This window comes from Caloenas nicobarica, chromosome 3, assembly GCF_036013445.1.
Source record: "Caloenas nicobarica isolate bCalNic1 chromosome 3, bCalNic1.hap1, whole genome shotgun sequence".
Classification (NCBI taxonomy): Eukaryota; Metazoa; Chordata; class Aves; order Columbiformes; family Columbidae; genus Caloenas; species Caloenas nicobarica.
Window position 1 is genome coordinate 103,496,744 of NC_088247.1, and position 144,179 is coordinate 103,640,922.

At 43.9% G+C, this 144,179-nt stretch overlaps 3 protein-coding genes across 4 annotated transcripts; 1 reads left to right on the top strand and 2 right to left on the bottom strand.

The window, feature by feature from the left end:
- Positions 1 to 13,827: 13,827 nt before the first annotated feature.
- MIXL1 (Mix paired-like homeobox) lies at positions 13,828 to 14,751 on the top strand. Its single transcript, XM_065632049.1, has 2 exons — positions 13,828 to 14,136; positions 14,210 to 14,751. Exons 1-2 carry the CDS (start codon positions 13,828 to 13,830, stop codon positions 14,657 to 14,659), a joined length of 759 nt encoding a protein of 252 aa, XP_065488121.1. The 3' UTR covers positions 14,660 to 14,751.
- Positions 14,752 to 16,797: 2,046 nt separating this feature from the next.
- Positions 16,798 to 57,209, bottom strand: LIN9 (lin-9 DREAM MuvB core complex component). Of its 2 annotated transcripts, XM_065631046.1 has the most exons (15): positions 57,131 to 57,209; positions 47,493 to 47,525; positions 44,957 to 45,051; positions 41,168 to 41,272; positions 39,118 to 39,251; positions 35,992 to 36,117; positions 32,163 to 32,320; positions 30,928 to 31,061; positions 29,796 to 29,915; positions 29,444 to 29,545; positions 23,773 to 23,853; positions 20,187 to 20,312; positions 19,653 to 19,835; positions 19,450 to 19,547; positions 16,798 to 18,179 (listed from the first exon to the last, which is right to left on the bottom strand). In XM_065631046.1, the coding sequence occupies exons 1-15, from the start codon at positions 57,207 to 57,209 to the stop codon at positions 18,074 to 18,076; spliced, it is 1,680 nt and encodes a 559-aa protein (XP_065487118.1). In that variant the 3' UTR covers positions 16,798 to 18,073. The 2 variants fall into 2 exon arrangements, with proteins under 2 accessions (XP_065487118.1, XP_065487119.1); XM_065631047.1 differs by lacking the exon at positions 41,168 to 41,272.
- A 5,478-nt stretch (positions 57,210 to 62,687) lies between these two features.
- PARP1 (poly(ADP-ribose) polymerase 1) lies at positions 62,688 to 98,794 on the bottom strand. Its single transcript, XM_065632451.1, has 23 exons — positions 98,538 to 98,794; positions 94,687 to 94,849; positions 93,711 to 93,829; positions 92,419 to 92,633; positions 86,892 to 86,988; positions 85,125 to 85,241; positions 84,001 to 84,177; positions 83,410 to 83,551; positions 81,633 to 81,773; positions 80,648 to 80,890; positions 79,586 to 79,654; positions 78,695 to 78,827; positions 77,201 to 77,396; positions 75,870 to 75,998; positions 70,787 to 70,870; positions 69,842 to 69,964; positions 68,956 to 69,084; positions 68,128 to 68,226; positions 67,426 to 67,578; positions 67,122 to 67,249; positions 66,646 to 66,707; positions 65,435 to 65,549; positions 62,688 to 63,504 (listed from the first exon to the last, which is right to left on the bottom strand). The coding sequence occupies exons 1-23, from the start codon at positions 98,655 to 98,657 to the stop codon at positions 63,423 to 63,425; spliced, it is 3,036 nt and encodes a 1,011-aa protein (XP_065488523.1). The 5' UTR covers positions 98,658 to 98,794; the 3' UTR covers positions 62,688 to 63,422.
- Between the last annotated feature and the right edge of the window lie 45,385 nt (positions 98,795 to 144,179).

The window sequence follows — 144,179 nt, forward strand, 5'->3', positions numbered from 1 at the left end:
CTATGAAGGCCCTTATCTGTGGTACAGAGCAAACAAAATCCACCTGCCTACAACACTGCGGCCACTTCGCACTGCTGGGTCTTGTGGAGGATGCAGAAGGGACCTGGAGCTCTAGCTGATGAGCTCTGCAAGGCAGGAGGGTGCTGCCCCTCAGCCTGGCAGGTCCCCACGACGGACCCTGCCCAGCCAGGGCTCAGCCCAGCAGGACTTCAAGCCACCACAACAGCAAACTAAGCTCTTGCACAGTATTTCTCTGCAACTTTTTCTTGCCCTTTTATGTAGCTGTTGATTCCTGGACTTGTGTTGTTTGAGCTGCCTCATTTGGTTGCGGAAAATCAAATTGGACAGAGCCCTGGCAGTGTCGGCTCGTCACAGATCAGTCCCAGAAACTTAAGGGAAGGGTGGGAGGGGGGAAGGCAGAGCCCGAGCAGCCCGGCTCCCCTTCATGCTCTGCCACCCACTGGCTTTCACACAACTGCAGGCAGGTCGCTCAGCCTCTGAAGGTCCCTTCCAACCCAAACTATTCCGTTCTGTATTTTACTAAAACACAGACCCCTGGAAAAATGTGTCAAGGTCCTCAACAGAAGGAAGCCCACAGAGTGAAATGCAGAGATTACTCCTAAATGTTCAGATTTTAGAAAAGACTCGGCTTTATTACAGCATCCACAGTTCCAGTGCTGTCAAGTGCGAGGTAAAAGCCAGGACAAAATCACCTTTCTGTTAACAAACTGTGTAAAATTACCCAGTCTGGCTAACCTTGAATTCCTCCTGGTTTCTAGGGAATTTATGTCCCAAATTCCTTGAACTATATAATAAGATGATTGCTATAATATTTTATTTTGGTTGTGTGCACATGAAATAGGGCGGACTGGTAATACACCAGAGACCGTGTAGAGCAGCAGCTGTTACACTTTCAAAGAGCATTACTGAGCTTTTTATAGTTGGCTGCAGTTGACATCATGGCTAAATAGAGTCTTGCTCTACAATGTATTCCACCCAGCCCATGCAACCGTAAAGCCACGTGTTGCTGGGAGGAGAGAAGGCCACAGGCAGCAATGCAATGCCAGCACAGAAGTAAAAGCACGGGGGTGTGTTTTCTTCTTTTTCCTGCATCCATTAGGAGAAATGCTCTTGAAAGACTTCTTCAGGAAGAGCAGCTGCCTCTGCAGAAGAACGGCAGGGTGAAACCTCTCATCTCGGGACCCGACATTCTGATCTGGCCTCAGTCAGCAGTGACTGACAGCTGTAGGGACTTAGCAAGTAGGTAGCTCTCTCCGTGCCTCACAGATGCCTGTCCAGACCAAAAGAGACTAATGTCACAGCTGCTGCTTTTATGCTCTGACCACTGGTGCCACCAGGATGCTGGTAGAAGCTGGGTAAAAGCAGCCATGCAATAAAAACCAGCACTGAGGAGCATCACACACCCAGTCCCCTTTACGGACTGCACCAGCAGCTCCCAGAGTTTTTGGATGACTGCTTTCCACCACACTCACTGTAAAGAAAAATAACAAAGCTGAGTTTGGGGGAAGCTTATCCAGGACTGCAGGGTGTCGGGGATAATGGTCCCTGAGGGTTGCATCTGCTGCGGCGCAGACTTCCTGAATGAAACCTCTGCACTGCTTTAAATCCTGGCACAACGCTGCCCTGAGGACCTGCTGCGGTAGCATGAGTGGACACAATTTGGGTACAAGTTCCATAAACCTGAAGACAGGGACTCACCACACTGATTCGGAGCAACTCCTGCCTGTGCTCTGCAATCTCTGCAGCTAACATAAGGGGACTGGCGACTAAGGGAAGAGCTTAGGCCAGGATGGTCCTCCACGCCACAATGCTCCATGAACTCACCTGGACTACTATAATACGTAAAAAGCCACATATTACTTCCCCTGCCTGCTAGAGAGATACAGGATGAGACACACGATGTGCTTCTTCCCTCTGCCTGCCTGGCATTTCTGTCCAGCTAGCAGTGATGCCAGCTGGTGGATCTGAAATTACACATACTAATGAAGTATTCTTCCCCAAAGAATCCAGATTGCTGCCCAGGTTCCTTCCAGGCTCCCTTTTCTCTTTCCATCATCACATCTGTCAGCTGACAACAGAAGTGATGATAGAAGAAACAGTGCGGCTGCTGTGATTGCTGTATATAAGTGGTTCTCTTCCATGTGCGGTATTCAGAAAACACTTTTGGTTCAGTTTCTTTCAAGGGTGCTGCTCAGAATCACACAGAATCACAGGATGGTTGGGGTTGGAAGGGACCTCTGGAGATCATCAAGTCCAACCCACCTGCTAAAGCAGGTTCACCCAGAGCAGATCACACAGGAATGTGTCCAGGCGGGTTTGAATGTCTCCAGAGAAGGAGACTCCACAACCTCTCTGGGCAGCCTGTTCCAGGGCTCTGGCACCCTCAGAGTAATGAAGTTTCTCCTCATATTCAGGTGGAACCTCCTGTGCTTCAGTCTGTGCCCATTGCTCAGGGCACTGCCTGTATGATACAAGACATGCAAACTAGGATACAGTAAAATAAGGGAGGCTGAAACACTGCTGAATAAAGGTTTAGTGCAGAGGTTTCACCAGTGCTGATTGTATGAGGTCTATCCCCCAAAACTTGTAAATCCACCCTCTGCTCACGTGAGTCTGAATATCTGTACTACTACATTAGTGGACATTTGCCACGGGAATGGCCTGGGGTTCCTGAGGTACCTTTCCCAGCTTTACACACACGGCACCTCCCCTCTGAGCCTGGGACTAAAGACTGTTCGGTTTTCAGCAATGGTTTCTTCTGAGATCCTAAAAGACCTCACAGGAAAATGCTGATGTCTTACTCTTTCCCTGACCTGCTCTGTTTCGTCTCACAGGGACCCAGCGTCTTGGCAAGAAGCGCATTTAACAGGCCAAGCCAGGGCCGTCTAGCCTGCCTTCACCAGGGAGGGCTGCACGCTGTGGGGACACAGTGCATCACCACAGGCTGAGCGCCCTCCCAGGCCTCGGTTAGCTGGCCTGCCAAAAACGTCGTGGGCAAGAGTTACTGCTACCGCCCCTTTCACAATCTGCCACTGTTTACTGCCTCACAGAATCACAGAATGTGAGGGATCGGAAGGGACCTCGAAAGATCATCCAGTCCAATCCCCCCGCCGGAGCAGGAACACCCAGATGAGGTTACACAGGAAGGCGTCCAGGCGGGTTTGAATGTCTCCAGAGAAGGAGACTCCACAACCTCCCTGGGCAGCCTGTTCCAGTGCTCTGGCACCCTCACTGAGAAGTTTCTTCTCATATTTAAGTGGAACCTCCTGTGTTCCAGTTTGCACCCATTGCCCCTTGTCTTATCCTTGGTTGTCACCAAGAAGAGCCTGGCTCCGTCCTCATGACACCCACCCTTCATATATTTATAACCATGAATGAGGTCCTCCCTCAGTCTCCTCCAAGCTAAAGAGCCCCAGCTCCCTCAGCCTTTCCTCATACAGGAGATGCTCTCCTCCATCATCTTCGTGGCTCTGCGTTAGACTCTCGAGGGTGCAATGGCACAATTCGGCCTTAAAACTGCACAGACACAAACCTCCTCTATGCTGGAAAACGCCTCATCCTCGTAGCCAAGTGCACGGGCACGTCCCCAGCGCAGCAGCCAGGAATCATCAGCGCCGCCTTCCCCTGCCCAAAACGTCACACGAATTTCTGCTGACACAGGTGACACCGGCAACCAGAGCAGCCCCCTCCAGCCTCACCCCAAGGCTGCTGCTGTCCTCTTTACGCTGTGCTACGCTGCTACACGAGGGGCCCAGCACAGTGTCACACCGGAGAGCATCCCACCGTCTCCTTGCTGAGGCGCACGTAGCCCCTGTGCTTCATGCAGGGAAACTGGGATCTTTGCTCTCCAGCGTCCCCCAACGTTACACCAGCGCTGCCCTCCACTCTCCCGTGCTGTAATAAAAACATGGTTCTAACAGAAAAAAACCTCCGATTTTACAATGTCGTGGTTTAACCCGAGCTAGCAATATAACCACGACAGCCACTCGCCCACTCCCCTGCCTCCCACCCCTGAATAGGGAAGAGAATTGAAAGTGAAGGAAGAAACCTGTGGATTGAGATAAACACAGTTTAATAAAATAACAAAATAACACTAATATACTACTACTACTGCTAATATATATAAAATAGAATATAAAATAAAATACGCTCAATGCAATTCCTCACAAATTCCATCCGAACAGAGCAGCCAGTCCCAGGCGGCAGCACCTGGTCCCGAACAGCCGATCCTGGAGAGAAGAGAAAGAAAAAGGCAGAAAGGCCCAGAGGCCTCTGCAAAACAGCAGGATGGCAAAAGGCTGAAATAAAGAAAGCCCTGAACAGAACTCCCCCGAACTGGTCTCGGTCCCGGCTCCGAGAAAACCTATGTGGAATATCCTGACTCTCCTCAAACAGGCAGCATGACGCTGATGGGATGGAACACTCTTATTGATCGGTCTGGATGTCAGTCAAGCTCTGCCCCATCTCTGTCCCCCTTCCTCGATGCCTCACACCTGTGGGCAGAGCTCAGCGGCCTCGGCTCCCAGACCAGAGCAATTAAAAACATTAGCTCTGTCCCAGGGTGTTACCTTCTTGTTCTCAAACTAAATCTAAACGATGACTGTGCTACTATGAATAAGAAAGGTTTCTAACTGCATGAAGGAAAACTAACTCGTTTTTAGTCAAACCAGCACATACAAGCACTGCTTGTTTTCTTCAGGAAGGAGGTGGAAAATAACACTTTGCTATATAACAAAAGCCACACCAGGAGTATTTTGCTAATGTAGTCGACCAATAAATAGGTCTAATGGAGGCATTTCCCCAACAAAAAAAAAGTGCCAGCCAAAGCAGGTACATCCCTTACTTACTCCTGCTGTGCCTACTAGAGGCACTGCTGGCAAAGGTATTTTCCACTTAAATTTCCCCTTCCTATTTATACCATGCTTAATGGTCAGTTCCCAAATGGCCCAAACTTCACCCAGCAAAAATAGCTGCAAATATCTACACTGTGGTTATTCTGCAAGTTTTCCAAAGAGCACTTCATTACTCCTTTTTCTTTTTTTCATTAATTCTACCTGCCTACATGAAGAAAACCAACAGCGTGGACTCACAGATATAGAGAGGATTTCACGGGTGTTGCTCTCCTTTTGTGAAGAAAAAATTAGTAAGTCTTTCCTACCGTGTGATGTGGTCCATGGTTTCTGTACCTGCTGAAAACACCAGCAAGAGTTTGAGAACTGACCTGGGCGATGTGGACAGAGAACAGAGGTCAGGCAGACCTTCTGCAGCTCTTGGTGCGTACACGTTTTATGTGGTCATAAGTAAAATTCCCATCTGAAACCAGCTCTTCCTCTTCGGTTAGCCAAAGGAATCTGGTGAAGCTGCATTGCTGCAAGATGAGATGGAGGCCTGGAGAGCTCAAACACAAAGACCTGCTTGAGATGAAGGAACTCACCACTCACACACACGTTCTGGACACTTCGTTAAGATGAGGAAAGAGCACAACATACAGCAGTTTGCTTGTGTGGGCACCCGTGTGGCTCTTCTCACCTCACAGCTAGAAATTATCCTGGTCCCTCAAGCAGGAGCCGGCTCCATGCAGCCAGTGGGAAGATCAGCATTTGCCCGAAGATATGCAAAATCAGGCTCTGTGGGATCGATCTTCGATCTGTCAGGATTTTCAGTCTCAGCAGGTTCCTTGTTTCTCCTGTGTACATGCCAGGACTCCTGCTGTCTTATCTGATAAGAAACGCAAAACATGGAGGAAGAACCATTCAACCAAGAGAGATTAATCAAAGGAAACTCCTTATCTTCTCACTTTGAAGACCACAACTTTTTCTACCCTAACAAGATTTGAGAGAAACAGCCTTTTTGAAACGCTAGAAACCCACAAATGCTGCTATGCTGGCACTGACCAAGACCCACGTGACGTGAAACACCCAGGTGATGCTGTGACTGACGTGATATTGTGCCCATTTTTGCAATTTCCAGCCACCATCATAAAGGCTTTGTCTTCAGGCATTGACAGTGAGCCCGAGGGTGGTGACACAAGACGACAGCAGCGCTGGAACTGCAAATAGAAACCTACGCTACGATGCTGCTGCACCCTTTTCTAATCACTCAGCCTTGCAGCAAACTCCTTTATACCTTCTCTTATCTCAAAGACATTAAGACAGCCTCCAAGATATGAAGATACAACAGCAAAAGAGGAAAGACAAAGACGTGGTCTCATAAGGATACGGGGGATGGCTCAGATGGCAGCACAGAGCTGCTGTGATCACTGCCGTCTGGAGTCACTCTCGATCTGGGATTGCAGTTGTCTCGTTTGGAGTAATAAATGTATTTGCTCTTTGGCCTGTGCCCAGCGGCACCGAGAAACTTCCAGGGGGGGCGGAGAAGACAAGCTGTCAAGGAGAAAATTCTTACAACCCCCAAGTAATGTGTATAAGACAAGCTTGGTCAAATGCAAAAGAGACGGGAAAGAATCGAGGGGACTAAAAGATAACAGAGATAAAAGTACCAAGGAAAGGAAAGAGAGGAAGACCTTTAGACAACAAAGGAGAGGATTAGACTAAGGAGGTGACAAGGGAGTGCCCTTGACAAACGAGGCCAAAGTCAAACAGAAAAATAACCCTGCCAGAAACAAAAGCAGAGGAGCTGAGCTTGAATACTGAGGGAAGGAAAGCAGCTGCCATACAAAATGGGGAGGAGAGAACAAGGGGCGTTCGGAAGGTCTGGAGCAAGAGCTGCCTGAGCAGGGCAGCCGGGAGGGCACCGGCCCAGGGGGGAGGCAGGGACAGGGACGTGCCCTGGAGAGTCTGTTTGCAGAGAGGAGAGAGGGATGTTACCATGTGGGATGGTACCTGATGTGCGGGATGGCACCCGATGGCTTCTCTGGGACGGCTGAGGCAGGAGGACGGGGATAATGGGGGAGGAAGACACAGTTACTTTTCTATGCAAATGCGTGGAGCTTCTGCGTGAGTCAGACACCAGAAAATTGTGCCGTGGGCTTACAGAAATCAGGAATAATGCCTACTGGGTGTGTTGTGTGGTGTTTTATTTCTTTTTCTTTTCTTCAGTGTGATTTTAAATAGCAAAGAAATATGAGTCAATTCCTGCATGGAAGAGAATTACTTCATCAAATGGCACAGTAACTGCTGCACTCCCCAGCTCTGATCACCCAAAACTGCTGATTTAGCGATCAACTGCAAATCCACAACTCAGGTGGAACTTCCCACCTTCCATCTACATGTTAACACTGAAAATCTTCCAAACTGTACCGAGGCCTGAATACCTTTGAAATTAAACACCCCAGAAAAAAAATGCTAGAGCAAACCGAAATGGTTTTGTTGCAAATGCCAAGATACACAAGGGACCAACATTTCCTTGTTGACAAAACTAACCAGAAAAAAAGATAGGAAACATTTAGAACAAATGGTAAGACTGAAGCCAGAGCATCGGCCTTGGCACATCCTGGAGCAGCAGCGGGGAAATGCAGGGAAATCAGCCGGAGAAATCCCCAGTCAATACTACTCAGAGAGGGAAGACTTGTGGGGTTTAATAGCATCAGATTGGCCCAGGGCAGAGAGAGATCCGTGTTCACATGGTAACATGCATCTGACCTTACTGGGAAAGTTCTGGTTCTTTGTCTTGCCTTCTGCTTTTGAACCATTGGAGTAAAATTCACTTCACATTTGTATCCTCTTATCAATAACCATGAGATATAAGCTTTAACAATAAAAAGAAGAAAAAAGTGAAATTCTCATTAAAAACATCTATTAATTTCAGCAACGCATGCACTCAGATACATACCAAACACTGCACGACAGAAAGGGAGAATCTTGTGACTGTCATTTGCTAAGTCAGGGTAGAAGGAAGACCTCACCACGTGCAGGGGATGATGATAAGGGCTTAGGGTCTGCCAAGAAAAGATATAAAACAATGCTTGAACACTGCTTGCTAAGGTCAAGGAGTCTGAAAAAGGAAGAGAACAGACTGTTTGCAGCTTACATTTCTGTTATTCGGTGCTATTAAAAGAGGCTGTGGCCTCTCTGCTGTGTGTCACCCTGTCTCCCAAGAAGGTGCTATACAAAAAGGAGGTAAACAGGGTCTTGTCATTTTCCTTAGCTCTTCCATTCTTATCTTTATTGTTTTTTGTTGTTCATCTGCAGAGGTAGAGTTTTTTCCTTTGCTTGTACAGCAAATTAATTAAAAATTACTGGGAGTTCAGACAACACCCTAATTTTATACATAAAACCACCTGCATCGACAGTTGTTATAAAATTCTTCATTAAGGAAAATACCTCTAAGAATGGAGCATGGCCTTGTTCAAAGCATGCAAGTAAGCAAAGCAACACCATGAGCTCTATTAAACAGAGGCTTTAGGTTCTCTCACAGTACCATTTGCTATGAAATCGGAGCACAGAGATAAACCGATGCGAGGAATTGTTTTAAGCCTAGGGCTTGCTGCTGCAGCAATCTTTGTGGGACTGCCCACTCGCTGCAGAAGCAACACTGAGAGTCAGGTACACGCATCCTGCCGTTCTCAGGGCATCTCAAAATTCAAAGGCAGGCTGAGGTTTAGCAGTTTCTAAGTTCAACCCTAAATATCCCGTGCCCTTGCAACCAGTCTCTCCTGCCTCCAGGTAGCTTCCTCCCTGTTGCCCTTTCCCTCTGCCCACCCCCAGTATTTGCTCTTATCTCCCTCCCACTCCCAAATCCTTGGTCTTCCTGTCCCTCCCAAGGTAGGGAGCCAGCTGCAGCCATCAGACATACTCTGCTCTTGCCCCTTTGCTACCTCTGCGTCCTGCTGAACCTGGGCATCTCGCCCCAAATCTGTTCTTGTTGGGATTTAGCAAATGCGGCCCCTTGATCTTTTCATATGCATTTGCTGGGCTCTTACGCCTCCCCCATGGCCGCTTTCTTCAAGGCTTTCTGTGCGTCTGAAGCTCTTATCAACTCCTCCAAACGGAATACACCAATGGCACCACCAGGTCTTGAAGTCCCGTCTCACACCTCTCAGGAAATGGCTTCCCCAAGCAAGTCGCATCCCCCTCCTAAGCACAGGGCTGAAGTCACAAGATACTATTAGTCCCTTGTTGCCAAGCCCAAAGAGAGACAGCAGTTTCATTTTCAAAGGAAAACAGATCATGCATATATAGATATAATCAGATCCTAGCCAAGCAAGACAGCCGTCTTTCAGGGAGAACACAACCACTTGTCACATCGCATTTATTTTAACCCTGTAGAAGATCTGGGCATCGAGCTGTTGGGCAAGACCAGCCCTTTGCTCCGTGATCTGAAGTAACTGGTGGCACTGTGGCGGGGCTGGCCTGCACGAGCAGCGTCCTGCCTTGGGGATTGATGTCACGAGGCTCTGACATTGTTCTGGTTCTCCAGTGCCATGGTCCCCGCTGCATGTTTCCTACCTGTAGGTACAAAAGCCCTGAAAGCCCCTTGGTCACTACTCAGGGCACTGTGGCCGCACTGCCATGGGTCACGCTGTCAGCCACAGCGCAGGGACAGCACCTCCCTGTCTCAGGGGTGGAGGCGAGCCCGAGGGTCAGAGACAAATTTCAGTTTTACAGATGGAGAAGCCAAGGTGCAGAAGTCAGCATTTTGCCTGGGACCACACAACAGACCAGAGATGGAGCTGTGACTGCAGCAGTGGCATCCTCAGCCTGCGGCGCCTTTCAAACAAGTCACTGTACTGATCATACTGATCCCCCTCGCTACAGGAAAGACACTGAGGTGCTGGAGAGAGTTCAGAGAAGGGCAACGAAGCTGGAGAGGGGCCTGGAGCACAAGTGTGATGAGGAGCGGTGAGGGAACTGGGGCTGTTCAGCCTGGAGAAAAGGAGGCTGAGGGGAGACCTGATCGCTGTCTGCAACTGCCTGAAAGGAGGTTGTGGCGTGGAAGGTGTTGGGCTCTTCTCCCAAGTAGCAAGTGATAGGATGAGAGGAAAAGGCCTCAAGTTGCACCAGGGGAGGTTTAGATTGGATATTAGGAAACATTTATTCCTGGAAAGGGTTGTCGAGCATTGAAACAGGCTGCCCAGGGAAGCGGTTGAGTCACTGTCTCTGGAGCTGTTTAAAAGAGGTTCTTAGGGACATGGTTTAGTGCCAGTGTTAGGTTAGCAGTTGGACTTGATGATTTTGAGGGTTTCTTCCAACCAAAATGATTCTATGATGCTACACCTGCTGCACACGTGCAGCAGGAAGGGCACAGCCCTAAGCGTGAGCGTGCCAACCTCCACCTTTCTGAGGCAGCAGGAGCCCTCTGTGTCAAATATGCTTCCCGGGCTGACCAGGAAGGTAAAACCCCTCTTCTCGGTAGATCACTGGTCCCTGTCTCCAGGGAGGCTGGGATCTGTTCTGGGGCTCCCCCAGGAGCAGAGGATGATGTGGGGTTGAGGCAGCGAGAGCCTCCTCAGCACCCTGCCGGGGCTCTGGCCAGGAGGAGCTCCCAGGGACACAGCTGAACATCCGAGATAGACAAGCAGCTCAGGTCTCTCAAGAATACGCTTCAAGACATCTCCAAACTGTGCCAAAGTGAGGATTATACACAGCCCACCTCCTCAAGCTCTTCCTTGTCATAGCCATGATGACTAAAACTACAAGCACTATGAAATAACTTTAAATTAAAAACATGACATCACTGTGGGATCTCAGAACTCTGCCTAAAAGCCTGGATGTGCCTCAATATATAGATCTTGGTGTACGTACGCTGGGAAGACCTGATAAACCTCTAAAAGCATTCGGAAGCTGTAAAGAGCTTTGTCACAGTGACTAGAAGCAATCGGAGAGAAATTAAGCATTCATCCGAAGATTTCCTCTTAGGCAGAATGAAAAAACCCTCAAAACCTAAGCCTAGTGTGCATTAATGATTTTTTCTATCAGGGCCCTGCTGGAGAAGCTGGAAATTATACGGCATTTTCATGCCAGCAGCAGCTCTGGAGCAAATGTAGTTATGTACGCAACCATAAAAATATGTCTGGTCTACAATTAATTTCATTTGTGACATAGTTATATAGGCATTGCTTCTTCAATATAGCTTAAACGTTAAGCTGAGTCTTAACAGCAAAAATGTGGTTTTGTTTTTTCTTAAACTTTCCCTAAGTTAATGAGATCAGGTTTGTGTGACCACTGTTCCTTTTTTGGTCAGTCTCCTAATACAAGCTTTTGAACCTGTTGGCCAGTTTCAATTAAAACCAATGTAGAAACTGGGATCTCCAAGACACCAAGTCTTCCCAAGCTTAGTCAGAGAGACGAGACTGCTAAATTTTCACTACTAAAAGCTTCACCTCTGCAGAGGTGTAATTCAGTGACTGAGCATGAACCCCGTGCCCTGGAGCCTGTGTGTGTGGTTCTGGGCCGCATTAACCATTTTGCCCACATGATTCAGTTGCAGAACTAATGGACAAGCCGCACTCCTATAAAAGATTTAGCGCAAAAAAGTTTAGTATGTAGAAGTTATTTTTCTTCCACTGAAACGAAGTGGATCCTTTCTTTTTTGTTTTGTTTTGTTATGGTCTACAAATGTTACATCTGTGTCTCTTAACGAACACGTTCAGGCCTGGGAAATGTCTCCATTCATTTGCTCATCGGGAGCAGAGCGTTAGCTGCTTTTACAAGACAACTGTTGGAACACCTCTGGTACTGTCAAGTGCAAGGGAACTGAGAAGGTTTTTGGCCCGAAGGATGTCACAGCAGAGATCAAAGACTCAGCCCATTTCCAGATTTATGAGTTGGCAATAGGTCCATTAGCTCCCAGTACTCGCTCTTTCCTGACTATGTATTCAATATGCAATGATAAAGTAGTCGCCTTAATGGGAAGTCTGACACTGAAAACCACCACGCTCCTGGGCAGCCTGTCCCAGTTTTGTCCTCTCCTGGCCCAGCACCAGGTCCAGGTGTTGGCGGTCCTAGGAGCACCCCCAGGTGGGGTCCCCTCATTTCCCTCCTGCTCCTCCTGGCAGTGCCATCGTGCTTGCGCGGCCGTCCCGGGGCTGCTGGTGACCCACAGGAGGGGAATCCCAGATCTGGAATGAAAAAAAACAAACAAAACAAACCCAACAATACCTGCTGTTACTGTACAGTTAATTTAACTTGGATTAGTGCTCTGATCACACTGTGTGGACCCACACACGGCTTAGCAACCCACTCAGCTAAAAGGAAAGCAGCAGGATGGGGGTGAACAGTGGGGGGCCTGTGGTGCCAGCAGCTGCTTGAGCCTGGGCTGCTGTTGCTGAAGCAAAAACGCATGTACGTGTATGAAAAAACACATTTCCCTGAAAAAGCTGCCGTCTCTGTCTGGTGTACCTATTCCACCTTAACCAAATCCTAGAAACTGAAGTCAATGTCCCTGTAAGGGCATAGTTCAAAGCAGCATTAAATCCTTCAGAAACCTAAAGGATGTCACATCTCTATTCTGCATTGCACGAGAAAGAAATTTTCGCTTATGTTTTTCAGCAAGTGTTGTTTGGTGTAAAACAGAGGAAAATACTCATCACATAAATGTAGCATGGAGTAATGCCGTTTTGGTGCCACCTGTGGCATTTTCTAAATCCGCACATGATTTGCAGAATAATTCAACCCTCCTCGAGTCCTTATTAAAAACCTAAAATACTGCTGTCTCTGATTTCTAGATCACCACTCATCTGTGACCTTTCTCACCACCGTGCCCTCTCGTTACACCACTAATTGAGAACACTGTACAAGCCTCATGTTTCTGACCGTTGTCTGCAGACTACAGGCCACGATTTTGGGATCAAACGACCTAGAAACTTCATTAACGAAAGCACCCGGATCACTGCACCACGTAAAAGCACGAAAGTACAAACGCTTTAGGAATAAAACTTTCAAAAACGGCTTTTAACAAGCAAAACACTATTCTTTCATGCAAAATAACTTTTCATAGGAGATAGTCCTGTAAGGGCAAACCCTTTTTAAAGCACCTGGGTGACAGTCAGGCGTAGCCTTTTGGGGCATATGGGCAAGGTTTCAGCGCAAGACCTCTCCGGCTGGGAAACAGTTATCGCTGAAGTGCCTGGGCTGTGCAAGCAGGAGTTCGCAGGCATTAGCGAGTGGGTGGAAAAGGTGATGATGACACCAGCGCCTGTCTCTGCCCCGTCTGAGCTGCTGGGGCTCTCCAGGTGCGTTCAACTTGCATCTTAAAAAGAAAAGAACTGTTTTTGCAGCAGTGGGCACCACAGGAGGCCGTCGGCCGGCCGCACAGCCCGCCATGCAAACAGAGCGGCTGCGGCCGCGGGGAGAGATAACTCCTGTTTACTTTGAGTCTCACACTATGCGAGATGCCTCACTTGCCAAAGCAGACAGCTGCTGGAAAGCAACCACCTCCACACCAGTAGCTGGAGGGAGCAAACTCTGTTAACAGCCCAGATATTGTATAAGAAATAATCCGGCTGTAGGACTGGGCCCTATCTGGGGTGTCCGCCTCTCGACACCAACTTGTTTTGCCCACAGAAGGCAGATGCAAGCCCCATTCCACTCCTCCGCCTGCTGCCATGCTTCGCGCAGGGGTGCGAGGGCCTCCAGCCATCATCCACCCCATCGGGCACGCGTGGGGCTGCGAGGCCCCGGCCGGCGCTGAGGCCTCCGGGCTGAGCAAGGCAGGGGACGGCCCAACGGGCACCCCACCAGCAAGCCCGGGGTGCGGGGCCAGGCGGCTCGGCGGGGTGCCCGCACCTCCGCGCCCACCTTCCCCACGGGGCCGTGCCGCCTCCCTTCCAACCCCCGCCCCTGCCGAGCCCGCTCCCCGGCTATAAAAGGCGGCGGGACGGCCCGAGCCCCCTCCTCGCCCGCTGCCATGGCCGCTCTGCGCTTCGGGGACCCCCCGGCGGAGCCGCCCGCGTTCCCCGCAGGCAGGTGGGCGGGGGGCGGCGGGCCCGGCCCGCTCCCGGCCGCCCTCAGGGCGCTACCCCAGGCGGATTGGGGTCGGGGCGCGGCGGAGCCGTCGGAGGGGGCGGCAGCGGCCTCGCAGCGTCGGAAGCGGACCAGCTTCACGGCGGCGCAGCTGGAGACGCTGGAGCTGGTTTTCCAGGACACCATGTACCCCGACATCTACCTGCGGGAGAAGCTGGCCGACGCCACGCAGATCCCCGAGTCCCGCATCCAGGTGAGGGGCGCCGGCTGTCCCGCATGGCCCGGGGCCGCCCCCGCCCGCCCTCACCGCCGCCCTCTCTCCCCAGGTCTGGTTCCAGAACCGGCGCGCCAAGTCCCGCCGCCAGCGGGGGCCGCCCCGGCCCGGCCCCGCCGCGTCGCCCGCCGCCGAGCCGCCCCCGCCGGGCTTCGCTGCCCTGCGCGCCCCGGAGCGGCCCCGCTACGCCCTGTCCGGCCTGGCCCGGGTCGTCCAGCTCAAGGAGGAGGGCTCGGCTCCCTACGAGTGGGCGCCAGCCGCCGCCTTCCCCCCCGGCCCCGGCTTCGAGGGCTTCCCCCCCAGGCAGCCCGGCGGCGCCGAGCCCGACTCCTTCGCGGGGCCGTCGCCGCCGGCCGTGGGGAGCGCGGCCGGTCCCTACCCGCCGAGCCGCGGCTTCTGCGGGCAGTACTCGCCCGTGTCGGACGCCGAGGACACCAGCGGCTACTCGGAGTCGGGCTCGGAGTGGGAGGAGAACGCCCTCGGCGCCTTCCGAGCCCTCTGAGCGCTGCCGCGGGCGGGACGCGGCTACGTGGCATCACCCCAAAATGCCAAACCCATCCTGGGGGTACACAGCTCAGGCGGGGAGCTGTCACATCCCGCGCTACCTCACCCCTGCTCTGCGACTGTTGCACTTTATCTGGTAGTAACTGATCTTACCTATTTATTTAAGAAAGATACGGGTCAGCTCCATCAGCTGAGGGCATCTTTTTTACACTGTATTTAAAGATTTCTATGAGCATGTTTTCTATTCCTATTTAACCTTCTTTAGCCAAAAAGCTAACTGAATCCACTGTATTTTGGGGGTGGGGGCTGGGCTTAGAAAAGTAGAAGAGTGGGGTGCTCTGTCGGGATTTTTTGACAGAGGAATCAAAAAAATAAAGGTTTACGTTTTTGCTCTACTTGTGTGCGTGCCTGGGGTAGGGATGGGGTTGCTTACCTTGGCTGGGATGCGGTACGGAGCAGAGGTGGTGTAGGTCCCAGCCACAGGTTTCTCTTCCCAGGGCCTGGAGAGCCACGGCTGCGGTTCGGGTGTGAATAAGAGATCTAAGGGGCCTGAAAGATGGGTTACAAAAACTGCCTTAGACCGTCTGCCACTAGTTGCTTTAGATCTGCTCTAAAAAGCTACCCTGTACCCTCAACTCTGCCACTCAGGCCAAGGTTAAACTACAGAGAAGCAGGAGTAGTTTGTGAACACTGGAAAGGTGCTTCAGCTTTGAATTTGAATAGTAGGGGCTACACAGAAGCTGTTTATGTGATTGGTAGCAGGTTGTATGGCTTTGCCCTGAGATACTTCTGAGAACACCAAAACTGGCAGTAACAGAAGCTTCTCCTGTAATTCAGTCCATTTATTAAGGAAGGATATATTACTACATATATATTTTGAAGATAAGGCCAGTTTTTCCTGCCTACAAAGCTGCACATCAGAGCCTTGCAGAGCAAGTTATAAGGCTCCAGTGATGGAAGAGCACCTGAATACCAGAGGCTCTGCTGGTTTGGAAGCACAGAAAAGCACAGTGACCTGTGTGCTGGTGGCAGAAATACCCTATATTGGGAATCATGCCCCATAGAATAAGGTTACCAATGCACAAAAGCTTTCAATGCTGCCCTGTAACATCCCTGTGCTTGCGAAATCTGGGACGGCTGAACTGTGGTTGAACTGCGAGCTCGTAAGGGTAAGCAGCATAGTGGGATTGCCGATTAATATTCTCCCTCCAAAAAAACAAGCTCTCCTTGCAAAAAACATCAAGCAAAAACCAACCAACCAACCAAAATCAGATCTATCCAGCCAAGTGGACCTGGGTGCCTCAGGAGCTGTTACCTCAGGGGTCAGGAAGACCCCAGAAGAGCAGTACTTGCAGCAGGAGATACAAAATGAGATGGTCACTCCTCAGGGTGCAGGGTGAATTCAAGTTTACTGACTGTAATAAACCAAACTAACTTGTTCTATTCCTGCAGACTTAATAGTAACTGTAGTGAGTTCTTGAGATTCCTACTACGCTTAAGCCACATTCAGCAGAAACAGTCATAATACTGTATTTCACCAAAACTCAACAACATTAACTCTGACCCAATATACTGGTAACCAAGGAGAAATGCAGCCTCTTGAAGAAGAGTTAAGACTGGAGTGTGCTGGTCTGCATGGGCAGAGAACTAGACCAAAAAGGTGAGCTGTTCCTCCACAGCAGCACAGCTCCCCGAACCAGCACACGAGCAGGTGGGATGAGCCCCAGTGACCAGGACAGGGCCGTGAGGGGCCGGTTCCTTTTCCCCTGGTTACCTTTAGATCACGTTTGTTGCTGTCAGACTGAACCTCTGTGCCTTAAGTGAGGCTTTGGCACCTTTCTCTGTTTAAATGAAAAGGGTGGTGCAGAGGGGACAGTGCTGTTGTCTTTAACAAACAGACGGTAACATCACAAAATAACAGTCAACATAACTAAAAAAGCAATTGCAGGGACCACTACAGTGTTCTATTGCGTTATGAGAGGTAAAACTTGGCAAAATTAGTGTTTAGCATTATTTTGTAATAACTTTTAAAACAGCTACTCACCTTGTCCTCATAACATTTCATTTTCAGCAATTAACTTAAAAAAATGACCTGAGACCATCTGCAAAAACGTTTGCATTTTTGTGAAATATATCAACTCTCATAGGTCAATTTATTCAGAGTTACAAATTTCCTTGAGAATAAAAGATTTATGCATTTCTCTTAATTAACAGAACAAGTTTAGCTAAATATAAACTCTGCACTAAAGTTTTGCAGTGGCACAATACCAACACAGAATACAGAAGCATCTTTAAACTATACAAAATTTTAAAATTGAAAATAATCCTGTTTACATATTCTTTATACATTAACATATAAAAGACCTCATTTAATGAGGCATCTAAAAGAATCAAAAACATCTCTACAGCTATCTCTGAAAATTCATATCTGGAAACAATTCATTACACAGAAGCTTTACAAGACTATTTAAACAAACCAATACACACTTTTTACAAGATTAACATTCCAAAAGGTACTCGTAGGCAGGTTGTCACTTTTTATTTTTGCAGTTTACCTCACTGGTTATCTTTAATTATAAAAATGTTCGTATTTATACGTGTTGGGTATTGTTGGATAACCAGTAATCTAATTTAAAAGTTGTGCAAAACAAACAAAAATTTGGAAAAACAATAAGTTTAACCAGTCATTTATATAAAACACCAACTAAAGCACTTCTTTTGCCCCGTGTGAAGGGGAAAAAAAGCCAGAACCAATCTCTTTCTGTAAAGTTACCAGTTACATTTTAATATTCCTTCATTAGACTCCTTCTATAAGTTACGATAAATTAAAAGTTCCGACGAGACATTGACTGATCGCTAGACCTGCCCAACATCGTCAAGTTTACAGCTTCTGCTTGCTGTCCCCATCCTTCTGCTGCTTCTTTAGGTCAGGAACACTCCGCCTGCCTTGTCACCACCCTACCTGAAGGCTGAAATGGCCAGTGGCGACACTGAAGCGCAGCTTTACACAACAAAGACCGGCCGTGCAGGTACCAATTCAAGCCATTTCCTCTTCATCACTTCCAACACACCAGGAGAGCCAACAGCAAGAGGTGTGCAGAATTCATCTGAACTTTTAAAAACTAAGTTCAAATTATATGAAAGCATGTCTTCAAGTTTATTATAATAAATGCAATTAGTAAGAGATTACCAGTTAGCAAAACTACGGTATGTGAATAACAAATGGAGAAATCTAATGTAACGCTGGCCAGTAATGCTGGTTTTCTTAAGCAGCAGATAGGATATATTTAAAAGGGTCTTTTCTGAGAGGTTTTCTTTTCCCTTATCTTCTGGCAGTTAGGATATTTGGTGAAGCCCATATAAAGGAAGAGGATTTTCCAGAATTACTTGCTGTACACTTGGAAGAAAATGTTCAGTCTCTGTTGGTGTTATTAGCTGCAAAAGCGTGTAAATTCCCCATCTGGCTCAGACCACTCTGAATATGTGCAACATGGATCTCAACGTTATTCTGAAAACAACTGCAGAAAGAAAAGAAAATGACAAAAAAGTATTAAACCCCATATTTAAGAGCGGTGTCTGGATATTTCTATAGAGAAAGTCAAGATACAAAGCCAATACAACAATTCAGATGAATCAGAGAGTAGTACATACTAATGCAACTTGATGGAGACATGTGAAAACAGCATTTGCACAGCTGCATGAAGTCAAGAGTTACTGACTCAGGTACTTTAAAGAAGACTTTAACATGACCAGAGTTAATGAAATAAAAATATTACTAAGAGATGCTAAAATGCCCAAAGTACAGTGAAATGGAAAGATCGTCACCTTCTTCACAGTGTACATCAACATTTAGTTGAATCCATTCCAATGTGTGATTTGTAGTGTTGATTATAGAGAAGTTTCACTAACACTTGGAGTTTATTTTTGTTTTTACTAATGAAAAATGCTACAAAACAGCATTTCTCAATAATTATTTTTAAATCAAAAGGTCATCCTGCTATCTTTGCAAAAAAAAAAAATCATGTGTGTAGCCTCTCACTATTATGTAACAATTCAAGTATGGAGGGTATAAGGAAATACTTAGCATTTAGGTGTATTTTCTAAATTATATAATTTAGCAACATTATAATTATTAAAAAAATCCTGGTCACAAGTTGCTGGTGGGGGCAGCATACTCCAGACAAGTATCACTACATTCTTGCTATTTTTATAACGCTTCCTCAGGCATCTGCTCGTGACAACTGGTGAAAAAAAGAGCCCATTTAGACTAGGTGGGCCTTTGATCTGGCAGAATATGTCTGTTCTTCTGTTTCTTGGTTAAAATATATGTAATTGTCTCATATACCAGCTTTTGATATTTACAGACAAGAGACTGAGTAACTATACAAAAAGAACACTTAAATTTTACTGTTCTGTGGTTTAAAGAACTTACAATACATTTACTAGTGGGATTTCAAAGTCTGAAAGTGTTCTAAATTGTCATAAATGACTGAAGAGCAAGATAGCCCAGCTGTTGCTGCATCAATTTAGCACTTTTTTTTAAAATAAAGTTACTTCACTGATAGGTTCAAACAGAAAATTGCTAATTTCACACTCCCTTTAAGAAGCCCTCCCTTTAAGAAGCCCTCCCTTTAAGAAGCCCTCCCTTTAAATTGGATCATTCCTATAAGTAAAAGTTACCAGATTAAAACCCTTGCTTATAATCAATGTTCACCTCTAAAATACCATATAAAATTGCTTGCTGGCACAAAATGTGTAATTAAGAATTAAATATTCAAAAAGTAATACCTGATATTTGAGGAGTCTATTGAATTCTTAATGTCATTTAATGAATCTGTTAGTGATTTAAATTCAAAGGAATTCAGGTCACCTCCTTCTGCTAGACACTGTAGGAGAAGAAAAAAAAAATTGTTCTCACAGTTCGGCACAAAGAAGCTGACAGAGCCTTAATACTATATTTTATGAAACTGTATTTTTTGCAAACATTTTACCTTAATCTGCAGTAATATTGCTGTAAGTCTAGAGATAAGGTCAGTTAAATTTTCACTTTCAACACAAAGCTGTCCCGTTGTTGAGGTATTTGCTTGCCTGACGATCTCCTGAGCTTCCTCTTCACACCTACGCCTCAGATCTGTCGGCTGGTCTGCAGGCTGGAGGCCTTGGTCAGGAGCAAGCTGACAGACACAATAAAGATACATGAATGAATGGAGATCTCCTCTGCATTTGGTGTATGTGCGAAGTGACAAATTATTTCACAGAGAGTTCACGGGTATGTAGCACAGAGTATTTTTTCTTCAATTGTGTACATGCACATGTTTCAAAACTGACCACTGGCATCAGTAGAAGTGTCTGTGTTCTGGTAAAAGAAACAGAGACAGACGGACAAAGGCAGGGACAGAAAGAGAAGCTGCTGCTAGTTTAATTTCAAAGTGACTCCCACCTATGCCCTATTCCCAGGAATTTTTTTTTTTGTACTTTGGTTAAGCAAAACTAACAAGTACATACAGATTCCATCAAAATCTTACCTCATAACAATACTGTTGAACTTTATGCAAAACCTTATTTAAGTCTTTGTTTAGTTGTTCTAGATCTAGAACGATAGTTGCGTATCTTCTCTGAAACTCAATGCCTATTGGCATAGAATAGGATTTCTGTGGAAGAGACAAAGCACATAAAAGTTAATGCAATACTTCACCTAAATATCTTTTGAACTCATCAGAAGGAATTTTCACTTGAAAATAATACCGAGATATCTGAAATCTCAGTGTTTAACAGAAAAATGCCAACATTCAAACCTAGTGTTGCTATTTAGAACTCCAAGTGACAACTGTGTAGTAACTACCATGCTTCTTATTCTCAAAGTGCTACTATAACCTGTGGTGGTAAATACTACACGTGACAACTGTGGTCCGACCTGCTTATTTCTCCATTGGTTGGGTATGGCTTCTCTCCAGTGTACCAACAGAAAACTGTCCTGCCAGTAGAAGAGTGTAGGACAACATGGCCACAACCATATGTGCTGTAGGATGGGGGACACAGTTGTCTAGTAAGTTAGTGGTCACCTGCGGGTGACACAGTGCTACGTACCTTCTGTTATAACTAATGGCTCTGCCAAAAAAGAATGTTACTAGAGCTTATATTTGGTAACAGAAAAACTTAGGGTAAGCAGAGTTTTCCACAAAAAATGAATACTATTCTTACACTGTTTTCACAGTCTGTCTTGACACTGGGTGATATTTATGAAACGGAAACAAAACATACAAAATATATGGTAAAATTTACAAATGGGCTCTTGCAAGGTAAGTACGATGGATTTCCACAGCTTCTCAGTCACAAGTCTGAGATACAGGTACCTCATACAATCAGACTTGTAGCCATAGATTTTACACCAAAAGATGAAGCAAATTGCAAAGTCAAGAGCCTTCAATCAGGAGGATCGAGGTCAAGAACTTATGATCAAGGTTTCAGTTACCAGTTCAGTTTTAACTTCCTCAAAGGAAAGGAAAGGCTAAGGTGAGGTGTTAGTGACAACAAAAGAAATATTTTCAGCACCAGCACTATTTCTGCCCCAGGAGCCAGCCGAGATCTGGGAACACTGACAAACAGCTAAACTGACAGACAAAAGACGGATGGCTTTTAGGAGATGGAAGCAGGTAACATCTCTGTCACTGAGCATCTGCATGCTTCTCTGGAACAACCAGCATCCCCTTTATACCCTATATTTATCACAGTCAAGTGAAAAAATGGAGTAGCCATCCTTTTTATTGCAATCGGTTTATCCAAATGGGTATCAGGAAAGCATCCACTGTTTTATGTACACGATAATTTGTTTATAGCCAGTAACCAAGACTAGTAGTGATGTCAAGATGCTTAACTATTAAAAAGCTGTCCTTTCAGAAAAATTAAAAAGAAAATGTGCAGTTGTATGTATTAATAGCTCCTCTGAAGGCATCCCCTGCCTCATGTAAATTTATTATTATTGCCAGATAACAGTGGTCCACATTCAGTACCAGTTCTGATTTTGGTCAGTTTTGTTTATTTCTATATTGCATCAGTCATTTAAAAAAAAAGCCTCCATAAAAGGATTGCTTTAAACCAAACAGTGGTGTTATTCCAGCAATTATTAAATCACAGTTGGATGAATTATTATCAAAGTCTGACAATTAAACTATACCTGAACGAACTCATAGGATTCTGTTTTATTCATGTTCAGGTATGTTACTGACGATCAAGTGGGTTGGTGCCTGAAATAGATTCTTGTTAAAAGGAAACATATTTTAAAGGAGAAACAGGATATACTCAGTGGCACAAATGTAGATGGGATTGCCAAGAGACAAAGAGGATTAGAAGATGGTCTAAGAATATGGCCCAATAGAAAGGTGTCACATTCTCTATTTTTATCAGAACAGTCTTGAATAGTAACAGAGGTTGCTTTATGATTGCTGGTTTACAAAGGAAACAGTGCAAGGGAAGAATTTCAAAAGTATCTCAAAGTCCTTATCTAGGCTACAGCTGAGCTAAAATATATAAAATTTAATGCTTATTTCTGGATTCTGTTCTTCCCTGTTGCTTTTTTGCTCTTTTGATTTTGTTATTTTCCTTGATACTCTTATTTCACAATACAGATAATTTATGACTTAGTAGCTGAGTGACATGTTAATATCTGGATTCTTGTCAGAGGAAGACGACTGTCACTCCTATGGATTTCCTTACCTATGCAGAAGTACTAATATTTCAGTGAGCTGGTTTTGGCTGGGAGAGAGTTAATTTTCTTCATAGCGGCTAGTAGCGCGGGGCCGTGTTTTGGATTTGTGCTGGAAACAGTGTTGGTAATGCTGAACACCTGCCTCCCCATGGGCAGTGGTGAATGAATTCTTTGTTTTGCTTTGCTTGCATGCACAGCTTTTGCTTTATCTATTCAACTGTCTTTATCTCAAACCATGAGTTTTTTGCTTTTACCCTTCCAATTTTCTCCCCATCTCACCGGGGCGGGGGGTAGTGATCGAGTGGCTGCGTGGTGCTTAGTTGCCATCCAGGGTTAAGCCATGACACTCCGTAAAAACAAAGTTTTTTAGTTTAAGAAGAGTTGATAATTTTTCAGTATCAGAATTACATGTTGCAATGGTATGTTTTAATCTTGCTTCTTTTGCATCTATTTTAGTTATTAATACGCAAAACTACAAGACAAAACATTTGATGCACAGAAAAAATAATGTAGTAACTGAAATGATAACAAGGTTTTGAAGAGCAGCATCACAGCACAAAAGAAGAAAATTACAGACATATGGGGCAGTAGGAAGCAAAGTAACAGAACGTACATGTGCACATGATTGCTGAAGGGACAAAGAGGGAAATCTTACCATAATAAAATGAATCCTTCAACATTCAAATATTTTACATGAAAAAAAAATCTGCATTTTTGGTTTCAAGATATAAAAAGGATTCCTCTTCCTCTCCACAAACCTTTAGCCTTCTGCATGTACATTGTAGAGACAAGTGTCTGAATGGATGCTAGTGGAAGGTTGAGACTGATAGTGTTCCACTTTCACGTTGATTGATAGCCATGGGAGGTAGAAGAGGCACTCTTATCATTTTGATTTACTGACTGATGATTAGATAAAGCCTAGCAAGAAAAACTATTCTACTGCTTCTAATTATGTTGTAGCTGCTCTGGTATTGTAATTTTAAATGCCAGTCAAGGGCACTCAGAGTTTTATATATATATATAAAAAAAATCTCTGAAGTGAGTTATTGTTTTAGCGAGAAAGCTAAATAAGTACCTACCATCCACAAAACAAAATTATGATTAATGTCTTACCATATACACTTGTACCTGAGATTCTCAAAGTACACAGTATTTTCTTCCTCTATTTGTCAACTGACATAGGTTATTCTGTTGTTAACATTAATCAGTTTCCAAAGCATAATGCTTCCAAAGGAGAAGCATATTTGAAACAACTGACCTATCTGACTTGTCTTTAAAAAATAAACAAATTCCACATTATAGAAAGTGATAAAATAGCTTATTTAGACTCTCGTTTTAATAGTACCTCTTTGCACTAGCTGTTAAAACATATCCTGTTTTAAGAACTGAAAAGAGAACATTCTCACCAGCTTTTCTGCTTCTGTATTCATCTCTCTCAATTGTTTGATGTGTTCCTTCTTGATCATAAGGATTTTCGATAACCTGGTCTAAAACAAAGGAACTATTTTTAGAATTAATAGATCTTTAACTAGTTTTAAAATGCCATAGGAATTCAAGATAATAAAACGTGTTTCTTTCATCATTTTAAAGTACATTTCTCAGTTGTTCATCAAGATGCAGAAATAAAATTTAATTAAACAATGGATATTCTAGAGATTTTTAAAGCATTTTCAAGTGTCCTGGATTGGAGAATGCTAAAATCCATCAGCCAATATCCCTTATAGGAAGACTAATATAATTTATGGCCAGCTAGAGGCTGAAGAATCAAGAATCATCTTTTTTTTTTGTAGCCTAAAGGAAAGCAGAGGGTGTTATCATCCTGTACAATAATTAATATCACTCACCTTACCATACCTTCTTTTCACACAGCTCTCAGCCTGTTCCCACTGAGCCCTCAACCAAGCACCAGCCCTTTGTGTACACTCCTGCAGTAAAACCTGGTATAGAGATCAGATCTATTTTATATAGATCAACTCTGGGCTTTCCATTTCCCTCTTTCGCAATGGGAATACCTTGTGTCTGCTGCCACTGGGACCTCGCAGGCTGAAGTGGAAATCACTGGGAGTGCTCTCAACACATACATCACTACTAAAACTGTTCATCCTCTCTAGGGCCCCAAGAGAAATCCTAGCTCCACTACAGCTAGCAACAATTTTATTACTGATGGAAACAGAGCCAAGAATTCAAGTTTTATAAATTGCAAAGGGGTTAACTGCATCCTAGTAGTGGAACATGGGACTGGGAGAGATAGGAACTCCTAGTTCAACATACCTCTGCTTATATATAATCTCCTTCGTTGATTTTCAAGTGCAGTCTTAAAGGAGCCATGTTTCCTGCCCTCACAAATCCTAATGGAAAATTGTTCCAGGTCCTCTTTCAGCTAATTATGAATCTTCTTGGACTTTCCATGTTAAATGCATACTTGTTCACTTTGTACCAATTTAGAATCATAGAACCATAGAATCATGAAATAGTTTGGGTTGGAAGGGACCTCCAAAGGTCATCCAGTCCAACCTCCCTGCAATGAGCAGGGACATCTTCAACTAGATCAGGTTGCTCAGAGCCCCGTCCAGCCTGGCCTGGAATGTCTCCAGGGATGGGGCATCTACCACCTCTCTGGGAAACTTGTTCCAATGTTTTACCACTCTCATTGTAAAAAATTTCTTCCTCATGTCCAGCCTGAATCTCCCCTCTTCTAGTATAAAACCATCACCCCTTTTCCTATCACAACAGGCCCTGCTAAAAAGTCTGTCCTCATCTTTCTTACAGGCCCATTTTAAGTACTCAAAGGCCACAATAAGGTCTCCCTGGAGTCTTCTCTTCTCTGGGCTGAACAACCCCAACTCTCTCAGCCTGTCCCCACAGCAGAGCTGTTCCAGCCCTCTGATCATTTCTGTGGCTCCTCTGGCCCCTCTCCAACAGGTCCATGTCTTTACTGAGGGCTCCAGAGCTGGACACAGGACTCCAGGTGGGGTCTCACCTAAGCAGAGTAGAAGGGCAGAATCACCTCCCTCCACCTGCTGGCCATGTCATTTTCCCAAAGCTGTTTTTCAACTAAATATAAGCTCTTCCTCCTTGTATTTATCCCTGTTTATTCATCAATAGTAGAGCGTTTCTTCTTCTCGACCCTCCTTTCACCAGACTAATCACAACCCAAGCATTTCCAGTCTCCTCTCCCATAAAAGGCTCTTGATCTCCTAAACTTTTGTGGCCCTTTCTGTATATATATATATATATATATATATATATATATATATATATATATATATACACACATACACACACATACACACACATATATATTTTTTTTTCCCATTCGCTGTCATCTTTCCTGAATGTGAACAACAGGAAATCTGTAACAGTATTGCAAATGACAGGCCTGTAAACCAGGCCTGTACAATGGCATCAATACTTCTATGTACCGCAAATACTTTGCCAGATGTATCTTATGAACGGTTGGCAAGCCCTGGTCAGATGCACAGAGGCAATACTGCATAGGTTATCACTCTTCCAATTCTAGCTGCTCATTCTGTCCTGGTGCTGCCCCCAATGTCCACGCTGAGCCAGCACTTGCATTTTTGCAGCTATTAATACATGCAGAACCCAATCAGGGAACTGATAATGAAAAAGAATAAATTCAGAAAAGGCAAGAAAAAAGAAATTTTAGAGTTGTTACTTGTGAGCTGGATTATCTCTCTGATCTAGTTTATAACACACTACACATACTCATGTTGGCAAAAAACACCTGGGAGGAAGGAGAGCACCGTCTGCCATTGCTGCCAAAATGTTACTCGTCAGGCTCTGCTGTCATCACCATCTGGCAACTGCCCACTTCTAAGTCCTTCTCCTTGATTAAGCTGGCGAGTCCTCAACTTAATGCAGAATATATTATTTGTCCCCCAAACTTGCAAGGTATTTGGTGTTTAACTTCTACTTGGATGTTCAGACATATTTGAGGATTGCAGGGTCCTAGTTCCTCAGTTCACAAGACTGGATTTTAGATTATATTCATCCTATTCCCAGGTTTACTCCAGTGATCAGGATAATCTGATTCTTTCTACAAGAAACTCTGATCTATTGCTGGATTTGTGATGTCTACCAGCTTTCTCTCATTGGTACATTTTATGGAACAGAATTCCATTTTCATTTGCTGGTATCATCAGTGAATGCTTTAACTCACTTCAGCCCTACTTTCCTTGAAAAAGTCTTGCTTAAGAGTTCTATTTTCAGCATAACTCACCCTGTTTACTGTTATATAGTTCTCATTAAACTGGAAATGAGATTTTAGTACAATGCTTTTCCACATTAAAAGAGATGAAGGAACAGCCCAACCAGTACATTTAGATTTCATTTTTAGTCAAAAGAATATTTATAAGAACACAAGCATTTCAAATTAAAGTGTGCAATGACTTACTAGGGGATATTTTCAAAATTTTCATAAGCACAAAACTGTCAAAAACCCAGTATCCATTTTTAGATTTTTCCTCATGCATTGCAGTTGAGATCACTCCTTTCCCCACAGCAATTCACTTTTCTGAACGTGCTGCATTAACCTACTCCCTCTACTGGACACGCAGCAACCCTGCAAATAAGATGTTTTCTCCTAGATTGTTTCCTTCCCAGTCTATTTTTTTTCCCAAAGCAAGGAGGAAGGGGGTAGAGAGGGGGAAAAAGAAAAAAAAGCTGTAGCTGAGTGCTCGGAAAAACATGCTCCAAATTTTCATAATGACTAGAATGTAATCTATTGATTTCGAACTGCACTATAGCCTACAAAATATTTAAGGATACATTACGTAGAGCATGTAAGTATGAAAAACTTTAAAAAAAAAAAATTACTTGTTTTTTGTTGACTTCATTCTTAATATCACAATGTTAATTTTTGATACATTCTTCTCCTAATATGCATATATATATGTCCCCAGTAAAAACCAGCAAGAATAGCAGCCTCTGATGGCAAAATGTAAACACTTAGAAATTAATATAAAGGTTAGAAAAACTAAGACTCATCAGTGTAGAACTATGATTAAAATAGTTGTTACAAGTCCAAATGTTTGCTTACAAGTTTGCTTGCAAGTTACACCTAAAGAGAATATCCCTAACATTTATTTGTCAGCATCTGCACGTGACTTTGGCTACGCTTCCTTTTGTTCTGTCAGGGAATAGCTTAGCAGTTCCAAATTAATTTCAGAACCCATAAAAGAAAACAAAGGGGCTGGGCTGAAACCTTATTCAACGTGTGCTGCATTTTTTCTGTTTTATCCAAAATAAAGTTTTCCCATGAAATTGTTTATTCATGGTTTCATAAATAACTGCCTAGCAATAGTTCTCCATACAGTTTTCTTTGAATCAGACATTTTCTGATCATTTACTTCCCAAATTGCCATTAAATCAGAACGAGGGCTTTGACCTTTTTACTGTACCAGTGTATAAGAAACGTTAGAACATCTTTAACCATCACCTTTAACGTAAAAATACCTCTGGACTGGTGAAAGCAGTACAATTAATAATCAGTACTCACCAGTCTTACGTATTTCCTAACACTAAATTTCAGTACCATTCTTAAACTTCCAATAAAAAAAGTTGATACTTAAAATGCTTAAGATGCTAGGGTTAAAAATAATGCATAGTCCTTCAATAAATGTAAAGCCTCACAATTCTTTAAGGAAAACCTGAATAAAGTATTAGGATGCTCACATAAATGCCAAAAATCTGTGGCTTGATTTTGTTCAAAATCTTTTGACTATCTTCAAGCAAAAACATATTAATGCAGTACCTTTGTAAAACGACAACATCTGTAATACAAGCTAGAGGCCTATACTTTTAAAACTCAGATTTCCTTCTAAGTAATAACATACCACCAAACGCTACTGAGAAATCACACATTTTCAGGTATAAAATACAGAAACAATATCATGAACAGATCAACTGAATGCACTAAATAGTTGTAAAGCTCGATACACCTTAGCTACCCAGTTTCATTGATCATACTGGGTGACTCAAGTAGGACTGCTGCAGATACCCTTTAGCAGCACAAACAAAGGCTGTATCTTTTGTGCATTTCATTTTTTAACATAATTAATCTTACAGCAATGACCACTATTTAAATTTTCTTAGCTAAGCTAGATGCCAAGCCACCTTTTTCAAAATTGGCTTCATATGATAAGTTTCCCCTAAGAAACTGAATAGATCATTCTGTGAAATAAAATTAATTCTGTTGAACGGCCAAAATATTAGTGTCTCGTGAACTACAGACACAACTTGATTCTTCTGACCAATTACATACACTTTAAAATTTAAGAAGCTTTTAGCAACATTTTTTCTCCATTCTTAATATTTGAAAGAGAATTCCAATCTCCTTTAGCATGTTCAAAACAACTTTCATTGTTAAAGAACTCAATCACAGATCTTAAGCTAAGCCAATATGAGCAATTACATTCTTCCATCATCCTGAAGGGTAACTTGCTTTGATGAGTTTTGATATTCAATGGATCTCAGCTTCCCAACATTACTTGTCTCTGCTCTTCTGAACTGGTATACAAAACCAGGTTGTTTGGGTTTTTGTTGTTGTTTGGGTTTTTGTTTGTTTGTTGTTGTTTTTTAAATTTACGACATGTACGTTTGCTTTCAGGAAAAAGAGTGCTGCTTTTCTTCTCCAAGAGGGTAGGACATAACACAAAGATTATACAACATATGATAATGGACATGGAGAAATGTTCTTTGCATAATGCATATATATTTTAAATAAAAAAGACTCAGCACAGTACAAAGTTTGCAGGTAGAAATAATATCTTTTTTTAGACCAAGTGGTAGAGTTGGGAAAAATAAGGCACACTTCTGGAGACGTGAGCCCCTCCTGCAGTCTGTAGAGCAGCATATTTCAAAGCTCATGGACAAGTGAGAAAATTAAGAAGGGACAGGGGGGAATTAAAACAACTATTATTAACATCTTTTCAAAAGTTAATTTGGGTATCACCATATCTGTCATAAATCAACAGAAGGTCATCTAACTGCAGAAGAATTGGCAGAATAAACACAAAAGGACAATACACAAAATTAAGAGTTGCAGTTAACACTTACCACTTGAATGAGGAATTCTACTGGGAAGCCGCCTAGTGTTTCGCTATCTGTGCCTGAAATTTTGCTTTTCCACGAAGATTGTCCTAATAAAGGATCACTGTCCTATACAAGAAAGAACATTTAATGTTATAGCTTATTTTTAGAGGGATTTGCTAAAATTTTTATCTTACTGAATAACCTCAGAAAATTCATCTCAAGAACTGTTTAAGGCAACAGCTTCAACACAGAACCATAGAATTCGAAGTGGGACCTCACCAGTGTCGAGTACAGTGGAATGATCGCTGCCCTAGTCCTGCTGGCCACACTATTCCCGATACAAGCCAGGATTAATATTACATGAAAATTAACTTACTGTAATTGGAGACTGGAGTGAAGGTGTGTAAGGCAATCGTGGAGGGGTCATAAAGAACCTTGAAGGCCGTTGCTTCTGTCCGAAGGCAGCAATTGGCATGGTTTCATGAGGCTCATTACTCTGTTGGACATGAAAAGAAAGGATATACTTCAGCGGTCAGATTAATTAACACAACCTGTTGGAATTAACACACCTGTTGCAATACATAATACATTTCTGGAATCTTGACTAGCCATGCCCCAAACCCAACGACATTAAAAGATTAATGTTATGCTTTGGGGCTAGCAGGAGCTTCAAAATCATATTCCATTGCTGGAGTTTTCCAAGTGTTATGGCATCATGTCAAATAAAACCTGTAAGAATACTTCCAAAAATTCTAGTGGCAAGTTGCACATAAATCATGACTGAACGGGAGTTCAGCAGAGGCTCCAAATTCAGATCATGACAGAGATTAGTTCTTTAGACAAATTAAAGGCCCTTATTAGATTCAGCATTAGAGAAGATACAAAATAACATGAGGTCCTCTGAAAAGCTTGCAGTTTGGGTCAGGCTGTTTGGCAGGAACATCTCCTGGAGCTCATAAATTGGTACAAAAGTCTATGAGCTAGGAAATAATCCCAAATTGTTTGACCAAAGCAACATCCCCATAGGCAGTTTCATTACCATAAAAAGTTTCAAAATGAGGTCAGATCAACTCATAACACTTGCTTGTGCCTACCAGAGGCTTTTCCAGACTTTGGCAAATTACAAAGGGCCAGGTTTTCTTGAACGTTTCCTGCAAACCCTGCCAGGATCCCATAGCAAAATTTTCCTTGGGATCTTACGCTACTTGTTATATTTCTTGATATTAAACTCAAGCTACTATAATAACCTATAATAGTAGGTCTAGTAAATTATTCCAGCTTGAGCCATTATGTTTTTATCACAGACGGTTACCCTGTTCTATAAAACCATAAACGGTAGAAGCTCATTCCCGTGGAATTTCCCATGCATCTCTTGTGCTTGTTTCTACTTTATGACAACACCATCTGGATGTTATATTTTGAATTATCTTCTTTTTGATTAAAGAAGATAATTGTAGATTTTTATTTTTTAATTACAGCTATTTTAAGAATGTGTCATTAATACTTACAAGAACTTCATAATCTGGGATTGTGTGTGTTCCAAGACCTGCCCTGTCAAAAGTCACTCTGTACGTAGCATTAAGAGTGTCTACAGCGTCTATCTGTCCAGTGAATAGTCCATCATGGACACCTCGCAAACGTGCTTTAAAAAAAAAACCAAAGCAAACATTATAAGGTTCTGATATTAATGAGAAAAATAGACCTAATTATCTTTTGCAAGCAAACTTTTATATATATTAAAAAGACACAGACTAAAGGAAAAAAATAGTTAACTCAGAAAAGGAATTGTATGCAACAGAAATACTACACACATTTTTGTCAAATTTATCTTTGCAAGTCAAGTATTTCCCAGAGCTAATCCTTAGCACTACACTTACGTCTAAATAAAACACTATTTAACATCGAATGTCTTCCAACAAATAGATTTTGCAAGCAAAAGTCAACTTCTGGATGATTTTGCACATAATTTCTCTTTGATCACTTCCCCTGATGGCTGCATATTTAGCAAAAGACAATGAAGAACGCAGCTCAAGGCTACAGCTCTAGGAGAGCGAGGAGACGCCGCGCTGTGCACACCTGCTCCTCAGCATGAATTAAGGGCACTGTTGCTGAAGAATGCAAAAAGCCACAAACAGCAGTGGTGCGAGTGGGAGATACTGTGCTTAACTGACAAGCATCTGGACCACAAACAGGATTGAGGAATTAACATTTTTATAAAATTAGACAAAACTTGTGGAATGTTGTTAACAATATTCCTTTTGCACTTACGTGCTACGTTTTTTCAGTAAAGCAATGGCATGTTCAGTATGTCTGTCCAACTACACTCCAGTATCAATTGTATATCTGTTTCATAACAGATACTTTTATTTTAATGGAAAAAGTAAAGCTCCACATTTCATATTAGGTTAGATTTCAAACTTTCAGACAACACTTAGCTCTTTGTATTTAAGCATCTCTCTCTCCAGGATATTAAATATACTAGACTTTAAAAAAGAAACAAACAAATATTCTACAATTTGAACAGCAGAAATAATAAACCATACTGAGTTTGTACCTCAAAACTGTCCCTGTTTTATAAATACTAGCTAATCCTTACAAGCACCTTCTCAATAAGCTAAGAATAAAAACATACCAGTTTTTATGTTTTAAATTTATTTTAACTATGTACACTAAGTATATTATGGTTTACTAAAATCTTTACAAAACATTTGGCTAGTTTATTTGTTTGTTTTTAAGAAATCACCTGTAACTTTTGTTCCTATTACCAGTGGTAATGGAATTTCTTCTGGAAGATCTTTGAACTGTGAAATATCTGCAACTTTCCGCTGCTGCAAAAGCCTTATTTTCTGCCGTTTCTGTTTTAATGCTGATCTTTCTTCCTCAAAGAATGCAGAGGAACACCTAGAACACAATTAGGTAAAACTATACTTCAATTCAGCACTGAAAACATACATATAAGAAGAAACATCAAATAAATAGGCATCATTTACAACTCATTAATGGAAAATGAAAAAGCTTGAGATGAAGTGTTCAAGAGAAGGATTTCAGCAAATGGATTTAGACAGTCTTACTCCCCAGAATTATCACTCCTAAAATAACAGTTTATTTTCTAAAAATACTCAGGAATGCTAGCTGTTTGCATTAGTATACCAGGACAGTACAACTTTTTAGGACTTTTTCTGCTTACAGGGATCTACCTGGCATCACGACAAAGCTAAAGCAGGTCTCACATCCACCCTACCCCAGGTACCAGCTCAATGCACCTCAGGAAGACTTTTGTGAGGTCCCCGGCTGCCATCACTTCCTCATACATAGTAGGTCCCTTTCATGTGTGCTTATAGCTCAATTAAACTAACTTACTGTGAAAGGGCACCAGACTCAGAACATAAAAGAACGCTTCTCTGTCTCTTTGTACGCTGCAGAGATGCAACCAACACTCAGCCACAAAATCTCTGTTCTGCAGATGAATTGTTCCAAGACTGATCATTGTAAAAATACAAATTTGTTTGAACTTGGGCTATTGTGTAAAATCAGATAATCTCTAGCAGTCGCCTTCTCCATTTTTTTGGGGGGTGGTGTCTTAAAATGTCATCTAAAAGATGAAAGACTCCCAAGGCCCTTATTTGGTTGTATTCATTTCCACTTTTAACCTATTGGATAGGCATGATGCATAAGGAAGATACTAAAAGCATGAAGACATTAAGGACTCAATCCTATATCTTGTTCCTTATTAAAAAAAAAAAAAGTTATATCATTCTTATGTCAATGAAAGAAGTCATTTAAAAAAGGAGTAGAGATGCTAGTGTAGGTCTGCTTAATTGCAGAAGCAGTTATTTATCAAATAGTTTACTACCTTTGTTAATTGCTTTACTGCAGTCAAATGCAATTTAAATATTTTCTGTGGAATTCATACTGTTATATATTGATTACTGATCAATAAAAAGTCCTATTTTACGAGGTTATTTTAGAAGATACTGACAATCTCTCCACTGGTTCCTCTTCCTATACTGTGAACAGCTTTCTGTTTTAAATCCCTTCAAGACCTTGCTCATTTATTTCTCTCTCACTCACTATTGCACAGTCATCTCCGATTTCAAAGTCTAGTTCTACTACTCTTTTATTATATGCCAAAACATTCTTATGTTTTCTTCTGCATACCCTCTCAGCTCTGAGTTGCGCAAAGCCAGTTCACCATTCTCTAAAATTTCTCTCTCTTACAACGTGTATGAGAAGATCATTAAGAATTAGGCTGCCAGGGTGCTGAGACCACTTTGTTTCATGCTGATCAGCAGTTTCACCTCTCTCTATGTGCACACATCAGTTGCCTTTTATTACCATGCCTAGTCTAGACACTGTACTGTAGATTGAGCGACTGTAGGTGCGTGTCCCTCTCACCAGTTTACCACTGCAGAGCAGAATGTATTTACCTGGAGTTGTGTATTGCCTAATGATCCTCATTAGGAAATCAAAACATCTGGAAAGGGATATGGCAGAGAGATAGTATCTGGGAGACTTATGCAAAGCTTATTTGGATATTTTCATTTAAAGATGCTATTTGCTTCATGTTTGCTACTGAGGAGGAACAACTGTGAAATAATGCTTGCCTTGTGCTGTGAATATGAAGTAGCAAAATGCAGGTCAGAGAGTGTGACTAATCACAGCAAGACAAGGAAAAAAAAAAAAGGCAACATAAACTTTAATATTAGTCCTGATCATGTCCAAGGCCTTGCATCGGGAACATCAGGCACTGATGTTCTTTGACTCATGCTCTTACAAATACAAATTCAGATGCTAATATACTAATTACTGACCTTGGAGGTCCCTACAACAGCAACTACTCTGTTACTACTAGCTCAGATGTCCTTAAGAAGTCTTTGTTCCGAATGCTGTAGGTCACGAAGGTAGAAAGTATTTGCAATATATTTCTGGCTTCTGTTCCAGGAAATCTCCAACCCCATGCCCCCCAAATATATTTAATGAAGATTATCCCATCTTCAGGCCATCTCTATGAAAAAATGAAGATGAAAACTATAGTACAGGTCACATTGCAACCTCATTACTTTTCTATAGAGGTTTTTAAAGAGGTTGAACATCTTCACTTTCTACCTTGGGCATGAGAATTTGAACTAGCAGAAGAATCATCACCATCATATAGTGGCAGGATAAGCAAATCTGAGCTTAATTCATATCAATTGCTATTTCACAACCCCAATGAAATTTATGCAGAGTACACAAGACTAACTATTACCTCTTCCTTTTCTTGGAGCATATCTTTCCTCACAGTCTACTGGAATCTTACAAGCTTTGCAGGTTCCCATGAAGGATACTGTTGTGCCAATCAACCACACTGTTTATGGTGTGATAGGACGTTTAAAGTAGCAGCAAACATAAGAAAATATTACAATATATTTAAAACAAAATTTAAAAAAAAGATGATAACCACGTGCACAGCTATCACACAGAGACACTATTATCCTCTTCCATCAACACTGTGGATGCAAAAATCTCTTATTTTTTTACTCCTCCCTCATGGGGAGAATATCTGTATTGACATGGTATTTGGCTTACTTGCATATGATGAAGATAGACAGCAGAAATTTCTAAAAGAATAGTAATGTCAAAAAGCACTGCTCTAGAGGTAGATGAAAATTATCTTCAAAAAACATTCAAATGATTTAGAATAATTAATAATCTTTTAGAACTGAGCCCAAAGACCACTCTGAAGATCTAGAAAAAGTACATTTTTTTAATTATTAAAGAAATGGAAAGCAAACAGGAATGCTTATTTTAGGTTGATAAAAAGTAAGATATCATAAACTTTTGGTTACCAAACCAGGCTCTATATCCAGCCAACTACTCGTACTTCAGAATTCACATAAAACAACCTCCTGCCCATTTAGACCTGTGGATCCTTTGGCATGACTCTCTTTAAAAAACTACCTGTATAGTAGCTTATTAAAAAAAAAAAACAACAACCCAACCCAAACAACATCACTCACCCCTTCAGAAAAAAATATCAGTGGTCCAAGAGACTGCTGAATGAGGCAGCTGATCTTTTACAGTGGTATCCACTTTTGGCAAAAGTCAAATGAATAAGTGATGATTTAACCTTCAAATACACAGATTTCCTTCTTTGCGGAAAGCCTGATGGTAGAAGAACTAAAAGCTATCTCACAGTTAAGCTCAAATGATATGAACCCATTCATAAAAGGAACTATTTTTAAGGAGGCTCTGCTGCCTTCCCTGGACTAGCAATTTTTAGTTATGTAAAGTTGTTTACAGGTACAGAAGATGAAACAGCCTCCATCTGAGGAAATATAATCTGACTTACTACAGTGATCTATCAAATGGATTCACTGTTTTAGTGTCTGTATATATATACATATACAGATATAAGGAACAGGGTGTGTGGATAGTGGGGTGCATGCTCAGGGAACACCTTTTCAATAAAATGTTTTTCTGCTCTCAGTTATTATTTTGCTTTACTACCTGCACGAAAAATTATTTTAGAAGCAACAATTCCAGTAGTTATACATGTAGTTATTAGTTGGGAAAAAAAAAAAGAAAATTACCTCCGTGGTTTTCCCATTAATCGTCTGATTTTCCCCCATTCTACTCTTGTCAATTTTCTGGTTTTCAAAGTTGGGAAAGATTCTTTCAGGCATATACAGAAGTCATTATCTCCTTCAAATAGTGGTCTGTTGAAACATAGTTGGTTCTCTGTTAACTACACTCAGTAAACTTTTGTCATGAAATTCCAAAAAACATCCACCATAAGAAATACATTGACAATGAAAAGTATGAATTAGTCACATAAACAAGACACTCCTATTCAAAGGACAAATCTAACCTGAAATAAATTCAACTGAAAACAAAGACAGAACATTTCCAGGAATATTGTTCTATTTCAGCCTCAGTATCAGTGATGTTTAAAAATGTTCCTCTTTTTTGTTACTACATATGATTTAATCCTGCTTTATGATGTATATAAAGGCACCAAATGAAACTTCAGCAAAGCCAGTGCAGTGTCATGAGGATACTGCAACACACTGAAGAAAACCATAAAGATATGGGGAGGTACTGAGAATAAAAGAAGGGACAATGTGATACTGACAAATAGAAAGACAGTACCTTTTTCATAAAGTCATTCAATTATAACCCAGATTCTCAGAGGGTTCCAAAATACAGGAAATTGAGCCAACTTGTCATTCTCTACAGCTATACAGCTGAGACTTTTATTATAGCATACCATGACTTCATGATGAAGCAGAGGATCAGTATAATAGAAGTGACAGTTCAGAGAACCTACCTACACAACTCATGAATTTCTCTTTGATGCTGTGACCTGTCTGTATCTCTATGTTTTATGACTGCCTTTTTCTTTGTAGTACCACATCCTTCTTGGGCTGAAGAGACAAGGGAGCAGCAATGGATATGACCATCTAATGGCAGGTTAATCATTAAAGACTATGTGCAACTGAAATAGATCTCACCTGGTGAGAACAAAAGAATAACTGCATCCTAGATAAAGCCACTTTTCTTCACTCTCTGCAGGGTGCTGGGGTTTAGAGGGGAATATCCCCAAGCACAGAACAAAGAGGATCTTGGAAGCCACACCGCTTTCAAGTGAGCATGAGGTGGCGGGAGAGAAGAGAGGTGCATGGAGATAAGGAGACTCAGGCAAGAATGGAAGAGAATATTTTTGCAGCAGAAGGATCTGTAGCTGTGGCATGAAGTGAAAAGGAAACCACAAAGGGTGATTGATGAGGCTCAGGAAACAGACAAGGAAGTGTGCAAGAGAGTTTTGTATTATCCAATTTTACTGTTGCTACCATTGCTAATGTAAAATATCTGTGTAAAGAGCAACTGTGTGTTTTGGTTTTTTTGAGAAAGAAAATCTGTATTTGACTGTTTTTACTATGACGTGTCCCTAAGCAGGCAAAGCATAAATCTACAGCATCCACCAGACTGGAAGCTCTGGGAAATGGTGTAAGCAAACTACAGCTCCATCTGGTTCTGAGGGTCTATGAACACTGTAGTAGTAAGTAGCTCTTTAGAAGACTCCGCATGTCAGAAGTCAATGGGATTTTACGGAAAACAGTTCTCTGCAGCAGCATAGCAAGAATCCAACTGAAACAGCTTAAATAATCTAATAACCATAGATGACAGTTGTAGAGATTAAAATATTTCAAACACTTATAGCAGACATGGCATTTAAATTGATGATTTCAATTTCAGATGAGATAATTCAATTAAAATATTTTGAGATTTGTACAGTGAGCCATATTTTGTCAGTTGACAGTTGGGTCTATGCTTTAAACTTTTTTAAGCTTCTCATTGAGTCTAGATCATATCACTCAAAACAACATACATTAAAGTTTTTCTTCCAAAGATACGTAGTTTCTCAGCAAATTATGTTATAATATCTTAATATGGTCATATCTTACTAGTCTTACAAGTATACATGGATAACTATCAAAGAGGTTTTCAGAATTACCTGCTAAACTCAAATTCTAGTCTCCTGATAGACTTAAAGTTCCACAGACAATTATTTGAGAATAAACTAAAAGCTCTTTGACTGTTGTAAAACTCATAAATATCACATATTAAAGTTACTACTAGGAATAAGTAGGATTTTTGTTTGGTGTGGTGTTTTGGTTTTTGTTTGGTTTTTTGGTTTTGGGGTTTTTTTTTTTTTCTCTCCAAATAAGAGGGGGAAGGCATGTAAAGACTACTTTCAAAGGAATTAAATCCTACAGATGATGACTTTAAAACTACTGAAAATGGACACATCGTTTTTCTACTTGTGATGAACATATCCTGAAATGTTTTTCTGTTGCTATGACTGCCTTCTCAGTTAAGAAAAACAGCCACAGCAATCATGATTAAAATAGGAAGGAAAACCAGTAATTATTCTGTTATGACTAAATTCTGGAAAAGAATGCTTGTTAACTCTGAAGCCATTCTTTAGAATATTAAATACTAGTGTTTCATCTATTAGTCAGTGTAGATTTTAAGATTCCATTCATCAATGCTGATTTTTTTCAGAATTTCTAGTTTTTCATTATTCGAGACTAAATTAAAATAGTTCTTTTAAAGAATTCACACAACCTTGCTAGTGGTGTTAAGAAAACAAGTGCCAAAGACTCTGAGGCACAAATTGCAGAAACAGTCTAGGAGACTCAAGAAGTACGCTGATATCTAGACAACAGCTGAATAGTCACAACCCGGAGCTCTGTTAGTGATCACAATAAGAACAGGATGATGCGGAAGAAATATCCAAAATCAACATTTACACCTTTTAGGGAAGCAGCACTTTATGAAGGAGCAGTTTCCTTCCCCGCTCTGCTGTGTAACACTGATTGAAGGGTTAAAAAAAGTCTAAGTGTTCTGATAACTTCATGCTTAAGATGCTAAAAACATTACGAATAAAGTCTCGTATCTGGTAGAGGCAGAAGTGGTAAAAAGAAAATTATTTCCATGAAGGAAGGCTTTCCATAGAAAACTACCCAAGTAGGTTACTCATAAAAAACAAAACACAAAACCACAAGCAACGAACCAATGAAATAATTTACAATAACTAATAATTTAAGAATAAACTTTGGAGTATCCAACCAACATATGGAAATTTGCAGCTCAATTTCAGAAAACTACTTGTTTCTATGCTAATAAGAGATAATTATATAAAACAAACATACTTATCTATATTTGAATAGAACCATTCGTATATGCACCACTTGTGAGCTTTGGGAAGTTTGAGCAGGTTACGAAGCCGTAAACCAATCTTCTGTGATACTTTCTTGTCTGGTGTTGGCATTGTTGTATTAAACTTCTATGTAGTAAAATAGAGGAAACAGTTAAACAGTCTAACATTCTTCAATAGTCAAATAATTAAAATATATTTTCTTGATAAAAGTTTGCACATTAATAATTGTTACTTTTTAATCGCACATACTGTTTCATGACAATTTTTTGTTGGAGATCTATAATAATCCTTACTGCGTTATATCAGCAATGCAATCAAACATAACAGCAAATTTTAGCAGGATTGATACAACAAATGATCTTTATACAAAGGTCTTCTAACAGAAACATTTTTCAACACTAAAACTACATTATAGGTAACAATAGCAAGGCACTGAAGTACAGACAGACTTCAAAAGTTTGAGGCACCACTGAGCGACGTCTCAGGTGAGCATACGTGATGTTGTGGCTCAGATGCCAGTGACACCGACTGCCTCACTTGCACTAGTGCTTCTACTCTTGCTAACTTCTTAAACCGAGGATGAAGCTAGCACAGGAATGTAACACAGCCAAAGCTTTTAGCAGAGTGTCTGCTTTTTAGAAAACTGCAAGATTAACTAGGCATGGACATAAGCAATCAAGTTTTAACAACATTTGGAAGCTATTTTATAAACTGCAGAAAATACACTGCCTTAGATTGCATACATAATGCATAGACCTGTGTCTAAACAAGACCACAGCAAAATAATTAAATAATTTTGTTCCAGGGATGGCTTTCTTAACTGACTGAAGGAAAAATTTACTTGCAAAAAACCAGATTTTTGAGAATATTAGTTAACTGGGTCCCCATGCCATAATCAGTTGTTATCCTTCCCCAAATGCTCAAACATATTTTGACCTTTAGTAGCAGCAATAACAGGATAAAGCATAAGGCAGGCACCTCCCTGGCTCCTCCTGTGCGTTACCACTACCTTCCAGTTACAGGTTCTCTTTTTCCCCACTGGAACTCCACAAAACACAGCCCAGCAAGATCTGCGAGCTGTGGCAGCTATGGTCCCTCCCAATTATTTCTCTAGCAGTTGCTGGACCTCCTGATCCAGACATTTAAGTACAAACCAACTGGGCTTAGAACATTAATTATCCAGGCCTTTCTACTCTTATGAAATCATGGTAATGAATAGAGAGAAATGTTGTGGTCCTCGTCTTTGACAAAATGGACCCAGGAAAATGGCAACTGCTACAGCTTCCCCATTCAATACTACACAGTACAGTTCAGAAAGCAAGTAAGACCAGGATTCAAATAGTACTTCTTCAGAGTGGCAAATTCAGTCTCACAGGGTGATGGTACAGACAAGTGATTTGGATGACAAAGGTACTAGAGAGCCAGTTCTTTGAGACTAAGAGATGTTGCCCTGTCTAACATAGCAAATAAAGGCTAAGAAAGATTACGGCTGTTCTTTCATGCTATATCAAGGAGTAGATAGTCAAGCACAGGAGTAGAAAAAAAAGTTTGAATTGGAGGACATTATCATTACAGGATCAAGAAGGTATAGATGTCCATGAATACATTTAGGCTGCATATCTAAAGCAAATTCCTAACTGTTGGAATACATTAAGTTCTGTAGCAGCCTTCTAAATGATGTAGTCAGTGCAAAAAACCTAGTCAGTTTTTAACTGAAGTTGAATAAATTCATGCAGACTACAGGATACAACTGTTTGCAGAGGCAAGATGGGCAGCTAGTCTGGAATCCTTTCTAGGTCTGTATGCTTATATCCAGGATCAAAAAGAATGGGTACTCCCATAAACAAACTGAGGAACCCAGTTGTAAGGAAGAAAAATATAAATCTGTTTTGAATTGTGGCTTACTCCTAGCAACAGCTTTCCTCACAAGAATATGCATAAACTGATAATGCAACTTGAAAAGCAAATGTATTCTAATTTTCACCTAACACAGAAAGGCTTGTTCCTCTTTTTGGTAAAAATATCTGCATACATGTAGGTACCTGTGTAACCATCGCAACCTTCTGATTTCTTTTGGGTGACCTTGTGTTTATTTGTCTGTCATCATCTTCACAGAAGAGTCGACTCCGTTTTGAATTTCTGAAGGGCTGCATGTATCAAAATTAAGAATGAATTACAAGAAAAACTGATTTCACTGTTCATGCACAGAATTCACAGTGAGAGAAATGGAATGCCTTTTCTGTTGCCACCTATTGGTTTTAAGGCACATAGTATACAATAAATAGTGCCTCCTAGCAGTTACAGATCTAAGGGCTGAGAAAAGAAAGGAAGGAATTTAAAATTCCAGGCTTTCCAATGCTAACTATAACCCATTACTATATTGCTGGCCCAGTTCCACGGAAGTATTTAGAACGTAACTGCCACTTGTTGCCAGAGGAGTTAGGTGTCTAAACACTTGTGTATCTAAGCTTAAAATAGTCCCTGCTTTGGTTATAAGCACATCTGTTAAAAAGTTTGTTCTGAGTTTTGGGTCAAAAAAAAAGTTTATTCAAACAGCGTATTTGTTTTGGTATGTTCTCAGTAAAAACATTAGGTGGATGTAATTTTTTTGCAAGGATTTCTTATGAGTCTAATGAAGTGTTGTGGATTTGCTGGTTGTTTTTTTAACTCCTTGAAAATGCCTACACTGCAAAATGCTAAGAAGCTGAAGTCTGAAGAAACTAAAGCTTGAAAAAGTTATGTGAAAATATCAGAAAAGAGAAGAATTTAGAATTTATACTAACTAAAATTTACTTGTGTGCTAAGATGTTATAGCTTAAAGAGAATTAGAAAGCTGTCTGAAAACAAGAAACCACATTGCAAATATGTATCACGAAAAAAATACTTCCATTTAGTTATTTCTCAACATTTCAGCCTACGACAAAAAACTTGCACTTTTAATGAGGACAAAAGAGTAACCTATGACTGACTGTTGGTGCTGAGGGCAAGCAGCTTTTCCTTCCATGAAGACTTTGTGGCCCAGCACAGGAACCAGCCACAACTGAAATGTGTCTTTGTCGCAGAACCCCAAGGCTGCACCCTGTAGTGTTCCCTGTACTTCAAACTATTTACAAAGGTGACAAAGGCAGAACAAATGCAGATTTAACTTCTTTCAGTACAGATAGTGAAAGTGCTATGAATTGATATGGGTATGAAATCTATAACACCCACAACGTGAAGAATACTGATAACAAAGATAAGGTCTTAATAGGAGTCAGAAACAAAGTAAATCAACAAAGTGAAATAAAACTTCGCTAATAAGTATTTACACTTAATAAAGACATTTAATAAGTTTGTGACTGATGGAAGTATCTGTTTCAAAAGAGAGAATCTGTATTAAATTAACTAGTGGTAGCAAAAAACATCTCTCTGTCCCATGCCATGAGAACAGCCAGAGCTTTCCCAGGGAAACGTGCCTTTCTTACTCTAAATTATATATATTTTATAAACATAACTACACAAGTGTATTTAAGTAACAGTAGTGCCCTGTATGAGCCAGACATCCCAGCATATTCGGCACACAGAAGAAAACACCCATTCCTGATGCTACACACCAGGAAAGAGACACACACTGAACTATATATTAAGTGCCCACATCATATTACCATAGCAATTATTTTATCATATTGTTATGGATGTTATTTATCTCTCTTCACCTAGATAAACTGAGTTCTTTTCTTCACATCTTCCAATTCACTAAACCTTAGGAACAATCTTAAATTTCAATTACAATGTCTTTATGTTCCTTTATACTAGCTCTGCCATCCTTGACAAATCATCATCCTAAAAAGAAAGCGCAGAACTATTCTGACTTTTGAGCAAGAAAACAAATCCACAACTCTGTTCCAACAACAAAAACTCTTACATTGCAGAACTCCAGGACTTTTTAATTATAGCATTCTGCCCACAGGATGAAGAGCTGGGTTTCTGTTGAATATTTGCAACTATATTTTAGTCTTGACGTTTGAGATGCTGGTTCCAGAACAACATTTTTCTCCCAAATATCTATACAGTTCCTCTTGATTTTCTGACACTATACCAGATGAAATGCACATACCAAAACAGGAAGACAAATGCTAAAGCAATCTAGACAAAACTTGAGTTCCTTCAATCTTATGCTAAGGCTATGCTGCACATCAAGAGAACCGTTTTACGACCCTCAACAGAAGCTGCCAAATTCTATTCCAAGGAACTATCCAAAACGATGAGGGTGTTTTATCAGTCTGGACTGCCGGTGCCTCACATGAGAATAAAATAACAAGCACTGCAAAGAGGCATCATCCACGTTAGCTAAGTAAGTCAGGCAATTTTGGAAAGATTTTTCAACCAACAGTACAACATACCTGCAAAAATTCCAGCATTCAGGGACCTCTAGTACAGAACACTACATCACATCCCAGCAACATGGGCCACTGCTAACACATCAGAGTATACTCTGATCTTTCTCCCAGCTTTCGACAGAATACTCAGCTACATTCAAAGTTTGACTCCTTACTTTTAATACCTACAGCCAGCATACCTAAAGATTGACGAAGTTTTCATACAAACGTTAAGGCTAGTGACTTTGGTTCTTTAGCATGTGTGATCTTCTAAGCTACTGGTAAGGCTTGTTTCTGTGAGAAGATGAGCGTTCCTGCAGAACAGGTGAACGCTGTGACATGAACTCCTGCAGGAACTAAGGGCCAGCGCAAAGCTCTGGTCACTGTCTGGAACTGAGTTTTGTAGACCTTATGTACTGTAGCATAAACACATAGCAACAGGTATGTATATCTACCTGTGTGAATCCTACCAAAATAAATACCTTCTCTGTGTAAGTTTCTCTCTACAGGGAGATCACAGGATCACATGGCAGATGTTAGTCACATTGCTTAATGCACTCCTGGATGCTGCTCAGATATTTTGATTATGTGTAGAGCAGGCAAGTGCAACAGTTTTCAAACATGTTTCCTTTCCAATAAACAAACAGTTCACAAAAAATAATTTTAATCAAAAACAGGTGATAGTTGGCAAGTTGGTCACAATTACTGTAGAAGAAGGTAGCACCAGCAGCATACGCAAGAAGGATCTGCCTAGCAATTGAAACAGTGGCAAAATGAAAACAAAGTCACATAATTCAGTAAGGTAGAGGAGACTTGAGAATAGCCAAGAAAAGCTCAAATGCGATACAAGGGGGAAAGAAACAACAATGAAATATTTCAAAAAGAGTGAAGGAAATGGTCAACCAAAACACTAGACACATGCCCTTGGAGGCTGCAGGCTCGTTACCTTTCATTCCCCCACCCCAAGGCTGCTCCTCAGCATAAGGTCTCATAGGAGACTCTCAGAATACTACATGACATTTCGCTGACATTCCTTTATTTTTATTAAAATCTGTACCTCCCCAGACACAATGATGGAAGTGCATTATGACATTTTCCCTTCCTTTTCTTTATGCACCATAATTAGAAGTGAGATATTTCATGAGATAAAACAAATGGTTGATCAGAAATGGCAATTCCTAAGTTCAAGGTGGTAGATACAGTACAAACATTTTACACCGCGCTTGCTTTACAAGAAGACAGAAAACTATTATAAGCTATCTTGAACAAGGTCAGCAATTTACTTTGTCTGATTGTTCATTTATAAAATATGTTTCATCTCATATGCAAACTGTGTAGACTACTTGTGAAGGACATAGTTTAACATTCGGAAATTATGAAACTACAAATCTCAGCCAAATTTTTTGATCCTTAAATTTGATTCACTTTATGGTATTTTACCAAACCTGAAGTTGTCTTTTTATTGCTTCTTACCATTTCCACTGCAGAACCAGCATTCTTGCTTTTCCAAATGGGTGTTTTCTGCAGAGAATTATACTTTTCATTCCACGAACTGGATAAACTTCCCTCTGTTGTGAAAAAATAATGTCACTGATATACATACATTATGTTTAACATAACTACTATCCAAAAACTAGTATATCATCATCAACTACTAATACATTTTTGTTACTTGCAATATCTTTGGATTCAACTACAAATGGATTTTAGATCTAAATATTTTTATTAAATTGTTCCGAACAGTAATTTTAAAAAAATGAAAGAGATTTTCAGTACAAGGAGAAACATGAACAAAACATTTTTTACTCCTGACAACATTTAGATTTCTTAAAACCTCTTTTGCTGGAACCAGTTACTTCTACTGCCAGGTTGACACACATCTAGATAGCTGTACTGTGGCTGTAATTGAAACTTGCAGAAGGTAAAGCTCTACAAGACCTGGCCTTCTTCTGGTTCCAAGAAATGATTAAGTGGGTGCACGCCAACAAATAAATCAAATTTTATTGAAACAAACCTTACAACATATTCAACAGACCATGTCTCTTTCCTTGTGTAATAGAAGTCTTATAATATAAAAAGAAACAGATTGTCAGTATTATCTATCAGCAGTCCTGGCTAACCGGGGAGGTCCCAGTTGACTGGAAGTTGGCAAACGTGACACCCACCTACAAGATGGGCTGGAAGGAGGATCCGGGTAGTTACAGGCCTGTCAGTCTGACCTCAGTACTGGAGAAGATTATGGAGCAGATCATCCTGAGTGCCATCACACGGCACATACAGGACAACCAGGAAATCAGGCTCAGTCAGCATGGGTTTATGAAAGGCAGGCCCTACTTGACCAACCTGATTTCCTTCTATGACAAGGTGACCCACTTACTGGATCAGGGGAAGGCTGTGGATGTTGTGTACTTAGACTTCAGTAAGGCCTTTGACACCATATCCCACAGCATTCTCCTGGAGAAGCTGGCAGCTCGTGGCCTGGATGGGTATACTCTGCAATTGATAAAGAACTGGCTGGATGGCCAGGCCCAAAGAGTTGTTTAATATAGTTGGTGGCTGGTCACGAGTGGTGTTCCCCAGGGCTCAGTATTGGGGCCAGTTCTGTTTAATCTCTTTATCAGTGATCTGGATGAGAGGATTGAGTGCACCCTCAGAAAGTTTGCAGATGACACCAGGCTGGGTAGGAGTGTTGATCTGCTGGAGGATAGGAAGGCCATACAGAGGGATCTGGACTGGCTGGATTGTTGGGCTGAGGTCAACTGTATGAGGTTCAACAACGCCAAGTGCTGGGTCCTGCACTTGGGTCACAACAACCCCAGGATCGGGGAAGAGTGGCTGGAAAGCTGCCTGGCAGAGAGGGATCTGGGAGTGTTGATTGACAGCAGCTGAACATGAGCCAGCAGTGTGCCCAGGTGGCCAAAAAGGCCAGCAGCATCCTGGCTTGTATCAGGAATAGTGTGGCCAGCAGGACTAGAGAAGCGATTGTGCCGCTGTACTCGGCACTGGTGAGGCTCCACCTTGAATCCTGTGTTCAGTTTTGGGCCCCTCACTACAGGAAAGACACTGAGGTGCTGGAGAGAGTTCAGAGAAGGGCAACAAAGCTGGTGAGGGGTCTGGAGCACAAGTGTGATGAGGAGCGGCTGAGGGAACTGGGGCTGTTCAGCCTGGAGAAAAGGAGGCTGAGGGGAGACCTTATCGCTGTCTACAACTACCTGAAAGGACGTTGTAGCATGGAGGTGAGGGTCGGTCTCTTCTCCCAGGTAACAAGCAAGAGGACAAGAGGAAATGGCCTCGAGTTGCACCAGTGGAGGTTCAGATTGGATATCAGGAAAAATTTCTTCATGTAAAGGGTTGTCAGGCATTGGAACAGGCTGCCCAGGGAAGTGGTTGAGTCACCATCCCTGGAAGGTGCGTAAAGGACGTGTAGATGTGGTGCTTAGGGACGTGGTTTAGAGGTAGACTTGACAATGTTAGGCTAACGGTTGGACTCAATGATCTTAAAGGTCTTTTCCAACTAAAATGATATTATGATTCTATTCAAAATTTGTATGAACATTCTTATATATTTTTCTTTGAAATTTTCTTCATGAAACATATTTTTCAGTCCACAACTTGCTGACAGAAAACATGACATTACCAAATTCCTTTCTAATGTCAGTTTTGTCACATGTACAGGTCTCACTAAGAATCCTTCTCCTATCTCATCCTCAAGAGGGTAAAGATTACCTCAATCTTCTCATCAAACCTGACGCCTAGGCAGCACTTAAGAAGAAAAAACACATTTCAGGAATTTTGCCCAGAAGTGCAGTGTCTAAATACACCACAACATATGTACTTTCAACCATCAAGAATTATTAGTGTACAGAACTAACAAATATCCACAATAAACCCAATCATATTTCAATCAAAAACCTTCTTCAGTGTTGTTTTCTTGAACTTTTTGAAGCCAGAAACTAAGTATACCTGAAAGTCAGATTGGGTACAAGTAAATAACACATTAATTTCTTACCTTTCAAGCTCACAAGTGCTTTTGCTGAAGAACCTGCAATATATCAAAAAGTCCATATAAATCATAAGTTATTTCAAACTATACAACCTATGCAGAGTCTACTCATTCTTAATTAATTCTTAGGCAGAAAAAGTAATTTAATATTAAATCTTTCACAGGTGAATGAGTGAACCCAGTGCACCCTCTGTGGCATTATATGTTTATTACCCAATAAACCTTGAAAGCATATTCATGTTTTGTTTTTTCTTTTAGTTTCACATCTAAAAACAGGTTCGGATGCTGAGCAATTTGTTTAACACCACAAATTCTGAACAAGCATCATGTCCAAACTACATACTTCCACGCAGCTGCTTGTTTGATGTAGTTGCAGATATATTATGCAACTGACAAGGAAACTGTAATGAACACTTCTTTTATTTATTTTTTAAAAATTATTTTTATCAATCCAAAATTCTGCAATTCAAAAAATTTCCGAGAAAGCAGTATTTTATGCTCTCTAATCTTGGTTCACAAGTAAGAGATAGACAGTTAGTTGCCTCCTGGAGGAACCTCCTTATTCAGAAAGGCACTAGATTCAGATATTATAAATGCAGACAAGGATCCTTAGTTTGTTTGAACTGCTCCGACTGTGTAACACATCCACTGAAATTTCACTGCTCCCCATCTACTGCATCTGTAGGACCTCTGCCGTGCTTCTGGGCCAGGAAGGACAAAACTGGGCCTGACTGCTGCCTTTATGCTCTGGAATTTTCAAATGTCTCTCTAAGAATGAGCTATTTGAAACAACTATATTAGCAGTGAGGAATGCTCCACACTTTCATGCTTTTCTCTCAAATCAACTTTATATTTCCAGTTACATTCCAGTGTTGCAACCACTCCTTGCATTGCATCCTCTTCTCCCCTTCACTTTCCCCATTCTCTCTCCTTCAGCTTCTCTTTGGAACTGCTATTCCAAGAACATTTCTGACTCCAAAGGTCTGGAAATTCCTTTTCTTGTGGCTGCCCTGTATCTAGGTCCTGGCCCCACTAACTGCACAGTGCCAGAGATCCTCGCCTCTAAGAGGGTACATTCCAGAGAATATCAGAACCAAAAAAATGAATTTTTGTCCCTTTCCAGGGGAACAGAGCATTCTGGTTTGAGGTGGACTGTTGAAGAGAATATAGGTGCAGCAATGGCAAAAAACCCTTTACATTCCTTATTTTTTCATCGTATTATTTTGTTTGCTGTCATCTTATTATGCCACATGTTAAAAAAAGTTCAATAAAAAAAGAAAAAGGAAATAAAGTTCCTAGTCTTTTCAAAAACCTAAAAGAAAATGTTTAAGATATGAAATGGAACTAGTTTTGAGTCACTGGTGGTTTAGTGGGCCTCCACCCCAGTATCTCCCAATCTGTTCGAATCTACACCAGCTAACGTATATGGGATTACCTATCAAAAACAAGGTGACAAACCTGAGCTACACCATTCTTGCACATTTATTTTCTGACATATCACCTTTGTTGGGTCAGAGACCCAACAGTGACTGGTACAGGAACATGCTTCTGTGATGATCTGATTCACAGTGAATTCAGCTCTTGTAACTCAGCTGCATGCTAAAAGGTATCACAGGATAAAAGCCTTTTTTTTAAAAAAAAATTCATAATAATCATCGAATACTGTATACTGTGCTTGCATAAATACATGGCTACTCTGCTATCAACCAAGAATGCAGTCCTGAGCAGCAACAGTAAGAACAGTGAAGAACTAGTGTCACCCTCAAATTAACATAAGGGGTGTTGGGAAATGTGTGCAGGGATTAACAAGTATAAGTAGTTTAAAAACATAGGGAAAGTTCATGTCATTGAGGGTGGAAAGGCAGAAGCAGGGTCATCAGGATTGTCACATGGAGTTGTTGGCTTTTCAGAGTGGATCGCTATTCCAGAAGACCTCAGGCACTTCATCTGCAAGGCCAAACATACAAGCATTTTCCTCTTTTTCTGACCATCTCGCTCATATGAAGCAAGTTCAATCAGTTTGGTCAAGGGTAAAAACATCAACAATGGAAGCGAAACAACTCAGCAAGAGGCAGCCAAGCTTTATATGGGGAGTGGTGCCCATCTCACAGCTGAAGTGCCTGAGATCCTTTGCTAAGCATCAAACTCATGTGCTTCATCTGTGAGACTGACAATGGGTCAGCAGAGATGGGCATTAGACAACTGGCATGAGAAACAACAGGTTGAGAAGTGATGGACAGCAGAATGTTAATGCACTACCTTCTAGCTTTGTAAAATTATCACCCCAAACCAGCATCAATTGCCAAGGACTTTTCCACATGAGATGGTTAATCTTCAACAGATCCATGCTAGAATAAGGCTACCAATTTGTTTTGATCTAACCTGCAACTAAAGTAATGTAACCAAAAAAGGGCATCTTTATTTAGGAATACAAGTGTCCAAGTAAGAAATTCCTCTTCAAAGTTAAACTAAACTATATTAATGTAACAAGTTGTAGAACATTATTAACACCAACTGTTCTATAGCTTGAAGAATTAAAGAATTAGAATACATGTAGGATATCAAAATGACAACGGAGATGCCCATCAACTTAATTTTACCTCAAAGGCAACAATACAATACATGGGTTTTCTTCTCAAGTTCTTCTATATTGATTTTAGGAGCTACCTGCAATACCACCCAGCTTCAAGGAGTATGGTACATCTCACTAGTTTTTCAATTTAGTTTGGCAGTACTGCATGTACTACCAGGGCGACAAAACTAGAAACTAGGATGATCTTCTAATCAATTATGTGTTAAAATAAAAAACAACCAACATTTAATACAGATAAAAGCATTTCAGAAACCACAAAAATTGCAAAGTGAGTCAGGATAGATTATGCTTATTAAAACTATCAAAATTTTAGTTAAAATAATTATTAGATTTATGATATTCCAGACTCGCATTAAATACCAGTAATTTTGTACACTCCTGTTCTGAATAACACATATATAATCATAGGCAGTCTTTTTAACCAGCATTTTAATTATAAACAGAGATTAAAGTAGAATATAAACACATGGTTGAATGTAAATACCTATTATGACAATGACACAGATTTCATTTCTACAGACATCGAACACTTAAATGGGTGGAAAGGAAGAACCAAGGCCTATGCATCATTTCGGGTATTACAACCAAAATGTATTCCAGCTCCTCTAGGTTCAGATGATCATGGAGATGACTTTCTTAACACCGAGAGTAAACAAACCTCAGCCTAGGGAGGAAGTACAGCCAGCTCACCACAGCAGTGGCTCAGGAATTGGAAATCCTGCTTTCAGTAGCCTACAGTGGCAATACTATTCCAGTGCAAACTGTACGATTGGCTTAGTCTTGTCCTAGTATCCTTTGCCTGTGTTGTTAGTAAATTATTTACTTGAACACAGTGTTCACGCTTGACTAAGTCTGAAAAATTAGGAACGAATTCAGAACAGAGCTAGAAGACTGAAAGATCCAAAAACATGCCTTATTGTGAGAAAGTCAAGACACTCCAATCTTGTTCTTCCCAAAGAAGTCAAGACCTGCACTGATCACAACTATCTACAAAGGAAGATAATTCAGACAGTAAATAGCTCTGCGGCCTTATTTTGCAGGGGAAGGCGTAACTAGATCTATGTGTTGGAAAATGACATTGAATAAGTTCAGATTAGCAATGAATGCAAAGTTTAACAGATTTTACATAACTATCCTAAGAAAGGGCGTGTTGGGCTCCCTATCATTCAAAGTCTTTAAACCAAGCTTGCATCTACTTTAAAAGGGAAAACTACAGCTAAAAAGGAAGCATGGAATCGATACACAGAAATTCCAAATACAACTATCCTAGCATGCTCAATGAAGAATGTAAGACAATTATAATGGCCTTTTCTGGCCTAAAAACAAACACATAAAATACATGCATTACAGATGTGCAGTAAAAATAACTGTGTTCTAGCTTATGATGCATTTAACAGTATGATAGCAGGAAGCTCATTAGTAACTAGGAGTCAGGAATAAGTGTATTTATGTGTTTTATAACATTTGCAAGAAGTGATTTTCAGGAAGTCCATGTGAAACAGAATTAAATTAAAAAATAAAAAAAATCAACCTTAAAATAATCTTGAGTCTGCCAAGTGTGTCACGATAAGGACTGAGGCTGTGGGCATGGGCTGGGCAGATGGACAGCTGCCCGAGCCACCGCCCTCCCTGCGCCCAGGAACCGCTCCTCCAGCACAAGGGACCACGTACAGAGGATTACCATGAAGAGAACCTAAAAATCCTCCTCTAAGCGCTCTGCAGTATGAACAGACTTCAAAAGGAACTCTGATAGTTTGCCCTCCAAAAAAATATTTCTGATGTGGCAATAGGCTTGGAGGCATGGGGGAAAAAGTGCAAAAGCTTTTCTCCTTTTCAAAGATTAAAGTCAGGTGTAAGTTTAAAAACAAGCATTGATTTCCTACCCCCATCTGAAAATACCATAACTGAACAAAATAGGTGGAATATGACTGCAATTCAACAGGGGCAGCTGTGGATGCCCTGATGTATATGTTCAGTACTAACATGAAGTAAAGCAGTTTAAATACAACTTCTCAACAGCTGATCTTAAAATTTAAACAGGAACACCAACAAGCACAATACCTTTGTGAAAGCGTTTTCAGACTTTTTTTTGTAATTAATTTGTAACAGCTGATTACAATTTTGAAAATAAAGGTTACAAATAACTACTCTATTCCATAGATACTGATTTTACTAACATGTGGGCATAAAGGGGCAAATCTAAATCAATAGAGAAGATTCCAAGATCCAGATAAGCAATTACATAATGTAAAACCTTTCCTCTCCAGATCATTACACTATTTTGTCTAAATTCTGCACAGGTGAGCAGTTATTTCAACACTGGTTGCATGACTAGCTCAGAAGCCAATGTAATTAAATTACATTGCCGGCACTAAAAATGGTGTGACAGAGGAAAATCATGGAGTAGAAGGGAGAAATATGAGCTTTTATTATAGATTGAGTCATTAACCCTCCGAGAGATCATTCATCTACACAAGCACGGCACAAGTTGTTTCAGCAGAGGAAGCATTTCAAATGATAGGCAACTAAAAGGATAGCTTGTCTAGGAAAGCTTAGAAAGCAAAAAGTATGCATCAGAGGAAAAAGAGGCTTTGGGCAGCTTTTAAGGTCCCCCAAAACTTTGGTCTTATTGAAGAGGTAAATAAATAAATAAACAAACAATAACTTCGCTTCAATAATGAATCCGTATCTCTCTAATGTTATGAACCCACTAATAAACTGACATTTGTGTGTTTCCCAATCTTAATTTAACTACTAGACGCAAGTCAGGTTTTCAGCCCTGTGAACCCTTTCAAAGGACTTGTGCAGATGATAACCACAACACCAAAGCCCTCTTTTTGAAACACAGTGTTCTCATGATGGACAATGCACTGATACCATGGTAACATACAATTTCAAATGTATGTAGCACAAAGGATCCCAAAATTATTAGTTGCGGGTACTATTTAGGAGCCACAAAACTAACCTTGAGCCTTCTCGCAAATGCTGTAATCTCGTATAATTCTGCTGACTTTTTTGCCTCAAATGCCCAGAGCACAGTGGTGTTAGGCTCAAAGTGGCAAGGCGTGCCACATCCCTCCTGCAGCCACCCAGGGGAGCATTGGAGCAGAGCTGTGCAGGGACAGGGTGCCTGTGAACCACAGCATAAGGTTGTGCTGGGGATAAAGGCAATGATTTCTGTGTGCAGTGCTGCCCTTGTGCTGCAGCCTCCATCCATGGGATAAAAGGCCATGTAGAAAGATCACAGACTCACAGAATGTTAGGGATTGGAAGGGACCTCAAAAGATCATCTAGTCCAATCCCCCTGCCAGAGCAGGAACACCCAGATGAGGTTACACAGGAAGGTGTCCAGGAGGGTTTTGAATGTCTCCAGAGAAGGAGGCTCCACAACCTCCCTGGGCAGCCTGTTCCAGTGTTCCGTCACCCTCACTGAGAAGAAGTTTCTTCTCAAATTTAAGTGGAACCTCTTGTGTTCCAGCTTGAACCCATTACCCCTTGTCCTATCATTGGTTGTCACTGAGAAGATCCTTGTCCCCTCTGCCCATCCTAAAACACAAGCCCCTAAATCCAGTACCAGCAATGTCTACCAATATATATTGGGCAATATACTATTGTTTCAGTACTTGTACTATAAAAGGTTAACACTTGACACCAGTCTGGCTTCTTTCTGTGATTCACCTGCCACTTGGTGCTTGCTTACACGAAACACAGAACACTGCACTCCGCAGCAGCTCAGGGGTTTAGTCTTGGTGGTGGTCCCATGCTGATGATCATTTAGTTAGCTAAGCACGCTTTCACTTCTATAAAAAATGGCATCTCATCTCACTTCTACAGAACCATCCTTCTCATTCAGACTCGCTTGTGCAAAAGAATGCACCAAGACAGAGCTTTGCCTGTGCTGCTGCCGGCAGAGCTCTGCCTCTATCAGGACTAGGACAGTCTGCTAGTCACATTTGCACGTGTTGTTTTATCGAAGTCCCACTTCAGCTTTACTGCATGCACTTTATAACCAAGTAATCCACAAATACAATTGCTATTACTATCAGGAAGAGACAGGGCAGCATTGTGTACACTCCAATATGATCAACTGTTTTCCTCTTCTGAGACGAGAGAAAGATAGGCATCTGGTTTGCAGCAGTAAAACTGCCCACCATTTACCTCCCCTGCAAAATTACCAGGAGATAAGAGGGGGAAATATATTGACTAAAATTAGTCACTCATTGGGCACCAACCCAACAGCCTGCAGAAACAAATTTTGTCTCCAAAATATAAATCAAATTATTTGTATTGGAAGTACTTTTGCATTCAAGACCTTCCATATTCTGGAATTTTTCAGTTAGAGTATTTGCCACAGAATTGTTCTTTCTTCACAGCACTTTGCTCCATCCCAGGTTACCATATCCCTTTTCCCTGGCAGCACTAGTAAGAAGAGGCCTCAGCTACAAGAAATACATGTAAATTCACGCGCTGCCATCTTCTTCATTTTTCAGGTTCTCAATGTGAACTCTTTTGTCCATTTCAAAAGGACAGAATGTCAGCTTCAGAGAAGGACAGAACGATAGGAACTTCAGCAGATAAAATAAGCACATATTATGAGACAACTATGTGCATTACATTCCTCTCGCTCCTGGGTTAAGGAATATTCACTGCCCAGCTGCTTTACACAACTTGCCAGAGGGCAAGTAGATGCTATCAGAATACCCTGGGACAAATTCCACTTAATCAGATTTCCAATTTGAAAGTGAAACTGCATAGTTATTACCACACTGCAAAAATTCAGCCTTCCTGTCATCAAGTATGCTGTATTTACTTATAATTTTTTTATGTAGAAACTCAGTTGTGGCCTACTATTTTACTATAAGCTATACAGGGGAGAAAATTCACAGGGATGATACATAAATCTGAAAGTCTTAATTGTGAACTATTCTAACTTTTTTTAGAAACTCATTTTTACACCACTATGGAAGGTTCCAAAAAGAATTTTTGAATGCTTACTGTTGTTATACCTTATAAATTAAGTTTCAGACTGAAAGCTGCATGAGGTCAGTGTTAATCAGTCAGGATTAAGTTTACATCTTGGTTTTAAGTATAGGACTGGAAATGAAAGAATGACGAACAGCAACAGTTACAGTGTAATTTGAAAACATCCAATTCACCAAAATTAGAAAGAATACGAATGGAAGCACAAGGCAAACACCCTTAGAAACTTTCACATTTCTAGCAGTTCAGCAATGCTACAGGAAACATAAAGCTCCCTATTTGATGAAAAGCCAAAACATCCCCTACTTGCACCAAACTTAGGTCAATACAAACCTCAGGGGCAAGGTCAGCACAGCAGAAGCCTGTTACCTTCACGAATAGACGCACTGTGCGTCTGCTTCACCTGCCGAGCAGGCACCGTAACGATGACACTGCTGGCAAGCGTGTGCAGTACAGCACAATCCTAAGGTAAACTGAGTCGCACTCTCTGTTCTAGTGCCTGTTATAGGTGAGGCAACAGTCCTGTCAAACCTTCCCAATGCCCCTGTAGGCAATATAAAGGTGGCAGAGACAAAAAAATATTTTTTGTACTTCATGTTAACTTCTTGAAAGACATTGTGCCTCCCATGGAAAATGGCAAAAGGAAGAACAGTAACTTAAATACTGTCCATTCTAGTGAAGAGGTAAAGTTGATTCAATAAACAATAAAATGCTGCTAATTTAATAATTATGGTTGTCTCAGTTGGTCCACGACTTGTATTAATCAGACTCTAATGCGGTACACGACTGAGCCGTATCAAACTGAGGGTGTCAGTTCTATCCTTAATTTACAATGATCTTTCACAAATCTGTTCGGTTAACATGATTACACTGGCCATGCAGGAACATTAATCAATTTTTCACGTGACAATTGGTGGAGTTGTAACAAAGACCCGTACAGAGTAGTCAGAAGCAAGATTTCAACTCTGAGTTACCTCTCTCTGAGAACCTTCCAATATAGAAATAGTTGGTATCTTCATTAATTTGCATAGTGATGCACAAAACATTGTCACCAAAGATACAAGTCTACCCTGTTGTGTGCACATTTACTGATACTACTAAATGCCCTAGTTTTAGTACGGCATGTATTTACAGTTTGCAAGAAGACATACCAAGATAGCGTGTAGACACCTTTTACATTGAGTAATTTCCTCTTCTATAATGTTCAAGCACCTTGTACATGAATCCATATACATAGCAACACATGTATCTTTTCCATCTATATCTAAGTTTTTATCTAATTCTCCTATGGGTTGAAAGTAACATCCACACAAACTCTATGTAGATGTATAGGTCTGTATGTACGCAAGTATGTATTTTCATGCTGTCTACCTACAGAAGTAGTTTTCACCTCCTGGCACACAATACAGGGTCTTTGAGCTCTTCCCTCTGCATTTTTCAGTGCCCCCTAGATGCAATGTGCACGCCCCAGCCCCCCCAGTCCTTCAGAGGTGCTCACACCGTGCACAACGCACGCTATTAACACATAAGCCCCCCGGCCCCGCCAGGATGACAGCAGGGCCGGGAGCACCGGGCTACTCGCCCCTTCCCCGGGGCAGGACGCTCCCAGCCCCGCACCGCCCGCACCCCACCGGCAGGGCAGGCTGTCGGATGTGCCCCGCACACTCACGGCCTCTCCTCCCCGCGCGGTTCCCGCCCCGCACCCCGCCCGCCCGGCAGGTGACGCCGGGCCAGCCCGGCCGCCTCACCCGGGCGGGGCGGGGGGCCCAGCCCCGACACCCCCGAGGGCAACGGGGGTCGCACCCTCGGGAGGGAGCTCCCCGCCCGCCGCCCTCCCGCGCCACCGCCTCGCCCAGAAGGGGCGACGGCGGCGGGGTGGGGGGGGCCGGGCCGGCCCGGTTGCCAGGGAGGAGGCTCGGGCTCCGGCCCCGCACAGCGCCCACGGCGAGCGGGAGGGAGGCGGGCCGGCGGCGGGGCGCGGCGCCGGTGCCCCGCCGGGGGGGGGAGGAGGCGGGGGCGAGGGGGCGGCGGTGTCGGGCGGGCGGCGGCGGGGGCACGGGTCGCTACTCACTCTCGTCAGGCAGCTGATCGAGCTCCGCCATCTTGAACGAGCCGCGCCGCTTTTTCAAAGGCTGCCTGGCGCGGTGCATTCTGGGGGAGGAGACGGGGCCTTGCGCGAGGCGGCGCGGGCGCGGGCGCGTGCGCGGGGCGGAGGGCGCGCGGGCGGTGAGGGGCGCTCGAGCGGTAACGGGCGCTCGGCGGCCGGAGGAGCCGCCGGCTGAGGGGACGGGGCGGCGGGCGCGTCCTCCCGCGCTCCCGGTGGGGGCTGTGGAGGGGAGCAGGAGGCTGGTTCTGCCCCGGTCCGCTTGTGGTGGGGAGCGGGACGGCGCCTGTGACAGAAACCGTGCGCTCCCCCCGCGGGCGTCCTGGATGCTGGCGGGGTGAGGGGGAGCGGGCGGCTGCCGGTTGGGGGGTGGTGGGCTGACACTTGGTCCGAAGGGTCACCCTGAAGTAGCCCTGATCGCTTAGTTTCTTTAAAAACGCCCCTGTTATATCGTCCTCATTAAATGATATTTTTTTGCTAAACTGTACTTAACTTCCCTCATCTCTGCTTTTCACCCTCAGCTGTCCCATGCCCAAGCAAAACGATAGCAGAGTTGAGGCGTCAGGAGGAGTAAGTGATAAAAATAAAAACCCCAGTATAACCAGTCGTGGCCCTGAACTCGTGCTCTGTGTCACTCCTCCTGAAGGGACGAGTGAAACGCTCATCCAAGTGCAAGGCTTGAAGGTCAAGGTCTCGCTTGTTCCCACCCAGTGCCAGGGAGAGCCAACAAGCCGCCCTGTCTTGGCCTGCCCTCCAATGCAGCCCCCAAGCTGCAGAGGTGTGTTCTTGCATGGTTCATTTAGGTCTCTGCACCACAGCAAATTTTAAAGCTTCTGCATCAAGAAATGGGGATACTGTAAACTACAAGCACCTTAAATGCTTATGGACCAGACTCTACAGGTGTGGGGCTTTCACAATAGTACCCACTGCTACTCACACCAACTAAAATTCCTTTTTTTTTAAACACATGAAAATTCAAATTGAAGCTCAAAATAAATTAACAGTATATCTTCAGCAAGGCTAAGTCAGTGTTACATCTCAAACATATTGCCAACAGCACCATGGCATGCAAAATGGAAGCTATGCTTGTTTGTTTGCATCTCTTTAAAAGCATCTGGGTGAAACCAAGGATTCTGCAAAACACGGAAATGTATATATTGGGACACAGAATATAGTTTTTAGTTTGTGTTCTTAATTTGCTAATGAACTCAGATAACTAGGCACTCTAGGAGGTTGAGGGGGCAGGATGTAGGTCATGTTATTAAACAATTTCTAAAATAAATCAATTTAAAACCCAAATGCATGCTGCCCTTGAGCTTAAAGGAAAAAAAGTGAGTTTCTAAAAGAAAAACCGAGGAAAATCCTTTAGAAATTTCCCCAGGGCTTTCCATGTACGTGGGGGGGAAAAAAAAAGGACAGAGCCTAGCAAGCATTTCCACCCTCTTTTTCAGGTCATTTTGAAAGGCTATTTGAGCAGCCGTCTTTCCCCTTGGCCCCCACAGGGCCTAAGACACTTCAGCAAGATTTCCATACCGCGCAGCACAAAATAAAGCCGCTACAGCAGGCAGACGCAAAACGGCACAGGCATAACACTAAACTAACTAGTAACAAAAAGCAACAAAACAGTACTCTGTGCCAGTTCAAGGGTGAAAGCCACACAGCATCAAACCCTGTACAATTTTCCCCTTCAATGAAACACCTCTGCCACCCAAAAGGCCTGACATGGACCAGACCTTGCAGGCTCGGGTAAACAATAACCTGTTAATGACACTAACACTTTTTCTGTGTTTCAGCTGAGCTCCCCTTGTTCCAAGGGTTGTGTGTTAATGCTCAACTGAGAGTGGCGACACCGAGACTTGCACAGCTGACAGAAGACACCAATCACCAGCGAGATTTTTACTGCTCTGCTTTGTAAACCTTGTCATCAGGCCTCCCTGTGCTGAAAGCAGAGGTTGCCCAGCACCACCCTGATGCTAGAGCTTTCACCAAGGCATCTTCAGGGAAGGGAAGAAAAGTTTTCCACAACACAATCACAGTTTGCAACAATCCTTGGGGCCTGAATGTCTAGAAGGGAAGGGGAAAATGGGATTAAAAAAAAAAAAAGGATAAAAACCCCAACACCTTTCAAAACTTCTTTGTATATTGTGATAAAATTAGACAAAAAAGCTGAGAGATTCCCCCCACCCCCAACACCTCCTGCTAATCATCCTAAGAATTACCAGGGCAGAAGGTAAAATTCAGCTCCCATCAGCATGACACTGAATATTCCTGCATTTCATTCCAACAGCTGCATTTGGAAAATATCTAGCAGAAGCTATTACCACGCACTGTGCTGAAAGGGTAACAATCAACACTCTTATTTTCAAGATTCCTGCTATAAAAGACCTTTTACATCTTGGCCCTTTATGAATGCTGCGGTATCTATATTCTAGTTTTTAACTTCTGTGCACACTGTTTCCACGTCACACAAACACATCCCTGCTGCTGTATGAGTACGTAGAAAAATACACAATGTTTTCAGTCTCCTTTTACAATCCTGGCAAATTTGCAGTTTGCACTTGGGTGATGTGGAAATGACACAATTATTGCGACAGGCAGCCACGGTGACAGAGAACATCTGTGCTCTCTGCTGACAACCTGCCCGCAGGTACTGACTCACCTGCCTTGCACCGAGGGAGGCAGAGCTTTAAGCTGCCGTCACTCGTGCCATTTGCTTTCCCAAAGGGTCATGCTAGGCAAGTCCTCTTAATGGTGTGCACCAAAATACTGCAGAAAGCACTCCCATTTCTCCTTAATTACTGGAGGTGATATTAAGACAAGTTACACCACCTACTAATCAACATATTGAGTCTCATCAGTGCAGTGCAGGTAGTGCTACCTCCTAGGGACAGGAGGTGGCTGGGGGGCATTTTTCCCACCTCCCCTACGCAGGCACTGGTAGTAGAAAAGCTGAGAGCTGGCAGAACAATGTGCTTTTCAGTAATTGAAGCATGTTCTTGTGAAGTCCTGCTGCATCAGTCACATCACAAAACTGGAATTTGTAATGAGAGGGCAGGGGAAGCAGCAGTTTCCCCTTTCGGTTGTTGGGAAGCCATTCCTTCTTCTCGCCTTCAGACTGTACTTGGGTATCTCACTTTCCATGAAAGCAACCCACAATGCCCACTGGCTCACATGCTACCTCCACACTGGAACAAATGAAAACCAGCAAGTCATCTTGACTGGGATCTATAGCTGCCTTTCTTCTCATAGGTGCCACTGCATCTCCAAAATGATAATTTCTGGAGAAGCTGCATGGCATTTATTTGAAAGGAACAGGACACACAAGCTGTTGGTCAGACACACGTACTCCACAACAGTGGAAAGTGTTTTTTTAATGGGCATAACAGAAGGAGAGAGAGTATAATGGACTAAGTTGGGTGCCTCACCTGATAAAGAAGAGTAACTTAAGCAAAATACTAAGTGGGATATAAACTGCCTACAAAAACATTTCAGCAGAAAATTATGTCCCTAGAACTCAGAGAGGGAGGTCTGAAGGGAAGATCTCAGTAGTTACAAAGACTGCATTACTCAGTTAAGAACATGAGTACAACTCTGTATGGTATTAAGAAAGTTTGATGTGCCCCGAGGTCTTTTTCACAAATAAATTGTCTTTTTTTTTTTTCTTCCCCTTCTCGGATTAGAAACTGGGTGCAGGAGAGAGGATTTCATTAAAGGCTGTACCAACTGATTTAAAGACTGGTTTATGACTGATGTACAGGGTCGGGTGACCTGTGCTGTACTTTCTCAGCCTCTTTCCTGCATGATCTTGGGCATCTCACAAACAATATACACTTCCAAGTGGCTTAGGCTGGCATCCTTCACTGTACCCAATTCATATAAAACTGCATGGACTATCTTAACATTTGTGAGCCACTGTACAACACAGCCTCCAGCCATGCTAAATAAAGATAAAATGGTTAAATATACATACATTGCTACTTCTTGTGGTTTAACATTTAGATCAGAATTCATTCCTCAACATCCCTCCTATGAAAAAAGCAGAGGACATCATGGAACCTAATGTCTTGACAACTCCTTCCTCTTAAGTCATTTTGACAGAAATAGGACTACCTATTCCACTCTGCTTCGTGCACATTCTCCACAAGTAATGCCTTGCGTGGTTGTCACTGAGCGGCTCTTCTCAGCCCAGCTGCATGGACAGGCTGGTTGCACGAAGGGTCATGGCAGGAGAAGCAAGGCTGCTTTGCAGTCGGACAGGTTGGCAGGAGAAGCAGCACCGTGAAATCACATTAGATGCCACTGCAGGATAGTCACACCCAGGTCTCCTAGGGTCCCCAAAGGGCACCTGTTGTGTCTTCACAAAGTCCTGTCTCACTGTATCTTTTACTGCTGTATTTGCAAGGTTAGAGACAGCTTGGGATATACTTGCTTGTGCTCCAACTATTAACTCAGCATTAAGCACATATCCTAAAACACTCCTTGCACTACATAGCGCTTATGGCCAAATTTTAGGGGAGGACAAGAGGTCTTAGAGCAAGAGGGAACTCTGAACCACCTCTGGTACAGGTGACAGAGGGAACATCAAAAGCATAGACCTTTAATTCCTGGTCCTAAACTGAACTGTAAGCTGGGTTTTTTTTTTGGGAAAAAAAAAAACTTACCTCACAACTAAACTGAAGCATTTCTCATGTCCTCTTTCAGAGACTGACAGATTACACTTAAGTCTTAAATGCATGACCAAGAGTTTCTGTTGGAAGTGAAACAATAATTAGCCACTGGTTAAGCTACTGAAGAATAGAAGACATGGGCCACCATCTTCCCTTCCTCTGAAATTCATGAGCTCTAACCTCAATTGATTGTTTTGTGTTCAACTGTCCCCAAGGCATCACGACTTACCCTGTCCTTCCACATCTCCTGCTCTTCCAAAAGCAGCAGCTCTGTTTTCCATCTATCACTCCTCATCCTCCTTCGCAGGTCCTGGAAACAGCTGCACCATAAACAACCACTTTGGCTTGGAGCTCCTCTTTCAAAAGGCAACAGGGCATCACAACATTTTAGGAAATGGAGCTGTTTTTCCCATGCAGGTTACCAAAGACTAAAGCTGCAGCTGTCAGGATGAGGTTGAATTGGCCCTTTGTAGGAAGGGAACTGTTGCAGTGGAGAAGATACTGAGCGCACTGTCCATGCAGAGCTGTCCCTGGGGATCACCCGCCTTGCCCTAACAGCTCAGGGAAATGCATAATTTTTGAAGAGAAAGAACCGGTGTTGCAGGACAGTCAAGTACTCCCATATTGCTCAATGACTTACTGAAAGTGAGTTAATTTAAGAGAAGTAACAAACGTCACTGAACATTGAAATTATCAGTTCATGTTGATGTTCCAAGACAGCGAATTCAAGACTATCCACAGAGTGGCAATATACCTCATTCCAGGTCATGAGCAGTGAAGCTTGAGCCCAAACTCAACTTACAGCTTTGTTAAGATTTGAGTATACAACAACCAACTTACATCACGTTGACACTAGATATTTAAAGGAGGTTTATTGGGGCTAATACTAAATTCAAACAGCCACAAGTTAATTTTCCATGTTTACCACACCAACTGTTGACAGATGAAGTCTCAGTGGAAAGTCCAAATTTCCATTTCACCATGACTTCCTGAAACGTGACTACAGATTTCAAGAGTTGGCATTTGAGAGAGGTATCATGTTTAAGAACATTCTACCGAATACATTTAAATCATGACTCAAAACCAAAACAATTTGGAAGTTTTGAAACATAAAGCTGTTAGTATGAAATTAGCTTTTATTTTTTACCTCAAAATAAATGCACATTTATCATTTATTCAAATGAAAACTGAAAAAGGGTATCTTAAACAAGAGAGAATCTTAACAGAGCAAATATCGCAAACATCCTCAAGTTCCTTCTCCTGCTACTGCCCAGCTCTGTTTGCCTAAAAACACAAGCTTGATTTTTTTTTTTTGTCAGTTTGGTCAATTAAAAGAGACACTCGAAAGCCCCAAAATTAGAAGTGGTATAAAACAAAACCAGGTACTCGTTCTCATCAGAATTGAGGTCCATGTGTTACCACACATTTTTTATATAAAACTTTCACTAAGTGTTGTACTAAGTAGGATTTAGTAGCCTCTTCTGCAGTTTAGCTCTTGATATCTTGGTAAGAGAAGTCAATGCATAAGCATGTCAGAAGTCAACGCTATAGTGTAACTACAGTATAACTCTAACAGGGCTTCTAAATACTGTTCACCAGAGTGATGTCTTATAGTTGAATTTCAGTTTCAGCAGGTACTTCAGATTTACCTGAGCAACATCATACACAATATATCTGGGAAGAATGTTAAGGAATAATTATGGTTGTTAATATTAGTAAAACAGAAAAACCTCAAAACACAGTCAAGCTTCACCTTTGAACTTAAGTTACCAGTGAGATGTCTACATGATTACACAGCTCCAACAGCTCAAACCGCAGATCTTTAAATTTGACTTTTCTGTGAATCTGAATGTTTTATACAATAGTTAGAAACAAGCAACTAACAGTCGTATAGAGAATGAACAGTGGTGCAGCAGGAATCCTGAGTGACAGGCAGGTGAACTGACTTGGATACAGGACTGTAGCTCTTGAAGATGATTTTTTGTCAGCCAGAGCCATAACACAGAACATTTTTCTTTGCTGTCTAAACAGTGGAGCAATGTAGCCTACATGAGAACTGCCATTTACCAGACCTGGCATATCCAACTATAACTGCAGCTCTATTGCTACCTTCCAGCACAAAGTCATTAATGTCCTTTTAATTTCCCACTAAAAAAATCCAAACTGGAATAACAGAGAACAGCTCTACAATGGTTGGCAGTGCTTGCACATTTTACAACCGCACTGCATCATTTTATTATTTCAGCAGACAGTCCCAGCTCACCCCTTTGTTTCTCAATGCTTTAAGCCTCAAACTTACCTCTAATCCCATTTTTAGATTAAAAGCATCCCCATTAAACACAGTGTAAAACAAAATGAATGCACATCATGTAACTTCAACTAGCTATTATCACCTGTATTACATTTTAGCATCTGTCTTGGTCAGATTATATGTTTAAGAAAACTCAAGTCAAGAACCATATTGCCATAAGTTCTGTTGCTAAAACTGCTTGCAAGAGGAAAATAGCTCACCAAGAGAGAAGACAGCTTCTACACAACCCAGTTGTGTAGAAGTTGTGTATTAATAGGTTACTTGCTTCACTGGCAGTGAAGATATTGATCTGGGACCTCAGACATCACTTATGACCTCTTGTAAATGTTGTACACACATTCATTCGGAGGCACTTCTGCCTAGGAAGAGGCTTAGTGGCTACATCTCTGATGGGCATCTGAGGTTTACCTCAATACTTGCAAAGGGTCTGGGGAATGTAAGAGAAGCTGTGTGATGAGGGACTCACAGAATCACAGAATGGTTGGGGTTGGAAGGGACCTCTGGAGATCATCTAGTCTAACCCACCTGCTAAAGCAGGTTCACCCAGAGCAGATTGCACAGGAATGTGTCCAGGCAGGTCTTGAATGTCTCCAGAGAAGGAGACTCCACAACCTCCCTGGGCAGCCTGTTCCAGGGCTCTGGCACCCTCAGAGTAAAGAAGTTTCTCCTCATATTCAGATGGAACCTCTTGTGCTTCAGTCTGTGGCCACTGTCCCTCATCCTATCGTTGGGCACCACTGAAAGGAGTCTGGTCCCATCCTCTTGACACCCATGCCTGAGATATTTAAGTGCATTGATAAGATCCCATCTCAGGCTTCTCCAGGCTGAACAGACCCAGCTCAGTCCTTCCTCATAAGAAGGAAGCCATGGAGCTGGCTCCCCCACATCCTCCTGGCCAAGCTGGCCAGCCACAGCATCACAAGGAAGAAAACAAACTGGAGTCATGTGGAACAACCTCAGGTTGCATTCCCCTTCCCTGGTCCCGGCACGTCTCTGGGCAAGGCTCTAATAGACAGTGTTGTCTGGCCACTCCAATGCCTTCAGGTATTGAGTCCTGTTGGGGCAACAGCTATTTACTACATGTATTGTTTCATTTTTTTTCAGAATGAAAAGTGTGACAACTGTAAAATCATCTCCCTTGGAAAAGAGTCTAAATTGTCTGCGAGCACTCCGAAACAGATCTAAAAGAAACAAAACACACTGTGCCAAAACTCCTGACCGACATCAGTGACGTCCTGCTAAACTCAGCAACACTCAAACACAGCATGCAGCCAACATAATAGCAAAGGATACTCATTATACAGAAGACAGGTATCATTAATTCCCGTCGAGATCCCATTCCCTAAGGGAACCTCCACCCCACCAAGGGTGGTAGTGGCTGTGGGATCAGGTGCAGTTTTGCCTAAGCCTAGAAAGGGAAAAAACATTAGTTACAATTCTAGAAGGCAAACACAGACTTTGCACATAAAGAAAATTACTCAGCCAGCCAAATATTAGTTCACATATATTTCCAAACACTGAGCAAGTGGCGAGAGTATCTTAAAAGAACACAAAGGATACAGTCTGTTTATTCAATTCAGCATCACCATACTAATGGTAGTCATACTCCACTGCACTAAAACTGAAAATTTTAGACTTTTGGCTGTTAATTGTCTAATCTGTATAATCAAGGCTAAAACAGACCAGACTTACAGCTCTCCTGTCCTAGGTCCATTAATGAAAACAAGCACATTGCAACATTTTCAGAGAAGCGTAACAAACCAATTCTTATTCTCTTTAAACTCTTCAATACAAATCTGATTCGACATCCATAATAGTGTGAGTAGTATGTATTGAAAAAGATACTAAATCACATTTTATTCTATTTTAGGCAACTGATTTCATAAGCCTCTCAAAATGAACAGCTTAAGAAAAGCCACTCATTACTGAATGTTACTGTTGTTCTCTCTCCCATCTTATTGCAGAAGATAGCCATGATTACCGTTTCTTTTGCTTGAATTGGAGAGCTAAGTTTTTTCTCTCATCTTTTTCAGTGCAATATAGTGATACTTTTTGCAGATAGAAACATAATGAGAACAGCTGTTCCATCTGAACTTTTATTCTTAGCTTTTCCCTTCCCTCCAAGCCTCTAAAGCAATTTGAAAGCTAAACAATTATTCTTATGATCTATCCAACCTCTCATCTTTCTTCTAAAATGCACAGTACTGTTATGATGAAAGCGGGTCAGAATTGGAGAATGCACCTTACATATTCTCATGTGTAATATAAAATGAAAGTTTCCTCCTGAACTTCAGGCAACACACGAGCTTCAGTCTTAAGCTTCCAAGTGCATAACTCCCATCTCAAACACCACATACACGTATACAGGTGCAAATACAGGGCAACATTATGCAAACTGTTAAAAGGAAGTACAGCTATGAAATGACTCTAGTTCTCTTTGTTAAGCAGAGAGCCACGGGAACTTGCCACCAGTAACATTCCCAGTGACGACTACTAATGCTTACCTTTCACACTGTGTTTTCCCTTGGGCAATTTTGTTATGTGAGAAGCATTCTTTAGCTCATACCTGGACAGCACAAAGAACACACAATGGCATTTTACATTCATCCTAAACTATCTTGGCGAAAAAAACCAAACCAAAACAAAAAACACACCACTTTTTTTTTTTCCAGGCTTCACTTTATGGTGAGTAAATATAAAGTTAATTTAGATTCTACTCTACTGGAACTCAACAGCCTTTCTTCTTTGTCTCAGTTACTAATTTTAATGATGTTGGCATTTAGTAAAAGACTCTAAAAGTGCAACCCTAATTTTTTTTTCCCCATCATATAGCTCTCATTTTAAGGAAGAAAAAAAAAAGTTTCCAAAGACATACAAAGTGCACTTTCTTCACACTGAAGTAAAGGCTTGTAATTTTAGCAACACTTTCTACCATGATATATTAAGCATGTTTGGCAGATACTCTTTGTAAGTTACTCACATATTTCCAAGGGCAACTTCTCCCAGTAGTACTAAGCCTATGGGATCAGCTTGAGATGTGTGACAGTAGTTAGCACTCTTGGATACCATGTCAGCAAAATAGATGCCTTTCCCAAACATGTAGCCGGTCTGCAAGCCACAAAAAGAAAAAAAAAAAGTAAAAAAAAAAAAAAAGAAGTTGTCATCTGCCTGCTGAGGGATAACACTGGGGTCTCCCCACAGAGAAATTCTATTTAGATTGTCCCCAGCTGTGGTCACCTCTGGGCACAGGGATGGAGGCAGACAAAGAAGGTGTCTGAACGTACCACAGGAGCTTCGGGAGGAGCTATCCGGAGACCCTGCGAGAGAATCCCGGCGAAGTTGGTGGTGCGGGATCCGTGCCACAGCAGCTGGCGATTGTGAAGCTGCTTGAATGGCTTGTAACGCTGACTCTCTCCTTCACGCTCAATCCTGAATATCTTCAATTCAAAAAGGGGTAGGAGAAAAAGAACAACCAAGCAAACAAACTGTTACCTTCAAGCAACTAATCAGATTAAAAAAAAATAATAATTCAGTCTGGAACATACATCAATCTGCTAGGAAAATGGATCTGGATGGTTTTCAGTATTTGCAGTTTGCTGTGTCACACTAGCAAAAAAGAGGTAGCATTGATCACACAGTACTTGTTATTGATTACTTCTTCACCTTCCCTTCTGCATTTTCATGAGAACATAGTTTTCTGAAAAATCATTCAATGAACTAAGGCTCAGGCTCAGTTTTAGAGGATGATTACTCCTCCAGCTCCTTTTTGAGGCCAATTAAATTAAAATAAAAACATACACCCAAAGATGCCTCAGTAAGCTTAGACTCATCTCTGCCTAGACTTTAGCTGTTCTATTAAATAGTAATTGATCAAACCATCCCTTCAGCAAAGTAAACTAGATAAGCTACTCAAAAGGAAACTGTGAACAAGTTGACTTAGAAGAGTCCATTGTCACAAACTGAAACCTCAGTATTGCCCAGCTTACATCCACAACTTTGAGATCATATGCATTGTGAGTAGCAGCATGAGTATTTTTCACATATTGCTTAATAATCTTGGCTTCTTCGGAATCTTTGTCAACAACCTGCAAAGAGGCAAACAAGAGAAGTTTCTTTAACTAGCAGTCTTACATCATCCACCACATGCTCACAAATCCTCAGTTGAAGCTGCCTTTATCATTTAGGTGGAAATTTATTCCCAGCTAGAGAAGATGTACAGACAGCACTCAGTCACAGGACGTCTCAGATGGGAAGGCATCTCTGGAGGAACCTCTGGTGTTCCTGCTCTGGCATGGGGATTGGACTAGATGATCTTTCAAGGTCCCTTCCAATCCCTGACATTCTGTGATTCTGTGAAATTGAGATGATTTCCAACTCCCCTGCCTTTTCTAGTGTCTGACCACCCTCACAGTAAACAAACCAACCAACCAATCCCAAACCAAACAACATCATCAACTAAAGCTTTTTCTTTTGGTTAAATACAATTTCCTGTATTTCAATTTGTGACCATCACCTCTTGTCACTGGATACCACTGAGAGGAGTCTGCCTGTTTTCTTTACTCCCTTCCTCACCAAGCATTCATAGGCATTGATAAGGTATCTCCTCTGCCTTCTCTTCTCCAGGTTAAAAGCCCCAGCATTTTCAGCATCTCCTCATACAACACATCCTCCAGTCCCTTAACCATCTGAGCGGCCCTTCACTGAACTCATGCCAATACATTTACCCACTTAGAATTTATGTGATTTCTTATACTCCAAACTAACAGGACATCAGCTTGTATTCACACTCACTCATTTCCTTTTATTTCCTTTACCTTAATATCAGTTTTAAGTTTTTCATAGTTGATGTCAATTGGGTCTTTATCTCCATCTTCATTTCCACCTCTGAGAAGGCTGTAAGCAACCTCAATATCAAGCAAGTTGTCCAACATCTGCACTTTAGCCTGAAGAATTTAGAGAGGTTATTTTACTTGTGCCTTTGACATGTTCACAATAAGTCTGGGATACTCCAAGTTATAAAAGTGCATGTGAAATCACTGGCCACACACTGGCATCTAACACCACAACATTACCTCCTTCTTTTTATATATATAGATATATCTATCTATCTATATATATATAGAGAGATATATATCTCCTTAAATATACTAAAATATACATGCACATATACATATATATATAAATAGGCTATAATATATAACATATATATCTTCTAATACCTTACATATATTTGTATATGCATAAAATCATAGAATCATTTTAGTTGGAAGAGACCCTCAAGAAAGAGTCCAACCATAATCTAAATCCAGCACTAAACCATGTCCCTAAGAGCCTTATCTACACATCTTTTAAACACCTCCAGGGATATCACCTCCAACACTTCCCTGGGCAGCCTGTTCCAGTGCTTTACAACTATTTCTGTGAAGAAATTTTTCCTAATATCCAATCTGAACCTCAACTGATACAACTTGAGACCATTTCCCTGTGTTACTTGGGAGAAGAGAACACCACCCTCCATGCTACAACCTCCTTTCAGGTAGTTATAGAGAGCGTATACACACATTTATGCACATAAACAAAAAGATATTCTGAACAAAAACAAGCTTAACCTCATAGAAGCATGAGGTTAAATTAAGTCTTAAAACCTCCCAAATTCTCAGACCTGTTGCCTGCAAACCACATACTGTTTCCAGTCAATACCTGAATGTATTCCAAGTTATTTAGGAGAGGTGGTTTCTTCATCCCAAAGTCATGAGGAATCAGAGTGTAGAAGCGGTTGGAGAGGTCCAAGATCTGGGACTCTGAACCACCGTCAGAAACTGCCTACACAAGACAACAAGCACCAAAGAAAATAGTCTTAATTAAGTCTCCATAGCAATAGACACACAAAGGATACTTGAATACTAGTATACAAAAGCAGCAATGCAAATAGTGTTAATACTGAAACTCTCACAGAACTAAAAAGGGCAATTCTATTTAACTGTTTTGCATGTAGCAAGTCACAGTACTTGCACAAAAATATAGAGAATTTCTGCTACAAGAATAATCTAGGGGGGATTATGTTTCTGGAAGGCAAAATAAAGGCTTCTGGATATGGAAGGGACTCATGCCCTTAGCAAGCTTCTGGTCTACTCTAACAATTGAAACAAAATTTCCCATGTCTATGCTTTGTCAGGCAGTCCATGATAAAAAATGCGGTATGGGGGTATGCTGGTACACTCTTGCAAGCTGTTCAGGCAATACTACACAGTGATTCTTGGCACGGTCCAGATCATGATGTTTAAATACAGTAATGTCATCAAGTCAGACTCTCTCCTGTGTCAACTTTTATCCTCGTCCTCAGACAGACTTCTCTGGGGTGGAAACACCAGCTCGCTACTAGATCAAGACACCAGCTTCATTTGCTCAATCATGAGCCATGTCTGGCTCAGCCTGAAGTTTGTGCTACAAAGTGTGGAAGGCAAAAGTACTGCCTAAACTGGTACAACAGTGAAGAGAACAACCCAGCACACCATGGAAGCCACATCCCCTTCCCCAGCAAGAGAGAACATGGATCTTTATACATACAGCTCAACATTCATCCCACTCCGAGCTCACAACAACTTCTGAATTCCCCTCTTGCTACAACATCTCTTTCATGCTCACCTGCTGAACCTCATTAAGGATGGAGTAGGCACTCTGGATCTGTCGCTTGCTCAGTTTTCCCAATGGCATCTTCTGCAGGTCAATCTGATGAAGATTTAAATGATTAAAATAGGATTTTACTACACTGAAACCACTGCAGCATTCACTCTCTAGCTCCTAGGGAACAAATCCCTCCATCTTGGTAGGACTGACCATACGATGAATGGAAACATTTCAGACTTGGTATTAATCTCTGTGGATCAAGGAAAGATATCAGAAAGACAGTGCACGTTACTGAGAAGACATCCTATCAACAATGGAACACTACAATAGGAAACCAAGCATGCATGCTAGGGCAATGCAAAGATAGGGCACTGAGCATCTGACTAGAAGTTTAATATTGACCTGGTATCAGATGGATTCCTCAATCACCTCAGTAACCATACTTTTCAGGCTGGCAAAGAAGCAAACTGAATGAAATAATTCTGGTTCATAAGATCACCTGGGTCTCTAGGTACAACCTAGACACCTTCTTCCAACTTTACCCTACAATTATCAACAGTCAGATGCAAAGAGGTTATAAGATGCTTCATATTCATCAATGAAAAACAAACCAGCAAAAAAAGCAGCTAAATTAAAAGCGATGTCTTGGTTGCCTGCATTTATCCACTGATTTAATTTATGTGTTGCTTTTGTTTGTATATTGATGGGTCTTGGGAGAGTTTCAGATCTGCATTAAATCCTTGCATAGTTAAGGACCATCTGAATGCAAAAATGTTCGACAAATGTCATGCCCAATGGATTCTTTGACGAAGATCATACACACAGCATCTGGACTGTTGACAATACTCACCCTACACCCTGCAGGCGTCAAACTACGTTTTACTTAACTTGATGGGTTTAAGATTCAGCTGAAGTACAGAAGATTCTATGAAACCAAGTTTATCACATACCACCCGGATAAGTTCCACATTATTTATTCATTATGAAGATAGGAAACTCAGCTTTATACAAATCTCTGCATGCTGAACTCAGAAGGCTCTTCCAAGCTACAGACTGGTGTGAAAGTCCTGAAGTGATTTTGTATGGAGATTTCCACCCTGTACTGAGCGTAGGAGAACTTCCACCTTTAGCTGCAGCTAAACATACATAAAGTCAAATGCTAAGAAGAGCCAAGATGGACTGGAAGAGAGAAGACAGGCTTCAAAGCTAATCATGTCTTGGGGACATGAGAGTCACAAAGCCAAGATTAATAATCTAATGAAAGATAACTTGCATTAGATTTGTAGCTCCTAATCTTTTGAGGCCAATACTTTCTTGTTGAGTACCATTTCTGTTATTATCCAATTATTAGCTGAAAAAAATCACAAAGGACACGTAAAACGGGCCATTTAACTTGGATGTGCAGAATAGTTGTGGACATCTATACTAACTGTAAGTTATACAAACCGATAAACTAACACAAACACTAACACCTATAAACCAACAAATGTGACTGAGTAATCAATCTCTTACAGAGCTGACACGCAGCCAAAGGGCTAGAGTCTGTGTCTCCTGCAAGTCATGGGAGGGGAACAGAGCCCTGCAGAGCTAATATAAAACTAAACTACATCCAAAGCTTTATCATTAGATGGATCAAAAAAGCAGAGTAGCCAAGGGGTTGGGACTAAACAACACTTCAATTACTGCCAGACACACTGAGCTTGGCCTCCTTAGAATTAAACCTTGTGAGGGGGGTCAAGGACAACAGAAAGAGCTTCTTCAAATACATGGCAGATAAAACTAACACCAGAGGCAATGTAGGCCCACTGATGAATGGGGTGGGTGCCCTGGTGACAGAAGATACAGAGAAGGCAGAGTTACTGAATGCCTTCTTTGCCTCTGTCTACTCTGCCGGAGGCTGTCCTGAGGAGACCCGTACCCCTGAGGCCCCAGAGGAAGGCAGGACAATGGAGGAGTTTGCCTTGGTTGATGCGGACTGGGTTAGGGAGCAATTAAGCACTCTGGACATCCATAAATCCATGGGTCCAGATGGGATGCACCCGCAGGTGCTGAGGGAGCTGGCTGAAATCATTGCTGGACCACTCTCCATCATCTTTGGTAAGTCATGGGAAACAGGAGAGGTGCCTGAGGACTGGAGGAAAGCAAATGTCACTCCAGTCTTCAAAAAGGGCAAGGAGGAGGACCCGGGTAACTATAGACTGGTCAGCCTCACCTCCATCCCTGGAAAGGTGATGGAACACCTTATCCTTGGCACCATCTCAAGGCATATCAAGGATAAGAGGGCAACTAGGGGCAGTCAACATGGCTTCACCAAGGGGAAGTAATGCTTAACCAACCTCATAGGCTTTTATGAGGACATAACGAGGTGGATTGATGATGGCAAAGCAGTGGATGTGGTCTATCTCGATTTCAGTAAAGCATTTGACACAGTCTCCCACAGCATCCTCACAGCTAAACTGAGGAAGTGTGGTCTGGACGATCGGGTAGTGAGGTGGACCGTGAACTGGCTGAAAGAGAGAAGCCAGAGAGTCGTGGTCAATGGGGCAGAGTCTAGTTGGAGGCCTGTATCTAGTGAAGTGCCTCAAGCGATGGTACTGGGACCAGTATTATTCAATATATTCATCAATGACTTGGATGAGGGACTAGAGTGCGCTGTCAGCAAGTTTGCTGATGACACCAAGCTGGGAGGAGTGGCTGACATGCCAGAAGGCTGTGCTGCCATCCAGAGGCCTGGACAGGCTGGAGAGTTGGGCAGGGAAAAATTTAATGAAATATAACAAGTGTAGAGTCTTGCATCTGGGCAGGAACAACCCAGGTTCCAGTATAAGTTGGAGAACAACCTGTTGGAGAGCAGTGTAGGGGAAAGGGACCTGGAGGTCCTGGTGGACAGCAGGATGACCATGAGCCAGCGCTGGGCCCTTGTGGCCAGGAAGGCCAATGGCATCCTGGGGGGGATTAGAAGGGGGGTGGTTAGTAGGTCCAGAGAGGTTCTCCTTCCCCTCTACTCTGCCCTGGTGAGACCTCATCTGGAATATTGTGTCCAGTTCTGGGCCCCTCAGTTCAAGAAGGACAGGGAACTGCTGGAGAGAGTCCAGCGCAGAGCCACAAAGATGATGAAGGGAGTGGAGCATCTCCCTTATGAGGAAAGGCTGAGGGAGCTGGGGCTCTTTAGCTTGGAGAAGAGGAGACTGAGGGGTGACCTCATTCATGTTTATAAATATGTAAAGGGTGAGCGTCAGGAGGACGGAGCCAGGCTCTTCTCGGTGACAACCAAGGATAGGACAAGGGGCAATGGGTGCAAACTGGAACACAGGAGGTTCTACTTAAATATGAGAAGAAACTTCTTCTCAGTGAGGGTGACAGACACTGGAACAGGCTGCCCAGGGAGGTTGTGGAGTCTCCTTCTCTGGAGACATTCAAAACCCGCCTGGACGCCTTCCTGTGTAACCTCATCTGGGTGTTCCTGCTCCGGCGGGGGGATTGGACTGGATGATCTTTTGAGGTCCCTTCCAATCCCTGACATTCTGTGATTCTGTAACATGAGGACTTAGCTCCACATCACAGATGTGTGCATCAAGGCTGTCATGAGGGGCAACGGAGTTGTTTGCCTTCCACCCAGGCAGAAGACACAGCACTAGAACAGATTCAGGCCTCTCACTGACCTTTTCGTGTAAGGCAATGACACAGATAATTTTAAGAAACCCCTGTGTGGTTGGTGAGGTAAAACACTTGAAAGCTCTATTAGAAGCGGGAAGAGTAATGCATCAGACAAATCTATTGTCATGTAACAGGAAGACTAAGAATTTGCTATGGTCTTGGCATAGTGAGAGTGCCTCGATGGAACAGAATACTTGAGATTGGGCTGATTAAAGGAACCAAGCAGCTGTTTTCAGAGGATGCACAGAAACCTCTAACTAGGAAAAATATTATTTCCTCTAATGGAAAACAGCTGTTCAGCAGCAACAGCACAGGAAGATAAATCCAACAGGAAGACAGGCCCATCTGGACTCCCAGGTCTCCTCCAGATCTGCAGCTGGTGTCAATTAACACATTTCCAACAGAGTTCTACAAAGCCAGAACACATCAGATGCTGAATGGTTCAGAGTCTTTAGCCAGTTCCAGTTACTAAGAATTATTATTTTAGAAGACTTTGATATAAAGAACCACTGAAGATACAGGAGAACACAATTAACCCAAAGTACTACAAAATGTTGGGCAAGCCATCTGAAAGCTTTCAGATAAGCTGTAGGAAATGGTACAAAGCCTGTTCTGAAAAGTAGATACACAAAATACCAATACAGAGACCAAACAACACTTGATTAAATACAAAGTCTTAGAGCAGGATAACTAAGCTGGCAGAAGAAAATTGAAATTAGTTATTTAGAATTAACCCAGTTTGAATGGCTGCATTAAAACAAACTACATTATCTCTAAACACCAGTAAAACTGTTCCCATGTAAGGAGAGATGGATGACACTACCAGACCACTCTCTGAAAGCTTGTGAGAAGCATGGATCAAGAAGCATTGCAGAAAGAAGAATGGATGAAAACAGAGCATCATTAGAACAAATGTGAAACACAACAACAACAAAATCTCAAGTTTGGCCCCATTCAGAAGAGGATCTGGACTTTTTCAAGGCGCTTCATTAGTGCATGTATCAACTGGCAGCATTTCTCAAGTCTGAGCTGAATGTTCATTTGCTACCTTAATTAGTGGTAGTGCTGCCAGTCTCCCCCCCCAAAATGTGGTTCACCGCCCACAAAAAAAGTTATTAGAATGATTACTGATCCCAGGACCAGCAGATGAGTTTCTCATAGGCTTGTTAACTTGAAGATGCTGATGCAGACATTCCCCACTGAAGAACAAAGAAGACCCCCATGTTTTAAAAACTGCACGCATCACAGCTAAGTTACTATTCCCAATGCTTGGCAACTTCTGGTCAGACTCTTGTCCTTATTTTAAGGCTGATCTAAAACTCACACAGACTTCTGGGAAGTATGATGCACCCTGCATTGCCAAGAACTTGCTTCTGGTTGTAGAAGTGTCATGTAAAGAGAAAAAGGAAGGTTAGAGGCGAGTAACGTGAACATGTGTGGTCACCTCAAATTCCACCATTGCTTTCTTCATGCTTTCCACATCAAAGATCATCTTAATAAGGTCTTGGATTGGCTTAGGAAGTTTTGACTTAGTCCCAGCACCCACTGTCAGTTTCTTGACAGCTTCTTCATCCTAGGAGGTAAAAATAGTACCAAAATTAGCAAAAAATCACAAAAGATAAAAGTAACAGGCTAGCTGCCATGGTAACAACTCAAAACCAATTTTGTATATGCATACTATGACTAGCCAGAAGTTCATGGGGAGCGTGGGACATTGCTCTGACAGTTTGGAACAAAGAGGATTTATAAATCCACCTATTTAGTAATTTGGCAGATATTCTTTCAAGAAGTGGCACTGTAAAATATCGGTAGAATTAAGAGAATGTGAACTGCTTGTGCACCTCTGTTTCACCTTAAGCAGCAATATTAGTAACTTCTTCTGCAAGCCTTTTGTTGCATAGAGACCTTGTAATAAAAACTCTCACAGATGAGTACAGGAATCATCAATTAGCCATAATACCACCTAGATGCTTTCATGGATAGAGCATTGCACCAATAAAGCATCTGCCAGATGCTTCAGAATATCAGTGTACAGACACTTCACTGCTGCTATATTCAAATTTCCAGAAATAAAGTTGAGCGGCGAGTACTTTGCACTGAAAGACAACATCCGGTAATTCGACCACATCAAAATGCAATGTCTTGAAAATATGTTCTCTGGTATCTTTACAGCTATTAACAGCATTCAACTATTTCATCTGAAAATAGTTTAAGTTATGGTTATGCCTTTAAATAAACACACAAACCCCCACTGGACAGAAGGAAGAGAATTCTTCTTTAGCATAGCTGTCTGAATTGCCAAATCTTACTGTCAATGCATAATTTCTCTTTCTCGGCCTGCTCAATATGTGCACTAAGCAGAAGGCTGCATAAGAGCCACTTCAGCATTTGGGAGGATTTTAGATGTGGAAAGCAGATGAAAAGTACCTATTTAAACATAAGAAAATGGTGTTTTCAGACAGGAACTATGTGAAATGACAGCTGAAATAAGGTCAAATTAATATCCTTAGAATTACAGAGTAAACAGGAATGAGGACTCAAGGCACTTCAGACTTGGCAATGGAAAACGACTTCGTTCCCCAACACATCTATTTTAATGCACGACACCCATTGATCTACAGCTCTTTCCGAAGCACAAAGATGCAACAGTTGCACCTGCACTTCGTTCCTCAGGTTAGTGAAGTGTGAGTGATCCAGCAGTGAGCGCTGAACAGAACAGTCAGAGGAACGCGGCTGAGCAACACTCCACCTGGCACAGGGACATTGCAGAGTTACCTGCCCATAATCTATTTCCAGCGGGTAGAATTTTTTGGGATATTTAGTGAAGTTCTTCGAATGCCATGAATTTCCAGTCTTCTCTTCATACAAATTCAAGAAGTGTTCAATGGCATCTTCTTTTGATGGCATCTGCTCCAGCTTGTTACTCCCGATTACAGTGCCCACACGACCCCAAGATCTGAACACCCAGTATCTAGAGAAGTAAAACATGACAAAAGAACAGGTATAAGATACTCTGGCTCCAGATTTCAGTCCAAATGAAACTGATCCTGCAGCAACCATGCAACCACCCGTGCATCAGCCATTTGCATACCATTAATTTTATGGAAGACATTCTCTGTCAGGAACTGCAGGAGAGCAACAGAAAAGCCACCACTGAGCATATGTCCAAATAGTGGTGTGAAAAATTGCCCAGTGTTAACACACCAGCCCTGAGGATACGTGTGTGCACAGCAGGAATAAAGAAGCTAGAATCTCTTCAGTGTTAATGTTTCACAAATACGAATTTTCAGGCTATTGGGATCATATATTTGAAAAGCAAACACCACGCATCTTTAAGCCTCAAGTCCCAGAGTTTGGATTTTTAGAGAAATTCAAGTATTGAGTAGCAGCTCAAATATTTTTTATTGCTGACACCACCTTGGGTGAGCTTCCCTATTATACAATTAATCAGCCTTTCCAATTTGTCAGGCTGGAACACAGGCACAGAGATCCCACCATGTACTGAATCACAGATCCAGACGCACACGCCACATACAAGAACCAGCAACAGCAGCTTATTGAAGACACGGTAAAGAGTAATAATCCAGAGCTGAACCAGGGCTGTTGCCGACGGCCATCAGCTCCTCTAGATTCCTGTACATCCTTACGTGCTTGGAGGAGCACTGACCCTCTCCACTTCTTTATCTGTGTTCAGTAACACAACCACTGGACAGCTCTGCCATGCATCTGATGAGACTGGAAAGCTAAACACATGATGGTCCCCTGACCATTTTGGTGCATTTTGTTAAGCCTTAGGGCACCCAATTCAGGACTACATTGTAGCAGAATAGCCAGAATCTGGTTTTGCTTCCCAAGGTTATTCTTGTCTTCTAATTGTGGAGCTCCAAGTTGGAGAATATGGGGAAGATTTCCAACATTGTCAACTTCTACGTATGGAGTCTTGATGTTAGAACAGAGGAACCTTCACCAAAATCTGCTTCTGTATCTTCAAGGGCAGCCCTGAGGCACAGAGCACTCCGGCCCTCCTGTTGGCCAACTAACCCCATCCTAATGACACCAACTGTACACACCTTGCTCACGCCAGCATGCAGGAATGAGCACTACCAGGTGCAATTCCACAAACTCACCTCCCAACTTAGGTTTCATCCACACTACAAAGAAATGCCTCCACTCCGAGCAGATTATTCACACTTTGTTTTTGTAGATGCCGAAAATCCAATATTTATTGGAAAAGAAGTGAAAAGTCTTTCTAGAGAATACGAAACTCACCTGTTCTCTCTGTCATCCTCTAGCAGCTGCAGTTTGTAATAGGAATTTGTTCCTTTCACAATATCTACTAGGCCCAGTGTTGCACTGAAAATCTTTCCACCTTTTTCAAAGACATGAGCAGAATCCTCCAAACCTACACAGAAGAAACAAATTAGAACACAGAGGAGGTTGCCATTTTAGGTCTCCTTCCCGCATTTGTGCTCACCCAAAGGTTTCATGAAGTAGCGTGACTCTTAACAAAAATACTGCAAAAAAGGGTGACCATGTGCTAACTCAAAACTACTTGAAGCATGTTTTCTTTTAAATACATTGTGAGCATGCACCTTTAGATAGACTGGAGCGAACATCAATCCTGACTACAGAAAAAAAACATCGTAATTTTTGATAACGGACCATCTAAGATCTAGTATTTAACACTGCGTGACTGGCTGAAGGAATTCTCAAGAGAGACACAGGTGTCACGTTAGCAAACGGACTGAAAAACCAAATGCTGGCTCTGGATGCAGTACGAATTCTCAGGACAACACCTGTCACCACAGGTTTGGAGAGCAGCATCAGCTGCACCCAAAGAGTTCAGGGGCAAGTGCTCGTGCCAGACCCATGGCCTCTGCCGGCTGCGCCCTTATTCACCCAATGACAGATGCTGCTGAAGCTGAACAATGCGCACTCTTTAGTTTAAGTGGTCCTTCTGAAAGCTGTGCTAGAAAATCCTGGAATATCCAGCTTTGGATGTCAATCAATATCCTTCCTTTGACAGCAAGAAAAAACAACAGTTTAAAAATTCGTGTTCTGTTCATGGAACCCTTATCCTTTTATAGAAGAACATTTTGCAAATGATCGCACATCCTGAAGGCTGTGGGTGGTGCAGGTGCAGGCATTGTTATCACTCACCAGAATCAGGATCTACTGCCGCTCCACCCTTCACTGTTAGCTTCATTTTCTTTTCAGACTTGCTAGGTCCTGCAGCAAAAGACAGTTAATTTTTTTCCTACGCAGGCACCACAGTCTGACTCGAATCAACATTTAAATTCCCAATTTGCATAATTATCACCCTTAGGAGACTTCAAATCAGATTCCCAGTCTATGAGCACAATGACTTCAACGGCTTTTTTTACCTGGCTATAGCAGACAATTCACAGCCCCCACCCTACCAATTATATGAAAAGTAAGATCTCCCCAGATTCTATCTATCTCCTTCCTTCTGGCCCCAAAGGATGGGCCACATCATTTTTTTACTTGCTGTGCAGGTAAAAGTCACACTTGTGGTTGTGTTTAAGTGGGATTTAAAAACCTCACAGGGCATGAGGGGTGTTCAGGTCCCCTAGAGATACTGCTGCTGCGCGATAGTCTGGCAATAACACACCCAATTGTATGACAGAAACCTACGCGTGGAGGACACAGAGAAGAACATGTTCTGAAGATAAGCGAGCAGATCTGATGGTTTTGTTCACTGTCCAGCATTATTAACACAAGCTCTCTATGGCACTGATGAGGAATGTCACTGGTGTTGGATGTTTTTCCTCCTCCATTAAAAAAGCATTATTGCTCTGGACCCTGGTATTTTCTCACTCGTTAACACCCCTTGGGGGTCACAGTAGTGTCTGTCACATCTCGGTGTCCCAGCACCTCCTTGGAGCTGCAACACTGACCCAAACTGGCAGAGCAACTGACTTGTTATGAGGAAGAGATAGGACCAACGTCGGGGAGCCTGAGCACATGCAGCACAGATGGTCTCTGAAGCAACACTGAACTAGGGGAAAAAAGAGCCAGCTCAGGAGACAGCTTCACATTTACTTAAAGCTAGTCTTGCTCTGGGGTCTCATTATTTAAATTTATTATCAGAAAAAGGGCAGAGAACTCAAGGAAAGGGCAAGGACAGATTATACCCAGGTTTGCTTTGTGCATGCACAGCATTGAGCAGGCCTGCAGAGAAACAACCGCTTTGTTCTTCACCTTGTTCTTCTTTGACCTTCCCAGCACTCTTCATACTTGGGGGCTTGCTGCACTTCCCATCCACAGCCATTTCCTCGTGCTCCATTTTCACCTCCGCACCCCAAGGTGAAAGTGCGTGAAGAGACACAAGCTCCTGAAAGTCCTTGCTGGAGGATTTCACATCCTGAAGAAACCCCTCTGAGACTACACGGACTCTGGCCGCCTTCACTTCTTCCATCTTCTTGCTCATTTTCTCCACATCCTCTGCAGAAATAGGGTGGGAAACGGAAGAAAAACAAAAAGCATCAGCAAGGTTTCAGATTTTAGCCCTTCCCTCTGGCCATGATTCAGGGCTCTGCAATGCTTTGTGGAAACAAAATTCCACCATGTTTTAGATTCATCATGGTTTTGAAGAGCAAAATCCCCATCAGTTCAAAGCTGCAGCTTGGGCTAGAGCAGGAACACCGCTTTTTTACCTGGCTGATCCCACTCCCCCCTTCCCAGAGCTGGACTGGGGCTGTACAGTCTCTCTTGGGCCTCCTGGCAGGTAGGAGCAGATCTCTTACCTCAGCAGCCAGCTTGTACCTTGACTCCAACAGGGAGCAAGAGCAAACCCTAAGTCGCCAGCAGAGAAAATACCTGCCCTCAGGCACCCATGGTCAGCTCTGCGGCTTCTGCAAGGCAAGGATGGACACAGCCCCAGCACCCCTCATCCCAACAAGGGTGGCCTGCACACCACCATGGTCTGCACACAGACCTGATCTCCATTGCTGCAGACCCAACAGAGCCTCATGGCACAACCCGCAGGGTTAACACGTTAGGTAAGCAAAACTCAAACAGCACACACCTGCCTTTGCTTTTCCAAGCACACTAAGGCCATGTGCACACACAAAACACTCCCCCTAACCCAAACACTGATCCCCAGACAGCTCCAGGGACACATATCCTCTGTAATCCACCCAACCCTGCTACCAGTGCTCCCAGTAACCAAGGCACGGCTGCTCACTCTGTGTGCTGATGCACAGAGTGGCCTTGTTAGCTGTCGTCGTCATCTTTCCCCCCAGGTCCTCCACAATGCTCTTCACCTCCTCCTTGTTCTTCGACAGCTTTCCAAGAACCAGGATCTTCATATCGGTCAGTGGTTTGTCTAGGGGTTCGGAAATAACACGGCACATTAGCCCTCCAGACAAATAACACACACTAAGGGACAGAATCCCACCCCACTCTGTACAAGCAGCCCAGCTGGCAGGGAGACAAACAGGTCTGACCTGTGCTAAGCAAGTGGGAGAAGTCTCTTCTTCACCTAGGAGAGGCAACAAAGCTCAGCACCCACCAACATACAGAAGTGATGAAAGACACGTAAAATTAATGTGTAGATATGCTATTTGCCTGCCTGGTTTTTGTGTTCTGTTGTTGTTGCTGTTGGCTTTGTTGTTTTGTTTGTTTGTTTTAAGGGAGAAAAATAATAATTAAAAAAAAAATATGTCCGTCTGCTTCAGCACTGTGCTACTAGAGACTGTGCTCTGCTTCCCTCCTCTTTTGAGGCCTGGACAGCATGTGAGGAACTCACTGTAACGTGAAAGCTCCTGCCTCTTCAAAAGGAAATCTGTTTTTGAAGGGCTGGAGAAAGAGGATTACCTCTCAAGGAACAGTGTTCATGCATGACAGTACATCCGAGTCTTGATCTTACAGACAGATATTATGCAAACCCCATAACAAGTCAGGAACCATCTGAGACTCCATCACATCCTCACATTAACGCTTTGCAATGCAGGTGGCTCCAGGAATGGCAAGTGTCTAAGAGCCTATCTGCACTGCTAAAGATAAATGCTATCAACTCTGGTTGACCAGCTGAGGATTTTGGCTCCTCTTCTCCTCACAACTCAGACTAGTTAGGTTGCTCACAAAGTAAGTAAGTAACTTGGCTTTAATTCTGGTCAATGTTTTGAGTTTAATTTTAGGGTACACTGGGGCTGGAATCAACTTGCCACTCAGAAGCAAGACCTGGGTTGTCTTCATTGCTGAAAGAACACGATCTGGCTAAAATCAGCTGTGCAGAATTACTCCCACCCTTTTCACTAGGTAACAATAACCCCCTGCTCCCAAAACTATGCCCAGGGCTAAAAAGATTGAATAAGAAGTCAGCACTGCTCTTAGTGGACAGGCTATACCAGCAAAGCATGCATCTCATTCTAACAGCCTACAAGTAATTTCTGTAGTCCAACCTTTTGCCAGTTTGTGGGCTGGAGAGAACATAACTATTTTGCATAAGGGGAGTCAGTGTTTGGTAAAGCCAAATCCCAATGGGGGACTCAAAAACAAACAAACCAACCAACCTCCAAAAAAACCTCTTGCCCTTAAAACCTAACACTATATGGAATATCTGGCATTATGGAGGTCCCTGGATGTTCCCCAAGAAAACAAAACCAAGCAAGAAAGCATTTCACAGCAGATCTCCCTTGGGACACATTTTACAACACCGGCCTTTTAAGTTTCAGATTGCAAACACATCATTTCCTCACCATCAACAAATACCCAAAATGATTGGATAGAAACCAACCAGGACCTCAAACCCACATCCCCAGGTAACCCACCACAGGATCTAGCTGCACTGGGAAGATGAAGCACATGAGACTCTGCTACGCTGGTTTTTTACCAGGAGAGCTCTGCCTGCTTGGGGGCAGTAGAATAGCACGCTTGTTGGGGTTGGCACATTTGTCTGGCTGGGAATAGCACTACCCACCATCCCAACCTCCCTGAGCCGTGCCCAGCCAGCTGCTCACCTCTGGGTGCAGACAGGGTCTCTGTCGGAGCAGCAGATGCAGAGGGAGGAGGCACAGAGTTCCCAGTCCCAGCATCTGGAGGGAACACCCTGTCCTGCTTCTTACACTTAAATTTCTTCAGGTAAGGAATCTCCCGAAACTCCTGTGGGATGGAATCACAAGTAGAGTTTAAAAACCAGCAAATACTATTATAAGATTTAAAGGCTAACTTGAGCACTGGCCAGATGTTGGCATTTACTGCAGGTCTTGGAAAGGATTTCTGACACATTCACACTAAGGCAGGCAAATACCCACCCTACTGACTGTGAAAAGAAAGCTAGAGGAGGGTAAATGATGAGTTTCAAACAAAATCAGCAACATGTTCTTCAATCTAGTGCTACTGGAAAAAAAATATGATTTAGTTTCCCTTAGCTGCCTGCCCCTGGAGGGATGTAGCTGTGACAGGACCCTCCCACTGTCGCAGCTGCTCAGCACTGCAGGACCCTGCTCTCCAGCAACCAACACTGACTGCTGCTTATTCCATCTCCTTACAAGACGTAACATCAGTTTACCAATGTGCTTCAGATCATCAAATTTGCAATAAACACCCACCTTTGGGATCACCCAGTCTTTCCTGTTGGGAGTCTGTGTTTTAGCAACACACTTAGTCCAGGCAGTGATATCCCCCGAACAGTAATATGCGTCGCTCTTGAACACAAACTGCCCCTTACACTCCTCGCAGGGGAGCAGAGCTCCAAATGCCATCCCATCTGCTACTCGGTCCAAAATCTAAAGCAACAAAGAATACAAAACAGGTCATGGCAAAAGGAAGCTGGAAGCCTACGCATTACATCACACTGGGATGCACAAGAAAATAACCGTCAGGCTGCTGGCACACAGGTGTAGATGGTTCCAGCGCTTGTCATGCATATGCTGCACAAAAACCAAGACTCTTACCAGGACTGAGCAATTTGTGACACCCGGAAGATCAGTCACACCGTATCTGCTCACACCCACAGCTCACAGTCTCTCCTATCCAGATTTGGCGTTCCAGAGAACATACCCACCACACCGCACCTCACCAGGCAGCCCTGCCAGAACAGCCAAGGAGGAGATGAACTACTGCATCGGAGCACATGAGTAGGTAGGTGGGAATGTCAGCTCAGACAAGTCCTGGTTTTCCTGCCTAGAGCGTATTTCCTGACCTTTTTGAGTCTAGACACTTCCCACATCCCAGCCCACAGTCTTTACAGTCTTAATAAATACAAATAGTTGAAGTGATGTGTGGCTCCGAAAGGGAGAAGACTTTCACAAGTTCCACAGGCTAAGAAGTTACTGTTTTTAGAAGAGATACCAGGAAGAATTTTTGCAGTTTTTGCTTCTTTTTGCATAATTTAACAGTTGAGGGAGGTGACATGAGGTGCCATAACTACCCTGCTCTTCAAGAGCCAGCAACAAAAAAACCCCGTGGACCCGTTTGGGCACAGCAGAATAAAGGCACATCACTGAAACTGACGCACTGATTTCAGCACGACACAGCCCTTCACAAGCAAGCCTAACAGCAACGGCATCAGAGTCCTGGGACAAAAGCACCGTGCTTTGCATTGAGTTTCTTTCTGAAGTGTTGTGTTAGGAATGTGCTTCAGACTTGTGGACCTCAGGGCAATATTGGTTGAGGTCAGCTCCTCCGACTGAAAGACCCAGCACACAGGCAAAGTAAGTACAGACCAACTCACGGCATTCTCCCCTGAAGGAACTTCCTGCTTGTTGGCGATCAGCAGCTCTTTCAGGTCATTAGTGGAACAGACCTTCCTCAGCTCATCCTTGATGCTCCAGATCAGCTGTGTCTGCTCCTGTTGACAAAACCCAGCAGCTTAGCTATTTGCAATTGATCACTTGCTAAGAACGCTTCTGGAACTGCAGTATGTGGACATAGTTTTAGCAAGCCCATGGTATCTCAATCACAGACTGTCAGATGAAGAGCACCAAGAACCAGTACCAAAACAGAGTCACACATTTTACTGCAAGACCTACAAGAGGTCTTTAAAGCCACAAACTTCAGATTTCAGTATGAATACACGAGCACATTGCGCCTTTACCAAATATTGTCTCTTCTCAATATTACACTGGAGGGATATCCCTACGGGATTCTGTATAAACCAAGGCTTCTCTACCATGTACATGTGAAGAAAGGCCATGGAGTAACCTTTACAGCACTATCCCACACAAGGAGGTACAAACGATAGTAACAAGACAGCTTTTAGGTAGAGTGGAACCCACGTTTCTGTCACACATCTACCCTTAGCGAGTTCTGAACAGCCTTCGCAAATACCACAGAGTTAGTTGACACTGACAACACCAGGGATGTGGCTGCATTTGAGCCTTGCATTAAAACAAAAATCAGAAATGCTGATTGGCACTGCTCTTCTGTTAAACCCGAAAGCATAAGAGGAATTTCTACCAGATCAGTCACCTGCATCAGTGCAGAAGCCTGCACATTCTTTGGGGCCTTTCTACAAAAGATTAAAGAGTTAGACAGCAAAGAAGCATCCTAAAGTATCTCAGATAGTTTCTAAATGTTATCTACTGGCTACAGTAAGAATGCAGTCTAGCCTGGAATAACTGTTTGACTGTGTTAATTGGTTTAATTTTCAGCATTAATGATCATACTCAATGAAATGCTGTTAAAAAAAGTTAGTGAACCTAAAGTTAACCTTGATCTGCAAATTGCCTTGATCTGACCTAAACATCTGCATTGCAGCAGCAAAACCTTGATAATGTCTCATCTGAGTTTTGTTGAAAATTAAGGTATTGCCACAAAACAAAAAAAGAAAACTTTTGTTCAAAGGCAGACACACCATTTTTCTACACCTCCATTAAGACTTCAATTGCAGAAAAAGCAGCTTATTTTTTCTACTGGAAAGTACCTATGCCAAACTTCCAATAAATACAAAATTCTTGATGTTCTATTGAGAATTCTTCCCACAATATTCTAGAAAATGAAAGGTAGAAAGCTGTGATCTATCACACTTTGTACTCAGCAACTGAATACATCTCCCCAGAGAGTGAAAAAGATACGATTTCTCATAATCTAGTTCCACACTTTACCTCTGTCTAATTTTCACAATGAGCTATTTATTGTTTTCCAAGCTCTTCTGCAACAGTGTTCAGGCTGAGAGCTTCAGCCACCACAACCAGATGATATGGGAAGGACCACAGAACCAGCCTCCCTGAGAGAGAAGGCATTTAACCTAATTTATTTAAATCCAATAAGCACAAGTCCTGAACCTCCTTCCTGTCTCTCAGGAGAAAGCAGCAGGGGGAACTGCCTCCAGCAAAGCTTTGGGGACACGACAGGGCATCTCCTGTGCCAGGACACAGGGACCTGCTGTGCTGCAGCTCCGCGGTGTCTGGGCAGGAGGTACAGACCTGCTCTGGGTCAGTGCCTGACACCACACGCTTCTAGCAAAGACATTTTTAGGATGCGATCAGCTAAAACTCACCTTCAGCTGTTTTTCCTGCTTTGATTCTTTCTCTTTTTCCTTTTTCTGTTTCTTTTTCACAGTCACATTTCCATCTACCTCTTCTCCTTTTCTCTTTCTAATAGAGAAAAAACAAAACACATACACATGAAAGGAAGTTATTTAAATGCCTGCCCAGCAGTTACCAGAGCTCAGTTTACTGACTGCCAATATCTGCAGAGGCTTGAATATCCTCGGTTTTGGCAGGCAAACCCATTTTTCAAATTCCTCAGGGCTAGATTGTAGGCATGTACTCGGCTCTGCAACTGAGCCACCTCGATCAGGTCAGGTACACTTACAACTTTTCTACAGGGTAACTATGGTCTGGCAGAAGAGCACATGAAATATTGCAACATTTTCAGGCATATTCATCTGCACTTGTATTATTTACACCTCAGGCATATCTAAGAATCACTGAAAATGAGCATACCGCTCCAAATCTGAGGAGGTGAAGCAATGCAGACTGAAAGACTATGGTGCCTTTCAGCTGAATCAGCAGCTTGATTTTTCAACTAAAGACAGTCCATATTGAAATAAAGGACAGCAAACTTCGTGACTTTAATAAGCTAATATGCTGGGAAAACAGGTATTTCGCAGCTAGTTTCTCTTCAGACTGGAATGAAGTCAGGTATCTGAAATCAGACCAGAGGAAGTTTCTACTTGCAAGTGCTCCCAGGCTGACAGCAGTTTCGTGATGTGCTGCTGTGCAATTGTGTGTGAGGAAATTCATTGTCATTAGCTGGGGCCTTAGAGCTGTGCAGGGAGAAGCTGCAGAAAATGCTGCTCAAGAAAGACTGGAAAGAAAAGGAAGCCAAATGAAAAGCGGAGGATTTTGGCAGACTTGAGAATGACAAGAGACCTCAGAGTAAGATCATTTGTGTTTCCAGAGTCAAGCCATGTCATCCCCTTGGTCTGCCTGGCTTCAAAATACATCAGTATCAATAAATCAAATCAGTGTGTGCTCTCCTCGTGGGAAATAAAGGGAAATTTTGCCCCACTTGAGGCAAGACGGGTCTAGTTCTTGAGGCAGCGCACAAACAGCTTGGATCCTGCACCTCATTTTGACAGATGCTACCGTTTTGGAACATCAGCCAGGTTTCTTTTTAAGACAGCATCTGTCTTAACTTTATAAGCTGTGGCTGATGGTTGAGCCATAAAGTTGACATTCTTGATTACTCTCCTACTTACAATTTTTAAATATTTTACTTTCTAGTGCTTTGCTACTGTTAAGACTAACCCTGTATGACAGCTTATTAGCTATAAAGCTGCAGGAGGATGTTAAAAGGCACTTTTCTTCCAAAGACTCATGTGTGAGAGACCTGTAAGTTCCAGTAACTGTCTTGGCCTGAAAACTGGGCCAAGTTCTCATTTTACTTGCAGTGGCCACTACTCACCTGTCACTAGCACCTCTGACCAAACCATCATTCAGAGCACTCTGCAAGTCTTCAAGGCACCAGATTTGCAGAATTCATCTTTCAGCTGTCCCCCTGCGAGGTCCTATTTGTGGAGCTGGGGCTATGCCACAAGGTGCCCTGCATCAGGGGGACAACAGCCCCGCTGTGCTACCAGCAATCGCTCACATTTCTTGAAGAAAAACTCCATATTGTTTTCTAAATCAGCAAATGGGAACCAGTGTGGCAGGACTGGATACAGCACACGCAGAGCTGTGCCTTCAAAAGTCTCCAAGCCAAGCAACCCCCGACTCCTCCCCAGCAAGGAGCAAGACCAGAGCATCCACTGAGCCCCACCACGAGAATAATGACTTCTTTATGCATTAACAGCCACGGGTACACAACACAATTGGGGGACAGCACATCAGCTTGAGTACAAAGTGCTCTGCTGCACCTTCTGGAGCCAGAGGGCTTAATAATTTATTATGAAGTATTTAGGACGGGTGCCCAAACGCTGTGTATCTGCAGTGCCTCTCCCTCGGCAGGCTGACAGTCAGGCTGGCTCTGGTGAGCCAGCACTCACTCCTGTGCCGTAACTTGTCTCCCAGTCCCCAAAAGGAGGAAAGCCAGCACACCAACCGCTGGAAGGCAACCCCCCTGCCAAGAGGCCCCATGACCCAGGGAAAGCATGCAAATTCCAGCAGCAACTCACACTTTTGGCAGCTCCTCCTCAGAGTCAAGGGGACAGCGGGTTGCCCTCCCAGACAGAGTAATTACTGTACCTGTTCCAGCCACTTGAACAGACCACAGAGCGGGAAGGATCATTCCAACCGCAGAGAGGCATAAAGCTGCCAGTCACGCCCTTCTCTTTTGTCCTTGGCTATGTGCAATGTTTAAAGCAAACACTAATCATAATTTTATACAGCCTGGAGAAGGGAACAGCAAAGCTGAATTCACCTTGCATCCTTCCAAAATAGCAAATCTTAGCGGGGGCGGGGGGCGGAAATAAAAAAAAAATCGACAAAATACACAATCACTGACACACACATTAACTTCATCTGCCATCCTCAGGACCAAACACTGAGTTGCACACGGCAGCTGGGTGCCACTGTCTACACCCCTTCTGCTGGGGAAGGGACAGTCTGCCCACACGGAACCGGTACGGCCCAACAGCTTGCTTCAAAGGACTGGGACTTACCAGCCAACACGAACCACTTCTCACCTTCATGGGGGATACACAACTACAGGATTTATTCCAACTTTCAAGAAGAGGGAGGTGAACTGTCACACACTAGCCTGGCCCCTCCTTGCCACCTACTCCATTTTTCATGTCCTCCCTACACTGAAAGTGAAGGGTGGAAAGGACACTCACGATAGCAGTGAAACACAGCGAGGAACAACCCCCCTTTTCTCTTCCTCCCTGTAAAGCACCACCAGATTGTTGCTGACCTGAGTATTTACCGTCTGCCTTAGGCAACCTCTGCAGTTAATCCGGTGCTGTGTGACATCTCCGGAATGACACTTTGCTCCAGTCCTGGGCAGCAATTCTACCCAAACAAGCCAGGCAGAAAATACAGGAAAGTATTACAGCTTGGAGCAGGAAGGCCAAACACGCTACTGAAGAAGCACAGTCAAAGCTTGCAAGCTGCTCCTGCATTTCCTATGTTGGTACATGAGCACTCTTCCCACAGAGAAGCTGCTGGCAAGGACACAAAATCCTCCTTCTCCAGGCCTGCGAAGTGCTTGTGCTCGGGCACGACAGCCCGTAGCCCAGAGGAGACCAGAGCCGACCAAGGAACGGAGCCAGGATCCTTGCAGGAAACATTCCCATTTTTGCCCTTCAGAGGGAAGGGATTTTCTAACCTATTCTCGGTAGCCCTGCTTGGCACCTCACTTCTCATCTGCAACAGGCACGTCACGCTGCCATCCTTACGGAAAGGGCTGACAGGGCAGTCCCACACTATGAGCTTCTCCTCGGAGCATGGGCTAGACAAGCAGGAGCAGCACATGAATTTGGATGTGTCACATATGGATTGCAGAGACATCTGAGTCAAGACGTAACTTGGATGCAGCACAATTAGACGTATCTTTAAAGATCATTTTGAGAATCTCACCTACAGCAGATGCTGTAACAATTTCTGTGAGATGCTGTTATTTCTGTCATTAATTTCTGTTATCTGATTGAATGCACAAGATGAATTATCAGAGGTAATTGCATCTCATTCGAGCTTCTGGGGTGTTTTTCTTTTGACTTCTCCGGAACTTCTATGCTTGGCAGAAAACTCACCACGTAGGAAGCACACCACACCTCTCCACTCGTTCTGTTTATTTACACTCGCACTCATTCAGTTTGTTTGACATACAACTATTTTTCCAATTGACCCTTGACACCTTTGGCTCAAACAGCAGAAGAAAGGTAGTGGAGCGTAAAAGCCAGCCAGCACCTTCACAGTTGAGGGCCTCATTCATGCAGTGCTTAGAAAGCAGGAAAGATGAGACATCCTGCTGCTTTTCTGGCGTGGGGTCCCGGTTCATGTTACCCTACATCACCAGTCTAAGCTTTTTTCCACTGCAATTCTCAGCTTTCATTTACACTGTGACTTGGCAAACTACTCTGCGGCCTATCTTTGCAAAGCCTTCACATTTTGCATAGCATCTCTGGAGTGGCCCAGAAAAGCAGAGTCAGGGCAGACAAGCAAAAAACTTACAGAGTCAAATCTCTAGAGCTTTGCTGAAGACACAGGAAAAAACTACAAATAACACTGTTAAACTCACACACTGCTCTAGGACGAAGAGGAACGCGCGCCTCAGCACAAAAAGCAAAGGACTGCTTGAAAAGCTAGTGATGCATTAAAGTGCTCCACTTCTCCTTGCTCCCTGCAGCACACAGAGGTGAAATGCCTGCATGAGAACACGGCCGGCTGCCATGCAGATGCACACAGCTCATCTCGGCCTCCAGAGAGGTGAACAGCAGAGAACCTGATGGGGGTCCGGCAGGAGCACCCGCTCCTGCAACATTGCAGGACCATCCCCACGGGACCCACACAACCGTGGGACACTTGTGGAGTGACCAACAATAAAGCGTGGAAGTTGAACAGCAGCCTCTCAACATATAGATCAGCTAATGCCCACTCTGCTCGATTACCTGTGTCCGAGGATGACACACACACACACGCACAGCTCTGAACGGTACGCCATGCCCATCAGTCGCATGTCTGGAGGACCAATACTGACAAAGACTGCACAGATTTGAGGTGGCTACAGCTTCTCAGAACCCACCATCAGTCTCACTGAACAGTTCTATGGTGAATCCTTGCAAAAACAAAGCTGAATTCATCCTACAAGGTACATGGAGAAGCACAATGTTTCATAAAAACAAGATCTTTCCTATTTGTAGGACCCAGAAACACCTTATGTTCCTTCCTCCATGAGGACAATACAATGCTAGCTTGTGTTATGAAGCATGAATCTAGGCGAAGGCACTTCAAAAAGCAATAACAAAAGTCTTCATTAACAGAGAAAGATTGACCCAAGCTAGCAAGCCACCTGGAAGTGCTTCTCTGTCAGTATAAGTTCCATCAAGAGCCTCAACTAAAAATTTCAATGCAAGGCAATGAAGTTTCAGTCATACGATGAAAGACTTAGCAAAGAAAAGCATCCAAGTGTAAACACTACATGCCCAATAAACACCATTATCAGATTCAGTGCCTGTCACAGATCAGCAGCTCATAGATAAGACATGTCAAATCAATTCTCTAACAAGCGGTTAGAGTAGAGAAACCATCACTGATAACAGCATCACACAAGCAGGCACAGAGCCCAGTATCCGTTTGCATTAAGCACGTGTTATTTTATGGTTGAAAGCCCTGCATCAGTCCTCCAAGTCACAGCTGCTGGTCTCTGCACTTTCTCAAGGCAGTCACAGGGGTCAAGCAGACTGCAGGCTCCAGGGACGGGGAATTTGTCTGTTGTCATCTGCCTAAGGTCACAGGAAGGACCAAATCCTCCTATGACCAATATTTTTTTAAGAGAGACGTCACAAAACATTTATCACGGATGCACTTGAAGGCAAGCAATGACTCCTCTAGACAAAGCAGTTTGTTGCATCCCCCACATACCCTTCACTCTTGGTAGCCGGGAGCTGCTTCTTCAGAGTTTCTTTGTCTTCAGCTTTCAAGATGCTGAAGCCCAGGAGCTGGGTGGCCCCATACACTGGGAGGAAGCCCAGCTCCGCTCGGCGGCTCACGAAGCAGTCCGGGTGGTACCAGTTATCTATCATTCCCAGCTGCGGCTTCTCGGGATGCACCATCTTCTTGGAAATCCGGATCTGGCCCTGAGGCAGATTAAAGCAATGCAAAAGCAATTGTTAGGCCCTTCTGGAAAGGGCAGGGTGTTAACAAGTTACCAACATGATGCTTCCTAAACACCTGTAAAACAGCAACAGTTCCCCTGTCAAAGCCTACAACTTTTGTTCAAGCTCTTTCACTACAGCTCCTCTGCTTTCTTCAATACCCCTTCTAGGCTGAAAAAAAACCCAGCTTTTTAGGTAGTTTTCTGTTGAAAAAGCACTCAAAACAGATAATCCTGTAGTGTTTACTTCAACTCCTCAACTCCCAGTAAGCTTGAACAAGCAAAACTCATGAGATAAACCCCCATGCAGGCAACTCTAAAAAACGGCTTCATGCCCTACCACTGAAGCATGAGCGCTAATATGATCTCACCCTGTCATACTGCAAATTACTTTTCAGATGCCCAAGAAGCAGTTGTTCTAGGTGCTTTTAGACTGCAATACCTCCTGCTCCAACAAGGAAGCGTCCACACAACAGTCATCAATGTTTCTGCAGACACAGGCATAGCAGCACTGGTGTTTGGCCCTTGCCAGTTTCACCCAACTGGCAGGTCTATTCACATCAATCACAGGCTCACAGCTTCATTTTGCCAACCGTCTTTAAAAGCAGAGCACCGAGACGTGTTCAACAACAGGGCTGCATCATTAATTAGCTGCATCGCTGTTTTTGTCTGCTTTCACGGAGTTAACATGCTGCATACAAGCAGAGCTGGTCTGGCTGAGGAGGAGAAAGAAGCCAACACCTTTGCAGTGCTGCAACAGCAGGAAAAGCTGCAGTTAGGGGTGGCTTTCTTGCCACAGAAATGCTGGCGATTGGTGTTCCAGCCTGCTCTAAGACCCAAGTGAAGGGAAGCATCAGCAGGTTGGAAGCCCAGCCTACAACACCTGAGCAATGCCTTTACGTCAGCTGTCCAGGACACAGCTGCTCCTCAGACACAGAAATGCAGCTCTGCAAGTGCCTTCCATATGCAGGACAGACAGGAAGCAATTATAGAAGTCACTGTTTGAATTGGAACCAGTGGGGAAAAGACAAGAGAGAGAGAACTAAGAAAAGCTTTTTACCTTTTCTATTTTCTGTTCGCAGCCTTTGCAAGTACTTCTGTTAGACTTGGCATACTCTGCAGCAAAGTCATTCAGGCTCTTCTCGGCCTTGCCACCTCCTTCCTGTTCCCCTCCTTTTCCTGGAGAACAAAGCAAATACAGAGTTCAGCTTCAAAAGGCATTCCCTTATTTTCTTCTTCTCTGTTCCAGATTGTTAGCAACCTGGATTAATAAACCTCTGTGTTCCAGCAACATATCTGTCAAGAATTTGAATACAGAGCAAGATAAGCAGTCCATGCACAAAAGCACTTTTAAAATAGAACGAGTTCTTTAAATAGCCAAGTAGCAGCTGTACAGGATTGCTTATTTAATGATTTTAAAAGACTTCCAATGGTGCACAGAGCTGACCCTTTTTACTTCTTTCCTGCAAGTAGTGTAAAATGAGATCTTACTGAAGAACTGACTGTAACAGGAGTTAACAAACAGCTCCGCTTCAAAGCGGAACTTCTCTTTTTTGTATTATGCATTTCAACAGGCAGACATAAATCTAAAACTGTCCAGCATCCCTGGTTTACAGAGATATGGCAAGTTTAGTCTGGTCTGTCCTTAGACCCTTCTCACTTGCTCCCCTGAGTTACTAGTTCACAGCGTAATAATTTCAAAGACCTACCATAACCACACGCTGCAGTGAAGGTACCATTAAAATAACATACTTCAATAGCACTGGTTAATATTAAAGAACTGAAAACAAAATACATCAATCATGATAACAAGAAATATTTGGCAACACATCTGTCAACTGACTTGGCTTTTTCCCTTGTTGATTTAACATGCTGGATCATACCGCCAGCATCCTAGCCCTGGAGTGTGGAGATGTCACAGTTCTTCCGACACCACTTGCTGAAGGGACACAGCAATCAAATAACCACAATGACAGCTCGAGAAGAGAGAGCACAGTTCCAGCTGAACCTCCAAACACCAGAAGACCTCTGCTTACCTCCTCCAGGGCCTCCAGTTTCAATGGCTTTCTTGATTTTCTCCTGGTCTTCCCACCGGAGCTCAGGGAAGCCGTCAATGTCTGCATGGGACAAGATTCGAGCCCGCTTCCAGAAGCAGCTGTAGTGGTGCCAGTGAGGGACTTTGCCATCAAACATGGGCGACTAGGAAAAAAGCACATTAGGCCACAATGAAGCAACTCAGAATCAAGAAGGGGCGGGGGGGGGGGCGATAAAAAGGAGCATCTGGGTAAACAAAAGTGATTTTTTTGTTGTTTAATTAAGAGATGGATACTATTTAGGACAAAGTCTAAGAGAAAAAATCTCATATGACAGACAAGCTGCTGAAGAGAGGTCCAGAAGGGGATATACGTGGAAGGAGCATTTATCTAGCTTAACCAGTTCATCACCCTGCTGCTTAGCCCATCTGTTTTACTCAAAACAAAAAGGTCATAGCCTCAGCGTGGCTATACCAACCCTGAGCAGACACATTCTCTATGAGAGTCAGACCATCTGCAGGCATGAGCAAAGCAAAACAGAGGTTGTGGAAGAAGTAACACAAACAACAGCACAAGGCTCATCTGCTACAACCTCCTTTGGGATGGCTACAGCACAGGAGGCTGCTGGCCTCGCTCTGCAGGACCTCCCAGCACAACATGCAAGCCTTTTGAGAACCACTTCTCAAGCAAACCGTCCATGCTCTGGAGAGCCCATCGCCAGGCATAAGACAGGAGGAGCAGCTCCAAGTACTGTGGCCTGAAGGCGTTCCTGAGAGGGCTGCAGAAGTCAGAAGCAAGATTTAAGGGGAACACCAGAGCCCAGCAAAGTCCTGCAGTGGGAGAGAAGCATCACCCACGTCCTCCCAAAGCGCAGCTCCGGAGCACCCTGCCTCGCACCAGCCTCGCTGTGGAACTGCTTTGCTTGCCTCTGACTCAGACACATCGAGTACCAACCTGGCACCGTTCCGGTTACACATCAGACAAAATAACCGTATAGTGGTTTGGCTCCAAGGAATGCACACGAATATCTCTTGTACTAATAATACTCAGCTTTGAATAATTATTATTGCTGATGACAAAGAATTAATGACCTAGGAAAGCATTCTACACACCACTCACCAGCAGAAGGGAGATCTCCAGGCTGAAAACAGGAGTTTCATGCAGGAGCAGGAAGGAAGAGGAAAGGGCTTTGAAGACCACAGGGCAGGACTAGGAGAGCTGGGAGCCCCAATTACAACTAACCATCAAGCAAAAGTGTAAGTTGACATTTGTATTTCCAGCTGGACTCTTCCCACGAGCCAGGATTTGGATGACCCAGTTACCCTCACAGCACCACAGCCCTGAAAAGGACTCATGGCTCTGTAACCAAGACAAAGGCTTTGGGGGCACAAGGCACTGGGGAGTGTGGAACGGTGTAGAGCTGGCTCAGTCTTCAGGACAACCATGCAAACAGCGAAATTTCCACCATATGCAGTTGTGCACCTGCAGCACGACTTCTTGCTGTGTGGGAAGTGAAAGGCCTCCAGGAGAAACAGAACTTGTTTACAGAACTTCTCCCAGATCACCTGTCTCTAGGCCATGGTTTCCTAAACAAACTATGGAAAAAGGAGAGACCATTTCCCTTTCACATCACACATGCAGATAACAGAAACAGTTCAGTTCCGGCTGGAAGCAAAAGTCAAAGCCACACCGGGCCTCAGTGCCTGTTCCATGCCAAACACCGAGCATGCCACTGTCATTCAGAGCTCTTCATATGAAAAACCAAACCAAAACGGCAGCTATAGTACAAATGGAACCTAGATAACAACTTGATCTGGGCCTCCCTTTAACTCCTTCTGCACAATTGGCAAAAGATCTCTGTGCACTGAAGGTGGTGCAGCGGAGGCTGTTCTGCAGGGGATTTCCCCGAGAAGAAACAAGAGGCCCAGGTGCCCTGGTGAAATTCGGGCCCTTGCATGGGGGATGCTCAGCAGCAGGTTATGGAAAGTGCTCTGCTGGCACAAAAACCAGCAGTGGGGAGAGAGCCATTTCCAGGAGAGATCAAGCAAATTCAAGAGTGGTTGGGGGCGGGGGGCCAAAATCATAAGGGGCTGGTGTAAGCCCAGCAGTTTTGGGGAGATGGTTGGCTAAAAGGCAGTGGCTCTGTGAGGGATGCTGCAGACCCAGCTGTCCCCCTCCACCTGCCCCCAAAAGATCGCTCAGTAAACCCAACCCTACAGAACCACACACATCCATTCTGCCCGGCTCCCTGAGCTAATGCACGCTGCAGTCCCTCAGGGCTCAGCCTGAGGAAGGCAAAACTGCCTTGCATCAGCTTAAACTGCTGGGGAAATACAAGACAGGCAGGGATAACAAACGTGAGGGAACCGGAGAAGCAGCAGCCGGAGCAGGGAGGAGGAGCAGAGCAGACACCGATGGAGGGCAGCAGAAGAAACAAAAGGAGAAGGCAGCCGGAACACGTGCGAGCAAACGCTGCAGCTTGGCACTGCAGGGCTGAACAGCCTTCCCAGGGGACGGAGGCTCTGGGGAACAAAAGCAAAAGCCGGTATTTCCCCTCCGGGGAACCAGCTGCTGTCTCCAGCCCGGGCCGCCGGGCACCCCGGCGGGGAGCCAAGCCCCGCCAGCCCCGGCCCTTCCTCGGCAGCTCCAAGGGCAGCTCTCCCGGGGCACAAGCGACTCTCGGCCGCACAGCGTGGTACGTTCTCCAGAAATGGCTCCTCAGGCGGCTGGGAGCCTCAGCGCCCGACTGCAGGGCTCAGCTCTCGCGTTCGCAGCCCGCGTCCTTGCTACCCTTCCACAAATACACCTTTCACAAGGCGCACACGCACACCGCATTCAGCCCGCCGTCCCTCTGCACCACCTGAACGCTGGAGGTGCCTTTTCACGCCAGCCCAAGACCCGCAGCCTGGGACGGCAGCTCTTCGCCCTTCCCGAGCGACCTCCTGAGAGCGGCACTTGCCGCCCCTTGCAGAGGCCAATTCCCTCCCCATTTTCCCACACCAGGGTGCTATTTCAGGCCAGCCAAAACGGCTGCACAGGGCTGTGCACAACACCCAGCCCCCCGACCCCAGACGAGGCCCTTCCCTTCATTTTGAAAGGAAGATGAACAAGTCTCTTCCCCAAAAGGCAAATAACTTGAGGACTGCTGACAGCAAAACATGCCTTCGCGTTCGGTCTGCTAATTGCAGTTCGGCTCTGTTTCATGTCTGCAATGTGCCAGCCAGCTCTGTAAAAACACCTCTCTGTTGCTGGCAGCCCAAGCCTGCCCGCCAGCCCCGCAGCTCTCCGGGCTGGCAGGGGACAACACGGGGCTGTTCACGGCGTCTAACGTGTTTCGGGTCTCAGCTTCCTCCGTCTCGCATGCAAAGCGCGCACCGAACCGAGATGCCCCTGACCCGCTACAATACACGCCGAGTGACGGACGCTCCCCTGGGCACAGAAAAGCCGAGGCAAGGCACTCGCCTCCCTCCTGCACCCACCTCCCGCTCCGGACAACAAAGGGCCTCTGTGCGCGGCCCCGAGCCGAGCCCTCCGCTAAGGCACTTAACGGGGAACCTTGCACCGCGCCACCCCCAGACGCCTCCACAGCCCAGGCCACCGGCAGCGCCGGCCTCCGCGGGAGCAGCTCCCCGGGGCGGCGGGCAGGGCTGCTGCGGGGACCGCGGGGAGCGGCGGGCGAAAGCGCCGCTGCTAAAAATACGCTGCGCTCGCCCCCGCGGCGGCGGAGACGGGCCCGGCCGAGCGGCTCCGGACGGCCGCAGGGAGCGGAGCCCCGACCTGGCCCCGCCGCCGGCCCGGAGCCCCGCGGTCAGCCCGCCCGGCCCCCTGCCGGCCCAGGCCCCGCCACGCGGTACCTGCACCATGAGCGCCAGGCGCAGCGAGTCCTTGGCGATGCTCTCTCCGCACTTCTTGCAGGACGCGCGGCCGCTCTTGGCGTACTCCGCCCGGTACAGCTTCTCCGCCGGCTCCGCCATCGCCGCCGCCGCGCAGCCACCCCGCGCCGCGCGCCCGCCGCCCCGCTCTTCCCCCCGCCCGCGGGACAGCCAGCCGAGCGCCGAGCGCCCAACCCCGCCTCAGCAAGCCGGCCGGATCTGCCGCTCGGGCATCGATTCGGAGCGCCTGCCGGCGCCTGGAACGTTCCGGTGCGCTGCGGTGTATCAATGGGGGGTGGGGAGCGGCGGCGCGTCACGTGGCGCCGGGGTCGCGCTGCCCCCGGGGCGGGGGCGGGGCCGGAAGCCCAGGGCCCCGTCGAGCCCCATCGCGCCCCGTCGCACACGGTCCGACGGCCCGGAGCAGCCGAGCCGAGCGGGGCTGTCCCCTTCCCCAAAAGAGCCCTCCGGAGACGCGAACGCGGCAGAAGAAAACGGGGTGCAGAACGGTGACCGGCTCCTCCCGCTGCCGCTCCATCGCCCGCCCCCTCGGTCCGAGCTCTCCAGGCCCGGCCGTTGCCCTCGCACAGCCGGCCAGGAGCGGCTGCAGCCGAGGGAGGGGCCGCCCCCGGGCTCCGCCAGCGCTCCCCGCCCCGCGGCGGCCTCGGCCCGCGGAGCCCCAGCGGGTGCTGCGCGGCGGCGAACGAACGAGCGTCACCCCGCGGCGGAAAGGCAGCGCCCGGCGGGAGGTGCAGGCGAGTCTCCGGAGAGCCTCCCCGGAGGGACCACCCCGCCGGGGAGCCCCGGGACGTGCAGAGAAACGGGGCGTTTTGTGTGCAGCCGCGTCGCTGCCGCTGCCGGGGCAGAGCCTGCTGCAGCAAGCGGGCTGCCGCGGTTTTGGGACGGCCTGTGTCCGCAGCTGTCCCGCACCCAAGTATGGGCCAGGTGGTTTCACTCCCAGCCAGGAGTTTCCTCCCGTCCCTGGGGATAACTCTTATGTATGGGTGCTGAAGAAAGCAAAAAAAAAAAAAAAAAGCACTTCGATTAGTTAAATCTTGGCTTTTTCGGTTTTATAGGAGGTAATATCCTCAAGTAGCAGCAGATGGCATTGGTTCTGTAGCTTTGCTGGAGCTGGGAGGAGGAGAGCACTGAAGTTACTGCAAACGCTTCTTGAGAGTTTGTCGTGTCTTTATCGTGATTCTGGAGTTAGGGTTCAAGTAAAGCAGGATGTTCAGTCCCAGGTGGGCTTCAGACACCTCGCAGGTATCAATCACTTGGAGTTGCACAAGAGCACCTCAGCAAGCCTGTATGGCCTGAGATGTTAACGCACCTCTGATTTGTACTTTCCGCCTCCCGGTTTGTCACACGCTTGCTACGAAGGTATGCGGTGTTTGCCTCCCAAGAGCCTACAGACTAGCATTGCGCGGGGGACGAAAGGATGTGTACCCTAAGCACGTCCCTACAGATTTGGGGAAGGAGGGGAAAAAAATCTCTGTAAAGCACTAGATGGTGCTGCATCCACAACCATCAGATGCAGATGCTCGATATGCAGTCTTCCACTATTTCTAATTACTCCTTACAGAAGTTTCTGAACCAGACACCAGCGGTTCAGAGGCAGATCAGCACATTTAATCTCATACCAGAGAAAAGTGAAAGGTCCAGGAGAGCTCACCTAGATGATCTGACCAGGAGCCAGAAGTGGTCCCTCCCCATGCTGCCCAGCATCTCTGCCAGGGCTTTGCCCATTTTGAAGGTGACTGGCAGTGAATCAGGGAGTTGCATTCACCCATTTCGACAAACCTACCACCAGCCTGCTCCATCAGTTTTTTTGAGAGAAAAGCAAATTACACACAAATAATGGTTGACTCGCAAGAGTTGTCCAGAGTCAAGTCAATAGACTGTTTAACTTGGATCCTGCCTCTCCCAGTGACCATCTGCCAGGAGCTGACACAAGAAAGGCCAAGCAAACAGTACTCGTTCTCCCAAATATTTCCCAGCCTCCTGAGATTTGTGGCTTAGGGATTTCCTGCCTGCCATCATCGTGGGGATAATTTTTCTTCCAAGAATATATCCAGTTCATCTGAAAATACGCATTTGTTTATACGGTATTTATTTATAGGGCTTGAGCAAAAGAGAAATGGCTTCTTGTTAGTGTTTCCTCTGGCTGGGGCCATTTTCACTTCTAAGGAAAAGCAGCCCTGTCTAACTACCAAAATGCTGCTCCACAACCTGCAGCCTAGAGACCAGCTGAGGATCTGTACAATATCATGAAGTAGTCTACGGAACGATACACAGACATTCACCAGCATGCAAGCATGAAAACAAGCAAAGAAAGTCACAGTAACAAGTCACTGTTCGAAGTTTAGCCTAATTTTTTTGTTTGTGAATGCAAACCACTAAATTAATACTACACAAAGTGGGGTTTAGTGGATTTTCTTTTTAAAAAGGGGTAGGTGGTTCTTCTGTATGAATGAGCCCAAACACACCGCTTGAAAGGATCAAGCTCGAAGCTCTGGGCATTTCAGCTTTTCGACCCTACCTTGAGAATGCACACAGGAGTTTCGATGGTTATAACCAGTGTAAGTCTTGCTTTGAAACAGGAATGTCTACACAAAGAATTACATTGTTATGCTTATTTTTACTGCAATGTAATTTCCTCTGTAGGCAAACTGCCGACCTGATTTGTGGTGTTAGAGCTGCCAAATCACGTTAATCCCTTTCATAAATCTGTTGATCTCAACAGATCTCAACCCGCCTTGCTCTGCGCCTCCATTGCCCGAGTGTGACACGTGGATCACAACACGTCCCTTCCGCTGTCCCGGGGCAGCGAGGAACTGGTGAGTTAGTGCTCACCCAGGGCCCTCACTAACACAAACAGCACCGAGGACACACAAATTTTTTACAAACCAGAGAATGCTCTGGCGGCAGCCATGAGAAGTGGTGTTTGCGTGGCCGGTTTCCTGGGGGACCATCCCTTTAAGTCAATCCGGTATTTCAAGACTCCTGGTATTTGGCTGCTGGGTTTTACCAGAGGCTGCAGCAGGAGCAGGGACAGTAAAAGAGGAAAAGATGTTTATGATCCCATACAGGCTGTCTACATCCCTTTCTAACAATATTCCCATCTCAGTGCACTGCTCTCTTTTGGGATCCTGTTGGATGACAACTGCTGCATGGACATGTAAGACTAATGGTTTGGAGTTTTTCTCTCTTTTACCAGAGCAGAAATCGTGAGTAACAGCACCAAAATCCTTACAGATAAGTTTTATTTATCACCAAATACTGACACTGAGATGCCAAACTGGCTGCTAGTGCTTACAATGCAGTGCTTGTGAGGAAAAACCCATATGACACATGCAACCGTGGGCTCCCATAGCTGCACTGCGGACAGAAGCATAGATGAGGAAGGGGAACTAGTCAAAGGATCTGATTTGCAGGCTTCATCATAAATGTCAGGGTATTTGCTATTTTTCTTAAAGCCTCTCTTTCTGGAGTCATGTGATTATATAGGAATCTCACCTTCAGGATGCCCCCAGCAATTTCTCACCTCCAGAGGCAAAACTCTCCGAAAAATGACAACGAAGAAAAGAGCAACCCAAGAAAGCCCAGCTCTGACAGTTTTGAGCATCTCATGATGTGAAACTCAATGCCAAGTGTTCCGGTGCCTGGCTTGTGACTTCAGGGCACCACAGAGAACTATCTTTTCCTTTCTGTGCCATTTTGCATTAGATCTCTCTGAGAGCCAGAGGGAAGCAGGTCAAACTCCCAGTACCAGGAAGCCATAATATATCTCTTCAGTGTCACAGGGCCAAATGCTTCCCCTCACATTGTGCTGACCGTACACTGAGCACTAAATCTTCCAGACTGCGTAGCTTTGGGCTCAATTTCTGACACATGCTTGAGATGCCTTCCTACAAGATTTCCACCCTGCTAAGCATCTCATAAAGGGTGAGAAAATGTTGGACATATATAGGGAACATTATTGCTTATAGCCTGTAGGGGAGTCAGAACCGTTCTTGCTCAAGTCTGAATTTGCTGTTGGAGGAGACTTTATATTATCTGCTCTTTGATATTGGACAGCTGGAGAGTTTTGTAACAAAAACCCGTACAGTGCTAGGTTATCTTGTCTATATTGATGATCTACTGCTTTCGTGCTGCTGCACATGATCAGGATGGCTGGTATGACCCTGTTTACATTTAGGCAATAGGCTACAGGCAACAACTGCTATGGCTCAGCTGTGCCTTCCTTGCTCATGCAAATGACCCTCCCATTGACATCGGTAGGACTACTTCAATGGGAAAGGGATGCAAAATCACACCCCCCACATCTAACGGAGAATCATACTGTCACTTCTTTCCACTGAATAAATCAAAGGGCTTATCATCCTGTCTGGGAGTTCTAAAAAATGTTTTGAATAGCTTAATAACCTGCCATGGCTCCTCTCTCCTGGATGATAATTAACAAATGCAATCCCTTAAGCTGAATTTAGAGTCTTCACACGGGCCAGAGATGAGTTTTGGTGCCCAGAGATGACTTTTTTCTCAGCCCTCCTCGGCCATTTTGCGTTACAGACCAGCACAGAGCTGTCTGGGAAGCAGCTCTGGTCGTTCCTCCATTCTGTAGAAAACTTCCTTAAACAAACCTGTTTTTTCAGCTTTCGAGATGCCTGGGAAAATAGATGTGGGAAGAGGCAAGGAAGGAAGGGGTGATAGAGGAGAAGCAGCATTTCAGACTGACTGGGAGTTTAACTGAGCAGCCTTCCCTCAGTAAATTCAGTGGTAACCTAACAGCAGTGACTTACACATCCTGGGTCTGGGGAAGATCACAGTCTGAAGTCAGCGGCATAGAGCTGAGTGCAGCCACAGCACTTGCCATTGTTAGTATCTGGGTGCTTGCCAGGCTCTGAGGTTATTCACTCCGACATTATCCCCATATAGGAAGGACCATAGCATTATCCCTGTTTTACAGTCCCCCTGTGGCAACTGAGACGCAAATGACTATTTGATGAAATGAGAGAGTGGGAAATTAAAAAAGGATAAAAGGAAATTCATTCTCATGGCAGGTTAATTAAACCAGAGAGTCTACAGCCAAAGGCAGATGTTGTGGCAAAGTAATGCTGGAAAGAAATTACTTAGAGTTCTCCTAACTGCGAATGTTAAAAAGAGACATAAAACATAGAGCTTTGGAAATGAAGCCCAACCTCATTAATGACCTTCATGAAGAGACATAACATGGGGAAGAGATGATCCTCAGTCTCACCGTGAGGCGTTCCTTTGAAATGCTCAGTCCAGTGAGCTGGAGATGGATGAGCACTCACCGAATGGGCAGCTGTGGTCCATTCTTGATTTCTGCTACCTGCCAACAAGAATATGAAATCACATCTAAGCAAAAAGCATATCACAGGTCTCCCAAATCTGGGGCTAATCCCACAGCCATTTGGCCAGCCTTCAGCAGAGTTCATGAAAAATTATGGCAAAGTCTGTCCTGGGCTGCCTTGCTATGATTTTGTGTGGATGCTGCCTAGAAACTCGTTCCCCCACCCAAGTTCCCAAGCACCATCTTTCCCCCGTGTGGTGCAGTGTGGCTGTTAAGCATCCTGCCTGTGTGGATGCCACTCGCAAAAACCTTTGCTGCCAAAGGAATGAAGCATCAGCTGCAACACTGGAAATGTTCAAGAGCAGGAACCAAGAGAAGGAGTTGGAAAGTTCATGCTCTGAGATCTGTATGAGCCAGTCCCAGGCATTAGAGACAAGGGTTTTAGTTAAGGCTGGCAGTTTCCCCAGCCAAAACTCTAATCTCAAATATATCTTGTCTCCAGGTAGGCTTGAAACCAAGCTGGCTCCTGACTAGACCACCATGCTATTCTGGACCCACAGTAGATGACCACACCTCTGGGGTGGCAGATACCTGCCCTATCTGTGACAACAGCCTGGGTATCCTCTGTCCCCACACAGCTGCCAATATACATGCGCAGCACAAGAAAACAACTAGAGAGTCTGGGTGTGGCTCCTAGTTTGGGTTCTTGAATAAAGAAAAGCAAAAAAGAAGAGCCAGAGGGCTAAAAGGGACAGAGTAGTCAATGACACTCTTCAGTAGCATTGTGCTAATGGGCTACAGAAGAAAATGACATTTCTACTGTCTTGCGCATGTGTTGTGTTAGGTTCAGGCTGCACAGATCTATAGGCTCCTTCTACAGATAACACCTGTTCTCTGAAACGAATCCATCTCTGAAATGGTGATTTCTTACAGCATCCTAAATTCTGTTAAAAAGCAGTGAAACTGCACATGGAATCGAAACATGTCAAGTTACTTCCCAGCTAGTCCCTACAGTTTATCCAAAATCTAAATCCCGTCTGATTTTGATGGACACAAACGGTTGAGACCTTGCTTTCCTAGCCCAGCTGAAGACAGACTTTGCTTTGCTTGCACCTACACTAGCTCTTTTTGTCAGGCAAAGGCCAGGCATACATTTGTTCAGATGTTCTGCAGTTCTTCCCAGGTGAGCAGCAGGATGTTTTTTTCAGGTCTTTGATGTGTCTAATTCCAGTAATTCATTAGGTGCAACAAGTGAGTGGTGACAGTGGAGGCTACAGTACCCCATAATTCATCTGCCTTGGCTCCTGATGAAGAGGTTTACTGTTACACCGGACAGACCTCTGCTCATCGCTCTCCTTACAGGGTCTCTCATTCTCATTTGCCCTCAGACACAAACCTGTCCAGTCCCGGAAACTTCGTACGCTCTTTTTCCTCAGTTGCCAAAAAAATGCAAGATGCTTCCTGTCTACAGGACCCCAGGTTTAGCTAAGAGCTCAGCATCGCTTACCCTCATTTAGAAGAGCTAGATATTTTTGCCTGGGTCATAACTTGGTAAAAAGCCAGTTCTAGCTCCTCTGTGATCAGCTGGTTTCAGAAAACTGTAAACTGCTTGTATAAAATCTCACAACAAAGAGCACTGGCCATTTATCTAATCGAGTTTGCTTTCTGAAGTATTTCTCAGCTCTGACTATTATAATGACACAAGTTCATGTCAATAAATATCTTCAAGTATGGATTTTTATCTTGACAGTCTTCCTTTAAATTGTATATTCCTGGTAGGGAATCTTAGTCTGGCTTTGTGACTAATAACTGTTAGGAGATTGCTTAAAGCCTAGTTGGTTTCTTTGTCTTAATAAAAATGAACTTTTTTAGGGGCATCTGATATATTAAAAAATCTGAAACACATTCAGCCACTAATTTAAATGCCTTGCATTTATTCAGGCTTCTAATTCGAGAGATCTGATTTACGCAATTTACTCTGTAGTGATCGCACAGAGAAGGAAGGCTGGAAGCAGAAGCCAGGAGTCCTGATCCCTGCTCTCCTGATCCGAGAACACCAACACTGAGCACCCATGCTTCTGCATAATTAGAACAGACCAGGTACAATCAGATTAACTTTGCACCGTGTTTGTAGACAAACTACATAAAACACACCAGAGAGCTGCAGTATGCAGGACAATGGTAATATATGGTGTAAAGAAAACAGTGGTGAAAGTGACTGTTTGATAAATACATCAGTCCAGCCATAGGCAACACATTTCAGAGGAAGATGCTAGTTTTCAGTAAAGCTGCAGCAATCTCTCCAGTTACTAAGTGAACTTTACAGAGGATCAGCAGCCCTGGAAACTGAATTCCTCTCTTCACCCAGAGAAAAACGGCATGAGGGCAGTATAAGGCCAGTTTTGCCACTAATATATCTTATCGCTGGGCACACTGACCTCTTGGTAGGGGCAGGAGGGGAACCCATCCACCTCTTTGCTGAGGCTGTGGGCAGCCAGCGCTGGCCGTGCCATTGGTGCTGCCAAGGGGACACATCCCTTCTGCGAGGGACCAGGTGCCAGCTTTGTGAGGCTTAGCACACGCTAGGCTGCTGGCAGCTCATTTTGGATACAATCAACATTTAGTTACCTGCAGGGAACTTACACGGCCCTGACTTTCCACAACACGGCTGGCTGCGGTCCAGTGCTGTGGAGGATGATGCAGAGGACAAGCAGCTCTTTCCTGCTGCGATGCACTGGCAGTGGCTGCAGCTGCTGCAGAGAAACCAGCTTTGGCTTTTCTCAAACAGGAAGGCTCCAGCTTTGCTCACCAGGTCTTGATTATGGGTATCCCTTATAAGCCTTATCCCTGCTGTTGCTCTGTCTGAATAAGGGAGTTATCCCCACGTGCCCCAGAGCCAGCTTTGGCAGAGGCCTCATTGCTATTCTCAGCCTCCTTGGGTCATGTCCCCTTTGCTGTGTCAGCCCGATCCCATGGTCTACAGTTACATTTCACAAATTGCTTTTGGAAAGTGTGGTCCTCCTTTACAGTCTCTCTTTAGCAGAACCAGCTAGTCACAGGACCAGTGCTGAGGCGGTAATAATCCATTTCATTAAAGGACCAAGAAATCAATGACCTCTGGGAGAGATCCTGGAGTCCTATGGTCTTCCTCTTCCCAAGGTTGCGAGCGTAGTTGCTAATTTGTTGTTGTGTGCGTGCTTATCTCAGTGGCTGCTCATTAAGTGAGACCCATTATCATTACTGCTGATGGGAAGAAATGCTCAGACCCCCCACTGAACCAGGAGGCTGTAGGAGTGAATGCGATATGGTACATTTCATTATTTCCTTCTCTAACATCAAGAATTCAGTGACCAAAACCAGCAGGGAACATGTAGCAAGGAACTTACATTTCCTAGCCAAGGGAAAGCATACGGAAATAACTTATCTAGGGCATGAAACACTAATGGTTTTCCCAACGGAAAATACTGTTTAGTTTGATCATTCTGCAACTAGTTTTAATTAGTTATCATGCGTCATATTTCTATTCACATCCACAGGAATCAAAATAGGCCAATGCATGGCAGTAGATACTTCTCAGGACAAAGTGAAAAATAAAACCAAAATGTACAGCAGCGCTTTGGTTTACGCCATCTTTCATGCGGTGCAGCTTTCATACTGCATCTCTATTTTGGCCACCTGACACCTCGGAGGTCAGAGCATCCTGGCCAGGGAGGACCCTGGTGTGAAGCAGCCCCATGTGGTCACTCCTACCTGCACAACCCGGAGAAGCAAACGGAGCCCGGAGCGGCTGCGAAGGAGTTTGGTGTTGGCTGTGCCGGTCACAGTCAGTCCGCAGCGTCTGGCATACGGGGACAGAGAAGTTCTGCGAGAGCGGGTCATGGTGATGCCGTGGTGAAGCAACCAATGCCATTTCTATGTATCAGCAGTTCTCCTGGCCACACTGCTGCTGCTGGGGTGTCGTTACTGAAACCGAGTGATGACCTGTAGCCCTGGTGCTGAAACAGGCACTGAATTTTTCTCCATTGCCTGTGTGGTTACTGGCATGTATTTTTTTATCTGCTATAAGGAAAATCATAGAATCGTAGAATCATTTCGGTTGGAAGTGACCCTCAGGATCATTGAATCCAAACATAACCTAACTCTGGCACTAAAGCATGTCCCTAAGAACCTGGTCTATACATCTTTTAAACACCTCCAGGGATGGTGACTCCACCACTGCCCTGGGCAGCCTGTTCCAATGCCTGACAACCCCTTCCATGAAGAATTTTTTCCTAATATCCAATCTAAACCTCCTCTGGCACAACTAGAGGCCATTTCCTCTTGTCCTATCACTTGCTACTTGGCAGAAGAGCCCAACCCCCTCCACGCTCCAACCTCCTTTCAGGCAGTTGCAGACAGCGATCAGGTCTGCCCTCAGCCTCCTTTTCTCCAGGCTGAACAGCCCCAGTTCCCTCACCGCTCCTCATCACACTTGTGCTCCAGACCCCTCACCAGCTTCGTTGCCTTCCTCTGCACTCTCTCTAGTACTTCAATGTCCTTCTTATGATGAGGGGCTCAAAACTGAACACAGGATTCACGGTGGGGCCTCACCAGCACCGAGTAGCTTCAGACTGATGTATCCTCTAGTTCTCAAATGCCACTGATCTTTTTTTTTTTTTTTAAAGAGAGGAGCTGGCAAAGCTTTCTGCCCTCCCTAGTCCTGATTCAGCGATGTTTCTGAACTCATTTGCATGGGTTTTATCTGCCTGTCTAGAGTTAAACATACACTTAACATGTCTTGTTGGATTCTTAGGCCAGACACCGAACACATATTTTCTTCGTAACTTTGTATTGCACAGTTTTCTGTCGAGGTGACACTAGCACCCAAAAGTGTGAGCTTCAACAGAAGAGACTTACTGTAGCTCTTCAAATACTTGAGAGTACAGTTCCCATGAGACCTCTCACAGTTCTTTAAGGTTTACTGTTTCACAGATGTTATTCTCATGATCCCACATTGCTGCCATTGCCATCAGGTGACCAATGCATTGAGCCAAGTTCAGAGCTGACCTCAAAGTCTGAACACATTGACAGAATTGCAGCCTTTTACTCTGTCTTTTGCTTCGACTTGGTACACCAACCAGTTTTAAGGGGATTTGCATTCCTGAGGGAATCGGCACTTAACATCTCATATTAAATCCACCTGGAAGGACAAAGGGCCATCTCAGATGTGACCACCACAAAGTGTTGGGGCACTCACAGGCTTTTTCAAAAGATAATTGGACAATTTATTTGGAAACTTTTTTGGAGAGGAGTTTCCCTTTGGCTTTTCTTAGTGACAGATCTGGTCTGAATTCTTTGATCTGTGCAAGGCTCTGAGTAATGTTTGACTCTCAGATCAAACATGGGTTTTGTACACTTTTGTTCCTCACTTAAAGGTTATCTGAATCAGTAGCTCAGACTAATTCCCCTGGAGTTGTAATATCTGAAGTCTCAGTCTTGATATGCGTTCTGCAACTCTGCCCATCTTTTTTTTCTTATGTGACCCAAATTCTGTTAGTTGGGAACATTTAGAGAAGACAGAGCCAGACCTTTCAGACAGACGTACACCAGAAGGATGGAAGGCAATAGAGACAATTCGAACCACAAGAGATTATGACTCTGATAGCAGGAAAAAACAACTATCGTGAGTGTGATGGAGCACTGGAACAGGTGCCCAGGGAGGCTGTGGGATCTCCATCCTTGGAGACATTCAAAACTCAGCTGGATGAGGCCCTGAGCAACCTGCTCTTGCTGGACTTGATTCGAGCAGGGGCCAGCAGTGATCCCTTTCCATCCACCCCAGTCTGTGACTCCGGTATCAAGCCTGTTAGCAGCACATGGGAAAAAAAAAGTAATAATTTCCACATTTTCTTTAAAGGAGCAGTAATTCTTGTGTTCCTGGTGAAGGACCAATGGGGTAATATAACATTTGACATGTCACCAATCATAAAGAGTCATAAACTACACAGAAGTATAGGGACCAAATCCTGCCAGTAGCTGAGTGTGTGCATTGAATTTAATGGAATTTGAGGCTCTTCATCATTTTGTAAGACCAGTTTTTAAGAAAAGGAACCAGTATGAGGTCCTTTTCACACTAAAGTACACGGCAAAATGTCCGGCAAGTTCAGTGCATGCAAGCACGGATGCCTCAGTTTTCAAGCTCAGACTACACATTGTAATGAAGTCTGATAAAGACTTGTGCAAAGTGCTTCGCCCCATCCTTTTTTATGGCTAAAACAGAAAGCACACCCAGAAAGGTGACATCATGGCTGCTTTCTGAAGGGAGACTGAAGCCACAGCCGTTTCGCTTCTGTTCCCTCTGTGGTGGCCTCAGCTGTTCTGGGTGGCTTTCTGACTTTCAGTGCCTTTCTCAGCAAAACCTGTTTCACGCCGGGTTTCAAATCCCACTCAAGCTGTTGTTCTTCATGGAGGAAAGACACAAACACCAGCTTGTCTCTTTTCAATCAAGGAACATGCAGTGCCAGAGGATGAAGCATCAGATTCTTCACTCTTGATTGAGACTAATTAGCGTTTCCCCTAAAGAAGATTAGAAAAAAAAATCCAGTGGGTATTCAAAACAGAAGTTGCCTGAACTCACAACCAGAGCAGTGTTGCCTGAAGGAACCGAACTGCCTGATACAACTCCAGAGGTTTTCAAATGCTGGTTTGGAGATCTCATTGATGGGTGAGGAGGAAAGCCCATTCAAGGCAGCTTCTTTAGCTTGCTTTACAAGCAGCAGAAGTCTCTGCTTTTAAGAAGCTACAAAAAATCCCCACACTTGGAAAAAGTATGTTTCTGCCCTTCTGAACTCCTCTGACTTTTGCGGTAGGAATACCAACCATATGAGGCTCAGGAATTCCTGCTATGGCTGTAGTCAGGAATTTAACCCTATCTTTCTGAGCAGGGGAGGCTCCAGGACTGGGGCCTGGTGGTGCCTCCAAGAGGCTTTGAGTCAGAAGGCAGTAGGGGATGGAGTCCTCCCCTTCCTTGAGGGCTGCGTTGCCCCGGTCCTTAATTCCAGGCACAACAGTGCTCTGGCTGCTCGGGGCAGGCACAGTCCTGCTCTACAAACTCACGAGTTGGGAGTTGTCCCTTACCAGGCAGCCTCAAAAAACACAGGGTCACCCCACTCTGCTCGCAGTTGGCAGCACAGAGGAGTGATCCTGAGCCCTTGCCTGGTTCCTGCCTTTTCTGTGCTCCGATTTCTGCACCTGCTCTGCGAGGCGATGAACCATGGTGCTCCTCACGGGGAGCCCCTGCATCCTGCTGGCTGGATCAAGTTCACGAGGTAGATACTGCACTGGAAGTGTTTTGTAATACACAATCTTACGGCACAGGACACTGAGGCTCCGTGTGACACCCACTGGGGCAAACAAAGCAGCCGAAGGAATGGACCTCTTGGTGTCTGCTTGTTCAAAGCAGCTATTGGCACACACGTATCGGCCTCCTGGGCATTCAGAGCGTGGGCAGAGATCTTGGAGCTTGCTGTGCTTTGCTTGCTGTGAGGCTCAGCAGCCGGCCATCCCCTGGGCCCTGTGCAAGCGCAGCAGATGCATTGCCAAGGAAAGGCTCTGGCAGGGCATTTCTCTCTGGTTCCTCACAGCTGACCGGTCTCACTTTTCTACTGGGTGTGGATAAATGGCTCTCTCCTGTTTCTACCTCTGGGGTAGGTATGTTAGAGCTTGGATCTTTGTTTTCATCCTTTCTCACCCAAAGTTTGGCTTCACCAATACCCCCGCTTCAAGTCACAGTGGCTGGTGCACAGTTACAAGACTTTACCCCCGTCTGCACTTCAGCATACCTTAACTGTAAAGGCTGCTTCCTCTTTACGTATGCAAAGTGAAGAAGATATACACATAAATTTCATAACAAGTCACAGCCGTGGGAGAAGCTGCTGTTTTGCACACACTGCTGCACTAAATCAACCAAACGATTTTTCAAGGTCTGATTTTCTGGGCAGCAGCAGAGGTTTGACTGGAAAAGACAAGTGCCAGTGCTGTGCCTGTGGCTGAAAAAGATGTGCCTGCCAGGCTTGAAGGATGCTGGTGGTCAGCCCTCTGCCCCCAGGACTCTGCAGCAGGACACCGGGTACATGCAAACATTTATTTGCATCCAAGTGGAGTGTGGAGCCCACTTAGCTCAAGAAGTGGCTTTGCTTTGTGAGCCTCACCCCCTTCTGCGACGCGCTACCCATGGATGCTGTGCTCTGCACTTTATCTATTTGCACATAACAAGTGTAATCAAAACATTAGTTCTGGCACCAAAACAAGAGGTTCTACTTTTGCATCTAGTCAGTCTTGTCCAGGAAAACTCTGTTATAATACAGCATTCCTCCTATGTTAGATGCAATGCTTTTTGGGTTAAGAAATTGTTACCTTTGACTTTTAGAAGTATGTGTTTTAGTATTGGCAGTATGAAATAGTGAAAGTATAAGATGCTACAGAAAAAATATCAGCAGATAAGTAAGAGGAGAACTAGGAGGAGGATAAAAAGGAACAGAACAGGAACACAGAGAAAAGAGAGAGAAGGATGAAGGACAACCTAAGATCTAGAGCTGGGTTGCGAAGTGGCTCTTTGCCCAGGTCTTGGAGACAAATCTGAGTTTGGGGTGCAGGCTCTAGTACCTCCTCAAACTCCAAGATCTCCTCAAGCTCTGCGATCTACATTTCTGGCTGCTGACTAGTTTTACAGTAGGCCAAAAAACCCTCTACAGCTGAATGTAGCTTGATTGTGGAGAAATGTGCCTGTGAGTGCAGATAGAAAACTTGTGGCCTGGACACAATTCTTTTCATGTACTCCAAGAGATTTTTTTTTTTTGTGGGATGAAGTTAATTCCATTGCTTAATGGTAAAGTTCACATGGATTTGTGCTGAACAGATGGGAGAGGTATTGCATAAGGACCAGTTCCTGTGTTCTTTCATTACTTACTGCCCATTAGCCTTTATCTCAGACTCTTGGAAACACCAGCTTTCCATCAAAAGGAAATGTCACTGCTTTAGCTAATACACTTTTTTCTTTCGTTTTCAAAAGGCTCTAATTGATTTTTTTTCAGTTGAGTACAGCTTTAAAAAGGAATATTTAATGTCAGGCATTAAAGTTTCCACATTGGCTTGCAGAGGAAATCTCGACTTAAAGAGATGCTTGTCAAGAAGAAGAAAAAGCAAACCATGCCTCCATTCCCTGCCATACATAAGAAAGGATTTGTCTCAGAGTAGCTCTGCTACTCGATTGCATAGGTGATTTTATGTCTGAAGGGAACTTTTTCCATCCAGTCCTTCCTGAAGGGTTCTGAGTGGTGGCAGAGCCACCTCCAGCACCCACTCCCTCCAGCACCCGCACACTCCGTTCAGAGAAACACTGAATCTGGCAGACCTGTGACTCACTCCTGTCCAGAAGTCAGGGAAACCTGCCTATTGCATGCAACCAATGTTTTGCATTTTTCCCCAGATGAATAATTCCCCAGCTTTACAGATGAAGCAAGAGGCATTAAAATTGCTCTGCAAAGCTGCATGCCAGGCCCTCTGAAGCAAATGGAGGACTTACAACAAATCTGTTGAACACTTGTTTAATTCCACATCTCTGCTTAAACTCCTTGACTGCAGACTTAAAGTGTCAGCATATGCTTTGCGCAATACCAATTCAAATATTTGCAGAATCGGGGCCATCTCAGGCACTGTTTGTATTACATGACAGTCTATGTAATAGCTAGATCACAGCCACCTCCTGCCACCCCAGGGCAGCCTGATGGCAGATGCCATGCCTGTTTAAGAAACCAGTGTTAATTTCAGTGAAGTGCCACGTTTAATGTGACACACAGAGCTCTGAGAGATGACCAAGCGTTTGCAAAGAGCCACCCCGGCCCTGCACTCTGCCTCCACCCTCACAGCAGCAGATACTCTCCCAGACCTCAAAACAGGCAGACACTAACCCACGGCACAGCCCATGGCAGGCTGTGCTGCTGCTGCAAACAGACACACACTTGTGCCTTCTGGAAAGGCCAGTGAAATAATAGCCTGACCTGCAAAATGCCACATGCTTATCATCAGCCCCTTCCTTTGCCTTAGGAGAAAGCCTTGAGTGCTGCAAGTGGAATGCTGGTTCTGGCTGCCACTGTAACCCTCGTACTGCAGCATCAAGCCTTATGTCCAAGTTTGCTGTGTTAATCTGAGAGTAGAGCCAGCCCTGTGCCTCCCTGGGAACTCCTCTCGTGTATTTTTGTGAATCCTGGGAATATTAATTGGTTGTTATTAACAACACTTTATAGTTTCAGGGAAGGCACAGACTGCCACGTGCCAGGAAACTCAAATGGATTTTATTGAGAACTACATTCAACAGGAAGAGTTTGCCAGATGGGAACAGATCACACTCACCTACTGGGTATCTGGTCCACCTCTGGTGTTTCAGGGGAAGGTCTGAGACTGTGAGCTGAAAGAAGCTATAGTAATGCAAAGCGCTATCATGAACTAGGCAAGACAGGTGAATAGTCAAGTTCTTCTCAGAATGGGGGCAAACAAATGCTAACTTACTGACCTTACTGACCCTGCCTCAGGGACAGTTCGTAGTGTGAAGATTTCCATCTATGTTAGAAATGGTAAGCACTGCTTTTATCCAGAGGGATATCTGATCCCTTCTGGTAATCTACTAAACCATTTGCTGCCTGTGCAAATCATGAAAGGAACATTTGAATACAGCTAATCGCTAAAAATAGCCCTATTTGCAGCAGTAGAAGAGCTGGCAGTTCTTTTAAGTCATGTTAAAAATACTGCTTTAGCATGACTTCAGCAGAGAGCTGCCACCTCTGCGTGCTGTGAGCATGAGTGGGGACTGCCTAGGCCCTGGGTGGGATTTCCTCCAACGTGTGACATGACTTGTGGGTCCCACAGCTCAGAACTGGGTAAGCTACAAGGTCTAAAAACGTGACTGCAGTAACAACTGAGTACCTTGTGCCTGTGGTTTCTTCTTTGCAGCTCTGCATGTTTTGAGTCCAATTTAAGGACATATCTCCAACTATTAGGTTGAAGTGAACAAAATGTTATTTCTAATTAGGTGGGAACCTTCTGGTTCCTTTGGTGTGCAAGCCGGGTGGTCTGAAGCCACAAAAATGACATGCTGATCGATGTTGGTATCTGATAATGAAGAAGAGCAGCAAGTCACGTATGCTGGAGAGGTCCAGACAGCCAGTGACCTCGCTGGGCTGGGTGTTCTCAACTGGTAAGGGAAAATGACTGTGACGTACCAATGACTGACATTTTAGTGTGTGACGGCTTGGGACATTTTGGTTATACTACAGTTCAATAAGTATGTCTTTGGATTTTAGAGGGTAGCCTGCTACAAATCCAATTTTCTAAAGAAAGTCTCAACTTCTAATTTAAAATCAAAAGATCACTGTATTTTTGGGTAGAAATGTTTGAAAAGTCAGGAGGACATGATTTTTACTCAATAATAGCAGGAAGCTCATGAGAACAGCTGGATTCTGCTACTCAGGATGATGGAACTCATGCAAAGAGTGCAAGAGAAGCTGCCAAATTAATGTATACTGTGATTAAGTTATAAAAGACATAACCATCATTAACCAATTGACATGAGATAAATGCTTTCTGACCACCTGCAAAACAAGGGGATATTTTCAAGTTTCAGATCCTTCTGCATGACAGGAGGGAGGCAGAAGATTAACTAATACATTGTTTAGAAGCAGAGTGCTTAGTTTATATTTAACTAATAATTAATAGATGTATTGTAAGTAAGAAACTAAACAATTATAACTAACATCATCAATTATTTCTTAGTATAGATGTATTGTATGTCAAAATTTTAAAAAAATGTAGTGCATATGTAATAGTTGTGTGAATATAAGCAATGCAAGAGCATCCAGTCATTGGAGCACTTATGGAGGATGATCCCCAGTGTTCCCCAGCGCTGACAAAATAAAGAATGCCACTTAACAGTATAATTGACTCTGCTGTTAAGTTTATTACTTTGTTTCAGTAGCTGTGTTTCAGTATTGAATCCTGTTCCTGAAGTTACTCTTAACTCAAACATGACGTGTTAGCCCAGCTGCACTTTGATTTTATGGATCTGGAAAGTGGAGGAAGAATTCACGGCTCAGAGAATATTTAAGACAGTTCAGCTGGAGTGGGACTGGAGACTTGAGTGGTGTGAATGTGTCCACACAATACACCCACTGCACGAGAGTGTAGATACATTGATAACCCTCAAGGAACAACATTACAATCACTTTGTGTGTAATGGGCAAATAGCCTTTTGCTAACCTGCAACTATAATATATCTAAATTTTTTAAAATTTATCTTTGAGTCATCGAGTGCTAGGATGGAAATACAAGCTTTTGCTGGGCTCTAAAGAGCAACAAATTTGTCCCAGCACCACAGGTGACCCGGGTGCCAAAACTGCCCCTGGAGAGTGAGTCCTGCAAGGAGCTCTCAGTGGCAGCACATCTGTTAACCTTGGCTGCTTAGATGTGCCAGCCAAAGAGACACTCTAATCAAAATGTACCAGACCCAGAGGCTATGTTCTGTCCTGTTTAATTAGATCTAATTTTGTTCTGCAGCCTTTCAGAAGTACAGGATAATGGCCAGCAAGGCAGCAAGGTGTAATCAACTCTGGATTCTCCCTGTGAAGCAAGGGCTGGACGTTGTTTCCTCCAGCTCGTGCCAGTTCGCAAAGGTACGCGGGAAGTGCTTAGTGGGACCTAGCAAAGAGTAAAAGTCCCAGTCAGACCAATATAACTGGTCCAATGGCCCAAAGGAACAGGGCGGCCTTCACAACTGAACTATACATATTTTTCTTTTTTTCCTTTTTTAATTCCGCTTTTTTCCTTTTATCCCCTAATCTGATGTTTTCTTGTCTTCGCTGCTCCTGCCAGATGTATCTGTAAATCTGATATCATTGCAATCCAACATCTAAGTACAGAAAAAGAAAGAATTTGCAAAACATGTATGCTACATTAACCAAAAAAGAAATTCCTCATGCTCTATCCAGTGCAAGTTCCACCTGAGCGATCGTATTTTATAGGACAAAAAAAAGCAATTTGAAAATACGCTGTCTTCTGGGTAAAGACCAGATCCAGGGTTTTGTAGCGGATGGAAGGAAAGGAAGAAAAAAAGGCTGCTGTTTGTGAACCTAATGCCAGAAATAAACCAGACTCAGTGAAGCTCATACTGGATGCGACGACATGACACACTTGCTACGTAGTCACGCACTGAAATTGTGTGTTGGAGGTTTTGGAGAAAAGGATGCGCTCACCATGCTGTGACTGCGGCCAGCTGGCGCGTAGCTGCTCCTGTTTGCCTCCCAGATGTCCTGCCTGCCATGAGAACCAGTGTGCAGGGTGGGGAGGAGGAATGGATCTGACAGAGCAAGGAGCCTTGCTGGAGAGGAATATCTGCTAAAAAGCAGGCTAAATATGTAGAGAAATGGTGTTTCACACAGTGATGGGATAACCTTAATAGGGCAGATGAATAGCATATATTTCAAAGTAAGAAACCCTAACAATTCAAGAAGGAATTTAGAAAGCTAACAAGTGAGTTTTCTGAGCAGTAGCAGAAGGGGTTTGGGAGCCATGGACCAAGAACTCCCATCTGCACCTGTGGTAAGGCCAAGCTCAAGTGTCCATAGGCACATCCTCTTCCAAACCACAAAGATAAGCCTGACCTAACCGCAGCGTCTGCTCATTTCAAGGGTTCTTGAAATATTTCCGTTCCTTGTATCTCTCCCAGAAAATCCAATACCCTCTTACCTAGTAAGCTTTCTCACATGAGTTGAAACGACACATTGATCGCCAGTTAAACCTAATGCTACCTGTTGCTGCCAGCTGAATACAACACAGCTACCCAACCTGGGCACTGCAGGAACACAGGCAACACCTGCTCCTGCCTCAAGAACTGCTTATCCAGATTCAATATACGGAAATACAAAGAACTAAATATTAAAGTTCAAGAGATTAATTCAGTGGTGTTACACTGAAACTGTACAGCAGGCAAAAATTAATTCTGCCTTCCCAGCCCTGACGTGTTGCACGGCAACTCTGCAACACACTTTCCCTCCCCGCTGCCCCTTCCATGCTCTGGCAGGATAACAGCCTCTCCTTGTCTGGTCACGTCCCAGCCATGTGGCACTGGTGGCAGTGATTTAGTACTCCCATTGCTGCTACATAGATGCAAAACTTTTTATAAACATGTTTGGACTGACCAGCTCCCTTAGCCCACATGAGCCAAGATTACAGGAACATCTATGGTGTTTTAGGCCTGAATAAAACTTTCCCCAGTTCAGGTTGGGGCTGTGATCCCCTGAGCTTCACAAGGCTCCTGATGGAGCCCAAAAGCAGTGTCCCAGCACTGTCATGTGTTCTATGGGACTGTCTGTCTGTAAGTTGAGATCGGCTTTCTTGCCCACCTGAAATAACAGGCATGCATCATGTACATACACAAGTTAAGCACAGAATCACAGAATCATTTTGGTTGGAAGAGACCCTCAGGATCATCGAGTCCAACTGTAACCTAAATCTAGCACTAAACCATGTCCTTAAGAAGCTCATCTATGTGTCTTTTAAACACCTCCAGGGATGGCGACTCAACCACTTCCCTGGGCAGCCTGTTCCAGTGCTTGACAACCCTTTCTGTGAAGAAATTTTTCCTGATATCAAATCAAAACCTCCCATGGCACAACTTGAGGCCATTTTCTCTCGTCCTATCACTTGTTACTTTGGAGACCAACACCCTCCATGCTACAACCTCCTTTCAGATAGCTGTAGAGAGAACTCAGTGTTTCCCCTCAACTGGGACCTTTTCGTGCATATTGCCCAATTCCTTCTGCCTAAAAACACCCACCCTTTACAAGCCCACCCCACGTGCTGCAGGCTACTGCATCCCAGCAGCATCTGGCAATGTGCAGCACCAGAGGAGCTCTGGTCCTGCCACCCTTTAAGACTCCAGCGCTGCCTCTCTCTGTGCACCCAGAAAAGCTGCCTGCAGGCCAGGGTTTTTATTTTGCTTGCTGGAAAACATACTGCAGCCTTGCAAGGGAGTTTCATTAGTAAATTACAAGAAATTTTATGATTAGATAAAATTCGATAAATTAATACGTTCCATCAAGGGATCTCAAGGCATTTCTGTCAACATGAACTTCATTTTACATCAGCCAGTGGGGCAAGGCAAAAATCAGTGGGATGTCTTTTGCAGAAAGGAAAACCAAAGCAAAGAGCCCACTGCACGCCAGTGGCAGAGGTCAGGATCTCCCAGCCCTCAGTGCCTTGCTCCGACTTCTGGCTGAGCTTCCTTCTGGTGACAGATCGATTGCATACGCACTATATGAGATGACAACGTTACATAAGTAAGAAGTAGTAGGATTATGGGTGTGGGGGAGAAAGATCTCCTGGGGAGAGGGGACATTTTGCATCAATCACTCCCTCCCCCACAGCCACCCACCGACTGCAGGGATTTTTCAAAGCACTAAAGATGATATAGTTGGTACATTTTAATCAGTTTCTTACCCCAATAGAATTATGGTAAAAACATTGCTAAAAAAAAAAAAAAAAGTAGACACACAGCAATTAGGGGCTACGTAACCTGCAAAGGAGCTACATATACGTGACAGCATGTGCGCTTCAGACACCATGGAAGAGACCGTAGCTGCCACCTGATGTCTCATTTCACCCCACTGGACAAGAACTGAGTCAAGTACTAGGACTGCAATTAAAAAGTGACAGCAATTCAAGTGCAAAGTAGAGCAGAGAAGCCTGGGAAAGGACTGTGGCAATGGGAGGTGAGATATTGAGACATACATTTTGTCAGGGGGAATAAAACCAAATTCTGTTCAAGAATGAAGAAAGTGTGTTAGAAATCAGCTAGATGACTGACGCTCTGATCCTAGTTTGGCACTCTAGAAAAATCCTTGGTGCTAGAAGTCAAAGTTGTGAGCCAGATCCTCCTCAAAAGAACAGCGAAGATCTCTGTCCCTGTCCTCATTTTCCTCTCAAACCTTCAAATATTTGTTTTCCTGTTCTGGCCCACAGACATGGAGAGATGGGATGGTGCTGAGGCAGCTCTCTGCGCCAGAAGCATCAGAGGAAGGGAACAGCACCCTGCGGCTACTGTTGCCACAGTGGTTGCAGCCAAATCTGGCACAAATTGGTAGCCTTTGGGCTACTTGCTCGTCTCTGCTTATGTTAGGGTTGTGCCGGAAGGTCTCATCCACAGGAGGAAGAACATCAATAGTGTCAAAGAGGGAAAACAAATATCAAAATGAGAGAGAGAAGTCTGGTCTGCTGCATGCTGTAGTAATCCCTTCAGGGCCATAAATCTATCATCTCTAATTTTAACAAACTGCCTGAATCTGACAATCAGGAAATCTAGCTAGCTGTTGAACCACAAAAACGTGTCTTATTTTTCTTGTTCATTGAAGAATAAAAGAAATGCCCTAACAGGCATCCAGACCCTCCACTGTGTCTCAGATTACCTGAGCCTGGCCACTTTCTGCAGCCCACTCCCTGCTTAGTCCCTGAGGATGCCCAGCTGTTGGCTTAGGGATGTAGGGATGCTACAGGTTATACATCTACAGAAGCTGCTCATCTTGTCAGTGGAAAGGCTCAGCCTACCCTTCAGTGCAATTTCGTCCATGTGAGATCACCTCAGGGTGCCTCACAATTCTGCTCGCTCACCTGAGCTGCCGTAGGATGGCTGGTTTATGCCTACATCCTCTGTGGGCAGTGATGTCGGTAACAAAGGAGGGATCTCACCCTAAAAAATTGACTTTTTCTGCTAATTTTTCCTCTAGCCTTCCCTGGTTAAGAAAGAAGTATCCAGAGAGGGCTTAGACAGTTAGACTGTTAAATCCTATTGATTTACTCCTGCTTTATGGTAGCTTGTCAAGCAAGGCAGAAAGTTTGTCTTGTGGAAGCTAATCTTAAGTACCTATTTCTGTTACTTTATAAATTTTAAAGGTTTGTGTTTTATTCAGGGGCAGTGCTTATTCTTGTAAAAAATCATTATCTGCCATACAGATTCTGTGCTGTGGCAGCACTGTGCAGCTGTAAGGAATCAAACACAACAGCGGGGGAAGCACTTTCACAGGCTGCACGTGAAAGAGAGAAAAGCGTGGGATAAAAATGGATTTAGTGCCATTCCTCCGGTGACACTGACTGGGACATCCTCGCATCCCGTGATACAGCTGCTCCTCCCTCCATTTGAGTACAGCAGTCTCAGCTCTTGAGGGACACGCAAAGCTGACCAGCAAGCGAAGCACATGGACAGCACACAATGTACCCCAGGTCCTGCCCATGTCTCCAGCAGCCAGAATCAGATTTGTGTCACTCTGCCCGCTGTCACACTGTGGCTCCATGTGAGCCCACCCTGAACACTCGTCTGTGGATCTGCAGCAAGCACCCACCCTTTGCAGGGGGCTGGCCCCAACAGCAGCCCAGCAAGAGACAATCACCTGCACCAAATATGAGTTCAGAGAAGGGCAACGAAGCTGGAGAGGGGCCTGGAGCACAAGTGTGATGAGGAGCGGCTGAGGGAACTGGGGCTGTTCGGCCTGGAGAAAAGGAGGCTGAGGGGAGACCTGATCGCTGTCTGCAACTGCCTGAAAGGAGGTTGTGGCGTGGAGGGGGTTGGGCTCTTCTCCCAGGTAGCAAGTGATAGGATGAGAGGAAATGGCCTCAAGTTGTACCAGAGGAGATTTAGATTGGATATCAGGAACAATTTCTTCACAGAAAGGGTTGTCAGGCACTGGAACAGGCTGCCCAGGGAAGTGCTGGAGTCACCATCCCTGGAGGTGTTTATAAGACGTGTAGATGAGGCTCTTAGGGACGTGGTTTAGTGACAGTGCTAGGTCAGTGGTGGGACTCAATGATCTTCAAGATCTTTTTCAACTTAAATGATTCTGTGAAATATGCTGCGAGGGGAGGAAGCGGGCTAAGCAACAGGCTTAGCCCATCTGCTTCTAGCACTTCGGTGCTGCAAAATTAGGAAAACATCCTCCCAGCCCCTGCCAACAGCACATAGCAAAGGGGAGACGGTGAGGCATCAAATGCGGGCACGTAGGCTCCAGGCCTGCCAGCCACAGAGGGGAGGCTGCCCGACCTACCGGGAGGGAAATGCAGTCAGCCGAGAAGGGTCTGGAGTGGCATCCAGAGTACACGCATGCCGTCTGTGGCATTGAAAAGCCACCCCAGGTTCCTCTGCCAACACAAACGCCAGCACAAGAGTGAAGCAGGGACCTGAGGACTCTGCGGCGGGGCTCCTGGCACGAGAGCTGCAGGCCAGCGCTGGGCCAGAGCGGCCGCCGAAGGGAATGGGCGCTGCTGGGGCACGTGCCTCTTGTGCAAAGAGACACGGGAGTCCAGGGGAGCTTCTCTCCATGCCATTCCCAGACATATCTCTCTGTTGTTAATGGGCCAGGAAACCTCTCCCAGGGACCACTGAGCAGCTCTCCTGAGCAGCAGCACGCTGCTGGCTCCTGACACAGGTAACCAGTGACCCCACAGCTGGGTACATGCTGGAGGTGTTGAGAGAAGCAAAGGTCCAAGTGCCCTGTTTCTCTCAGAAGCAGAAAAGCGAACATGCAGACAAGCCTCTCAGCCCATGCTAAGCTGGAGCAAGTAGCCAGGGCAGCAAAGAGGCAGCAATCCTGGGGCGGCTCCCTGCTGTTGTCCCTGGGGTTGGACACAGGTTGCAGGTCCTGATCCCATGGTGGAGGCACCCACAGGCTGCCAGTGGCACAGAAGTGCATAGGACAAAACACTGTCCACCTCCAGCAGCTGCTCAGCGCTTTGTGCCCCATATTGGTGCTGTGGTCTTGCCAGTCTGGAAACTCAGCTCCTCTCCTCTCTCTCAGCTATCACAGTGCAGCAAAGCTCAGCATTCCTTCCAGCAGCTCAGTGCTTCTGCCTTTATCCCCGCAACTCATCTGCTCCCCCACTCCACATGTGATTGAGCTGCTATTAGTGGACATTGAGAAACCTCCAAGAAAATCTCCTGGCCCAGATTTTGCCTGCCCTTTTGCTGAATAGGTCCGAAAAGCCTTCTGTAAAACCTGCAGCTGTTGGAACGCACACCCTACACAGCAAGACAAAGTCTGGCTTTTTTTTTGGAGCAATTACTTGCTTTTAATAAATGGAAGAGTAATCTAGAAAATGTCTGACTACTAGGCACAGCCTTCCTTAGCATACTGGTTTACACTGCATGGAAAGCTGGTTCGATAATTCAGTTAATATCAAGTGTGTGAGATCTTGCAGCCTCTTCACAGCTGCCAGTAAATGGGCAAGAGCAAGTCTAATTTATCCATCTGTTGTAGGTAGCATGAAGAGGAACGTTGCCTTCACTATGAAAGACTGCAAGTGAAGACATCTAGAGAATAACCTGAGAATTCTGTCCAGGTTGCAAGACCTTCTGTGTTTGGCCTGGTAGAAAAGTATCCAAAGAAATATATAAGTTGGAAAAGGACCACGAATAGCCTAAAAACCTCTTGCACCTCAAATCAGATTCTGATTAGAACTAGCTGGAAGGTGACATGAAGCCTAATGTGTGGGATGTCTCAGATGCCCATGGCTCACCGCCACTCCTACCGTAATCAGTCTGCTCTTGGTAAGAGGCCAAGGAGAGGCCACAGGGTGTTACTGCATCTGTTCCAAATGATCCACCAGATCCGAAGTAATCCCTGGAGTACTTTCAGTTGCATTGCTTGCCATCTGTGCTCAGTTCCATCAGCTTCCCTGCCTTGTCTGCACTTGGCTATTATTTTATTTCCCACCCCCAGGCTGGTGGAAGCCTGGGCACAAACAAGCCTCTGGGGCTGCAGGGTTTGTAACACAGAGCTGTTCTGCTCCCGGCAAAAGCCAGCAGCATGGAAAGCAACTGTGAGATGGTCTGTGTTTAGGCTATCGTGATTAAGCTACAGCCTCTGCAGGATGAGAGAAAGTTTGTTGAATACGTCTGAATTTGCATCTGAAGTCACCCTGGCAGGCTCTAGTCGGGGCAAAGTTCGAGCAGTCCAGTGGAAAATCTGGACAGTGTTGGCCTTCAGCCTCTCCAGGAGAGGAGCATAATTTCAGTTTGCTGCCCAGATAATGAGTCCTGCCAGATTGGGAAGCTGAGACCAAGGGTCTAAAACAGGTGGCTGTACTGGGGGAGATGGTGGGAAAGAAGGACAGAAGATGGCAGATATGCCTCTTAACCCTAGTACTCCTGCAGTGAAGGCGCTCTGATGAGACACGTTTTTTGCATTATCTGCCTCTCTATGCCTCACTCGCTTTTTCCTCTGGTTTCCACCCATCCTGACTGTGGTTCTGCCCCAGGGATGCCTTCCTTTACCCGCACCAGAGAAGTAATTTAGCATATATTTCTTAAAATGGGACATCTCCACCTAGGACTGTCTGCTCAGCCACAGCAGCACCTCCAACACTTGCTACCCAGCAGCCGTGGCTACCTCCTCAAAGCCATCACAGCCACTCGCTCTGGTCCAAGTGCCTGTCCGCTGCCTCAGGTCCACTCAGGTATCCATCTGAATCTCATAAGGAAGAGTCCACATGACTCTGAACAGAGATTTTTGTGATTTTAAAAAGGCCATTATGAAAGAAACGAACAAACCAACAGAAGAAAACAAACACACACCTCGTAGCATCCGGCTGCTCTTTTTCCTGGGAGGACACCAAACTTGCCCACTTGGGCATTGCTGCTCGCAGGTGCAAGAAGGGTTGGTTGATTCCCATCAGGGCTGGAGCAGCCTCAGGAATGTCGGCTCCTGCCCTCGCCTCTTCCCTCCCTCTCACCACTGCTAAGACCTGCTCTCTTTGGCAGTGACACCAAGACCATAACATTTAACCTGAGCCCAAGGGAACGAGGAGGAAGAGCAAGAGGAAAACGGGGCCAGAACTGCCTTTGGTGGGGCTCAAAGGTGGCATCACTGGAAAAGCTGGAGAACTGCTACTTGAAGGGTTTCTGGACGCAGATAATTTTACACTAGTGCTGTAGTTAAGGTCAGTGTACCCTAATCTATCAGGAGGGAAAGGAAAAGTCCTTTCCAAGGCTTTGATTTCCCTCCCCTCCACATCCCCAGGAGAATCAATATTTGTGGTTTGTTGTAGCTCCCCACAAAGGCCCCGACTTCCTTTGCAGTATTCCTGGCTCCACACACGCGAAGACGGTCATTTGCGCTGAGTGAGAAGATATTTGCTGTCTCTGATGGATTACTCCCCCAGAGACAGCAGCAATAGCACTTTTTCCTAATTATTAAAGCAGCCATGGCAATACCAGCTGGCTTGCCCAGGCGCAAGTCAGCTGTGCAGCTCTGGTCCCTACACCCTCTGCAAATGACTGAGCAAAGAAAACAGTTTCATACGGTTGGTCCCCAGAGGCTGATAGATCTGCACCTTGGTGCCATCACACAGCAGGAGGCAGCTGGAAGTTATAAATGTGTAGGTGGTTTCTGTCCATGAGCAAGAGAGAATAGGAAATGCCAGTCTGCCCCTGGAGTGATTAATCCTGCAATTTAACCAGCATTTGCTTCATCCTAAACAGGAACGAGTTTTCCTTAATTAACATCTATTTCCCAAGCTGCTGGCCCACATTAAATCTGAGAACTCATTCTCCAACTCCCTTGTCTCTCTGGAAGGGACCAAGTGCCACTTTTGTGCCACTCTGAAGGACTGAAGAGGCCTCATGTTTTGCAAAGGGCTGACACATCCCTCCTTGAGGAGGCTGACACATGGACTAAGTGATGCACAAATGTAATAGTTTCTTTGCTGACTTTTAAGTGCTCAGCCAACCCGAGTCTTTCTGAGAACTTGACAGCAACTACTAAAAATCTTCCCAGGCAGCAGAGCTTTGAGAATCACAAAACTGCCAGACCTTTTAGTTTGGATCTAGCTTAGTGCCCTTTCATGCCACTCACGCAGGTGCAACCAAATACAGCTGCATTGGATAAAGTGCTTTCATCCAGGCTTCTTTGGTCTCAAATCCTGCAACTTCTTTTGGACCATTTGGGCTATACCAGGAGTGACCATACAACAGAGAAATGATTCAGAAGTGAATAGAGATGCAGAGAAATTGAGAGGATGGAAGGGTGTGCACGGGAAGAAAAAAGGCAGAAAGAAATGCAATAGGTAAAGAAAGAACCCATGTTCAATTAGCAGGCACACCGCTAGTGAAATAAATGGGAATGAATCGGGGCCATTTTGTATCTTGACCTATGACCTTGCAAAACAGAATGAAGTTTGAATTGCAAAAAAATCCTAAACAATAAAAAAATGCTAATCCAGCATTTGGTCACATTTTGGACACTTGATGGAAATACTTCTTTTTGGTTTCAAAAGAAAAGCACAGAGCAGCAAGAAATAATCATAAAATGAAACAAGACTGAAGATTAAACTGGTGTGATTGAGAGTCAACACTGACAGCCAGCCAAGTGCAATGGCAACAGAACAAGTACCCCAGCTAACAGTGACAGAACTTAGCCAAACGCTGCAAGTGGAGGACCCGTCAGTGCAGAACATCTTGTTTTATTAGAAATAGGGTCTTTTCAAAGTATGAGGAAAAGAAAGCACAAGCTTTGCTTCTAACATTTTTTTTTCTTTTCTTTTTCAAGCGTAACAGAAAAAAAGTCTAATTTCCACATGCACTGTCAGAGACAATCAATAACGCATGCAGGAGAGGAATCATGGAAAAGGATGAGAAGGCACGGTGCACACCATGTCTTACAGCTGAGGAAACAAGTGCTGCTTATAATGCTGTGTCCTGACTATTTCTCCTTTGTAAGGCCCTATGTTCAGTGGCCTCCAACTTGGAGAAATTTCCAATGGAGCAGATTTAAGATTTCCATGTCGAATGCCTACCTGTGGGTCAACTTGTGGTTCAGACAATGAAGTAAGAAGGTATCTGAATAAAGGGGTTGGATTATGCTGTGGGCATAAACTCCCCTAAATAAAATGCATAGAAAATAAATGACCACATAAAGAGAAGCCTGAGGAAGAAGCAGCCAGCAAAGTGAGGCTTCACTCAGCTCCAGCCAGTGAAAAAGCAGGCACCATTGCTTTGAATACAGCCACAATATTAATCACTGCTGCTGTTATAGTGCTGTCTCTCTCCAATCTGCTCCTGTCTTAGCCATCTTAAAAGTCTCACCTCTCAGACTCTCAGCATTCTGCAGCATGTTTGTGCAGTGCCTCAGACAATGGGGCTGGACCTGCTTGGCTTCTGAGCGCTGTCGCAAAATAAACGTTTAAAAGTAATGGTAGCTATGACGCTGAAGGCTTTTTTCAGCTAAGCCCCAAGCAGACTAAGGCTTAGTTGTGGTCCTACGGTTGTACTGTGCATGTGTGAAGCAGCTGCTTGACCACACATCTTTATTTACAGGGTCTGTAGTTCATCTTTTTGTTAGAGGGTGAACATTCACTTCCTGAGTTTCTTAATATTTGAGTTGGAGTTTTAGATTTCTCCTCTTCCAAAAGACTGAGGAGGCAGAAGTCCCTGCTGCACAATGGCAGACTCCATCTTTGCTTTAGCATGTGCACCAGCATCATGGTTCATGCGGATGAGTATCTTTAGGGCAGTAAATTCATCTGAGATCTTTCTGGCCTCCTGTTTAGCTGAGATATATCTAACAAACTAATACCTGAGTGGAGAAGCAGTGAATTCAGCATAGAAGGAAATCAGCAGGAATGAATGTGAGAAAGCCTTTGTATTTCTTGCAAAATAATGGAAACGCTAACACGATTAAAACAATTAATAATAAATCAATCAATCTTTCCTTCAGCAACCTGTTGCTGTGGTGGCTTTTCTGTCACTTTCTACTTTCAAATGCTTTGTGTAATCAGGGGAGATGAGAGAAGTGGAAGCTATATTTTGATAGCTGCCTCAGGCAATTGTCTGTCACCGATTAGCTTAGTCTCTGCACTCTTGTGACCTTTAATTCCCTTATCCTCACAACTTCTCTGTGACAGCAGGCAAAATGGGGCCAAAAGCTGGCGAGGGAGGTGCTTGCTGTCCCTACCACCAACCCTGCCACTGGGGCTGGCATTTGCAGAAGCGGGGCTGGAGAGCAGACCGGCACCACTACAGAGCTCTGGTTCCCATGGCCAGAGCTGGTCTCTCCCACCCCAGTCCCCACCAGCATCTCGCTGACCCGAGCAGGCTCTGCCCATCACATGCCCATGGGCCGAAGCAGCCCCGCTCAGGGTGACACAGTGGATTAATGGCAGAGCAGGGACTTGAGCACCAGTCTCCCAAATGCAAGGCAAGGGTGCTTGCAAATGCCTGGTTAGCCCCCTCCTCACATTTTGCTATGCGATGCCCAATAGGTTAAAGTCACAGCAAAGCAGCACTTAGAACAACAAAAAACCCCACAAAAATCAAAAAACAAATCCAAACCCAACCAACCAAACAAAAACACACACACAAAAACACCACCAAAAAACCCCAAACCACCAAACCTGCTCATCACTGTAAAGAAAGAAAACACCAAGATCCATCCTGCTTTCTTCTGTAATAGCTCAGTGCTCAACCCTGCCCCTCTCCAAGTCAATGAATTTACATTGGTTTGCATAATCAAGACAGGCTCAAGATGTGAATCCAAATACAGAGTTTCAGGCCTGCTTCAGTTCATTTGGACTGGCTGATCTAGTTCAGTGTTTTAGAATGAGCTGGACCTCTTGGTGCCAGCAGGAAAGGAAATATCTTCAAAACATTTCCCTCCTTTACGTAAATAAGCTGCCACTGTAGCAGCTGATGGAAGCAGCATGATTGCAACTCTATTTTATTTCCGTACACGTAATACATGTCCCTGTTGGTTACTCAGAGTATATATAGTGCTAGATGCACTTGGCAAACTAAGAGGAGAAGCTATGATTATTAATCCCTAGATATATGCTTAGTGTTAAGTCATTTCCTCAAATATATTACCTGGGTATTTGCTTGAATGAAGATGTCAATTAATTCGGCTTCATTCATTCTCTGTTCACTTATTGGTGTTCTAGAAAACAAAATTCTTGGTATGTGTTTGCACAGACACAATACATTTTAAATCAACTCATTCAAGTAAATCCAGACACAGGACAAATACCTAAATTCCGTGATCAACCAAAATGGAACAGAAGTACCCTTGGAATACCATGTCCCATCAACCTTGCCCCCACCCAAGCCCAAGCAGGGAGCTGACAAACACCTGGACATCAAGAATCATGCTAGTAGAAGAGTCACACATACACACAAAATTTAAAAAAAAAAAAAAATTCTTTACTCCATCATTTTCCTCAAGAGGACTATTTATTCAATTTGTGGGAAAGAAAGCAAGAATTGCAAGTTCAACTAGTAATTCTAAACTGAGCAGTCAGCTTATTAATGACATAATTCACATAGGAACTGTTTTCCACAGCAGAGAGGAAGAAAATTGTAGGCTCATTTAGAAGGCAAGATTTGCCTTAATAAGAAACCACCTGTATAACTACACCAAACTACAGACTGAAATCTTTCCTGATTTGTACAGCTTTCACTTATACTTTCCAGAAATTAATAACTCTTTCCAGAAATGTATGTTACAATTGCATTCAAATGTAGTTTGTATTTTTCTAGTTGCATATCCAGTTCTTAATATTTGAGTTGGAGTTTTAGATTTCTCCTCTTCCAATGAATTCCTCTCCTCTTCTCTCCTTCCAACGAATTCCAAACGAATGCCTCTTTTCACTTGCCTGCAGAGCACCTTTGAGGTGGGTTAACATTTCCATACTTCTATGCTACGAGAGCTCCTTTTCCTTTTCCCAGCTTGTCATGCTGATTCAAGAGGCTCAGACTCACTTTGCCAAAGCCACCCCATAGGTCTCAGAAGACAAAGAGCTGCAGTGACTGCTGCTGCTTCTAGCTGGTGGTCTGTCAGCAAGGTAACTCGAGTCCCGTTCCCAGTAATGCACGACAGTTATTTAACTAAGCACTCTTCTTTCCCAATAATTACTCAGCTCGTTCAGAAAAGGCCATTTTGCTTATGGTAACCACACACAAAAATAATCTCAATTTCCAAAGCAGCATTACTCCCCCGCCCCCAGGAAAAGGTCAGAGCAGGAAATATGACAAGAAAACTATTCCCAGCACATTCCAGCTGCTGGGTCACTGAGCTCCATAGCCCATGCTATGGGCTTCTCCTGTGATAAATAATTGTTTGGAGATGTCACTGCAACAATGCTCTACACTTAAGGCATAGCTTGCTGCAGAGATGATTTATTCTTTGAGAATCACCTTGTTATTATTGCAATTCAATTGTTCCTACCCTACAAACACAGTGGTAGTTGAAGACTTTCCACTAGCGTTTCGGTAGGCAATCTCAGCATAACAAAAGGACATTCATTTAGGAACCATAGGTTTCCATCAGAGACTTTAATCAACTGAAAATGGATTTCCAGAGCATATTTCCAGCACAGTTGTCTTCCACCAGAGGGTTGCTAGGGGAAGTAAAAGACCTTTGCGGGTAAGGCAGTAGTTATTCACAGGATCTGATGATCATTTCTGTTACAGCAAAGTGTTTGCAAATTTGAGACAAATAAAGTATATTTGATTAGAGGAAAAAAAACTAAGAAGAAAATCCAAATGCAAAATAAATTAAAAATAAAAGTCTCAAGGGGACCTAGCACAGCTGAGACCTGAAATCACAGCCTATCTCACAAGTGGCCACAGCTCAAAGCTGGACCTGCTCCCTTCCTTTCCCAGCCCTTCCTCAGCTCTGCTACTTGCCTGTTGCCACTGTAAACCAGATACCGAAGCTGAGCCAGTGGATATCTCTCTCTCCTTTTCTGTGGAACTGGGGTCTCTGCCACCTTTGCTACCTGAATTTAGTTTCTGTGTGGCCAGATAAACGCCAGAAGTGGTACAAGGAAAGCTACAGGACCACATAGGGGCTGAGGGAAGAAGAACACCCCCTCCCCTAGCTGGCAGCTGTTAAATCAATATCTGCTGAGAAACTGCACCCTGAAATGCCATTCACAGCATGTTCCCACCCTTGCCTCTCAGGCAGGGCCCTACTCAGATCCCTTAGCCAGGAATTGGGCTCAGCTGCCTGCAAGCACCTTCTAGCTGAAAAAGCCGGCTGCTCGTGCAGGTCTTTAGCAATGTTCTTTTACATCCATCTCCCTAAGTGCTGTATTTGCACAGCCCTAATACCTAATGACAACCTGTTTGGGTTGTGGGGTTTTTTTGGTAAGATTAAGAGGGTACTTGTGCATGGATATTCCCTAATATGACAACAGCCAGATTCTACTGTCTAAAACAAATAATGCGGCGGGTCCACAGCAAGCTCTTTGGCAGGGGCAGCCAACTTACTCCAGCTACCTGCCAGGCTTGTCATCCAGCCAAGAGCCACCAGAGATAAGTCACATTTCATGGGCACGTTCACGGGCAGGGAACAACCGTAGCCTACCGTGGGTTACACTACAAGGTGACACTGCAGTGGGCACGTAGCTGGAGTCTGCAGCAATGTGGAAATAGGAGCCCAGAGCTTCCTGGCTCCTTCTCTTCACGGGGAAGGGGAATTTCCCAGCAATGTCTGTGCCTGCACAGTCTCTATGGAGGTCATGGGAAGTGGCTGGGGTGTGCAATCGCCACACCGCAGCTGTGTGTGGAGCCTGAGTCTTGCTGCGGAGCTGCTCTGCTGTGGACTTTTCTATCACTTCTATCACTTCTATCGCTTTTCACCACGTGGGGAATAGGAGTAACAAAGGAGTCTTAACCTTTTACAGACACACAAAGGTCACCGAGACTCCTGGGTCACAGCCTCTCCTCTGCTGCTTTCTAAATCTATGACGTCTTCCTTGGAAGTCTGACATAGCTCTATAAAACAGAGAAATAGATGTTACATTTCTGTATCACAGGAATGCTGATTATTTAGCTTAACTAGTGTTTATGATGTGCTTTGAGACTAAGTGTGATCTATGTGTAAGTCTGATCATTTTAATAGACTTTCACATAGTACTAATGTTGCTGTTTACTAACGTTATTTTTCCTAGGCTATTTTCAGCAGCGTTTTCAATATGTACCCTGGATTTATTCTCTCTTTGCCTATTTAAATGGTGCCTACTGAAAAAGCTGAGGGCTCAATAAGAAATTTGAATATTACCAGTGTATTTTATCTGAGGTGGCACATTTGACATCTGTGAATTAGTGCAGTGCTTTATATTGCAGTCTACTAGCGAGGGCTGTGATCTTGTCAGGTATCATAAACTAAACAAGGTCAAAACCTTGGAAGAGCACCCGCGTGCTACGTGAAGTAATATTTCACCTCTGAATCATCCCTCTTACTCCAAGTCATTTCTATAGCAGGAGTTCAGCTAGGGGTTTGGGGTAATTTGTTGATAGTTATTATAGTTACTACAGTTATTACCTTTCAAAATATGTTCAGAAGGGGTCCTTACTATCTGTGGTCATTAAAGAACTCAAGAGTTCTTACCTCACAAGAACAAAACTGTTTGTATAGGTATTTTGCACAGGTAACAGGCTGTACTTTGTCTTAGGAAATTCTGCCAGCAATTTCATTTGGATTCAGTATTTTTGTCCTTTTGTCTGCCTGGAACAATGACAAGCTGCTACAGGTTTTATTTCTCCCAGACACTTGTGAATAATCATTGTTACGAGAGAACCAAATGCTGATCATCCAGCAGACTCCTGCAGTTTCTAGAGAATGTAGAAGGGAGCTGCAGGTGCTTGACATACCTCTCAGCTTGGCCTCAAAGGATTTCGAGCTTTGGACACAGCTGAGCACTACTCACATAACACTCTGAGCACTTTCTCCTGCCTCCGAGTGCATTAAGATCAGGAGAACATGCTCTCAGACATACGCACTTGTCTGCCTAAAGAGGTGCTGGTGCAGTCAGTGCTTGGGCCCTCTGCACATGCTCCTGGTGTTTCCCAGGTTTGAAATGGCCATTCCAAGTGTGCGCTGAGTCCTTGGGCCCCCGGCTATTACCACGGAGGTGGGCTTGAGCTGCCAGATTTCAACATGTGCAATTTCACGTCTGAATCTCAAAAGCCCCCATGCAATGCCCATTTGTACCTGGAATCTGGATTTAAGGATCATCTTTCTTTTTCTGCGTTACCAGTCTAAAGAGTCCTAGTTGCCTTGCTTGCTTTGCAAAGAGTAGCGCATAATTTGGCCACAAATATTACTTGTTATTGCTTTAGAAAGACAAATGGTAGCCTTCTCTTCTTAAGTATCTCTGTAAGCCATAAGAGACGTGTTCTCCTCAGCCCATTCAATGTTTTGATGGGGACAATTACATTTTTCCTGTACAGAGCCATCTATAATTTATTTTTAATTTGTATATATGGCACAGTTTTGTCTGGGGAGCCTGCTACTGCAGCTCTTGTAATTTAATATTTCAGGAAGATTAGGATAAAAAATGGTTTGGAGAAACTCTATGACAGCTTCGTTTCTTAGTTCTCTTTCTAACCATGGAAGTTAACCCCGGCTTCTTGCTTCGCCAACAGATACAGTGGCTTTTTTGTTTGTTCATTTCTGATTCTATCAAGGATCTTCCCTCAGTCACTTGCAGCTTCCCTCAGTGACAGCTACTTGACCTGTTTCAGGTGTGAGAGTGTATCAGCAAAGATATAAAATGTAAGATATTTCTGCAGAGAAAATTGGTGATCAAAAACACGCTTGCAATAGTGACTGCTTATTTATCATACTCTCCCTGAAGAGCCTCCAAGTGTTATCAGTGGAAAGCCTGAGAAAGCTGTGTTTTCAAAAACTTGTGAGACTGAGAAAACATAATTGCTTCGTTATATAAGAATGGTTTGTTGCAGTTTCTGTTACTTTGCTGTCTAACAGAGACAATGCTTTCGGCTTCAGCTTCTTAGCTCAGCCTCGCCACTATAAATTCACCGAGATGTTTTTATTGCCTTTTGTACTCATCTGACATGAACGGTATCATCAGATGAATGCTTGATATCACACTAAAGCAGCCTAAAAGAGTTACCATGCCTGAACCAGAGATCCCTATTGCACTGCAATAAGCACAGTAATCAGCTGCATGCACACATGTACTCTGTTCCAACACGACAAAAATGAGTACAGGTTAGTCACTTTCAGCAGGTCATTCTGGAGTGTATGATGAACAATTATTGCTAGAAGAAGCTGGAAGCAGGGACAGTAACTTTCCATCCACCTGATCACTCTGAAATGATGCCCCTTTTCAGCAAAATGGAGCACTGGGACCAGCACAAAGGAAGTCAGGATTGTTTAGGTGTAGCTCACAGGTTTATGCCAAAATTAGGTCCGTACTTACCTAAACTGTTTGGGACAAGGAATTCTTACCAGCCTCTATTCTGTGTATGTACTTAGTATGAGGCACCCCAATCTTAGTGGTTCCTTAGAGATTAATGGAATAATAATAATGTTGTGACTTCTAAAGATCTGTTGGTCCCAAGCTAAGAAAAATAAATTGCCAGCTCATAGCCCCTTTCCATGAGTCTGGAATACGAAATAACAAGGATGATGGCTCACCATCTGTTCAGTAACTGATATGAAAAAGCTGGAGGACCTCAGTCCAGTTCTTAGCAGATATCTATTGATAGCATCTGTATCCATCAAGGGTGTACACATTTGTGAGCAGTAAACTGTGTGGAGAAGGCAGGATTTAACACAGGGACTGCCTACACATTGCTTTTGTACATGTACAGCTCTAAGTCCCTCCTTGGAGTGGCAACTTCATTTTCAAGTTGCCTATATGCCCATGTCCTGCTGACTCAACAGAGCATTGTAGTAATTTGGCTCAAACATGAGCCACATAGCAGATTGTTCTAGGGCCCCCACTGATATATATTACACTCCTTTAATTATGCCCATGACAAGGCACTAACAGGGAAAGCTCTGTAATAAATTATTCCCATTCTAATGGCCTATTAACACCACAGCTAAAGATTTTTCTGCTGGATGTATTCTCCCACTTCAGTTATGTGTTCCTTCACTCTATCTGTAAGCTGTACCAACTTTTCAATTTCACTTTAAAAAGTGAAGACTTGAGAGTCTTAGTTTGTTCGGAGGTCTGCATGCAGAGCTTCACCAGTCTGCCAACTGTATAGCAAACTGTTAAGTTGCCTCAGTGTTTCTATGGAAACAGGAGAATGGCTGTTAATTTTAAAATACACAACAGGATATGCCTTCCAGATGAGTTGCTTCATATATGATTAGGCGTTTGCTTTTCTCACCTGCACTACAAGGTTTTGATTGCCTCTAATCTTGCTGGATGTAGTGGCCTGGATCAGGCTGGCTGAGACCTCCTGCACAGACCTCCTGCAAGTCAAGGGCTTTACAGGAAAACCCTTGCACTGGGAGTTCTACTCGTAAACACACACGTACTTTTCCCTGGACTTGTTTCACAGGCAGCTGAGATTCCCAGCTTCAGTCTTCCAGCCTTGGGGAGATCAGCAGCCCTGTGCAGAGGCTCCCGGGGTACCTGCTCCTGTTCTTGCTGGAAATACTGAGACAGCAGCTGGCCTTGTGCTCCCTCATCACACATTACGGCCGGGCTGGAGGTGTGTGCAGCTAGGGAGAAATGTTTCATCTTTGCCTGATGAGAGAATAAGAAACAGAAGAGAGCCAAGGGGTGAAGAGGGAAGAATGAGAGAAAAATGGCAATGCATCCTGTGTCTGTTGTAGCATGGAGCGTGTTGGTCTCTTCTCCCAAGTAGCAAGTGATAGGATGAGAGGAAATGGTCTCAAGTTGCACAAGGGAAGGTTCAGATTGGATATTAGGAAACATTTATTCACAGAAAGAGTTGTCAGGCATTGGAACAGGCTGCCCAGGGAAGTGATGGAGTCGCCATCCCTGGGGGTGTTTAAAGACCCGTAGATGAGGCTCTTAGGGACACGGTTTAGTGCTGGGTTTAGGTTATGGTTGGATTTGATGATCTTGAGGGTCTCTTCCAACCAAAATGATTCTATGATTCTATCTGAACAGAGGAGAGGCTGATATTTGATCAGGAAGAGATGCTTGTAAAATGTGGGAAGTTACAAGATTGAGAACAGATGAGAACCACTTCTGTCCTTGAGTTGCACAGACTAGCTGGGGAACCCAAACAGCTTTTCACCTGTGAGCATGCCATGGGCATCGCTAACAACAGACCCATCTCAGGATCTACAAAACCACCCATGCCAAATACCCTTTTCTTCCCCTCAAATACCAACTAGGAGTCTGTTAGTCTTAGAAAATGCACTGAGACAGTGAGGTTGGAAGTTCCTGAGTCCCTGGTAACTGAAAGCTGGAGATGTATTCTGAGGAAGAACCACTATTGATTTTCCTTGTTCTTATACTCTACCCCTAGGCACCCTTTCTTGGCCACTGCCCAGGGACAGGATGCTGAGCCAGATGGACCTTTACTCTGAGCAAGTATGGCCTTTCTGATGTTCCTGTGTAAAGTATGACAAACTGGCAGTTACAAAAAGCAGTGGAACATTTTAATTTAGTGCAGACAAAAATGTCAGCTTAATATCCATTGTATCAGTCCTTAAAATTCCTGATATACACTTCTGGTTTTGTAATGAAAACAACAATACTCATTAAACCCAGAAATACTCAGAAGCATGCGATTCACCAGGCTGTTTGATCAGCTATTGCTTCTACATTTTCTAAATTTCTTCTAGTTTTTCAGATTAAAACCACAGGAATATGTATAACTGGAATTGCAATGAGGAGTCACTAGAAGAGCAATTCCTACCAGCCTCTCTGTGAAGAGTTTGGAGAGCAGCCTGGAACCACTGCTCTACTTGGATTATACAGGCTTATTGGGAGCACAGATAGTTTGTCTTCCTCTGAGTGCTCCATGAGGGTATCAAACCACAGACATGCGTGTTTACCATTGCGCATGCACACAGTACTTGATACAGAAATAATCTTACTGGTTGCTGTCCAATCTATCTGTCAAGACTGGTGTTCTTTTAATAAATGCAATGTTTGCAATGCAATTCCCATGCGGCTTCAAGTGAGCTCACCATTTCTTTACTATCTTACCCTAAGGCATGACATAGTATTGCTATAATTAATTAAACAGATGTCCAGAGTTAGATGATCACTATGTGCTATTCACTGACTTCATCTGAGTGCTTCCAGATTTAATTAATTAATATTCCCAGAGCACTTTCTAATCATTGAGTGAAAAGCCTTGTAGCACCCAAATGGAAACGTGTTTGCTGTGTTAACCTGTCTGACAGCAGCGTGAAATGAGAATACTGATTTGAAAGGACAAGGAAGAGTAAATTGTCTGAAGGAGCAGGCCAAGCAGAGACATGATGTGACAGGCCACAAAAAGCCAATATTGTGATTTTGACTGGGCGATGAATTTGGCCTACTCATTGATGTCAACAAGATTTCTTTGTCATTAGTAAGGAAATGAAGGTTGATTTTCAGGGTCTAGGATTGCTGAAGCTGGCAGTACACAATTTGTTGAACATTAATGGCACAGACTTTTTTTTCTCTTGAACAGTTCTATATAATTAAAAGCTTCCACTTTAAGATTGTTAATTTTAATCTTTATGGCATTTGTTGAAAGAGTTTTGTGGATTTTCAAGTTACTTTTTTGGGGCAAAACTCCAAAACTACAGCCTCATTATTCCATTGAAAGAAAACAACTAATGGCAGATACCTGGTGAGGACAACTACCCATGTCCAGAAAAGACTAAAAATTACCTGTTTGGGAATGTGATAATTCATAGCACAGAGCAATACAATGTAAACAGCAGTGGGTCCACCTTAAGGAATTGTTAAAATCTGCCCCCCGCTCCCATCTCTGGGTTGAATAATTTCATAAGCAGGTGGGACCATGTTGTTATAAATTAAGTACTAAGACTTAAGTACAAACACACTGGATCTAAGTGAACACAAAGGCTGTGACTCACTGAACCCGCACTGGTGGCTGGGGGTCAGTGAGAACAAATTGGATCGTCCCGTGTTTACACAGAAGACACGGAGGGAAGTTTGGTTTGAAAATCACAGCAGTGACTGAGTGTCAAAATCTTGGGGTTGAGGCTCAACTCCACCCAATGCACCAATTTCTCTGTCCTTTCAGCTGAAAGCGTACACTGAATCATATTTCTTGCAGTAAATTATTCAATAGATTCTGTTCCCTTGGCTTAAGATCAGCTGGCTGAGAAATTCACAGTTGAGCTTACTGAATAAGCTGTTGGAGCTGTGTGCTGGGACTGCTCAGAGAATACCTTCTCTGGGGCATAAATGACAATTTGTATGTGTTTGTGTGTATAGATGCTTTAGGTAGAACTGCTTGCATGGCCTGCAATTAGGACACCTCCTTACTTTTGATGTCTTAGACACATTTCAGTGACATGGGCCAATATTTCCTGTGCTGGCTGAGTTTGAATTAGTTTTGAAGGTTCATCCAAAATGGAAAGATATTACAGAAAAAGATATTATTTAGTTCAAATAACAGACCTTTCTTTCGCTTCTGAAAAAATTGTTGCCCATCTGTTGCAGTTGAGATGGACAAATGACATGGACCAAGTCCTTCCAGGATGAAAGTAGTAGATGCCATTTATTGCTACAAGTGCGTTTTTATACAGTTTTACCAATTCATGTGTTTCTTCACTATTGGTTAAAAGTTACAGCAGTAACATCTCATTGGCTAATTTGCTATCATCAATGTTACTCTTCTACTCCCTTCTCTCTCACAGGTACGTCCCTTCTCTCTCACGGGTACATCTTAATATCTCCGGATACTCCTTTACTCCCATCTTTCTCACGGGTAAACCTTAATATCTTCAAGGCTGATGTCTGTTCCCATACCTTCTGTCAGGGAATCCATCGACCTGCCGTAGTTTCCCACACCCATCTCTGTCACAGGGCTGTAACCTCTAATAAAGAATATAGCTGAAATACTGGATTCAGTATTTTGCAGTAAAAGTAAAATCATCATTAGCTCCAAAAGGAACAGCATTTCATTGTACAAGTAAAATGCACTGTTTTGTGGTAGTGCAGGTTTTTTTTCCTTAACAAAGACATGGATACTAAATTACTGGAATTCATCTGTACTCTTTTCACCTAAACACAGATACTTCTCAAGCATTTTCCTCAGGACTGTTCAGTAGAGTTTATTGCTTTCTAAGTGAAAAACAAGACTTAAAGCTTTAAACAGGGTTGGGTTTTTAGGGGACTTTTGTAAAGATACTTTTGATAAAAGCTTTTTTTTTTTGTACTCCAAAATGAAAGCTAACAATGACCATTTTAAAAATGAAAACCCAGACAATAATGTTAAAAATGGACCACTGTCACACAAATATTTTCAGAGCAATTTTGGATAACACAAAAATGTCACAAGGCTGTTTTAATTTTGAAGCCGTTCCAGTTCCTCTTTGCTTTAAAGACAGTGACCATTTTCAAAGTTTTATTCAGCTTGTGTGTAAGGTGCCATCCTGCAGAAAGCTACAACATTTCCTAAGTCTACCCAGATGAAGTTTTGAACAGAGCTTTCCCTTCCGTTAGGACAGCAAACCTGATTCTGCAGAAGTCAACATAATCCTCTCCACATTACTACTAACTGTGCTTTAAATGCATTCTCCTAGTGAGACAGTCACGTTAGGAACAGTTTTGGGCCATGCCAAGTACTGCTAGAGAGATAAATTAATATTATCTTGTAAAATCTCTTAACAGACAATGACAAACCACTATTTTTGAAAAATTTTATTATTGCTCTTGGTTTTAGGGACTAAGCCAAATAATGTTTAAAAAGCAGATGGATCTCAGCTTGGTCCTTTTAATCTAAGTTGGGTGTACTACATTGAGCAAATGCCTAATAACTCTGTGGGTGTTTGCTTAGAAATGGCATTTAGATTAAACACCGCTTCAGTGTCTGTACTTTAAAGGGTCAAGTGGTGGTGTTGAACTTGAAAGAGAATGAAATTCAAATGCTTGTGTTGGTCATTTAGAAAGGACAAAACTTTAAAAATCTCCTTTTAGAGAAGAGTAAGACTACAGCAGCGAATAAAACTCAGGAATGTGGCAGTGACGGCACAGTTTGTGCACTGATGATGATGATGATGATGATGGTGCAAAGAGATGATACCTGGTGTGCAAAGGACTGTTCACAATTTCTGAGTCGTGCTAGATGAGATCTGTTGGCTCCCAAGATATTTCTAAGCTGGATGTAAGGCTGAGGTGAAGAGCATTTGCTGTGCTGTTGAAGAAAGGAATCCTTGAACTGTTACACCATGAAGTTCACTTTGTGACATTAGGTTAATTAAACTGTCCTAGAGTTGGTCCATAGATGGATTTGGATTCAGCTCTTGGGCATGCATAGTTATGATACAGAGTTCTGATTCAGTCTCTGACCTAATTTAGCACAACACTGGGCAAAAGCCTTGAATTGTTTCGGAGCACTCGAATGAGAAAAGCAAACCCCTGGCAATGATGCAGCTTTGCTCAGTCAGGAGTGGGTCAATATACAGCAGTCTGCAACAAGGAGACCTTTGTGTTCCTTACAGAGAATCTCCATTTCACCATCAAGGTATTTCTGATTGACTGTGGATTCCAGAACTGGACGTTATACATGTCGAATATAAATGAAAGGCTATTTTCCATCTTGATACAAATATCAGCTGCAAGTCAGTTTTCATGGTCTCTTAGATCAGCCTCACTGAGAGACTCAATTATGATGCTGTAATTCCTCTTTGCTCATGACAATGCTGTGGAAAACACTGGCCTTACCTTCTTGACACTGCCCGAGCAATACCATAAACAGGGGATGTTTTGACAGCATCTCCTCTGAACTCTTCGGAAACAGAGTTTGCTGGGAACACCTTGAAAAGCAAGTCAGGAGTCTGAGTTTATAGAAGGGATTCTTACTCAGTTTATCTGTTCTACATGTTTTTGTAAATCTTATCTTTACTAATGAAACAGCAAGCACGGAGGAAGGAGCTGGATTCTGTCCTGTCTCTGGCACTAGCGGTAGAACTGTCAGCTCAGCGCTATTTGTAGATTTTCTCTTGCTTGGGTGATGTGAGAGACAGAACATGTTTCTCAGGAAGGGGATGAGTCTGTGGGTCAGATTCTCTGCTGTAATACAGACTCAATGATTTCAAAGTGAACATTATGGCACAGTCATGCTCCAGAAGTCATGGTGAGCTTCCCTACTCCTTCTACTCAATGTTTTTCAGATAAAGCCCTCAGTTTTTCAAGCTTAAAAGACAAATGTCAGGACTATGGAGACAAATTTTTCACTAATGTAGTTTTAGACACCATCAATTTATATACAATTACAGGACATGAATGTCTTTTTAAGAGACTTGCTGATTTTTCTCTATCTTATTTTCTTTTAGGTTTCTTACAGAGTTATTTCTAGTTAGCATTTATACCAATTTTCTGGCTTTCTGGAGGAAAAGCCAGCCTGGTGCAGGGCCCTCAGGATCACACTTGGCAGCTCTCGGTATGGGGATCGAACGGGCTGTTTTTTAAAAGTAGCTACTGATTTTAATAAAGGAGTGTATATAGTCCTAGTAAGTCTGCCAATTGACTACATGCTTTCAGAATTTCTTGACAGATACAGTTTGATTTTTACTTCCTTCACTTTTACCAGCTTTTTCCAGTACCACCTTGGACACCTCAACTTCTTAACACAGGTCACCACTGCTAAATGAGATTAAGAGATATACCCCAAATCTTTTCTTCTGAAGGTTCATATACTTACCTCCTTTCTCTCTTTTTCAGTACATTCATTTTCCTTAATTTCTCCTTTTACTGACTGATGGGCTAGTGGCACCAGCTCTGTGTTTGCTAGCTCTCACTGTCTGATTCACAGCACAGTCAGACATGGCAACAACTGAACACAGGACAATCTAAATCTAATATTGAAACAAATATTACAGAGTAAGGAGAACTGTAGAAGGCTTATCACCTGTAGCTATTATGCAGATATGCTACACCTGTATTATACTTTCCCCCAAGAGAAATCAGATATGGGAGACAGTCTGTCAGATCATCTGCTGTTACCCTTGCCGAAAGCAATGAAGAATTTTCCCTTATAATTTAATACCAAATGTCTTTAAAGTATCTATTTCAGGCGTATTTTGGAAGGGGAGTGGAGGCAGATACACCTTCTACAGCTCTAACTAAATGTCAACACATTGAACAGGAAATTTGTGGTGTGAGGTATGTTGAAGTGCTCAGAGCTAGATCTGGACTAGTTTTGGAAGAGAACTCAGGGTCTGTGTTTGCAGGTAAGCTGAAGTCCAACTCTACCAGCCAGTGCTGAGGCAGCCAGTCTAGAGCTGCAGCTCTGACTTCAAGATCTAGTTTTGACTTCTGGAATTCTTTGTATGTCATCATTCCCAATGGCATTACCAGCTGCAAAGACAAAGTTTAAAATAAAAATGAGAATCTTTTTTTCTTTTCCCTGTTTTATGTGCTAATGTGGCATTAGAAGAAAATGAAAGTTACGTAGGTAAGGAAGAAATAATACTTCCATTCTGAAAGCATTTCAATTCGGCATCCACCTGGCGGCTATGAAACAGAGGCTCTTTGGAAGCTACAGTTATGCTGCTTCCATGCCATCACCACCTATAATGTTTCATAATGGCTTTAACACAATGCCTCTCCAGGTATAAAAGAAGCAAATTGTACGGTTCCAGAGAAAAGAACGCACTGATATTTTTTCAGTAGGAGGAAGAAGGTTAAGTGGAACATTTTAACTCATGTCCCATTCTCATTTCTTCACTTTTCCTATCTCCTTTCCCATTATGATTGAGACTCACATATTTTATATACAAAAAAGCTATTTACATAAAGGGAAAAACACAGCTACCTGCTAGATAGCAAACATAAACCATATTTCAGAGAAGCAATAATGTGAGAAGTGACTTAACATGTGCGATTCAATCTGTGTTCTAACATACATGTTGGCATTACCAAGGTCACCGCTATAGCAGACATAGTTAGCACAGAGGGTCATATACTTGGGTGCAACACACAGATTCGGGGTACCTCGTTGTGTACTAAACTTTCCAAGCCCAAGAAATATACGGAGAGAGACCTTAGAAACCAACTGAGCAAGAGGTTGTAAGGCAGAGGAAAGACTTAGGGCCTGGGCATCGGAGTGGCTGATGCACTGGAGCTCAGCATCTGCCTCTACTCTTGCGGGAACAGTCTTCCACTGCACGGCAATGCAGCAACAGGATAGCATGAAGAGGAGGTCTTGGTCAGAGCTTATACTACTGTTCTGCAGACACGGCCCAGCTGAGCCAGGCAATGTTTCTGGGGTCAGGTAAAGACAACAGGTGAGCTGCCTGGATCAGGTATTAATTAATATCTACCCATGTCGAAAGCCCCAGTGGGGATCATTAACTGGAAGGGATACAAATTACTCCCGAGGTTGCGCACGCGCATTTCCTTCTGAAAGCCTGAGAGTCCTTTTCCTCACTGGCATCCCATCGCGACTAAAAGAGTAACCTGTTTGTTGATGATGTATATCAAGTAAGCCATCTTTTGTCATTTCTCTCCCAGTGTGATATGGTTCATGCTCTTAGTGACTCTTCTTCCCCTCATTTTCCCATCTCCTCTGTGCTAAATCTTTTCTGCTCTTCTTCATCTGAGAAAGGGGACTGCCCACCCCCAGCAAGCAGTGCCATACCCGTTGGGCCTGCTGTTGCTAAGAGACTAAGTGAAGAGAGAGGGAGAGACCCTGCCCACACAATTCCCATACAGATCCCAATATTCCTTCTATTGTTACTCTCCCATTCCTACTGAGATACCGTCGATGCAACCTTCGTGTCAACAGATCCATAGGGGGTTTTCTGGGATGTTTTCTCTCTCTGGCCAGCAGAAAGTTCTGAAATGCAAGAAGCACTACGGTAGATGACATGCCGTTGGGGAATTAGCGTTGATAGCAGATGCAAACTGCTCTTTTGTGAGAAACCACGAAGGCCAGAACAGGTAGGAGGATCTTGCTACGTACTAGAAGGCATGTATAGACCAAGAGTGAGGTTCACAAAAGTATCCTTGGAAAGCCAAGCTAAAAGTGGGCCATTAGAAGGCCCGGCAACCAGCAGAGTGCTGGACTGGTTGGATTCTTTCTCTGCTGCAGGAAGCCCTCCAATTCTTAACATTTATTATTTTATTTCAGTGTTCAGATGGCTTATCCTTTATTTTCAGAAAGCAGGGGAGTTCACTCTGACAATATTTCTGGCAGAAATCTTTCACATGCCTATAGAAAGGATAGCAAGCTTCAAATGACAGCAAATCTATTGACATGGGAAAACATGGGGGAAGTTTTTAAAACTCTGCTGAAGTACTGTCATGTTGCTAGGCTG

Excerpts from the sequence above, each read along its gene's own strand:
- MIXL1 (XM_065632049.1), top strand. The coding sequence starts at position 13,828 with ATGGCCGCTCTGCGCTTCGGGGACCCCCCGGCGGAGCCGCCCGCGTTC. Across the intron at positions 14,137-14,209 it reads TCCCCGAGTCCCGCATCCAG|GTCTGGTTCCAGAACCGGCG; the intron begins GTGAGGGGCGCC and ends CTCTCTCCCCAG.
- LIN9 (XM_065631046.1), bottom strand. The coding sequence starts at position 57,209 with ATGCACCGCGCCAGGCAGCCTTTGAAAAAGCGGCGCGGCTCGTTCAAG. Across the intron at positions 23,854-29,443 it reads TAGAATTCCTCATTCAAGTG|ACCAGGTTATCGAAAATCCT; the intron begins GTAAGTGTTAAC and ends CCTTTGTTTTAG. Across the intron at positions 19,548-19,652 it reads CAATATTACTGCAGATTAAG|TGTCTAGCAGAAGGAGGTGA; the intron begins GTAAAATGTTTG and ends CTTCTCCTACAG.
- PARP1 (XM_065632451.1), bottom strand. The coding sequence starts at position 98,657 with ATGGCGGAGCCGGCGGAGAAGCTGTACCGGGCGGAGTACGCCAAGAGC. Across the intron at positions 79,655-80,647 it reads GAAGGTCAAAGAAGAACAAG|GACCTAGCAAGTCTGAAAAG; the intron begins GTGAAGAACAAA and ends CTTTTGCTGCAG. Across the intron at positions 75,999-77,200 it reads TGGAAATAGATTATGGGCAG|GATGAAGAAGCTGTCAAGAA; the intron begins GTAACTCTGCAA and ends TTTACCTCCTAG.